Consider the following 144,179-nt stretch of genomic DNA (forward strand, 5'->3'; position numbering starts at 1 on the left):
TTCTTTCCATCTTTATTTTCGTTTTTCATTGGAGTGGGTGGACAAGCACCAAAAATATCAATTTTACTAATCATAAAAATATTTACAATTACAATTTTAAATATAAAAACAAAATTTTGGTTTGAAACAAAAAGCAACAAAAAAATAAAACAAATGAAAATGAAAGATTTTTTTAATGATCAACCAATGTAAAAAAGTTTTTAAATAAAAAATTAGAAAAAAAATCTTTCTTTCATTTGAATTCCATTTTATAAATTTGACAACAAATTAAATAGAAAATTTGTTCAGAATTCAATCTAATTAAAACAAACAAAAAAAAAAACTACAGAAATATCCTTATGATCTATGCACCTGTCATGGGACGGAAATGTCATATTCTTAAAATCATATAAACTAATCATGTAGTTATTTTTTAATGAAGAAAATAAAATTTTATGAAGAAGCAAGACATTATATTTTGATCCACCATATTTAATAAAGAGAGACAACTCAATTCGAATTACCAAACTTTTAAAATCAACCTTGTAATGTCTACAGTATATTATGAATTGCTAAAACTTGTAAAAAATAAAAACTACTTGATCTATTTATGTGATTTTTTAAATATAACATTTTTGTTGCATGATGGCTAGGTATAACAAAGATTTTTCTTTCTTTTTTTTTTTTTTTTAATTAGGTTGAACTCTGGACTTGCACTGAAAATTTTTGCAACTGCAAAAAGAAAAAAAATGAGAAAAATCTAAACTCTGTAAATTGAGTTGAAGATGTAGTGTGATGCACAAGAAAACTAAATAAGAAACTGACCTTAGAAAAAACAAATTTTAAAAAAAGGTTGAGCCCTGGTCAGTTGGTCAAACTATTTTTAGTTTAACAGCAAAACAATTGCATATAAATCTGTACAAATACAAACAGTTTGAAGAGAAAATATTTTACAATATAAAAAATCTTTTTTTTTTTTTTTCTTTAATTTTCATATCACAGAAAATGTTGAATGAAATTTGAAATTGTTGATTGGCAGTCAAGAGATCTGTTTTGTGACCCCCCCCCCTTTTTTTTTGGGAAAAAGTTTAAACATGACTTGCTTTAAAAAAGGTTGGATTTTTTTTTTTTAAAGTCATCAATGAAAAGCAAGATGGACACTTTAAAAAGAGTTGTTGAAATAAAAGACACACAAAAGATTCAATATTCAAAACCCTCGTCTAAGAATCTGACAAAGATTTTATAAATTCAGAATCGCAGTCAACAATGAGGCAGCTATTTTATCATGAAGAATTTTCTAGTCATTTCTTTAAACAATTAAAGAATTCCATATTTTACAAAGAAATTCTGATCGCCAAAGGGATCGAAAAACATACAGAAATTTTAATAAATTAATTTAAAACAAAGTTTGAAAAAAAAATTTACATGGTGTATAAAATTTTAACATTATTGTAATGTGGTGTCATTTAAACTTTTATTTCAATGAATTTCTTTCTTTTTTTTAATAAAAAATCAATTTTCTTTTGAAGTTTAGAATAAAATATTCACCATGACAACCAAAATTGAATGGAATGAACAGACAATTGTCATGGTGAACAAAAGATGTTGAACTGTGTGTTCATGGGAATGGGTTAGATTGTGTGTTAGGATTCTTGCAATTCAGGGTAAATGTGGCTGAGTATGAAGAAAGCTACATCCTGATTGGACCAATAGGCTGTGTGTGATGTCAACACGGATAGATAACTGCTTTCAAAACTGCTTTCTTTTAGCTGGAAATCCATTCTGTTACTAAGTTCTGAAAGAGAAAGAAACAATTAAGAAATGATGACAAACAGTTTAAAAACACAGACAAATATCAGGTTGGTGCAAAAGTTTTTTTCGCGGATTTGTAGGAGCATTTTAAACTAATTTATTTTATGCATATTATTATTACATAAACATATCACCATGATTAATTAATAAGTTGGGTTTTTTTCAGATTATTAAAGCATCATTTATATTTTTCTGCATTTCCTCATCCATGCCCACCCGAAAACGATTTACTTTCATTAACAGGAAGGGAGTATCTTCCATCATTAAATGCTTGTCTTCAGACATCAATACTGACTTTTAAGAGAATTTGGTTGGGAAATCTGGCCCCATGCTGCATATTCTCCTTACCTAGCTCCCTTGGATTATCACTTATTATACATAAAATCGTTTAGACGGCTGTAGGTTAACATCACGAAAGGAGATTGAACAAGCGTTAGATTCATATTTCACATCAAAATCTAAAGGATTTTACAAACGAGATATTTATAAGCTCATTGAAAGATGAAATCAAGTTATAGAGAGCAAAATTGTTATTGTTATGAATAAAGATTTTTAAGATGAAAGTTTTGAATCGAGGAAAAACTTTTGCATCAACCAAATACCTGTGCAAGAACAGTTTGAAAAACAAAAATGTTACATAACTTGTTTTATAAAAGCATGATTTTGTTAGCCCACTGTTGTCTCTTACTTAGCTATATAGTATAGTTGCAAGTATATCAGTTATGTTTCTTAATTGTCCACAAGAACCTGTGGCATAATGGATAAAGTACTTTGGTAAAGTTCAGTTGAAAATTACACTCTTTTGAAGGTTGAAGACTCAATCCTTATTGTGTGGGAGACTCACAATTGCAACAAGACTTCTACCCAATCATAGCTGACTAAGCAACAGCAATAAAGGGTCCCATTCAAAATTGTGTACAGATTCCAGAGTTCGACAAGATATACTTAAACAAGGTCAGAGGTTACATCAACTGAAACGTTGTGAAAATAATACTCAAAATAAGAACAGTAATCGAAAAAATACAAATAGAGTACCCATTGCCAGAGTGTTTGTAGGTGAGTGTGGTTGTTAATGAAAAGCTAAGAATAAGCGAAGTAAAAAAAGAAAACATAAAAACGAAGCGTACCCGGGGAGGGGGGGGGTAATCAAAACATCGAAAAAAAACCCACAAAAATAACTAACATAAGGCAAACGAACGATGTTAAATGTAAAAATCGAAAAAAAACAAAAACAAAAAAGGAAACAGAAAAACGAACGTTAAAAAAAAACATGTGAAAAATGGCTTAAATAAGCCAGTTTCGATATTAAAATTTAAAAAAATCGGTGGGTACCCGGGTGTTTTTGAGTGTGTGTGGTTGGTCGGGGGTGTTAATGAAAACCTAAGAATAAGCGAAGTAAAAAAAAAAAAAACAGAAAAACGAACGTTATGTGAAAAATGGCTTAAATAACACTGGTTCAATATTTAAATTTAAAAAATCAAAAAAAAAAAAAAACATCTCACACCATGATTTGAACCCAAAATGTTTAGATAATGAACCAACGCCCTAACCAACTGAGTTAACACGACGTACATGAAATTCAGTCAGTTCTTCAACAATTTAAACTAAATCAGGTCATGACGTCATCTAACGCATGCGTAGAACCGGTCGTCGTCATGAGATGATGGTTTTTGTTGACCGCTCCCCCCTGTAGAAAATTGTTGATTTCGGGGTGAAAAAATTAACGTTTTTGGCCAATTTTTCGATATTTTTCGAGCGAAGGATGGAGCTTTAATATGATACCAAGTTTGTGAATTTTTGTTCTGTCCGTCGAAAGTTTTTAGTGGACACACAAAGACACATACATACATACATACACACATTTTCGCTTTTATATTTATAGATTAACTAGCGAGGGGTACCCAGCATTGCCCGGGTGTTTGGAGTAAATAAAAAAGTAAGTATAAGGATCGAACCTGAACCCTTGAGGCAAAGTTGTAAATTAAAGTGTGAAAAAAAAAAAAAAAAGTGCGACGTTAATCATTGCACCACCGCGAGATGCTAACGGAAACACGTTTGAATTTATTTAATTACTTGGATTTAGCAGGTGCCCGTTTTAATGAGGTCAAGTTTGACTGCGGGATAGTATTCATTTACTGCTGAATGCTTTTTTTTCCCCCCCCAAAGATGTTATAGGAAAAAAACTAACCCACATGCGGCGAGCGACAAATCTTGAATATTTATCTTCCCGAAATCGAGCAAATTAAATAGACAGGCTAGCTTCGTTGTTAACTGTGAGATATTATGATTTATATGTGATATAAAAAGTTTTAAAAAGTTGTGAAGCGAACGACCGCTTCTCTGAAAGAAGCCTTTTGTAGACACACAGAAAAAGCGAACACACATACATACATACATTTTCGCTTTTATATTTATAGACTAGTGAGGGGTACCCGCCGTTGCCCGGGTGTTTGGAGGTGTGTGTGTGGGGGGGGGGGTTAAAAAAAAAAAGTAAGTATGAGGATAGAACCTGAACCATTGAGGCAAAGTTGTAAATTAAAGTGTGAAAAAAAAAACGTGCGACGTTAACCATTGCTCCACCGCGAGATGCTAATGGAAACACGTTTGAATTTATTTAATTACTTGGATTTGGCAGGTGCGCGTTTTAATGAGTTAATGAGGTCAAGTTTGACTGCAGGATTTCATTTACTGCTGAACGCTTTTTTTCCCCCAAGATGTTATAGGAAAAAGACTAACTAAGCAAATTAAATAGACAGGTGAGCTTCGTTGTTAACTGTGAGATATTACAATTTATATGTGATATAAAAAGTTTTAAAAGGTTGTGAAGCGAGCAACCGCTTCTCTGAAAAAAGCCTTTTGTAGACACACAGAAAAAGCGAACACACATACATACATTTTCGCTTTTATATTTATAGATTAATTAGTGGGGGTGGGCACCAGCCTTGTTAGGTCGTAGAATACACTTAAAGATATTCTAATTCATACAGAATTTGTATTTATTATTACAGAGTTCTCTATTGAATATCACCAGGTTGACAAGAAAGTTCTTGCAGTTTTTTATTTTTAAATTCAGATGAACATATCTCCACTCATACAAAAAATTATTGATCGAAATAAGCACCATCAAAATTAGCACACTTTTGCTAACACAAAACAAGTGTATTTATGCCAGTAATATAAAAATCTTACATTCTGCTGGACATAAAGTTGCTGAAGGCGATTTTGATAATATTGCTTAGGTTTTTAAAGCATTTCTCATGCAGAAAGTTGTTGAGGTGCTTGAAAAAGTGGTAATTGGTAGGTGAGAGGTCTGGAGAGTATGGAGGATGAGGCAGAGTTTTGTAACTCAATCTATTTAATTTCTGAAGGTTAGTTTAGCAACGTGTGATTGGGTATTGTCGTGGAGGAGAATTGGGCCTTTTCTGTTGACTAATATGGAGTGTTGTTGTCGAAGTTTCTGATGCATTTCATTCATTTGTTGATAGTACTTTTCTGCCGTAATGGTTTTGCCTGCATAAGAAAATCCAATGGATGAGACCAGTCGCAGATCACCAAACAGTTAGTATGACCTTCTTTTGGTGCAACTTTGGCTTCAGGAAGTGTTGTAAGGCTTCGTTGGCATCTAACCACTGAGCTAAGCATCGCCAGTCGTCATAAAAAAAACACTTTTCATTGCAAGTCCCAACCCAATTGAAAAACGGGCTGTTCTTGTTATGTAAAAGAAGGGAAGATGACATTTCATAACAGCATTTCTTTTGGTTGTCATTCAATTCATGAGGTGCACATTTATCAAGTTTTTTTGTCCTTCCAATTTCTCTCAAGTAGTTAGAAATCGTTGTATATGTTATGCCTAATTCAGAAGCAAGTTTTCAAACAGTTGTGCATAGATTGGCTTCGAGTAAGACTCTTAATTGATCATTGTCAAGATCTGATGGCCGACCACTATGCTCATAATCTTCAAAACTATCACCACCACAAAATTTTTTTAAACCACCATTGTGCTATGCATTTAGTAGTGGTTTCTGGGGCAAACGCTTTGTTGATATCAGCAGCTTTTCAGCTTAGTTTGAATTGAAATAAGAAAATTGTGCGAATTTATTTTTTTTCCATCTTGTATTCAACATTCTTAAGACAACATAATTGTTTTAAAACAATTGTAATCTAAACGATAAGGTAGAGTAAAAATGTTATATAAAGTAAAGGTATTATAATGAAAATTTATTTGAAAATACATCATTTGAAATCAAAATTAAAAATTCAGCAAGAACTTTTTTCTCAACCTAATATATTTTACCAAATATATAGTACGAATTTCAAAGGTAAAAAAATGACTTTGGTGCTATCAGCTAGAATTGAAACCAAAATATTTAGCGCTCCAGCAGCATTTCCTACCATTTGAGCTATCGACAAATAGATAAGAAAGATTTTAAATTAAACCACTTCAAGCTATGAATAAATTTGCACATGCGCAAAAATAATAGATATATGATGGCAAGTTGAAATGAACATTTTGCATTTCAACTTGCCGACATATTTTTGTACGTGTTATTCATCGATCCAAATAAAGGTTTTACTCGTTATAAACCATCCTTGGTGTATGATTACTATTTCTTGTTAATTTCAGAGTTATGTGTCCAGTAGTTTAAGAGTTTATCGGTTAAATATTTTCACATAGACACACACATACATACATTTACTGTTTTATTTATATAGCTATATTTTATCTCAAGTTTGATAAAAACCGATTGTGCTAAAATTAACAATTTACAATTTTTTTCTGATAAATTTGTCAAATGTAAAAAAATAACGCAAGATATGACTAAGCCCCCCCCCACTCCCCATCAAGATATAAACTCGGACTTACTGGGTGCATTTGCCAAAGATGAACTCGGGATTGGTTCAGGTGTCATTTCTTCTAATTTCTTTGCTTCTGTTTCCATTTTTTTCAGTTCTTTTAATTCTGGACTTAAAGTTTCGGATGGAGATTTCTTTATAAAGGTCAGGAACATGTTACCTGAAAGTCAAAATTTAAGAAAATACACATATTTGATTTGTGAAAGAAAAAATGAAAGGAATTTTATACTAAAATATTGGTTCCCATCTTCCATTTTTAGGTGCATCCACTCATATCTAAAAATAAAAGTCGTTTTCACATTGAAGATGAAAACCAATAACAAAGGAATGCATGGTATCATGTAAAAAAGAGTTACAGAAAAAAATATTGGTTCCCATTTTTAGGTGCATCCACTCATATCTAAAAATAAAAGTCGTTTTCACATTGAAGATGAAAACCAATAACAAAGGAATGCATGATATCATGTAAAAAAGAGTTACAGAAAAAAATATTGGTTCTTATTTAGAATTTGACTTAAATAAAAAACAAAAATATAGACAAATCTTTATGATGTATGTATTGTTATAGAATGAAAATGTCATATTCCAAAAATCAAATAAATTAATCAAGTAGTTTTTTGGTAACTAAGAAAATTAAAGTTTATGACTTTTAATAATTATGTTTTAATTATTTTGAATAACCATACATCCTATTAATTATCTGTTGAAAGATAGTTGGTGCGACGTTGATTCCAAAGGCTAACCTACTGAATTTGAATAATCCCTTGTGAGTGGAAATACACAAAAATTTTGAGCTTTCTTCAACAAGAATTTGTAAGTACGTTTCACTCAGACTTATTTTTGAGAATATTTTCCCTCCATTTAGTTTAGTGAAAGCTTCCCCGGAGCTGGGTAGTGGGTGATGATGATCCCTTAGTGCTGCATTCAACCCAGTTGAGAAGTCTGCACAGACTGATATCCTTAGATTTTTTTTCTTTGCATACACAGTGGCGTCGTCCCACTCACTGTAGTCGATTGTGGTCAAAATTTCTGTTTTGGTGAGTCTGTCCAGTTCTTCGTCGACCTTTTGCATCGAGGCAAATGGTACTGCTCTGTTTCTTTTTGAAGACTGGAGTGACATTATCTTGTAATTTGAACTTCACCGCCATTTTTGTACAGCAGCCTAGTTTATCAAAAAAAAAAAAAACATTGGGGAATGACTCTTTCAGGTCTTTCTTTAGTTTTTCAGCTTCGACTGTAAGGTTTGACAAAAATCACTAATGGTCAAGTCCCAGAGGTCAAATTTTTGGATCCAGTTCATACCAAAAATTTATTAGTGTTTCTTAACACAAACATCTTCAGTTTCAGTGTCTTTCCTTTTAATGTTATGTTAGTAGTAACCTCACTTTCGAATCTTATTCTTTCTCCAGTTACTGAACGAACAACTTTCTTGGTTCTCATCATCCTCAGTTTTCCAATTTCGCATCAAGTATGGTTTATAAAAGACAAATCCGACCGACTGTCAAGTTGAAATCTAACATGCTTGTCCCCGATTTTACCATAACATACTTTTGTACATTTTCGCCCTCCACTTGAGTTCTTGTTGTTACAGATTATTGACAGAGAATTTTTAAGGTCACAGTAATTAAATTTTGTTTCTACTTGCAGTGAAAAAGAAACTTTTCTGAGGTCGTTTTTCGTTTTGTTGAAAAACCATTGTAGAACCAATCTCTGTATTTTTAAAGAAGGTAGAAAAAAACACGAGTTTCTTGAATAAAAGTTGGTCCTTTATCCAAAAGAGATCCTTGTGGGTTGTTTTTTGAAATCCTTTCATCACCAATTTTGTGGTCTGGTTTAAAGGGTCACAATTATAAGGTGAAAGAGTCCTCAGGTTCACTGTGAGCGATTAAACTACAAGTGTACTCTATGCTTGAAGGTAGAAATGTCTAGCATTATATAAACCAGACAAATCCATATTGTCCATAGATATAGGGGTGTTAACTACCTCAGAACAAAAAGTATCCTTATGCCAGGTTGTCCTGACAAACCCCTGTACAGAGAGACCTTAGACACTCGAGGATAGTGTCTTGTAGGCATTATGCATGTAGATATGTCTATGAAAAGATATTTGTGACAATGTACAAGTACACACATCCTCAAAACAGTTGCTCAAGGTCGTTTTAAATACTCATGCTGTGGACTGCTTGACTACACCTTGAGAAAGTCTGAGAGTGGAGTAATGTAAACAGATAAAGTAGTTTTTTGTTTATTGAGCCTTCATAGTTGACAGTATAGCTTGTGTGTATGGCATCCGGTGAAAAATCATTATGAAGAAGTAGATTGACTTTCCACGTCCATGCCATCGTATGCAATAATATGTTGGCCCTTAGAGATTATTTGGTCACCTGTCAGTCTGTCATACATGTTTGAAATCATGTTTTCATCACTAAGTATTGAATCTTTGTTTTTAATGAAAATCGCTCCAGACAGGGCATGATGCCGTTTCATGTAAGGGGCTAACAAGAACAAAAGATGATTATCACAAAGGCAGAAGATGCCTATTAGCCTTAGTCTTGAAAAGACCAAGGTTATAAATGTCAGTGTCCACCTAACGAGAAAAAGAAAGAGTTATTGCCCTTGTACTGGCAAGAGAGTTATCTCCCTTCGATAGACTGGAGAGTCGGCCATGACACTTGGAAGATAGACAACATGTTTTTTGATCATTATGCGTCCAGCTGCTAAACTACTTAGATCTCTCTTCATAAATTGTTAAATAGAATTGTTAAACGTTCCCCCATTATTTTTGCGTCATTTTTACGTGGCTATTTCACAGACAACTTACATTCCAAACACATAACAATAAAATAGGAGAAAAAGGTTAACAGAAAATTCCACACATGCAGATTTTGAAAACAAGCTATTGGAACCGAAAGCATTATTACAATGAGGTATCAAAATAGTGAAGCGATGGAGACCACTAGACCAATGAGTCAAACGAGCTGGAACAAAGGAAGCAGGGAATGGATGAGAAAAATTAATGAATACATGCTATAATAGTATTTATAGAAAAGACTGAGACTAGTTACATCACGGCTGTGAGAGAGAAGTTGCAGAGAAAAAAGAAATGGGGACAATCAAATAGAGACAGAGAATAACTTCAGGAATGACAAACTGTTAGAGGGATAGAGAGAACTGACTTTACAAAAAACAGAAAGAGCAATGGATCTAATATATCAACTCCAAGAAAGATTTGATGAGAAAAGAAAGACAAAGAACTTTTAGAGGAAATTTCTCCTCAAAAGCAGAACGAGTCATCATAAGAATCTCAGGTAAAAAAAAAAAAAAAAAAGGTCGAAAGATAACAGTTGAGTTTTAACAGGATTAAACAAAACAAACCATTTTGTATCTCAATCCACAACTGAACGCAGATCAACTTCTAAATTAGCTGCATATTTCAACTAATCTGCAGGGAGACGGGTGAGAAGCAACACCAGAATAGAGAGTGATATCATCAATATAGATGCTAACTTTCTGAATAATTGATGTGTCGCGGTTGCCACCAAAAGAAAGAAGGATCTCAATTCAAAACGTAGAAACCACAGCCAACACCCTTCAACAAGTACTTCGATGTGAATAATTATCCTATAGAACTCTGAACAGTACAATTCCTGCTAGAATAATATTCACAACTTTCCCAGCTTCAATTTGATATGACACATGAATATAAATCTCGAACAGATGACTCCTTAGAGTATGTTAAAAACGCAAAAAACAAACACAAATCAAGAATGAAAATGACGACCAGCGCCGCAAGCAGTTTTTGTCTACAATTATGTCCGCTGGACGAGTATAAATACAGCATTTTTTTTCAAAAAGCAGTCAGTTGCAACCAGATTGCCGCATGGCGAAGTTGAGCCCGTCAGTGGACCACTCAACTCAGCAGCAACAGCAGTAATGTCCACAAAGAACGGGTTAGACTACCTCCCCGATAACGGCCGAACCCAGTAGCAGCAGCAGCAGCGACCACTCGTCGTCAGCTCACTGAATTTCCAGCAGCCCAGCATCCTAAGTCAGCATGTATGTCCTGTAGCCGCTGGAGACGACCTCATAACTATACCAGTTCAAACACCAGCTGAACTTCAACCTTCAGCCTAAGACCTCCTACCACTATTCAGTTTCTTTTTGAAAAATAAACCTGAACAGATTTATATCCGTTCACGACGCTACCTACTGCGTTTGTCATATCTTCTTTGCCATTGTCGTTTTTCGTCTTTTTCTTGCCTGTGTCATCTTTTAATTGTAAGATCGATTACCACCGACATTTAGCCCCACAAGAGATGTATCTTAAGAATATTTTGATGTGTCATCATCCATAGAACAAGTGTTGTATTTCTGCTATGCTTAAATGATTAACAACAACACTGATGTATAAAAATATATAGATATCTCTTTATTTCATATGGTGGTGAACAAGTGCGAGTTGGTAAGAAAAGCGGGGTATACATAAATGTCATGAGAAAGCATATTCCTTACATTAAAGTATTTATTTTATATCAATAAATCAATAATAATATAATAATTAATAAATAATTGATTATTGATTTTATAATAATATAATAATTGATTAATTTTATAATAAATAATATAAAATGTGTAACATAATTAATAAATGATTATTAACATTCAATAAAATTAAATAAAGAAAATACATAAATGTTTTTTAGCTAAAGAACAATCCAGAACATCTTCAAGAGAACAAAAAGGTATTCTTTTTTCAACTCAAAAAGAACATTCTAGAACAATCCAAAAATTTAGTATAAAAAGACACCATGTTTACAAAATTGACAGTTATACTAACGGCTGTTGACCTATACAGTGACCTTCACGTTTCTGACTCAGGCCTGTTTCACGGACCTTGCTCCAGCTGAAAGAAACCCCCCAAAAGACATTTCTAGCTAAAGATTTGAGTTTTGGGTAAATAAAACTTTCTCTTCTTAATTTCTTATTGATCAAGGGTTGTATGTGATTTCAAATTCATCTGATATACTGTTTGAATAGTTGACTTAAAGTTAAGAAGACTTACTCTCCTTACACCATCATGTTTCTTGTAATATTAGTACCAATAGAATGTTTATTTGTAAATATTACTTAATCGTTTTTTTTTTTGTTTTTTTTGTAAAATAAAAATTTCTTTTTATAATTCGGAGTTGATTGGTGTTATTTTCTTTAAATTTGTTGCATATAATATCCCTAGACTAAGCATGTAACAAAAGTGATTTTCTCAAAAGATGTGTCAGGTTACCTGTCAATCTCAATTTTGGTTGATATTATATAACAGTTTGTAATACCCATTCATTCACCTACAAATGCCCATCCTGGAATTTTGCTGTCCTTGACAATGTATCCAAGTTCATATAGCATTTATTCAGTAACTGGATATCCCAGCTACAGGTAACCTCTTTGGATAAGGGTAACCTTTGCAGGTGCTTTTGAATCAATCAACAATTATTTTATTTTCGACAATCAATTGTGCCTTACTACTTCCAACTAAGTGCACACTTGTGTCAAATATACTTCACTTCTGCTAGGTGACAATCTTGGCACACCTGGCCCTGATTTGCAATACGAGGAAATAAAGATAAAAACAATTTTGTTAATCTGTAAAAGTTTTTTGGAACCAATTTTTTTTTATTGTTAGTTTTGATAAATTTATTTTCTTTAACTTTGTAGAAGAGTCAATAAAATTATTTTACTTTCAAGATCAAATCTAAAAAAAAAAAAAATTAACTATTTATTGAATATCGGACCATTATAAATAATCGTGTTTGAAATTCCTTATGAGGAAATTATTTTAGACAAATATCTACAAATTTTAAATCCTATCAAATCCATTCTGTCAATTACATACTAATATTGTTGGGAGGAGGTATTAACCAATAGTTAGCTAATAATTTGTTTTCTGCTTATCGTATACAATGAATCAAATAAATTATATTGGCATTGAAGACAGACGTTTTGAGTAGATAAGTTGTGAATGTGCGATATTTTCTTTTTTATTAGATTCAACATTTATTTCAGTTTTTAATTCACATTTTTTTTATTTGATTGTTTTATTAAATGTATAATAGGCTTTCTCGCCCAAGAATGTACTGATTTTATCTGGCAAGTTTATTTTGCCAGATAAAATCCAAAAGTAACCCAATTTACCACTACTAACAATTACTACGATATTATCCTATTGACTACTGTACACTCATTAGCACTTATCCTCGAGTGGCCTTAAGGCTTCGATATGTGGTAACGCCTATGTAAAAAAAAAGAAAAAAAAAGAAGAAAAAGAAAAAAAAAAAGATTATATACATTTTATTTATCAATGAAAAGGATTCAAAGATGTGTACAATGGTGATGTGGGTCCAGAAATATTTTAGTTGAATATTTCCAGCAGATGCATAAATGTGAACACTAAGCATTTTCTCACACATTATTTTAGGTAGTGCTTATTTGTTGTGGCAAGTGTTCAAACTGCTGCGCATTGCATTTGGTTGCATTAGGAATTTATTGATATAAGCTTGGACTGGACTGCTGATATGGTGTGTACTTTTGTTATATTGTTGGGGCATCATATTACCGTCAAATATTTAATGATTTCTTTTTAGAGAATTTAGATATTTTTAATACTTTGCATTATTAGAAAAATATACTTTTCTACTGGTATGTGGGTATTTATAAAGGCTGATGATAATGCAGAAAAACTGGCATTATGAAAAGAAGTATGAACAATAACGAATAATCAAAGACAGTATTTGGGTTATGCATCTTGAGAAAATCTATTTTTCAAAAGATCTTTTACATTTATAAAATCAATAAATGTGGGACTTACTGCTAAATATTAAGAAAAATATCTAAGATGGTGTAAAATCTTTAATAATTTCAGGAGTGAACCTCTTCTTTAAAAAAAAAATGCAAAAATGAAGCCATCAAATGGATTAGACTATTCTAAATTCTGATCAGATTTTTTTTTTTTTGCACTGCTATCATCCTAAATACTCACATACCTGTTTACCAGCAATGCTTCAAGCAAACTACATTTATCTTTAGTTTATTTACTTTTTAAAATTTGAGCCGATTTTCTACCAAAATATGCAATTCCTTTTCTATTAATATTTTTCCTGTGTTCACACAAAAGTTTATAACATAATATCTTGACCCTTTATCTTGCCTTGATAATTCTATTACCTAGCAGATGGATCAAGGTGGGTGTGAAGTAAATCCAGTTATAAGGAGTTGGATAATATTCAACTGTCACAGATTCAAAGTGAGATCGTTGTGTTTCTATCAAATGAACTTGTAATGTTTGAGCTTCTTTGATAGCCACAGTAACTCTTTTTGATCTACCTAGAAAATCTTAGTGATACGGAATAACCTGAACGGACATGGTTTCCTCTGTGAACAATAGGTAACAACTGTAAATAATACTAAAATGAGCTTTATTATATAATAATATAGTGCTCAACTGAACTCCAATCCATAGTTCCCCTTTGCAAAACTTTCACACAAAAAAACACTCAACTAGCTACAACCACTATATATGATTTCCTCCACTCTCTAACTGTGCCTAAATATAAATGCATATTCCATGAACAAAGCTTCTTTCCCAGAACTGCTCGCTGGCCTGCTTCCTGGTTGAATACAACATAATAACCTTCAAGTCCAATGTAAACAAGTTCTTGTTGAGCCGTCCCCATAAATAATCAAATTCTACCCAATTTACACCATTAACGATTACTACACTACCACCTTACATTCATTAACCCTTATCCTCGAGTAGCCTTCAAGCCTTGATAAGTGGTGACTCCCAAGTAAAAAAATAAAAAATAAATAAATAAAATAATGCAGTATTATTAAGGATTGGGCGTGAGGGGGAGTAGAATGGCATACAGTATTACCAGTTAATGAATTACGAGGTGGTTGGGCTTCACTTTTTGGCATGCGAAAAATCAACAGAGTCTTTAGCAGTAAATTTTCATATCTGTCCTCTTTGACTTTCACAGCTCGAGTCTATATCAGAGGTCAGCAATGTGGGGGACCAAAAAGCTATGCTGATTATAGGAGATGGGCCAAACAGCTTTGACTACATTGTCATGGAGGACAACAATGTTATTAAATATGTAAGTAAATTTTCTGTGCATTTTAAGAAAATAAGTATTAAATATAATATGATTATATTTAAACAACATAACTTATTTTACTAGAGGAATATTTTCCCAAAAATTAAAATGGCAGGCCACACAAAATTCAGTCAAGGGCCAGATTTGGCATACAAGCTGAAAGTTGCCAACCCCTGCTCTATATTAACTTTAAATCATAATTGTAATAAAAATGTTGCAATCCATATGGGACATTTCTATACTATGCCATTCCAATCTCGGTGGTAATACAGCCAGCTAAAATGTACTCGGCACTATCTGGTAATTCTAGAAGGTTACTCGATGCTTGTCGGTAAATATACACAGGTGAAATATAGCAGTTCAAAATAAATTAACAGGAAAACCTTTTGATATACTTACTTATCAGGCAAAAGTAAATATCTATATCTAATATTATGGAAAATTATTGAGTAAAACTTTAAAAATATAAATCAGTTTTATCATAAATTTCTGATTTACCATTGGTACAAACATATTTTATATCTTTAATGAGAATTGGCAGACTGACTAATCTCCCTTTTTTTTCCTTTTATGTAACTCTTCTATATAAAAACATAAAGAATGCCAGATTTTGTGCAAAGGTAAACGAGAAAATGTTAGAAAGTAATAAGAAACTATTTTTACACAAAAGTGTTTCTTTTTTTTTAAAGAGGCAAGACACCTAGACCTCAAGCTTTTTAGGATCCTTCAACCACCTCCTCGACCTCCCTCCTTGCAAATTAAATGCTTTTGTACAAGTTATAAGGTTAAACAAATGGGAATTAGATATAAATACGAGAAAAACTAGCGGGACCTCTGGAAATTCCACAGCGGACTCTTTCATATGTAATATATTGATGTTGGCATTCTGTGGATGGTCAGTGTAAATGGAGATGCCTTGATATTATTGTAGCTCTTTTGTTAAAACTGCAAAAGTATTTATCTAAGTTAGAAGGGATGCCCGACGTAGCCTGGTCGTAAAATATGCTTAAATATGATATTTTCATTTATGCAGATTTCATATATAGTATTATAGAGTCAATTTTTTATCGATTCTTATATAACTTGCATGTATAAGCTTGAATCAAAAACGAAACCAAAACTTACAAAGAAAATATATGGCTCATACCATGTCAAATCAACAACTTTTGGGGAGCACAAACCATGTCCGACATAGATTTTTTTCAAATTTGTTAAACATCTCAAGGTCAAGGGGTTCCTGAGATACATGAATTTTCAATAAAACAGATTTTTTTTTCATTTTGAAATGTATCCTAATGAACACATGTTGATTTCTTGTGTATATAGTGTATACTTAAGACTTCTAAAAATGTCAAAGAAACTGTTTACCATCGCCATCAAATGTTTATTCTTTTGATACTATAACCTAATTAAATCTAAACGCACTTTTTAGAAATTTTTATTACACCACTTTCTGTATCAAAATCTGTGTTGTATAAAAAAAATATGAAAGTCATAAAACAGTTTGACTTCAGAACCAGAATTTGCATAAAATTCAACATGTCAAGAATTTTTAAGAACATGCATTTTAAAAATTTTTCATTGAAAAAAATTACCAATAAACAACATAAATTGCCTTTTAGTAGACCATTGAGATCACATATGTTTTATCGTATAATGTAATAAACCCTTAACACCTTTCAAAATTCTTTTTTTATTATATATCACTTTTTCCATAACAAAATCTGTGGTGCATTAAAAAAACTGTGCTTATGCACTTTTTGAACCACGCTATTTTCCAAATTGTATTTTCAGCTTAATTTAAAGTTTTACGATATGTTCTTTTTTATTATTAAATTGTTAGGTGAAAGTACACATTAGTTACAAAACATCCTCCTCTCCACATGTTAAGAATGGCTTCCGAAATAACGTTATTATTTCAGCATGGTTCAAAAAGTGCACAAGTACCAAAAAACAAATGAAGAAAATTCAGTTTCATCAACAAAATTTTTTTTTTACTTTTTGATTATGGTAAATATTAATCAGCATCAAAATAGCTTTACAAAGATATCAAACTTGACCATATTGGGAAATATCAAAATGTTTTATATGAAGTCGCAGGTACTAGGTTCCGCCATTTTGAATTTGCCCACTTCTTTAAAACGCTTGTAACGATAGTTCTAGTGAAAAGCCCATCATGACATTTGGAATATATACTGTCATAAGATAGACAAATCTTTTGTCAAAATTTAAAAGAAATTGAAAGAATGGTTTTTGAGATAATTCCGGTTAAAAGTTAAGGTCACGGTCAACTTTTTTAATTTGATCTTGAAAAAAATTATTCTGAGATAAAATTATGGATCTATCCAAGTACTTTAAAATAATATATGAATGAACTTTGTAGGCCCATAAACCACAGAGATATCGTCTTATAAAGTTGGTCACTTCTTCATAAAAATTCACCTTTTTAGTAAAAGGTCAAGGTCATATCTCAGGAACCCCTTGACCTTGAGATGTTTAACAAGTGCCATTTGATTCCTTTCATGGAGATCTATAAGTGTAGCAAATTTGAAAAAGAAAATCCGTGTCGGACATGGTTTTACCCTCTGTCGATTTGACATGGAATGAGCCATATACATATTATATATTAATCAAAACCGAAATTAAAACTTATGAAAAATTTTTAGTAAAATTATAAGAAGAAATAGAAGGTCATAGCAATTAAACGACAGTCACTCGAAAGAAAAATATGTAAGGGTGACACACAAAATAACACACATGCTATCTTAATATATAGATAAATGAATAAAATAAAATATTACATTATTAGATTTAAAATAAATTAAGTTCCATTTTCTGTGGAATTTGCCCATTTTATAATAGCCATGATATGCACGTTTGAAAGTCGAACATATGTCTGATGAAGGTTTATTTTCCGAAATATTACAACACGAATCCGCCATTTGACCATACTAATACAAATAAGAACACAATATGTGTAAAATATAAAACATACATATATTGTATTAATAAAGGTGAATTTGCATAGGCCATTTAACCATTGTATCTTAATGTGCTTCAGTTTGTGTCTATCTTTTGCACCTTCTGCATTATATTGCTATCTATAATTTTAAATTTCCTTTATATACACACACTAAACAATGCTTCAAACAAAGTACATAAACCCTTTTTTAATATTTAACTTCTGTGTTTCTTGTATCAAAAGGGGATTCCTATAATTTGAATGCAAAGTATGTTTTGTCACACAAACACTGTATTCACATTTAACACTAAAAGAAAAAAAAAGAAAAGTTGCATCAGTTTTTGGTGAGCCCCCCTAGGAATCATCCTCGTCTGCCCTATGAATTTATGAAAGTAATTCTATCATGTTAGGGTTTAAATAATGGGCGTGCATTTAAAACAAGAAATGATTTAACAACAAGTGAACTGACAAAATTTAAGTGTAAAGTGAATTGAAAATTTTGTTAAATTTTCAGTATTTGCTTGTAAAGAAAAAAAAATCATGTGTAGTTTAAAAGAGAATTATCTCCCTTATTTTTTGTTGGCTTTTAAAGTCAGAGCTCAATGTTTAGATTCAAAATTTATTAACGCTGTGGCGAAAGCTGTGAAAATGAGGGCTTACCATTCAAACGACCTAGGTGTGCGTGTGTGCTTTGTCATCACTGCGAAGCTAGGATAAGAAAAGAATTCCAAGATGGCGCCGACGGCATTTTGTAATGGTATGATCTCGGAAACTCTCGCAAAATCTTGTGCATATATGCAAATCAGTTGGTCTTCGACAACTATAAATTCAGGTCGTTTTGGAAGGCAAGGAATGAGGAAAGAACGGCCGGTTGGTAATTGTGTATGCTGGTTTGTGTTGGTGGCGTGTCACCGTGTCTGTGTGTGTACTGATCGAACCGCTTTCCTGTCCCTTGGACTTTGAATTTGTTTAGATTGGACTTCAACTTTAAACGCTAACATGTTTTTGTTAGTAACAGTGTATAATTATTTCAAATGAATAGGATTTTAATATATTAAAGCATGAAAAGCAGATAAATAAACATACAATCTCAATCTTTATATATATATATATATATATATTATATATATATAGCAGTGTGCCCAATGCAGCCATGTGTAATGATGATATAATTTCCTAAAGTTCTAAGTGTTCTATTGTTGCCATTCAAACAGTGAATATTCATTACCAATTTCATCAAATCCTGACGGACGTTTCTTCAGATTTCCTTCAGAAAATACAAAACAATCCAAACATTACTCAATCACATCATATTCAAACCTTAGAAAATAAATAAAAAATATTACCTTTAATTTTTAGTAGTTTTTCTTAAAATTTAAAATCATGTTTTTTACTGGAAAAAAGTCTTTAATTCTTTAACTCTTAACATTATATACCATATTATTAATTGGAAGTGGCATGAGTATTCCTAATCAGATAACAATGCATGAAAGGATAATCCTCAGTTGGTATGAGTATAGTTTTTGAACCAGACTAAAATGACTTTTACCAAGACTACAACACATAAATAAGCAGAAAATGGCGAACCAAAACAGGGCTGATTTTCAAAATGAAAAAAATAATGAAAGAAAAATATTCACCATATATTTGTTTTTATGACAATTTATTTTTTAACCGAAGAAAACAATTTTTAAAAAAAAATATTTTATGAAAAAGTTAAGTCAATGTTTTTTTTTTTCTTTCACCTTTCTTTTTACATAGTGTAACAATGATTTCTACAGGTATTTTTTGCATTTTAGTTTTTGGGTACTCATGCAGCTTTTGAAATGGACAAAATTCAGCTGGATTAAAAAAATAGAAAAGAAACAGTTTGCTTTTTGTTCGGTTCATTTAACAAATTGCTGTCTGCTAGTAATATTAAGCATTACTTAATTTACAGGTAAATTTATTGTCTGTTTTTTTAATGTTCTAATTGCCTGAGTGTTTTAGCATCTTCTGACTGCTTACATATTGGCCAGAAGATGCCAAACAAAAAGTCGGGTTTGTCTGGTTCAAAAGCTGTACCCCTACCTCTTAATTGAAAAATATTTATAAACATGTTTAAAAGTTCCAAATAGCATATAAGAGGGTAAATAACTCTTACAAGTCTTTGTTCAGTAACATTATCCAAATGTCTTTATAAGAGACACTCTAAAACGTAATGCCTCTTATTGTTTTATTCTGCCTGAATGGATCAGAAGAAATTATAAATTGCATTATTATGATGACTGAACTCGTGCATTCATAACATGAAAGTTTCATATCTTGCAGATATTGACGTTATGAGAATCTAAGAAAGCAACACTTGTCATAGACGTGTGTCAGAAATAGAGATGCTTCATTGAATTCCTGGCAAAAGTGCATCGGAAATGGTGGTCTAAGAACACAAAAAGTCACTTGTTTTAATGGTATCCTGTGGTCTTTATAGTTCTTAAACTTTTGGAGTTAAAAAAATAAATAGGAGGCTTTACTTTTGAAATGACTCTCATATGACAAAGCATGCTCCGGACATCCATGCACAGCCATCCTTCATCGCTGGCAACAGTTCATTGGGAATGGTGGTGAGATGACTTTGTAGAAAAATAAATTCTGGAATACAAAAGGTCACTCATTTTAATGGTACCACTCCCATCTTCATAGCTCTCCAACTTGAATGGCCAACACACAAATATAAAAGGGTTAAATATACCAAGTGAACAATACAACACGTAGTTATACATTGGATAACTGGCTTGTACTGTATATGGGTAACTGCCCAGCTGTACTCCTACTACTGCCATTCTTTAAGGCTAGCATCATCACTGTTGACATGCTACCTGGGATAGTCCAATGTATAAGGAAGGGAGTGTCAAACCAACATTTGGATATTGTTTCAGTAAAAAACTTTTTTTTTAAATGTTTGTCTTTGATGATAACTTTTTTTGATGACAATATTATTTTTGTTTCTGAATTTTTGAGATGAGGATTGACTATTCATATTTTTTGAATTCTTCAGACTATTGTTCTCATCCTTACTGCTATTTTCACAATGTTTTGGTCAATGTAACCTCCGACCTTCTTCAAGTGTATCTTGCTGAACTTGAGAATCTTTCTATTGAACTCAAGAATCTGCACAGAATTTCGAACAAAACCCTTTATTCAATCCACAGAGGTAGCATGCTCTCATTCTGTCAGCCTAAGTAATTTGAAAGTGTATTTTGAGTGTCGTCTGCACTGAGGATTGAACCTTCAACCTCCAGAAGAGTATAACTTTATAACTGAATTTTACCAAGGGTGGACGACACTCAAAATACAATTGTGAATTACTTAGGACTTCTACCCAGTCATGGCTGACTGAATGAAAGCATATTACCCCCATGTATTAAATAAAGGATTTCGTTCAAAATTTTGGGTAGATTCATGAGTTCGATAACATAAGATCAGACATTATATTGAGCAAAACGTGAAAATAACATTCAAGATGAGAACAGTAGTCCAAAAAAATCCAAATAATATGAATAATCAATCCTCATCTCAAAAATTCAAAACTGTAATTAAGAGCTATGTTATAATTGATCAAAATTTCTATATTATGACTTTCAATCTCTTTGCTATTATCTGTTTGTTAAGCTTTCATCAAACACATCATCTGAAATGTACAATTGGCCTAATTGATACAATTAAAGACTATGGAATTGAATATGTTAGTGATTAATGCAATAATACTATTAGGGAAAATGCATGAACACTATTTCCTAAGGTACTATAAAAAAATAATAGGGATTAAACATAATTAAGTGCAACTTCACTACATAGAGACGTAGAGATGGGCACCATTCCTTTCTCTTAATTTCTCCACTTATCCTTGATCCTCATTTTATAATGCTGCATTTTTAGCAAGTATCAAGTACCAGTTTTTTTAATCCTGGTTATAACTTGACTGAGAATGGAACCCGAGTCTCCTAACCCATTAGCAAACTTTTTAACCATTATTCCAAATGGGTTGGTTAAATAGTAACTTGTGTTCAATTAACTGTATATAATGAATATTATTTTCATAGCAGGTGACAACTTTATATTAAAGGACAATGTCTTTTCAGTCATACAGTCAAGTTTCATAACAATACGTCCAGAAGTAAAGGCATTTAAGGGAAAAAGGAAAGAAAACAAAAATGTTTTAGTCAATTTTTGATATGTAATTCCTTACAGAACTGAGACTATGGATTTAGAAAATATGTAATAAGCTGTTAAGAGTTAACTTTTGAAAAAAAAACCCAAAAAGCCTAAAATTAAAAAATAGGTCATTTTATTTACCTCCTTTCTAGATTAGACACAAGGCCAAGTATTAGTTTGATGAAAATGTTTCTGTAGAACGAACTGGATTTGAACTTAGCACAGTTATTTTAGTCAGTGTTGTCAACTACTTAGCCACTGTCAGCCGCTGAATAAAAGAGAACATGTTATGAGTGAATTTAAATTTAAAAAAAGAAAAACTTACCAAATGAAAAACCCGCTTGTTTTGGGAGAGATGCCGAGTCTGTCTCTGCCTCAGCAGCTGACGGCTCCAACTCTGATTCAGAACTAGCAATGTTTTGTTCACTGACGGATCCTGGGAACGATTCGGGTGCACTGACTCTTCTCACACATTCAGAGTAGGGTCTTTTTAGAGCAGCATCACAACGGTTAATCTCAACTGGTAAGATGGACGCATAATGTTTATAAACCAAAGGCTCCAGACGATACGCCTGCAACAACCACATTGAAAAAAAAAAAAAAAAAAAAATGCATTAATTGATGAATAAAATCCAGAAAAAAGCTTTAATTATTTAACAGTTTCAATTATGAATACAGGAATAAAAATTAAGATTATTCATTAGATTACATAGTAAGTCATGCAATTTTAAAAGTCAAACCTAAATAGGACATGCTGACATATTAAACTGTGTTCCTGACAAGCCAATTTTAATTTGTTATTATTGCATTGTGTTATTGGTACGATAATAACATACTTCAAAACAGTTTATTTTAAAAATTATGTCGTTTTGCATGGACAACTGGTAATATAGAAAGCGTTTTTCAATTATGAGTGTAAATAAAAATAACTCAGCAAAGGGAATGACTCCTATTTTAAATTGGAGAATATAAAAGGAGTCGTCTCCCTTGCAACTAAAAAATGGATTATAATTACTTACAAATGTAAATTTTCTGTTCTTCATGTCATAATTGATAGGATCAAAGTTATTTTGGGTTGACAGAAATCTAACATATAAAGTTATCTTGTGCAGTTTTAAAAGTTGGATCTAAATAGCATTTAAGCTGACAAACTTTGATTCTCTCGAGTGTCCAAGGTTCCGCTATACAGGGGTTTGTCAGGATAATTTGGCATGAGAATACTTTTCCCTGCAAGTTAAACCTAATTAAGTATTCAAAATAATATAGTATTTGCAGCACAAATAAGATCTTATCTCTATGGCTTTCTCCAAGTGATGTTACCAAGTGAGGAATTCTGGTCCTAGTAAGACGAAGAAAGCACAAGAAAAATATACTATAAAATATTTAAATGGTCAATTGGAAAGAGGAAAATTATGTTCCCTATTTCTTTACTAACTCACGGTTTGAGAGGTAAATGAGAATTTTAATGGAATATTTGAATATCTATAGATCTCATGTAGAGATTAAGTGTTAGCTCCAGAAAAAGAGCCCCTTGATTTTTGCGAACTTCAACTGAAGTCAAATGAAAGATGAGCCAATTTCCAGTTGTTATTGTTGTGCCATGTTATTGTCATTATAGAAATGTACAGAAGCTGTTGAAGGGTCTGCATCAAAACAAAGTTGGGAAGTAAATACCAATGTCTTGTAGAGAGATGTGTATCATTGACAAAGCTGATCTGATGACTGTGCTACCCTGTTTAAAATCAAAGTATATTAATCACAACAATTCTACAGGGAAAATGATACTTTCTGCTACTTCAGTGTTCACAATGATAATAAATGGTGCTATAAGATCAGGCTGTCTGAAAGTTCTAGTTTCCTGACCTAAAATGCACCAAGCATTGATGTCATTGTTTTTTTCCTTTCCCTTCGCCAAACTCAATCATATTCTGCAAAGCTAAAAACAAATAACAACAATTTTGCTCTACAAAAAAAAAAAAAAAAAAACATGAATAAACATTTGAAGTATAATATGTTTCTCTGATGAAAAAGAATGTCCGTAGATAAATAGACTAGGAAATTTGATTTCTTTGAAGTTGAGGAATTTCCGTTCCTGGAGAGAATTGATGAAAAGAAAAGACACACTTTTGAAATTTCCAAGATTCATCAACTGCGATGTCACAGACGATGAACGTATTACTCATGCATTATCGTGCGAATCCTGTGTCTTTGACCAACTGTGATGATCACGAGAGCAAATATTTTTATCAACTCAGTGATGAGACTGAAGATGAGAATGTTGATGAAACTGTCCAAGATGATAGCAACTTAGGAAGTAGTGATATTAATAAAGACAGTGATAATAATTATGATGATGATGATGATGATGATATCATATAATGATGATAATAAAAAGATACGGAGATATTGTTTGTGCAAAGTATGAATGAAGATATTTTCCACTCAAAATAGTAAAAACCAAAGAATTATCTGACAAATTATGAAACCATCTTAAAAGATTCATATTAATATAGAAAAACTCCTGGTTCCTAATACTATTCATCTATTATCAAAATTGAATTTAAATCCATTGGAATTATTCATACAAAATACAAGAATACTGTCAATGTCCATCTGTTTAGATATGTTTTTAAATTTAGGGAATGTATCTTAAATTGAATTGTCTGTACAAAATTGAAATCCACTTGAACTGAAAATAGATTCATTGTATTCCTTATAAAATTTTGATGAAAATTCATATATAAGATGTATTGTTTGAGAAATTTTTATAAATGCTACTTTTTGCCCGGAGCTAGAAAAAAATAACTGATCCTTCAGGAAAGTTTTACAAAGAGAAAACTACACAAGTATTAAGATTTGACAGTTAGAAAGACCAAATGAGTGTGAAATTGTTTTTAATAAATATTGCTATTTATTAAAAATAAAATTGAACATTTTTTTCTTTCAAATTTTTGAATAAAATATTTATCTTCAGGAAATTGGACAGTTTGTTCTTTTGTTTGTTTTCTTCTTCTTTTCCTTCCTCTTATATGCGATGGTGGTAGTCTTTTTCTATGTCCTGAATTTGTAAATAAAATATCTGTATATTTTTAGATAAACTTTTAGTTTAGTCACAAAAAATTTATGTCACTTAAAAGTGAAAGAAATGCTTTCTTTTATTTTTATTATTAGTTATTGAGATTAAACTTCCTATTTTTTGCTCATAAAAATTAAATTTGCATATGTGATTATTATTGAAATGAGCTTCACTATAGTTAATTATAAAGAATCAATCAAATCAAAACATACCCTGTTTTAAATAGATTTGATACTCCAGACTGGAAGACAAATTTAATAAAATCACATAGACGCGTTTTTCCTTTAAAACATACATGAGGCGATCACTTTAGTTACATTAGGGACAGAGGCACAAGGTAGCTCTGTACAGGAATTTACAACTAACAAAAGGAACTAAGATCAGATAATTCTAAATATTTACTCCATAGCATATATCTGATGTCTTAGAAAATATGATGCAAGGGCGATAATTCTTAGCAGATTGACAGTCATTCAACACCTGAACTAGATACACTTTTATTATAGAGACTAGCATGACCTTTTAACTGTCGTTGCCAGTGGAAAAATGCCCTTCCCACCCCCTCATAAAAAATTAAAGTATTACTGTTGTTGTTGCCCAACCCCAACCGCTTCATGTTAAGAATGGCTTTCGGAATAGACACCCCCAACCTCCTCATGTTAAGAATGGCTTTCAGATTTGACACCGCCAACCTCCTCATGTTAAGAACAGCTTTCAGAATGGTTACCCGCAACGTCCCCATGCTAAGAATCAGTTTCAGAATAGACACTCCATCTTGTGAGCAGGGAAGAGGGGTTGTCAAAATATTTGCCCCAAATTTAACTTTGATAATCGGTATCAGGATCCGTGCAAATACTATGCAAAAAAAATTGGGGGTGGCAGTGTCGATCGGATAGAATTAGATTTGTTGTTCACTCGTGCATACTTATCTAGCAGCCAGTGATTTAAAATGTATAATACAGGGCTTTATATCTGAAAAACTACTTGTATCTGCCAAATATAAATGAGATTTTCTTAATCAGCATAGTGGAAAACCTATAAAATTTATCATTTTAAAGAAAAGTATATAAGCTGGAGCTAATGTAAAAATTTCTCTTAAAAAAAAAAAATACAGTTAGTCTATAATCAAACATAAAAAATAAGTGGTCTCAAAGGCAAATTAACTGCATAAAATATTGGGGCGTTAAGTTAATTCTAAGCAATTAAAGCCAAAAACAGAAAAATAAACAATAGTAACCGTAAATGTTATGGTTTGTTTTAGGGGTTTTTTTTTTGTTTATTTGATGGTGGGGACAGATGCGTGATGTTAATGTGTGAAGAGGTATAGCAAAAAGTAAAATAAAAAAAAAACAACAAAAAGGACGGGCGGTAGGAGGACATTAGATTTAGAGGGAAAAATCGGAATTACTTTCTCTAAAAATGCTGCGATTCTGATGGTGTGGCTCCTAGGATGTAATATAGGATTTTATTATAATGACTAAATGTGTCTGAAATGTTGTTCTAAAGTTACAGACGATAGTGGCTAATAGTCCATGCATAATAAATTTGTATGTGGCATCTGTTGTTGCAAACCTACAGTATTTTGGTCCAGAGGGGAATTTCTGCAATCTTCTTATTATATATGGAAATTAATAAGTAGAAATTGATAAAAGTGCTTACAATTGGATCAGCAGGATGATAGATGTTAAGTAATCTTTTACAACGTTCCGGTGGAATGAGGTTTGGCTGGCCAGAACTATCGCGACCATGAAATGGGACACCACGTAAGGCAAGAAAGACGGCCAAAGGCGAACCTAAACAAAAGAGATTTTCAACCTGAAAAGAAAAAAAAAAGATAGTTCATTTTTTGTTTAGCAATTCTTATGCTTTATGGCAAATCAATATTATCTTGATACATCCAATAAACTCTGCCCATCAAATGGTCAGTCCGTCTCATTTAAATCCAACATTTCAAATGCAAACATTAAAAAATATGCCTTCAAAATAAATCTTGCTGAACTTTTAATTCAGGATTATTTAGCATTAATTTCACAACATTTCAGCCAATGTAACCTTCGACCATCTTCGGATATATCCTGTCGAATTCAAAAATCTTTTTGCCATTTTCAGGAATTTGCACATCATTTTGACAGAACCCTTTATTTAATAAAAAATACCAAGTAAAATTCATTTGTAAGTGACACTCTTCTGTGGGTTGAAGGTTCAATCCTCAGTGCGAGTGATACTAAGAATACAATTGTGAATTACTTAAGACTTATACCTGGTCATGGATGAAATAATGAGAGCTTACTACCCCCATGAGCAGAAAATTATTGATAAAGAACTGATCAGAATGAATATTACTTTTGTGACCTCACAATAATGCCAAGACCATTTCTGGATCTTGTCATAATGATGCCTCAAATCAAACTTCCATACAGGGGTATGCCTTGAATCATGATAGTTTCACAAAAAGATATACAGCACATTTTATAGGATGCAACAGAAATGTAACATCACTGGTTGTGCAAAGACTCTTACAGTGACCCAATGTAAAATAAAGACGGAATGATGCTCGGCATCACTTTCAGCAACCATGTCTCACTTCCATCAATCATCATCTCACAAAATAAGAAAGAAGAAAAATGGTACCTTGAATTTAAGAAACTGGGATCCTTTTTTTTGTTGTTCTTGAAGTGCAGTTAATTCAGATTCAATCTCAGATACCCTGAATTAAAGAAAGAAAGAAAAAAGAGAAAGAGGAGAGTTAGTTGCATGTTGTAAAATTTGAATGATCATCACAAATTGAGTCGACATGTTGATTTTGATCACATTTGTTGGTAAAGGAGTTACTTAACATAAGAGCTTTTAACATTCATGCGAGAGAGAGAGAAAAAGAGACAGACAGACAAAGAAAGAAAGAGAGAAAAAAGAAAGAGAAAGAATGAAATGGACAGAAAAAGAGAAAGAAAGGAAAATTAAAAAATAGGATTAAAGAAAGATAAGAGAGAGAGAGAGAAAGCATGAGACAGAAAAAGAAAAAGAGAAAGTGAGAGAATTATTTCCAATAAAAAAAACTGAAAAACAAATGAAATTCTAAGTTGATCTATTCTTTATAATTTTACAATAATTTTGATTTCTTTTTTACTTCAGACTTTTTAGAAAAATTAGATTTCATTATTAATAAACAATTTTACACAAAATAAAAAAAAAACATTTAAATTACAATAAAGATTTAAAAGAATATTTTCAGTTAAATAGTTTCTACTCCAAATTGTTATTCTGAATGACAGATGAAAACCTTAAATTCAGTGAGAACATTTTTTTTTAAGGAGCGGGGGATAATTAGAATAAAAATACACAGGCTGAAACAATGGTTTTTATCAGACACCAAAATTGAACTTAGTATTTAGGTAGGTGACTATTTCAGAGAATACTATGTGCCGTAATTTTGGAAGTAAAGGTGGTCATAAAGTCATTTTCTCTAATAACTTGCAAAAAGTATAAATCCATTTCTTCTTTTCCCTTTAAATTATGGGCAAAATAGTAGGGTAGACTAGATTTTCAAGTCTTGATAGGGTACTAATCTAGGAGAAGGAAAAATAACATCACTCCTTTCTCTGTTTATCCCAGCATTGTTTCTGGTTGTCTTGGATTTTTCCTTGCCACTAAACTTGGCAATATGCCAGTTCAGATGTCCAGCTGAAAATTGTGCAACTTTTGCTTCACTGTAAACTCATCATTGCTCAATCATGTTTTCAGAATAAAGGAGGAAGCTAGAAAAAAAAAAAAAAGTGAAGCATGCATGGTCCCCCGTGAGTGCATAGTGAACGATGCAAAAAAAAAAAAAAAAAAAAAAAAAAAAAAACTAAGTTCAGCATTGTCAAATCCTGGTGATAAATGAACAAACAGTTTAGTTTTAGGCCTTAACATATGTAAATTTGAGTTCTACACCATGCAAGAAAAGAAATGACTAAGAGTTTTCCCAGAAAAGCCGTTCTGTTACTTTTTTACTCATATCATGTTTAACGTTTGTGCAAAATTTCAAAACATTTCCAAGGCATAGTTATTGAGAAAAATGCAGACAGACGAACGGACAAGAGTGAATTTACAGGTCCTCCCTCCTTTTGTCGGGGGACCAACAAAAAAACAAAAACAAAAATAAAATAATAAATTGATGAAACAAAATGTTTAATTATATGAATCGGTCCTCTTTTCACGATTTACAAAATGTGTACGAGTTATAAGCAACATATTTACCGAACACGTGCATTGTCAAGATCAGAGAGAAGATGAGAACTGCCTTTGATCTGTTCACGCCTTTCCTCCTAAAGATGTGAAAAAAATAAAAAAAAATAAAGTACAATAACTTTTCAAAAGGAAATTAGATTCAATTGTACAATAGGGACTGTTGGATTTTTGGTAATTTACAAGATTATTGGTATAAATAATTTACAACAAAATAAATTTTGACATCATTCCCAACAACTTATTTTTACTTAAAATTCTTCTTCTTCTTCATCATCCTCCTCCTTCTCCCCCCCTCCATCTATCTTGTGGTTGAGATAACTGTTGAAGTGCCAAAGATGACCTGGCAACCAGCTTTTTCCAGGCCTTCTGATTTTCTGCTTTTCTGTGCATGCTACTCAGTGGCAGTTATGTCCACTCTTATCTCTTTTTTGTTTGCTCCCTCATCCTTTCTGTCTATACAGTTGCTTGTAGGACTGTCTTTGCAAAACCTGATGAACATGTGACATGGCTGTATCGCTTCATTTTTCTCCTTTTAACAGTGGACAGTAGATCCTCATATGGCTGAACATTTTGTAGGAGTCTTCTTCACTTAATCATCAGTAATGTCGTCTTTGTCTGAGATGTTGAGGATCTTTCAGAAGCATGTCATTGTAACAGAGCCACTAATGCTGGTAGCAGTGGTAGCTGCATAACAAATATGCAAATGACCAAGCCAGTGCGTAATGTGAGGACAGCGGAGAAAGAGAAGAAAAAGAAAAACAGAGAAAAAAAAATGTACCATGAAATGTACCGGAGAAGAAATTGTATGCCGGGGAAGATGAACATTTCGTCCATGGTGGCAAGAGACTTTTAACTACATGACAGACGACATAAACTAAGAGACTTTTAAAACAGAAAGCAATGCATTATTTTGGAAGAGCCATGAATAAATGCATTTCATTTAAAAAAAACAAAAAAAACTAGTCATTTTCTTTTGTTTTTGTTTTCCTTTCTGACTGTCTCAGATAAGTGTGGGCCCAAGTGTTAAAATATAACAAAACTGTTGAAGAAGAATAACAACTATGTTAACATCATTTCTGTGGCCTGTATTCTTCTTTCTATGTCCACAGTTAGAGTCCAAGACTCATATACAAAAAGAAACATGATGATTATCAGGGAGCACATTAGCTAGATTTTATTAGTGGACTGATGTTTCTATCAGCCCATATAAGCCTTAATTTGACCAATAAAAAAAGATAAGTTAGTTTTAGCAAGTTTAATAATACATATGAACCAGTGAATTTTGAAAAAAAATATATGGGAGACATTAATATTAAACAAGACACCAAGGGAGTTAACTCTAAATTTATAGATAACTACCTCCATCCACACCCTTCATTCATTTTTTTTTTTTTTCAAGAATGAATTAATTATGAATTTAAAGTTATCTCCTTTAGTGTATTAGTAAATATTATTGTTGGACATCTTTTTTTTTTTTTCAAAATTGCTACATTTTAATTATCAGTTTGCATGCATGTACAATTCATGCATAATTTATTTAATTATTTATTTTTTATTTATTAAAACAAGATTAAGTAAAAATTGTTTGGGAGAAATGGAAAAGACCACTTTACTGTAAATAATTTATACTCTTAAACAGGTAAACTATAGGATTTTATCACCTATTTTGAAAGCTATTCGTCAAATATTGGATAAAACAGATTCATGATCTTTAATTGTATTTTATGTCTTGAAACAAAATTCTGATTTAGTTTTTGAAGAGTTACAAATCTAATTTAATCGTAGTTTTTTAACCAACAATACTTTTACTGTTTTAAAATTTTATTATATGAAAAAATTTTTTTAACAGTTTTTAAGGCAAAAACTAAATTTCAATGAAATTTAACACATTTAAAAAGCAAAAGCAAAGATTATAAAAATACTAGTCGATAATTTAAGAATTTTTGTAAAAATAAAGACAGTGGTGGGATTTATCTCTCTTAGTGGCCTTATATAAATATATAGTTATCTTTCTTGGTGTCTTAAAATATTATTGTCAGCCATATATTTTTTCTAAAATCTTTGCATGTCTTTGAAGCATGACAGTTTCTCTACCTTTTTAAGCAGCTCTTTGCATTACTATTGTATTTTGCAAAGTCTTTCAAGCTACACTGGGTAGACAAGGCAGTGCTGCACCTTCCTTTTCACATTTGAAGATGGTTGGGTCAGGTTTGTAGTCCCATCTGTACATAGCAACTTTTGACCACTCCATTTCTATTCTGAAGCAGTTGCGCCAACAGTATTCACTCTGGGCAGGTTCAATCAGTTCCTTCAGAGGAGAAAGTTTCATGGGAATATTAAGTTCACAAGCAATCCCCCAGCAATTGAGCACATTCCAATAGTCCAAGGGAGCTTCTGATCCAGGAGAGTGTTAAGAGGAGAGTAGGCCCATGTGAGTGGCTGAAGGAATTATTCTTAAGCCCTCTAAATCACAGCTTTAATCTGATCTCTTCCAGAAAGATTGTTAAAAGCTTGACATGGCTGAGGAAATTTCTCTTTGATTCCACTTTTTGGTTCACATCCATGAAGGGATGGTGTTCATCATTGATAACCTTTGTGATATCTACACGGCTGACATTCTAAAATGACTATTTTATTCACTGGTTCACTTGTATGATCAAACTTGATGTAACTTATTTGATTTTTAAAAAAATAAAACATGATTTAAAATAGAAATAAATTGTTTAAGAATATTTCTGAATCTCATTTTAGTAAAAACAATTTATGCCAAGAAACCAGTAAAAGTTTAATTAGAATTTCATTACAAGACAAAGATATAATGGATTGTATCCAATGTGTGAAATAAGTGGGGAAAAAAGCAAAAAAAAAAAAAGAAAAGGGTTGATATAATTGAATAAAAAATTTTTTTTTAGTCAAAGATAATATTGTGAGATGACATAATTCATTGTTAACCTTAAAAGTGTACAACAGAGAATGTATTATGACAATGTTGAATCAATTAAGAACTAAGAATGATGGTAAAAAAAAAAATTATCACTTTATATCACAACTTTTGTAGTTCAAACTTTCAGAGTTAGAATTAATAGAAAAAAAAGGACAGTTTTTAAATGACTAAAAAAACAAAAAGAGAAAGAAAATAGGACAGATTAAAAATTAAAGACAGAAAAGTTCTCATAAAAATTGGACAGAATTGAGATCTTTTAATAAATATGATGAAATCAATGAAATTTTTTGAAATGGCAAAATAACTTCACAAAAAAAAGTTGCCATTTTATTTTTGTTTTTTTAAGCTAAAATTTAGAAATGAAAGAAGGAAGATAAATCAAAAGAGATAAGAATTTTATGGTTATAATCAAGTCTTTTTGACTTCTGGATTTTGATAAACAGATGGGACCACAATTACAAACAAGATATAGTCCTTTCTGATCAATGATTATCTTCTTCTGAGATAAAGAGAAAGCCCCACTCTCATCCTTTCCTCATATTAAGAATAACTTTCTTAATAATCTAGCCAAATGGACAGCAGAAACCGGAAATCAAAAAGAGCTAACAATCTTTGGTAACCAATTTTATCCTAGAAAAAATAAAAATTTGATTATTTCGATTAATACACAAATAAAATATGACAGTTCAAAATATAAATAACAGGAAAACTATTTGATATACTTATGTACCAGGCAAAACCATTTGTGTACACCATAATCATAATCATAAATTACAGAAAATTATGAAGTAAAATTTTACTAACAAATAAAATTCATTTCTAACTCATATTTTAACCATGCTTCAAGTCAACGTCTTATAGATCATCTCCGTTTTTATAACATGAAAATGTCCCACAGTCTTGTCCTTGAGTTTACTGACTACATATAGTGCAATAATTTTATCTTATTAAAATTCTATGTGACAATTTTCCATAATTTTTTATGTACACACATAATTTAGCTTGATACATAAGTATATCAAATAGTTTTCCTGTTATTTTATTTTGAATTGCCATATTTCGCTATTCATCATTAACCTAAACAATCAGCGAATATTTATCAGAAATCACTTTCTTTCAACCGAATCACCACTTACAAAGGTTAAAAGCCACTTGAGGATAAGGGTTAATCAGATTGATAAGTTGATAGTTGAATGACGATTATGAAAGGATTGTAAATAATGACTGGAATTAATAAAAACTGATAACTTATGTAGATTGTATTTGACAAGGGTTTAGTGGCATGTGATTTGAAGATGACCATGTTGTAACCCCCAAAGAAGCAATCTTGTGCCAAAGTGTTTTATTTATTGGAAATTCTTGGAAAGAAACTCTGTTCATGAAATTCCGTTTGATGCTAGGCATACAGAGGAAGAAAGGAAACTTCTTTATAATTGTGGCAATAAGATAAGTTTTTGCTGTGAAAGTTTTACTGGAAGGAAACTTAAAGCTCAGTTGAGAACTTTCCATGAAAAAAAAAATCGATACAATAAAGGAAGATTAACAACATTATTAAGAGTAGAATGAAACAGATCTTCACTCACTAGATTGTGTAGTTGATTGTGAAGTCTGTCATGGCAAGAAAGGGTGCTCTGAGTGGCACCTTCCTAAATGTGACAGCAGTATTTCATCTTAGGACGTATCTAATTCTTATATAGGAAGAGAATTACTCCTTGAGTCAAATACAGTCTGGAGCAGTAGAATGATCCAACCATTTTTTTCAGCAACCTAATCAACATGTTGGATATAATTCTCCAATTTTAGATTTACAGTGAAAGTTGGTTCTCAGAACTTACCAAAACAAGGCGATTCCTCAAGGAAGGACATTCACTTTTCAAAAATTATGAAGTAAAATCAACTCAATAGTAAAAAATATGCAAAATTAACCTAAATTTTACAAATAAACGTGTAACTAAAAATAAATCTGTAAAAGATGCAGATGCAAATAGTATGATATTTTTGTTTCTCTAAAATAGTAAATTTAAATAAATTTATGCAAAACTAAAATTGTGAAAGAAAATAATTCAGTATTTATTTATTTATTTTTTTAAGTTTTAATCTTTTTTTGGAGGAGATGGGTAGGGCTTAAATAAAACAAATAAAAACAAAAAGCAATAATCTGTATCTTTTTTTTCTTAATCTAAAACTTTCTTCTTCTTTCCACAATTTGCATGAAAATAAACAAAAGCAAAAACAGAAAGAAAAACAAGAAAAATCATTAAAAGAGCAACAAAAAAAAACAAAAAAACAAAAAAAACAAAACAAATTCAATCAAAATCAAAATAGACATTTTTCATGCAGAGTTTGTCTCCCAATAAAAAGTGAATGGAGTTCAAAAAATATTATTAAAGAAAGAAAATGGAATTAGTGTAAAGGTTTGGAGTTTATTTTAAAACAACAAAATTAATTTGAAGAAAGAGAAAGAAAACAAATCATGCTCAAACATGGGGGGGGGGGTTAAATAATAATAAAAGAAATAAAAGTTAGTACTAAAAGAATTTGTGTAAATGGTAATTCTATAATTTTCTCCCAATTTTTCTTTACTTTCGTCATTAAATCATGTATAGAAAATCCTCTTTATCGTAATCTGGTTTGGTTGTTTTGTTTTACGGCATATCAACCCTTTTCAGGTTATTTAATGCCGAATCCAGTGATTTTGGAAATAGTATTCATGTTGTATTCAGTTATTTTGTAAAATGTTTTTATTCTTCAAGCTTTTTGTATGTTCAATTGTTAGTTTGTAGAGTTTGGTTTGGTTGCTTTCTAGTAGATTTTATCGTTTTTGTTCCCTGCCCTGCAGAACAGGAATGGCAGAAGGAAAAGGGTTACATTATTAATGTTTGATACATTCTATTTTAGGAAACCAGTGAGGAAGTGGGAAAGATAGAAAGAGAATGGGGAAATGGGAAGAAGAAAAAAGGGAAAAGATGGGTTGTTTTTGTTTTTGGTTTTGCAGAACATAATTAAGTTTTGCAAAAGGAAGTAGAAAAACAAAAAGCATCAATGTAAGGTGTGTTTTGTCTCAAGAAGTCAATATCTTCAGACAGCCTGATCTGGTAGCACCAGCATAATCTGGTTTAACATCTTTGACACAAACATTTGATATTTTGATAATCTCATTCAAAGATTCTCTTAAGAATCCCTTCTCCAGGAATAGATTTTGTTTCAGGTTTTCAGATCATCCTCAGTGCATTTCAGATGGAAACATTATTATGTATTTACACACCATGTCCAAATTAGTATGAATTCCAAAAATTACGAAAAATGATCCAGTAGATGTGCTAGATGTATTTTTAACAAAAAAATCATCCACAATTACGTTCGGAGATTTTTTTTGTTTAAAAATAGCAGACCCTTAATTCAAGTCACGGGAGATAAGTTAGTTTGTCATACTAAACTTGTCGTACAACTCTCCCACTTTAAAACATACAATAAAACTCAATAATTCGATAAACGATTTTACTTGCACTCATTTTTTAAAATTTATACTAATTTCTACATGACATGTAAGTACGTAATAATGTTCTCACCTGAAATGCATTGGTTTAAAAGATTACCAATCTACACAAGCACCCTATATTTTTCTTGTATTATTTTTCTATTAGATCATTTTCTGTAATTTTTGGAATTTATACTAATTTCTACATAACATGTAAAGTACGTAGCGACGGTTTCACCTGAAATGCATTGGTTTGAAAGATCACTGCTGGTCGACTGATTTATTCATCTACCACTATGGTTCATATGTTCAAGCCAATACAGTCTGCATAATCTGAAAACATTGTTGAATGGTAGTATTGTTATATACCACATATGGTTGCGAGAAGATAAGGAATGGCAATAAAGGTTACCTGTAGAGTGAAGCAACAGACACAATTTAGTTTCAAGAGGACTGGATTATATTAAAAGATACAAAACAGAGAACCCTTCATTAACTGGCAAGATGCTGGTCAGTGTGCCCAAAGATGAATGAATGATTATGGATAAGAAAGCCTAAGTAATAAGTTAATGGCATATGCATTAATCATAAATTATTTATCACTGTACCATCTACCATCAATTTATTGACAAAAATGAGTTAAAAACATTGAAGACATTGCGAAGGCTGCTGCTGCAAAGAGAGACACTCACACGTAACAGTACCTCTTGTCTCTACAAGGCCACCAGTCGCCCATGTATGTAGTATTGCTACCACATATAGACTGGTGCATCAATACAAATTCTCTCTCTGTTAGACAGGGCCCAGGAACGGATTTCCAATCTGATAGGTGTCTTACTGTCAATCAGGCTCCAACACCTGTCCCATCACTGCATTGTTGCATCCCTGTGCTTGTTTTGCAAGTGCTTTGGTAGAATGTGCTCCACTAAACACATAGCAATGGTGTTCTCTCAATGTAGATACTAACTAATCCGATAAGTAGCAAAAACCCAATACTTTCACCGTGGACCCCCCCCCCCACAATACTTTCATCGTGGACCCCCCTCCCCCCAATACTTTCACCGTGGACCCCCCCCCCCCTCAAATACTTTCACCGTGGACCCCCCCCCCCATACTTTCACTGTGGACCCCCCCCAATACTTTCACTGTGGACCCCCCCCAATACTTTCACTGTGGACCCCACCCCCACCCTCAATACTTTCACTGTGGAGCTCCCCCCTCCCATACTAGAGAGCCTTCTATTCTGAAAGTTTCTTCCCTCGAATTGTTAGACTTTATCCTGCTTCTCTGACTGTACTAACATGCAGAAATGTAAGTGTGATGTGAACAGACATCTCACTGCTTAATGTCTTTAATTCATAGTAACTTTGATATCGCAGTGGAAATTTGGCTTGTTTAAGATAAGTAAAAAAAATAAATAAATAAAATAAAATAAATTTTAAAAAATAAATCTATTACACAATTAGATTTTTTTTCTAATAGAGTAATGTATAAATATGTAAGAGTATAAGAGCTATAGCAATACAAGAAACCGGATGTTATAATGGTGTGACTTCAACATCTGGTTTCCTGCATTGCTATAGCCTTCTTATACTCTTACATATTTATTTATCAGCAATGCTTCAAGCAAACTACCTTTTCCTTTTAGTATGTATATATTAATCCCAAAATGTATTACTATAAGTAATATATAGTAATATATTTTTAAATCAAATTATCTCTTAAATGAAAAAAAAAAATCGATTTCGGAATCTTAAGTAGGATGATCCTTGGAGTGAATGTGGTATTATGGTGATGAAAAATTCTAGTTGGGAAAATGATAGACAAATCTTAGGTACAGTGACAAGAATGACCATAGACACCCCTCCTCCTCCTCACACTTTTGAATGGCCTTGTGCCTAATTTGTTTTTTTTGTGAAATTATAATTTTCCTAAATACATTTTTCAAGTTATCTCTTCAGGTTAAAATAGCTGTAATATAAATCATTAAAATGAATGAACTGGGTGGATTTAGAAATAGTAGTAATATAATAAACATTTATCTAATGAAATATTTAGAATTTAACCTGCATATTTATATTATGTGAGTTTTTTTCTTTTTTCTTTTCATATTGACATAATGCTCTTGATTAAGATAAGAGATGTTGAAAGAGACATGAATCTATAATAAGTATAAATAATATTCAATAACAATTTAAAAAATAAATGCTCGGCATGCATAAAGTGAAGATAAATACATGAGTTTCATGTGGAAATGAAGTCTTGAGATGCACCATTTCCAGGATTCATTTTCATTTCTTATTTTAAAATTGTAAATGAAAAAAAAAAAAAAAAAAAAGGAACATGTTTTGGAAATTTGCTGAAGAATTAGAAAAGATGTATTGTTAGTTTACAAATGTAGAGATTTTGGAAAGAAAGAGTTAGTAATGATTAATGTGTGAGAGAGAGAGAGATGAAAGAGATTTTTTATTTTTTTCTCACTTACGAGTTTTGTTAATTTCTCAATCTGAAGAAAAATAAATAAAAAGAAGCTAACATTTAGGAAAGAAAAAAAAGACAAAAAAAAAAAAACGCAGGTGAAACTGTTAAAATTTATGTGAGATATTTTTTTATCTATCATTAGTTTCACAGCTTGATTTTGTTTCATGCACTTGGTATTTTAAACAGTTTATTTTCAATCCTAACTTGGTCACTTAGGTATCTTTAGCAGATTTTATGCTGTGACATAATGATAAAAAATTATGTTTTAAAACAAAAACAAATATATTAGGCTTGAAAATAAAACAACTAAAAAACAGAACTTTGACTATTGAATATTCTTATAACTTATAAATAAACTGCTGCTGATGGCGAAATTAAAAGTAATTATTCCATTCAGCATATCATATCTACCCTGTGATGCTTCTGTATGTAAATATAGGTGTGAAATATGAAGTTATAAATAAAATAATAGGAAAATTTTAGGAAATAGTTAATTATTATTGAAAAATATTAGCATATACTGAATTTTATGAAAGATAATTGAGTATTTTTTATTCTTGAAATTCAACTATGATTCAGAGTTTCAATAATTTTTTATTTGTATCCAAGGGAGACGACAATTCCAGAGTAACAGATGATAATGGTCTGTACTAACATAGCAACAGAATGATTAGAAAGCCAAAAAATAATTCTTCAAGAAATAGATAAGAAAAAGTGTATATTATAGGATTGGTGGAAAAGCCAGGCATAGATTGAAGTTGTGCCAAATATGCTCAGATTGTACCTATTTACTATGCCTCCCCACGGGACAGAGTTAGACACCAGGGTCGTTTTTTAACGTGGAGAAAAGGTACAAAAATAAAAATTGTCTCAGTCGTGAAGGATTTCTCCTCCACTGAAAGAGAATGAGAAATGGAAGTGCCGCATCTGAAGAACAGATGGTATTTATTTGCTCCCCCACCGAGCAAATTAGGCACAAGGCCGATTTTTAATGTGAGGAGTGAAGGGAGGGGGAAGGGAAAAGGTGACCAGCTCCCGAGAGGTGGGAAATGGGAGCTGGTTAATGGTCAGGCATGTGGGGTTGCCCCCACATCTGGTCTTTGCTAGTCATAGCTAGTCATAGCTTGCAGCATCTGAAGAACAGATGGTATTTATTTGCTCCCCCACTGAGCAAATTAGGCACAAGGCCGTTTTTAATGTGAGGTAAAAACCAGCTCCCCTAAAAGTAGGCAAAAAGGGGGCACTCTGGTTACCAAAAATAATAATTGTCCCAGTATAGAGGGTTTCCCCTCCATTGACTGGTACAAATTATCTTAAGTGCAGCATCTGAAGAACAGATGGTATTTATTTGCTCCCCCACTGAGCAAATTAGGCACAAGGCCGTTTTTAATGTGAGGTAAAAACCAGCTCCCCTAAAAGTAGGCAAAAAGGGGGCACTCTGGTTACCAAAAATAATAATTGTCCCAGTATAGAGGGTTTCCCCTCCATTGACTGGTACAAATTATCTTAAGTGCAGAATCTGAAGAACGGATAGTATTTATTTGCTCCCCCACTGAGCAAATTAGGCACAAGGCCGTTTTTAATGTGAGGTAAAAACCAGCTCCCCTAAAAGTAGGCAAAAAGGGGGCACTCTGGTTACCAAAAATAATAATTGTCCCAGTATAGAGGGTTTCCCCTCCATTGACTGGTACAAATTATCTTAAGTGCAGCATCTGAAGAACAGATGGTATTTATTTGCTCCCCCACTGAGCAAATTAGGCACAAGGCCGTTTTTAATGTGAGGTAAAAACCAGCTCCCCTAAAAGTAGGCAAAAAGGGGGCACTCTGGTTACCAAAAATAATAATTGTCCCAGTATAGAGGGTTTCCCCTCCATTGACTGGTACAAATTATCTTAAGTGCAGCATCTGAAGAACAGATGGTGTTTATTTGCTCCCCCACTGAGCAAATTAGGCACAAGGCCGTTTTTAATGTGAGATAAAAACCAGCTCCCCTAAAAGTAGGCAAAAAGGGGGCACTCTGGTTACCAAAAATAATAATTGTCCCAGTATAGAGGGTTTCCCCTCCATTGACTGGTACAAATTATCTTAAGTGCAGCATCTGCCGGAACAGATGGTATTTATTTGCTCCCCCACCGAGCAAATTAGGCACAAGGCCAATTTTTAATGTGAGGAGTGAAGGGAGGGGGAAGGGAAAGGGGGGACCAGCTCCTGAGAGGTGGGAAATGGGAGCTGGTTAAAGGTCAGGCATGTGGGGTTGCCCCCACATCTGGTCTTTGCTAGTCATAGCTTGCAGTATCTGCCGGAACAGATGGTATTTATTTGCTCCCCCACTGAGCAAATTAGGCACAAGACCGTTTTTAATGTGAGGTAAAAACCAGCTCCCCTAAAAGGGGTCACTCTGGTTACCAAAAATAATAATTGTCCCAGTATAGAGGGTTTCCCCTCCATTGACTGGTACAAATTATCTTAAGTGCAGTATCTGCCGGAACAGATGGTATTTATTTGCTCCCCCACTGAGCAAATTAGGCACAAGGCCGTTTTTAATGTGAGGTAAAAACCAGCTCCCCTAAAAGTAGGCAAAAAGGGGGCACTCTGGTTACCAAAAATAATAATTGTCCCAGTATAGAGGGTTTCCCCTCCATTGACTGGTACAAATTATCTTAAGTGCAGCATCTGAAGAACAGATGGTATTTATTTGCTCCCCCACTGAGCAAATTAGGCACAAGGCCGTTTTTAATGTGAGGTAAAAACCAGCTCCCCTTAAAGTAGGCAAAAAGGGGGCACTCTGGTTACCAAAAATAATAATTGTCCCAGTATAGAGGGTTTCCCCTCCATTGACTGGTACAAATTATCTTAAGTGCAGCATCTGAAGAACAGATGGTGTTTATTTGCTCCCCCACTGAGCAAATTAGGCACAAGGCCGTTTTTAATGTGAGGTAAAAACCAGCTCCCCTAAAAGTAGGCAAAAAGGGGGCACTCTGGTTACCAAAAATAATAATTGTCCCAGTATAGAGGGTTTCCCCTCCATTGACAGGTACAAATTATCTTAAGTGCAGCATCTGAAGAACAGATGGTATTTATTTGCTCCCCCACTGAGCAAATTAGGCACAAGGCCGTTTTTAATGTGAGGTAAAAACCAGCTCCCCTAAAAGTAGGCAAAAAAGGGGCACTCTGGTTACCAAAAATAATAATTGTCCCAGTATAGAGGGTTTCCCCTCCATTGACTGGTACAAATTATCTTAAGTGCAGCATCTGAAGAACAGATGGTGTTTATTTGCTCCCCCACTGAGCAAATTAGGCACAAGGCCGTTTTTAATGTGAGGTTAAAACCAGCTCCCCTAAAAGGGGTCACTCTGGTTACCAAAAATAATAATTGTCCCAGTATAGAGGGTTTCCCCTCCATTTACTGGTACAAATTATCTTAAGTGCAGTATCTGCCGGAACAGATGGTATTTATTTGCTCCCCCACTGAGCAAATTAGGCACAAGGCCGTTTTTAATGTGAGGTAAAAACAATCTCCCCTAAAATTAGGCAAAAAAGGGGCACTCTGGTTACCAAAAATAATAATTGTCCCAGTATAGAGGGTTTCCCCTCCATTGACTGGTACAAATTATCTTAAGTGCAGCATCTGAAGAACAGATGGTATTTATTTGCTCCCCCACTGAGCAAATTAGGCACAAGGCCGTTTTTAATGTGAGGTAAAAACCAGCTCCCCTAAAAGTAGGCAAAAAGGGGGCACTCTGGTTACCAAAAATAATAATTGTCCCAGTATAGAGGGTTTCCCCTCCATTGACTGGTACAAATTATCTTAAGTGCAGCATCTGCCGGAACAGATGGTATTTATTTGCTCCCCCACCGAGCAAATTAGGCACAAGGCCAATTTTTAATGTGAGGAGTGAAGGGAGGGGGAAGGGAAAGGGGGGACCAGCTCCTGAGAGGTGGGAAATGGGAGCTGGTTAAAGGTCAGGCATGTGGGGTTGCCCCCACATCTGGTCTTTGCTAGTCATAACTTGCAGTATCTGCCGGAACAGATGGTATTTATTTGCTCCCCCCTGAGCAAATTAGGCACAAGACCGTTTTTAATGTGAGGTAAAAACCAGCTCCCCTAAAAGGGGTCACTCTGGTTACCAAAAATAATAATTGTCCCAGTATAGAGGGTTTCCCCTCCATTGACTGGTACAAATTATCTTAAGTGCAGAATCTGAAGAACGGATAGTATTTATTTGCTCCCCCACTGAGCAAATTAGGCACAAGGCCGTTTTTAATGTGAGGTAAAAACCAGCTCCCCTAAAAGTAGGCCAAAAGGGGGCACTCTGGTTACCAAAAATAATAATTGTCCCAGTATAGAGGGTTTCCCCTCCATTGACTGGTACAAATTATCTTAAGTGCAGCATCTGAAGAACAGATGGTATTTATTTGCTCCCCCACTGAGCAAATTAGGCACAAGGCCGTTTTTAATGTGAGGTAAAAACCAGCTCCCCTAAAAGTAGGCAAAAAGGGGGCACTCTGGTTACCAAAAATAATAATTGTCCCAGCATAGAGGGTTTCCCCTCCATTGACTGGTACAAATTATCTTAAGTGCAGTATCTGCCGGAACAGATGGTATTTATTTGCTCCCCCACTGAGCAAATTAGGCACAAGGCCGTTTTTAATGTGAGGTAAAAACCAGCTCCCCTAAAAGTAGGCAAAAAGGGGGCACTCTGGTTACCAAAAATAATAATTGTCCCAGTATAGAGGGTTTCCCCTCCATTGACTGGTACAAATTATCTTAAGTGCAGAATCTGAAGAACGGATAGTATTTATTTGCTCCCCCACTGAGCAAATTAGGCACAAGGCCGTTTTTAATGTGAGGTAAAAACCAGCTCCCCTAAAAGTAGGCAAAAAGGGGGCACTCTGGTTACCAAAAATAATAATTGTCCCAGTATAGAGGGTTTCCCCTCCATTGACTGGTACAAATTATCTTAAGTGCAGCATCTGAAGAACAGATGGTGTTTATTTGCTCCCCCACTGAGCAAATTAGGCACAAGGCCGTTTTTAATGTGAGGTTAAAACCAGCTCCCCTAAAAGGGGTCACTCTGGTTACCAAAAATAATAATTGTCCCAGTATAGAGGGTTTCCCCTCCATTTACTGGTACAAATTATCTTAAGTGCAGTATCTGCCGGAACAGATGGTATTTATTTGCTCCCCCACTGAGCAAATTAGGCACAAGGCCGTTTTTAATGTGAGGTAAAAACAATCTCCCCTAAAATTAGGCAAAAAAGGGGCACTCTGGTTACCAAAAATAATAATTGTCCCAGTATAGAGGGTTTCCCCTCCATTGACTGGTACAAATTATCTTAAGTGCAGCATCTGAAGAACAGATGGTATTTATTTGCTCCCCCACTGAGCAAATTAGGCACAAGGCCGTTTTTAATGTGAGGTAAAAACCAGCTCCCCTAAAAGTAGGCAAAAAGGGGGCACTCTGGTTACCAAAAATAATAATTGTCCCAGTATAGAGGGTTTCCCCTCCATTGACTGGTACAAATTATCTTAAGTGCAGCATCTGCCGGAACAGATGGTATTTATTTGCTCCCCCACCGAGCAAATTAGGCACAAGGCCAATTTTTAATGTGAGGAGTGAAGGGAGGGGGAAGGGAAAGGGGGGACCAGCTCCTGAGAGGTGGGAAATGGGAGCTGGTTAAAGGTCAGGCATGTGGGGTTGCCCCCACATCTGGTCTTTGCTAGTCATAACTTGCAGTATCTGCCGGAACAGATGGTATTTATTTGCTCCCCCCTGAGCAAATTAGGCACAAGACCGTTTTTAATGTGAGGTAAAAACCAGCTCCCCTAAAAGGGGTCACTCTGGTTACCAAAAATAATAATTGTCCCAGTATAGAGGGTTTCCCCTCCATTGACTGGTACAAATTATCTTAAGTGCAGAATCTGAAGAACGGATAGTATTTATTTGCTCCCCCACTGAGCAAATTAGGCACAAGGCCGTTTTTAATGTGAGGTAAAAACCAGCTCCCCTAAAAGTAGGCCAAAAGGGGGCACTCTGGTTACCAAAAATAATAATTGTCCCAGTATAGAGGGTTTCCCCTCCATTGACTGGTACAAATTATCTTAAGTGCAGCATCTGAAGAACAGATGGTATTTATTTGCTCCCCCACTGAGCAAATTAGGCACAAGGCCGTTTTTAATGTGAGGTAAAAACCAGCTCCCCTAAAAGTAGGCAAAAAGGGGGCACTCTGGTTACCAAAAATAATAATTGTCCCAGCATAGAGGGTTTCCCCTCCATTGACTGGTACAAATTATCTTAAGTGCAGTATCTGCCGGAACAGATGGTATTTATTTGCTCCCCCACTGAGCAAATTAGGCACAAGGCCGTTTTTAATGTGAGGTAAAAACCAGCTCCCCTAAAAGTAGGCAAAAAGGGGGCACTCTGGTTACCAAAAATAATAATTGTCCCAGTATAGAGGGTTTCCCCTCCATTGACTGGTACAAATTATCTTAAGTGCAGAATCTGAAGAACGGATAGTATTTATTTGCTCCCCCACTGAGCAAATTAGGCACAAGGCCGTTTTTAATGTGAGGTAAAAACCAGCTCCCCTAAAAGTAGGCAAAAAGGGGGCACTCTGGTTACCAAAAATAATAATTGTCCCAGTATAGAGGGTTTCCCCTCCATTGACTGGTACAAATTATCTTAAGTGCAGCATCTGAAGAACAGATGGTATTTATTTGCTCCCCCACTGAGCAAATTAGGCACAAGGCCGTTTTTAATGTGAGGTAAAAACCAGCTCCCCTAAAAGTAGGCAAAAAGGGGGCACTCTGGTTACCAAAAATAATAATTGTCCCAGTATAGAGGGTTTCCCCTCCATTGACTGGTACAAATTATCTTAAGTGCAGCATCTGCCGGAACAGATGGTATTTATTTGCTCCCCCACCGAGCAAATTAGGCACAAGGCCAATTTTTAATGTGAGGAGTGAAGGGAGGGGGAAGGGAAAGGGGGGACCAGCTCCCGAGAGGTGGGAAATGGGAGCTGGTTAAAGGTCAGGCATGTGGTGTTGCCCCCACATCTGGTCTTTGCTAGTCATAGCTTGCAGTATCTGCCGGAACAGATGGTATTTATTTGCTCCCCCACTGAGCAAATTAGGCACAAGACCGTTTTTAATGTGAGGTAAAAACCAGCTCCCCTAAAAGGGGTCACTCTGGTTACCAAAAATAATAATTGTCCCAGTATAGAGGGTTTCCCCTCCATTGACTGGTACAAATTATCTTAAGTGCAGTATCTGCCGGAACAGATGCTATTTATTTGCTCCCCCACTGAGCAAATTAGGCACAAGGCCGTTTTTAATGTGAGGTAAAAACCAGCTCCCCTAAAAGTAGGCAAAAAGGGGGCACTCTGGTTACCAAAAATAATAATTGTCCCAGTATAGAGGGTTTCCCCTCCATTGACTGGTACAAATTATCTTAAGTGCAGCATCTGAAGAACAGATGGTGTTTATTTGCTCCCCCACTGAGCAAATTAGGCACAAGGCCGTTTTTAATGTGAGGTTAAAACCAGCTCCCCTAAAAGTAGGCAAAAAGGGGGCACTCTGGTTACCAAAAATAATAATTGTCCCAGTATAGAGGGTTTCCCCTCCATTGACTGGTACAAATTATCTTAAGTGCAGCATCTGCCGGAACAGATGGTATTTATTTGCTCCCCCACCGAGCAAATTAGGCACAAGGCCAATTTTTAATGTGAGGAGTGAAGGGAGGGGGAAGGGAAAGGGGGGACCAGCTCCTGAGAGGTGGGAAATGGGAGCTGGTTAAAGGTCAGGCATGTGGGGTTGCCCCCACATCTGGTCTTTGCTAGTCATAGCTTGCAGTATCTGCCGGAACAGATGGTATTTATTTGCTCCCCCACTGAGCAAATTAGGCACAAGACCGTTTTTAATGTGAGGTAAAAACCAGCTCCCCTAAAAGGGGTCACTCTGGTTACCAAAAATAATAATTGTCCCAGTATAGAGGGTTTCCCCTCCATTGACTGGTACAAATTATCTTAAGTGCAGAATCTGAAGAACAGATAGTATTTATTTGCTCCCCCACTGAGCAAATTAGGCACAAGGCCGTTTTTAATGTGAGGTAAAAACCAGCTCCCCTAAAAGTAGGCCAAAAGGGGGCACTCTGGTTACCAAAAATAATAATTGTCCCAGTATAGAGGGTTTCCCCTCCATTGACTGGTACAAATTATCTTAAGTGCAGCATCTGAAGAACAGATGGTATTTATTTGCTCCCCCACTGAGCAAATTAGGCACAAGGCCGTTTTTAATGTGAGGTAAAAACCAGCTCCCCTAAAAGTAGGCAAAAAGGGGGCACTCTGGTTACCAAAAATAATAATTGTCCCAGTATAGAGGGTTTCCCCTCCATTGACTGGTACAAATTATCTTAAGTGCAGTATCTGAAGAACAGATGGTGTTTATTTGCTCCCCCACTGAGCAAATTAGGCACAAGGCCGTTTTTAATGTGAGATAAAAACCAGCTCCCCTAAAAGTAGGCAAAAAGGGGGCACTCTGGTTACCAAAAATAATAATTGTCCCAGTATAGAGGGTTTCCCCTCCATTGACTGGTACAAATTATCTTAAGTGCAGCATCTGCCGGAACAGATGGTATTTATTTGCTCCCCCACCGAGCAAATTAGGCACAAGGCCAATTTTTAATGTGAGGAGTGAAGGGAGGGGGAAGGGAAAGGGGGGACCAGCTCCTGAGAGGTGGGAAATGGGAGCTGGTTAAAGGTCAGGCATGTGGGGTTGCCCCCACATCTGGTCTTTGCTAGTCATAGCTTGCAGTATCTGCCGGAACAGATGGTATTTATTTGCTCCCCCACTGAGCAAATTAGGCACAAGACCGTTTTTAATGTGAGGTAAAAACCAGCTCCCCTAAAAGGGGTCACTCTGGTTACCAAAAATAATAATTGTCCCAGTATAGAGGGTTTCCCCTCCATTGACTGGTACAAATTATCTTAAGTGCAGTATCTGCCGGAACAGATGGTATTTATTTGCTCCCCCACTGAGCAAATTAGGCACAAGGCCGTTTTTAATGTGAGGTAAAAACCAGCTCCCCTAAAAGTAGGCAAAAAGGGGGCACTCTGGTTACCAAAAATAATAATTGTCCCAGTATAGAGGGTTTCCCCTCCATTGACTGGTACAAATTATCTTAAGTGCAGCATCTGAAGAACAGATGGTATTTATTTGCTCCCCCACTGAGCAAATTAGGCACAAGGCCGTTTTTAATGTGAGGTAAAAACCAGCTCCCCTAAAAGTAGGCAAAAAGGGGGCACTCTGGTTACCAAAAATAATAATTGTCCCAGTATAGAGGGTTTCCCCTCCATTGACTGGTACAAATTATCTTAAGTGCAGCATCTGAAGAACAGATGGTGTTTATTTGCTCCCCCACTGTGCAAATTAGGCACAAGGCCGTTTTTAATGTGAGGTAAAAACCAGCTCCCCTAAAAGTAGGCAAAAAGGGGGCACTCTGGTTACCAAAAATAATAATTGTCCCAGTATAGAGGGTTTCCCCTCCATTGACTGGTACAAATTATCTTAAGTGCAGCATCTGCCGGAACAGATGGTATTTATTTGCTCCCCCACCGAGCAAATTAGGCACAAGGCCAATTTTTAATGTGAGGAGTGAAGGGAGGGGGAAGGGAAAGGGGGGACCAGCTCCCGAGAGGTGGGAAATGGGAGCTGGTTAAAGGTCAGGCATGTGGGGTTGCCCCCACATCTGGTCTTTGCTAGTCATAGCTTGCAGTATCTGCCGGAACAGATGGTATTTATTTGCTCCCCCACTGAGCAAATTAGGCACAAGACCGTTTTTAATGTGAGGTAAAAACCAGCTCCCCTAAAAGGGGTCACTCTGGTTACCAAAAATAATAATTGTCCCAGTATAGAGGGTTTCCCCTCCATTGACTGGTACAAATTATCTTAAGTGCAGTATCTGCCGGAACAGATGGTATTTATTTGCTCCCCCACTGAGCAAATTAGGCACAAGGCCGTTTTTAATGTGAGGTAAAAACCAGCTCCCCTAAAAGTAGGCAAAAAGGGGGCACTCTGGTTACCAAAAATAATAATTGTCCCAGTATAGAGGGTTTCCCCTCCATTGACTGGTACAAATTATCTTAAGTGCAGCATCTGAAGAACAGATGGTATTTATTTGCTCCCCCACTGAGCAAATTAGGCACAAGGCCGTTTTTAATGTGAGGTAAAAACCAGCTCCCCTAAAAGTAGGCAAAAAGGGGGCACTCTGGTTACCAAAAATAATAATTGTCCCAGTATAGAGGGTTTCCCCTCCATTGACTGGTACAAATTATCTTAAGTGCAGCATCTGAAGAACAGATGGTGTTTATTTGCTCCCCCACTGAGCAAATTAGGCACAAGGCCGTTTTTAATGTGAGGTAAAAACCAGCTCCCCTAAAAGTAGGCAAAAAGGGGGCACTCTGGTTACCAAAAATAATAATTGTCCCAGTATAGAGGGTTTCCCCTCCATTGACTGGTACAAATTATCTTAAGTGCAGTATCTGCCGGAACAGATGGTATTTATTTGCTCCCCCACTGAGCAAATTAGGCACAAGGCCGTTTTTAATGTGAGGTAAAAACCAGCTCCCCTAAAAGTAGGCAAAAAGGGGGCACTCTGGTTACCAAAAATAATAATTGTCCCAGTATAGAGGGTTTCCCCTCCATTGACTGGTACAAATTATCTTAAGTGCAGCATCTGAAGAACAGATGGTATTTATTTGCTCCCCCACTGAGCAAATTAGGCACAAGGCCGTTTTTAATGTGAGGTAAAAACCAGCTCCCCTAAAAGTAGGCAAAAAGGGGGCACTCTGGTTACCAAAAATAATAATTGTCCCAGTATAGAGGGTTTCCCCTCCATTGACTGGTACAAATTATCTTAAGTGCAGCATCTGAAGAACAGATGGTGTTTATTTGCTCCCCCACTGAGCAAATTAGGCACAAGGCCGTTTTTAATGTGAGGTAAAAACCAGCTCCCCTAAAAGTAGGCAAAAAGGGGGCACTCTGGTTACCAAAAATAATAATTGTCCCAGTATAGAGGGTTTCCCCTCCATTGACAGGTACAAATTATCTTAAGTGCAGCATCTGAAGAACAGATGGTATTTATTTGCTCCCCCACTGAGCAAATTAGGCACAAGGCCGTTTTTAATGTGAGGTAAAAACCAGCTCCCCTAAAAGTAGGCAAAAAAGGGGCACTCTGGTTACCAAAAATAATAATTGTCCCAGTATAGAGGGTTTCCCCTCCATTGACTGGTACAAATTATCTTAAGTGCAGCATCTGAAGAACAGATGGTGTTTATTTGCTCCCCCACTGAGCAAATTAGGCACAAGGCCGTTTTTAATGTGAGGTTAAAACCAGCTCCCCTAAAAGTAGGCAAAAAGGGGGCACTCTGGTTACCAAAAATAATAATTGTCCCAGTATAGAGGGTTTCCCCTCCATTGACTGGTACAAATTATCTTAAGTGCAGCATCTGCCGGAACAGATGGTATTTATTTGCTCCCCCACCGAGCAAATTAGGCACAAGGCCAATTTTTAATGTGAGGAGTGAAGGGAGGGGGAAGGGAAAGGGGGGACCAGCTCCTGAGAGGTGGGAAATGGGAGCTGGTCAAAGGTCAGGCATGTGGGGTTGCCCCCACATCTGGTCTTTGCTAGTCATAGCTTGCAGTATCTGCCGGAACAGATGGTATTTATTTGCTCCCCCACTGAGCAAATTAGGCACAAGACCGTTTTTAATGTGAGGTAAAAACCAGCTCCCCTAAAAGGGGTCACTCTGGTTACCAAAAATAATAATTGTCCCAGTATAGAGGGTTTCCCCTCCATTGACTGGTACAAATTATCTTAAGTGCTGTATCTGCCGGAACAGATGGTATTTATTTGCTCCCCCACTGAGCAAATTAGGCACAAGGCCGTTTTTAATGTGAGATAAAAACCAGCTCCCCTAAAAGTAGGCAAAAAGGGGGCACTCTGGTTACCAAAAATAATAATTGTCCCAGTATAGAGGGTTTCCCCTCCATTGACTGGTACAAATTATCTTAAGTGCAACATCTGCCGGAACAGATGGTATTTATTTGCTCCCCCACCGAGCAAATTAGGCACAAGGCCAATTTTTAATGTGAGGAGTTAGGGAGGGGGAAGGGAAAAAGGGGACCAGTTCCCGAGAGGTGGGAAATGGGAGCTGGTTAAAGGTCAGGCATGTGGGGTTGCCCCCACATCTGGTCTTTGCTAGTCATAGCTAGTCATAGCTTGCAGTATCTGCCGGAACAGATGGTGTTTATTTGCTCCCCCACTGAGCAAATTAGGCACAAGGCCGTTTTTAATGTGAGGTAAAAACCAGCTCCCCTAAAAGGGTCACTCTGGTTACCAAAAATAATAATTGTCCCAGTATAGAGGGTTTCCCCTCCATTGACTGGTACAAATCATCTTAAGTGCAGCATCTGCCGGAACAGATGGTATTTATTTGCTCCCCCACTGAGCAAATTAGGCACAAGGCCGTTTTTAATGTGAGGTAAAAACCAGCTCCCCTAAAAGGGGTCACTCTGGTTACCAAAAATAATAATTGTCCCAGTATAGAGGGTTTCCCCTCCATTGACTGGTACAAATTATCTTAAGTGCAGCATCTGCCAGAACAGATACTACACTTTGATCTTGCCAATATGCTCAGATTGTAGAAAAGATTATAAATTCTATTAACAATTCCATAGATATCATTTTGGGAGAGGGATCACCCTATACAAATCAACCAAGATTAACAATAAGGCATTGACAAAAAAAAAAAAAAAAATTAATGCATTATATCTCTGTACACAAGGAAAAAGGTTGTGTTAAGATCAATTTAGAGGATCTGTTCTTTTTGCAAAGTGTGCAAAAACTGTTCAGATATAAATCAAGAGGAAGTACATGTAATCAAATATTGGTTTCCATCTTGAATAATAATAAAAAAAAAAAACACTAGAAAATATTTCAAGTATGCATGTGTATGATTTTTTTTCTTTTTCAAATTTCTTAAAAAAAAAAAAATCTGCAGACTATATGTAAGAAGCATCATAATATTCTAAGTGCTAATGGTCACTACATTACTTTATTTGATCCTATATGCTACCTGGACACCTATTTTGAAACTCAGTGTATATTACCCACAATTCTGAAATTAAAAAAAAAACATTATAAACAATTAAAAAAAGAATAATTTTTAATTCCGTTTACAAACCCAGGCCACATATCACAGGTGCTTTCATTTCATTCGGAGAAAGACACCATTCTCTGTGTTTCTGTTTCTTGAAACAGCTTACCAGTAATAACAACAATATCATATCCAGGATTCAAGTCATTTTGACAAAACATCCAGGCAGTATATAGATAATCACATCTTCTGATATTTTATATGGCTTGTTGCAATTTGCTATTTTTTGTCAATAAATTTGATTTGATTTATTGTGATAGAGATGATAGAAGTCTGGTGTAGAGATAATTCAAATCTAATCTATTATTACAAATCTATCAGACCATGTATAAAGTACCGTTGTCGAGTTGGAGTTGGTGAATCTTTGTCTTATTTGAGGGTTCTGAATAAGGTGAAGAAACGTATGCGTAATTTGATTGGCTCTACCCTTTCTTTTTTCTCTGCAACTTTTTTCTTTGCAAATGTGATGTTGCTAGTCTCAGTCTTTCCTATGAATACTATTACGCTATGTGTTCTTCAGAATTATCTCATCTATTCCCTGCTTCCTTTATTTTAGCTCATTTGACTCGTTGATCGAGTGGTGTCTATCAAGTTGCTGTTCTGTAAACTCTTTGTAACACAAATTGCTATTCCAGTAATATTTTTCAAAAAACTAGACTTGTGGCTGCATAAAGGTGTTAAATTTGGACAAAATTGGACTGTTTCTTCTTTAATTAGATTTTTTTCGATTATCGATTTTCAATACTTATATACTTATAGGAGGCATTCTCTTCTTGTTGACCGTTTTCCTTCTTATCTATAGCCTCGGCTTGAAAAAAAAAAAAAAAAAAAAAACAAGGCCAATAATCATCTCTTTTCTTTGTGATAATCATTTTTTATTCTTGTTATTTTCTTACATAAAGTGGCTTCAGACATTGTCTGGAGCAATTATTACCATAAAATATATGTAATTTAGATTTTGTTATTGGCCAAAATATCTATGTATCACTTACAATGAGAGAAGCCACAAATTGGTCATAAAGCTTGATGGGGTTCCAACTAATGATGATGTCATATGTAATCACAGCACCTGGACAAAAACAAAAAACAAACTTATTCATATAAATAATTTATAAAAAGAGATCAAATGTATTTAAAATAAACGGGACTATATGGGATTGAAAGCAAGACAAATACAAAAGTGAAATAAGTTTTTCTCTTTTCCTTTTTTTTTTTATTATTATTATTGTTATTATTATTTTTATTGTTATTATTATTAATATTATTATTGTCGTTATTATTATTATTATTGTTATTATTCTTTATTATTATTGTTATTATTTTTATTATTTTTTATTATTATTATTTTTTATTATTATTATTATTTTTTATTATTATTATTATTATTTTTATTTTTACTATTATTATTTTTATTATTATTATTTTTTATTATCATTATTATTTTTTTAAAAATTATCATTATTTTTTATTATTATTATTTTTTATTATTATTATTATTATTATTATTTTTATTATTATTATTTTTATTATCATTATTATTTTTTTTAATTATTATTATTATTATTTTTTATTATTATTATTTTTTTATTATTATCTTTTATTATTATTATTATTATTATTATTACTACTACTATTATTATTAATATTATTATTATTATGTTTCTGAAGTTTTTAGATGAGGATTGATAATGAATATTATTTAGATTATTTAGACTACTGTTCTCATCTAAGTTATTATTATCACAATCTTTTGACTGAAGTAACCTCTGACTTTTTCAGGTGTCTTCTCAAACTTGAAGAATTTGAATGTTAAATGTGTCCACAAGGACCTTTGGCATAACGAATAAAGTACTAGGTAAAATTCATATATATAAATGATACTCTTCTGGAGGTTAAAGGTTCAATCCTCAGTTTAAGCAAGACTCAAAATACAATTGTGAATTGCTTAAGATTTCTACCTGGCCATGGCCGACAGAACGAGAGCATGCTATAAAGGGTTCCGTTCAAAATTCCGTGCATATTCTCGAGTCCAAAAAGATACACCAGAAGAAGGTCAGAGGTTACATCGGCCGAAACGTTGTGGATATAGCACTCAAGATTAGACCAGTAGTTTGAAGAATCCAAATAGTACAGAATTTTTTTTTTAAATTACAAACCTTACTTGCTTTCAGTGCCACTTGATGGTGACAAAAATGATTTGTATATTAGTGGGACCCATGGAAATTCCACAGATGTATACTTTATCTGTTGTATATTGCTGCCATGCTGATGGATGCTGGCAACCTTCCTATGGTGCCTCTTAATAGAATTCTTTGTTGAAAGACACCGAGTACTAACTCGAACGATATCGTAGAAACAAATATCAACAAAAATCATTTGATTCATTTGAAATTAATGAATGATGCTCAACAACAACCTCAGATTAAATTTAGAAAATAACTTTATTTTGCATTGCATCTCTGGCAGTTGGGAAATCTCATCTGTTAAAATGTGGGGAGTTTGATAATGTACATATAAACTTGTGTATATATATATATATATATATATATATATATATATATATATGTATATATAGTTTCTTTGTTTAAATTTCATTCAGAAAAAACATCAATTTTCAGAGTAGAAATTTATTGTTTGAATAAAGAATACATTTTATCTATATATATAAAAGCGAAAATGTGTGTATGTATGTATGTGTGTTTGTGTGTCCCCTAAAAACTTTCGACAGACAGAACAAAAATTCACAAATTTGGTCTCATATAAAAGCCCCATCCTTCGCCCGAAAAATATCAAAGAATTGGCCAAAAAAACGTTAATTTCAGGTTCAATCCCAGTTATCAGTTATACTTTTTTTTCTCGATTTTATTTGTTTTGTTTTCTCTGATTTTTTAAAAAAGTTTAAACAGGGTTATTAATTCGCTTATTCTTTGCCCCCCCCCTCCCCCTCCTTACATACACACCTCCAAACACCCGGGTAACGCCGTCCTTTTCTTCGGGGAAGGGGGTTTGTTTTTCCGATTTAAAAAAAAAAAAGTTTTACGTTCGTCGGCTGTTTTTTTTGTTTGTGTTTTTCCGATTTTTTAAGAAGTTCTTTAACCCCCACCCCCTACACACACCTCCAAACACCCGAGCAACGCCCGGTACCCCCGCTAGTATAAATATAAAAAATGAAAAATATGAAATGTATTCTTTATTCAAACAATAAATTTCTATGCGGAAAATTGATGTTTTTTTCTGAATGAAATTTAAACAAAGAAACTATAAATTCCACTTGCTCTATCAAGTATATTGAGCTATTCTCTTTTTTTGCTTGGATTGTCTTATACAAAAAAAAATATTCTGTAAGACTCGATACCTCATGATTAATTAATCTGTGTTCCTATTCACCTCAGGATTCTGAGATATATATAGATATATATATATATATATATATATATATATATATATATATATATGTATAGTTATCCAACAGAGTTATCTTCTTTTGTGTTGATTATTTTTAAATTAAACTTCACACTTAACAAGGATGGTTATCATCTTCAATTAATTTTTAAATTTCTATTTGTAAAACATTAAAATTTAGTGAACATTTTTAAAGAATTTCTGTGTTAACTGACTAAAAAGAAATAGTAAAAGGAAAGAAATGGTTCTTACCCAATGAATGAGCAGCAATCGAGACTTTACCTGAGCTTGAATGAAAATAGGGATTGCGGACACAGAACATGGAATAGATACGGTTCAATTCTGATTGCAGGCCATGTGTTATCTGTACACAAAACAGACACACACAAAAAAAAAAACAATTTTAAAATATTATCAGGCGATAAAAATTAAAAAAAAAAAAAAAAAAAAATAGTTAAATTCATATGTTAGATTCATTACTTTAAAGTTTTTTTGCATGATTCTATTAAATCGCGGCAATATTTTTGCAATAATTCTTATGCATTTCATTTATTTGCTGGGTTAGAAAATTCGTAGAAAACACTCACGTATATAACAAATTGAAAGTTTTGGAAGCTTGTTACATACAAAGTGAAGATTAAAACAATATTAGCTTAACAAAATTATGCAGATGCAACCTTTTGATAAGTATAATAAGTATATGTTTATTTTTGTTACACTCTTATTACTTTATATTATATTCTCACTTGCGCTAGTTTGGTCTGATGGAAATTGCGTATTGATATATTTCGGGAACATTTTCCTTCATCAGATGTGTGTTCAACTTTAATTCAAACATGCATATAGAGGCCATTATAAATGAAAGCAATTCAGCAGTAGAAATTGAAACTACATTTTCTTTTGTTTAATTTTGTTTCAAACACATGGTTATTCTTTTAAGCTTAGCAATGTAAAATTAGTATTAATATTTTGAATTTTTTATTATGTGTATTTATAATTTTAATAGCAGGAACACCCAACGTTTCCCGGGATTGAATTAGGATCTTTTATTATCATCAAAATCAATGAAATTACCTATTTGTTAATGAAATTGATTGATTGCGCTAGTTGGGGACCTATCATCGAGGGGGAAGGGAGGAGTAGCATAACTTAGTCCACAATACATTGTAGTCTACATTGCACTATAGAGAATATACTGTTAATTTTATAAAATTATTTTTATATATAATAGCTTGAATTAAAGTTTAAAATACAAAAGCGAAGTATCATGGTTCGATTGTGTTCTGAACAGAAACATTCATTTCAAACACCTCCCCATCTTATCAAAGAACCTACTGTTGATTTTATACACCGGACACTTGTTTATGTGAGGATAAAACTTCTCAAGTATACTTGGGATGTTAGGCTGTATAAAGGTGTTAAATTTGGTTAAAATTGGATTGTTTCTTCTTTAATTAGATTTTTTTTTATTATCGATTTTCAATACTTATTGGAGGCATTTAGATGCAAAACCTATCTAAGAACCCTCCAAGTATATTTGTGTGAAATTTCCAAAAAATTGGCCCAGACATTTTGGACTCCATAGGGAACAAACTTACTCACACACACACACACACACACACACAAATGTGCCTTCTATAATCTAAATCTTACATGCATGTATGTATGTAGGTCTTGCACAAACTTTCTACAAAGCGATGGATCCTGAAAAGATCGGTATTATTTTGAAGCTCAATGTCTCTGACAATAAATATTGAAAAATTTGCCAAAAAACATTAATTCCTTCACTCTAAACTCGGCCGTTTTGTACAAGAAGGGGTCGATTTTTTTCACTGACATTTTAGCAAGTCATCATCACCGTTGAATTGACTTTGGTTAATTTCAATGCTTTTGACTTCTGGTCGCGTCATAGAGACATCAACTAAGACGTCAGATTTTCTTTCACTTTCTTTTCCGCCTTCGTGGCACGGGTTCGAGCCTGCCTGCCTACTACAAGTTTTTTTTTTTTTTTTTTGCTCAACACACACATCTGTACACCTGGGCAATGCCGGGCACCCAGGCTAGTTTATATATAAGTAGAGATTTTTATTTTAAATTTTATTAATCCTATATTCTAGTTAAATCAATTGATGAAAGGGAGACAACTTTGCTGTACGAGTTATTGTACAAATATTTGTTTGCTGTATACTTTAACTATTTTAATAGAGTGGATATTTTTGGCCTAAGTTTATTGGGTTTTAAAAATTGTTTTTAAATTATTTATTTAATTAATTACCGCATCAAACTCAATAATTGTTCCCAAAAAGTCATATTATATGGAACTTCCACCAAACAACAGTGGCACAAGTGGAAATATAACAAGATTATAAAAACAAAAATATTTATACACATTGTATTAAGAAAAGCTGATTCCGCTCTTATGTTTTACTTTGATTCAGTTTGTATATATCTGTCACACTTCTGCATGGTATTGCCTTTTATAATTTTTCCTTCATTTACACAAAACAATGTTTCCAGCAAACTGTGTTAAAAGATCTTAAAATTATTTATAAGTTTAAGTTCAGTTCAATTAAATATTTAATGACAAAACCAAAAAAATTAACTTTCAGAATTTTACTTTAAAAAAATAAATAAGATACTTGTGCATTATAATTGGATAAAAAAAATGTATTTTATGTAAAAACACTATTGCGTACTGACATGTTACGTCGAAATTCATAAAAAATCTAAAAGTTGCTTTTATATATTCTTACTTTGCCATTTTCTAATTTGAAATAGCAGCATCTGATTGAAAGCAGGGATTTAAGCCAGTTTGTCATACAGCAATTGGCCACAATAAAAGAGAAACCAATAAAACAGCTTTATTTAATAATTTTTTTTTTGTAATTATTTTTCTACTCTATCATTTTTCATAATTTTTGGAACTTTTACAAATTTCAACATAACGCGTTATTATGTAACCGCTTTTATTTTTACTTAAAATGAATTTTTTAAAATTAAATTATAATGCACAATCATCAAAAGTAATAATTTAATGAAAACACCAGTATAGTTTAAAATAAAAGATTTAAGTAAAAAAAAAAAAAACTTTCCGGCAAAAGATGGTAAGTATAGCTAATCAATATACTACTAAAACTGTGGTTTATGTCTGTCCCTGTGCATGTAATGATTTTAAATATAAGAGATTATTATTTTAAAACATGATAGTTTCAGATTGAAAAGACAGCCATGTTAAAATATTTTAAATCTATATCTATATAATACTAAAGCTATGTGGATCTTGTTTCCTGTCATTTTATTTTTTATGGCAAATAACATCTGCATTCCACTACGATAGATGTATTATTGTTCGTCACAAACTGGAGCAATGAACTTGTTGGCTAGGTTGGTTGGTCTTTGTTTTACGGCATATCAACCTTTTTCAGTTTATTTAATGCTGAATCTAGTTATTTTGAGGAACGATTTTTAATGGAGTATATTTTTTTTTAAAGTCAGATTCTATTTAACCCATAGTTGGGACCCTAACAGGTACTACCACTCCAGGTCAGAGTGGACCTGGGAGCAATGGTAATTAAAGGGTGGCTCCACACTCCCCAAAGCCCGCAAGGTGGGGCCTCACTATCAGATATAGTTTTAGGTCATATCCAGGACCTTGTTGGCTCGGAGCAAGGCATAGTTTCTGTTCTGATGATACTACACTTCAACTTTGTCCTCGGTCAATGAAGGAGAACTCATTTTTTATTTTTTTGTTCTAATTCAGAATGCCCCTTTTGGGAGAGCTGATTCCCCCCCCCCCATCCCTCCACAAGCAAACATTTAGCTATTAAGACAGCCAACATAATACATGTTGTTACATCTGATAATAGCTGTCGTTGTTGGTTTAATAAAAAAACAAAAATGATCACAGGACAAAGTAGAACCATTAAAAGATTAAAAAAAAAATAAATAAATAAAAAAAACTTATAGATTAAATGGTAATGTAGGAGCCACTGAATGTATTATGATTAAAATCTGTGATGGATAAGGCACTTTCGTTTACCTCCCAAACTGTCATGACCAACGTTTTTGTTTTTTACTACAAAGGCAAATAACTCTCCCTGCTTTGGTACAAGAGAAATAAATCAGTATTATTTTTATTTTTAGGCCATGTCTGACACATATTTACCGTTTTTTTTTTTTAATTAAAGGACCCATAAAATCAACTTAAAATGTGTTTACCTATAATTTGTACTTACTAATGGTTCAAAGGTATTTCATTATTATCAACACATCCTGAGATGGGCAATTCTGCTTGTATTCTTTGTTGAAGAGAGAAGGGGGATGAGACTGAATCCTTTTTCTTTTCCACATTTAGATATAGGTTTTAAGTTGGACATGACAGTACAAACTGAGTTTTTTAAAAAGAAATTCTATTATTTACATCAGTTTTGATGCACCATTGCTAAAAGTCGATTTTTTTTTTTTTTTTGCCTGCTTTCCTTTTCCTCAATTATCTTCAACTGGAATGTGTATACATCTATTTCTTTAAGCAGAGCTTTGTCCATGTTCATATCAGGCACCTTCATCTTCAATAGTAGCAAGTCAGGATTAACTACTTTCAAAACACACACCACAAATCCACCTAATCATATCCTGAAAGACTAAGAGTTCATCATTCAAAATCCTCCATCTAACATGCACAGCTAACATGAATTGGAAAAAATACATAGAAGACATGGCCAAGGCTGCTGCAAAGAATGTGGGATCCCCTTTACTGCACAAGAAAAAAAAAATACTAACACTTGACAGTATCCTCAGGGCTCTATGTACAAATTTATCTTTAGTTAACCTTTGGCAACTAACGATTTTTGTTTACTAGCTAAACCCACATGATTTTTGGAATAGGGCATTTTCGTTCCATGACAAGAATGTACATCATAAAGATTTTTCTGTTTATTTTTTTTAAATAACTGTAATTCTAAATATGCACAACATTTTATGTTAAGACTTGAAAGTAATAACATTCTTTAGATGTTTTTTTAAACAACCTTCGTTAAATAAAAAAAAAATAAAAAAAGTATATTGTTCTATTAAACTTTTTATTGTTTGAATAATTTTTTAAAATTTGTTTTTAATAAAACAAGCAAAGGTTGAAAAGACATTTTTTTCTCAGTTATAAGCTTTGGAAGATTGTCAGTGAAAAAACACAATCGGCAAAAAGATAAGCACTTTATTATTTCTAGTCACCACTTTGAAAAATCACTCGCAAATGCGACTGTTCTACTCGCAACATAAAGCTCTGATCCTATAACTCTATAAAGACACCATTCACCCATGCATGAAATATTGCATTGATGCGTCAACCACTAGTCTCTCTCTATTAAACAGAACCCAAAAAAGAGTCTCCAATCTAACAGGTACCCCACAGTCAACCAAGTTCCAACCCCTGTCCCATCGCCCCAATGTTGCACCCTTTTACTTGTTTTATAATATAAAATGTTGTCAGATAAACTCATCACACTGATGCCCCCTCGATGTAAATATCCCTCCCTGACTAACGCAACAAGCAGCAAAATCTCACACTTTCACTATAGGGCCCCCTTGATGCTGGAAAGCCTTCTATTCTGAAAATTTCTTCTCTTGGAATGCTAGACTTTGGAAGTCTCTCCCTGCATCCAACTTCCCTGATTGTTCTAACATGGAGATGAGAATTGTAACCCAAATAACTGAAATTATCAATCCTCATCTTAAAATATTCGGAACATGCTAGTATATTTTGATAACTTACCTCTGAGCGATAAAGAGGACTAGTATAGTATAAAATATCCATAGCACTACTATTTAAGATGGTTCGAAGGCCTTTCACTTTCTGTGGTGTAATATGTTCAACAGTATCTGAGAATGAAAAAGAAAAGAGCAAGTTAGATTAGAATCACACTTAAATGCAATAAGGTAAACAATTAAATTAATAAACTAACACAATATTTCAGTTCTGAATTTTTGAGATGAGGATTGATTATTCATATTATTTGGATTCTTCAGACTACTGTTCTCATCTTGAGTGTTATTTGCACAATGTTTCGGTTGATATAACCTTCAATCTTCTTCAGATGCATCTTGTCAAACTTGTGAATCAGCATAGAATTTTGAACGGACCCCTTTATGTAATTCATGGCGGTAGCATGCTCTCGTTCCGTCAGCCATGACTGGATAGAAGTCATAAATAATTTGCAATTGTATTTTTAGGTTGCTCGTACTGACGATTGAATTTTACAAAATACTCTATGCATTGTGCCATTCCTGGAGATTGAAAGTTCAATCCTCAGTGCAGGAAACCCAAAAATACAATTGCGAATTACTTAGGACTTCTACCCAGTCATGGCTGACGGAATGAAAGCATGTTACCCTGGAGGAATAAATAAAGGATTCCATTTCAAAATTTTATGCAGATTCGAGGATTTGACAGAAAGATTCTCGAATTCAACAGAAAGATTCCTGAATTCGAAAGATAAATTCCTAAATTTGACAAGATAGACCTGAAGATGGTTGGAGGTTACATCGACTGAAACATTGTGCAAATTAAGATGAGGACAATATTCCGAAGAATTCAAATAATATGAATAGCACAATAATTTATTCAACTCAGAATTAAAACTATTAACCAAATGCGATTAAGCATTCGAGACTGGATGGATAATAACTTGTTTCATAAAGACATTTTGAATCAAATCTATAGCATGAAAATCAATTCCATTTTTTTTTTCCAACTGGCACAAAATATTACTTTGAAAATCATTGCATTACAATCTTCTGTAATTAACTTAATTTTTAGAGATTCTGTTTCAAATAGTAAAAGCACTAAGACACAAATACAATACTAAAAATAACAAAGAAAAAATTCTTTTCCTTCAACAATTACAGCGTCTTATGTCTCAGTGGCAATTTATCTTGTTTGAAGTGAATAAAAGCAAATGTTTATTAGCAGACTTGTACGTTTATCTTTTTTTAAGTCAAAAACATTAGTCTGTTAACAAAAAGATTTTGTTAAGTCCAACAGCCTAAGTTTTGCAGGGTCCAGAACTAACCCGCTTGGACACCATCAACAGAGAGATCAGATTGCACTCCCTCAGTTGCTGGCCTCTCTGTTGTGCGACAAGTGAGAAGTCAGGTAGACATGACACCAGAAATGTAAAAATGTCTGGATGAACTAAAAGGATTCATTGTGTACTTCGTGATCTATCAATCTTCATCCTTACTTGAAAATGACATCAATAAATTATTATACTGCATTCATTATCATCTTATCCATAACTGATTCATTAGAAATAGATTTCTTACTTTTTATTTTATTTTTTTTTATATTTAGTCTTTGCAGGTGGCTAAACAAAGGTCAGGCATGGTTCTGAAAAGGCAGCATACTCTGGCCTACAAAAATTGCCTTAGTAGCCCCATCAGCATTTCTGGGTAAGGTTGCCTCAGACAGCACTAAACTAACCCTTTCTCAGAAAGAAGGTGGAGTCTGGGAAGGTGGATCTCCTAGGACTGAACAGTACCATACCTCGGCTGGACAGCAACAAAGATACTGTTGAATTGATTGCTGAAGATGTATACTAGACTAATATGAACAAAAGAATTGATTCGTTATGATTAGTTTATTAAGATTTTTAGATGGTTTTGATCAAACAGTCACTTTCACAGAATACATTTCAATGATCTTGAAATTTGTTAATTATTTAAAAAAAAAAAAAAAAAAAAATTTCACAAGAGTCAAGTGGTTTCATTGACTTCTGCTTTTAGATCACCTCTGACCTTTAGAGTATAACTGATCTCCCTAAACACATACTTAAATCATTCGTTGACATCTATGCTGATGACAACCATCTACGGCAACACATCAAAGGCTGTAAATGACAAAGTTCTCTCTGATTCTCTCTCCTCGGATCTCGAGCGCGTGGTTCAGTGGGGGAAGACGTGGCTGGTTACCTTTCATGCATCTAAAACCAAACTCCTATCTCTACATCATCAACGCTCTGATCCCCATCTGGCATCAATTGAAATGGATGGCTCTCGTCTAGGAGAAGCCCCGTGTTTTGACAAGCTTCTGGGTTTGTCCTTTACTCCTGATCTGAAATGGAACATGTACATTAAGTCTGTTGCCAAGGTCGCTGGAAAGATGGTGGAATCCTTCTACCGCTCCAGAAGATATCTCACTACTGATGCAATTCTCTATCTATATAAAAGCCAAGTACGTCCAAGGATGGAATACTGCTGCCATATCTGGGCAGGAGCTGCTAAAAACAGCCTATCCTGCCTTGACAGAATACAAAACAGACTTTGTGGCTTAGTGGGGGATGCCCTTTTCTCTTCCCGGCAACCTCTCTCCCACAGAAGAGACGTTGCGAGCCTATTTTTGTTTTATCGTTATTTCCATGGAAGGTGCTCGTCTGAACTCCAATCTCTGGTCCCCCCTCGCCAATCTTTCACAAAAAACACCCGTCTAGCTGACTCCACTGTCAAAAATATTCCCCACTCTTTATGTGCCTAAATCAAAACGTAGATTCCATGAACAAAGCTTCTTTCTTAGAACTGCACGCCTGTGGAACTCTGTTCCGTCTGCCTGCTTCCCACCTGACTACAACCTGGATGTCTTCAAGTCCAACGTAAACAAATTCCTAATGAACCGCCCCCCCCATTAAGTAAACACTTCATTAAATCTCCACACTAACGTACTGTTCTTGCAATAACCCTTATCCCTGAGTGGCTTCCGGGCCTTGATAAGTGGTGACCACCGTGTAAAAAAAAAAAAAAACAATGCTAAAACCAGCCAATTTTTAACTTTGCTATATGTATAAATATACTAATATATTTCTCTGAAAAGAAAAATTCTGCATTCTTTGAAACTCCGTGGAATAAGGATTTATTAAGTATCATTATTTGAGGTATTCTGTCAAAAAATAAATTTTACATGTAAATTTTAATTTACAGTTTTCATTTATGCTTCTTGTGTCAAGCTCTATTTACTATTGTCGTCGTATTGAACCTTTTTATTTTGTTGGGATTAATAAGAAATAAATATTAATATTTATGTTAGATTGAAGTTTACATTTGCTTTTGTCTAGTAAACTTTTCTTATTTATTGCAGGATTGGTATATATATATATATATATATATATATGATGATTGCAACGTCTTGTCAGACGAGTGCCACTCCCTCAGACATTTAAAATCCATGAGCCCAAATGCCTGAGGGAGTATCTATACAAATATGATGTTACAGAGTCTTAGCTTTGTACGACAGCTAAGTCTCTCTCTCGGTTCAAAATGTTGAGATCCAGCAACAAGCAAGAGCAAGATAGCCAGCAACAAATTAAACTGCAGACCAGCTTAATGTGGGTAATGGTCTACCGCTTTATGGTTTTTTAAATCAGAGATTTGCTTCTCCTAAACAGGTTGCCTTCACCACGGTTTACGGGAGCCCTCTCCACCCCAAATATATATATATACATACATACATACATATATATATATACATACACACATATATATACATATGTATATACATACATACATACATACATATACATACACACACACATACTGTTAAGTTACATTCCAATGACCAAAGGACATATTCAGTCCACAATCATACTTTTTCTTTCTCATTTTTTTATATTTTACTTATAATATAAGTGAATGCCTATATTTTTTTGATTATTCTTACATGCTTCGTTGTCATGATAGAAAATATAGTCCTTATACCATCATACAACTCAGAGATGAATACAAATATCATTAAAAATCATCGCAAAATATGAAATAAAAAGAAGGATACTTAAGATGAAGAGAATGGTAATTCATGGAAAAGCTATTCTTAACAGGAGAAAAGAGGGCGGTGAGAAGGTTTTATATTATCTGAGAGGAAGATAATCATTAATGAAAATGGGAAAACGCGTGTCAGCGTCATCCTGTTTGTGGAGCAGAAACTGGAAGTCCAAAAAAGCAGACAATCTTAACAATAACAGTTATGTCACTATTGTTTTTATATAGCATTACACATTTTATTGCCAATAAGTTCTGATTCAGTTTGAATGCATCTTAAGTTTACTCATAGAAAAGAAAGAAAAAAAATAGAACTCACCACCATCAAGTTGAAGATTCGATCTCCATTCAACTGGAAGGAATTCAACTCTTTGGTTTGTATTATCGAGTTTAGGAAAATACTTATTTTTTAAACGATCAACTGTATCACGTAATCTGCAAAGAAATAAAGAAAATCTAATCAAAACATTTTCAACTAAATCCACTTGTTTTGTGATTGAAATCATATTTTATAATCTCAATTTGATTCCTAGTTAAACTAAACTTCTATTTGAAATTTCTTTCTTGAGTTTTTAAGTAAATTTTCTCCCCATTAATGCATTGAGCTCTCCAATAATGTAAAAAAACGGTTGCCAATTATCATCCTTATAATTACATTTGATTAAGTGTGCATTGTACATGCTGGTATGTGCTAAGCAGCTTTTAGAAATTGACTTCCAAACAAACCCATATCTAGCCAGGTCATTATTTAAACTACATCATCTGAAATGTGACAGATTTTCTTCAGAAGTCATTTCTGTAGTGGGTAAGTAAATATTCATTATGATATCGTTCCTGCAAGCATTACCTTCACCTTTTTTGGGGAGGTGAGGTAATCATATACTATGACCCCTGGGTGTATATATTAACTAGTATATATAATTCCCAAGTGGCCTATCAACCTGGCAGGGACAGAATTGAACAGACTTTTGCTCTTAGCCACTTGGTTGAAAAATCAATCGAGTTTAATAAACCATTATAGATCATTTTTATCGATTTTATAAAAGCTTTCAATTGTATCAAATTAGACAAAACCACTTCAACAAAAACTACATTAATCTTCTAAAATCACTTTACGACGGATAACAGGCTTTTTATAAAAACTGACTTTGTGTTTAGCCACTCTGTAAGCATCAATAAAGGCATTAAGCAAGAAGGTATGCTTTCACAAAGTTGAAAAGATATTTTTCACTTAGTAGTGAGCTTTGGAAGTTTGTCAATGAAAGAAATGCAATCGCTAAAAGATAAGCGTTTCATTATTTCTAGTCACCACTTTGAAAAATCACTTGCAAATCCGACCGTTTCACTCGCAATGTAGAGCCCTGTTAAGACAAAAGAGACTTGCCAAAACGGTTTTTCTATAGGTGGACAAATCCTCCCCAACCTCTCCTATGCTTATGACATTGTTCTTGTTAATGAATTCACACATAAACTTCAAGTTTTTGTCAATGTATTAGCAAAGAATGCAAAGGAGATCGGATTAGAAATAAACCTAGAGAAAACAGAATGTACGTCTACAGCTAAATCACAGTTTAACCTAAACATGACTATTCACAGTAAACCCATCAAACACGTCACCCAGTTCATTTATTTAGGGCATAAACTTTCTCCAGTGATCACAAGACAACATTGAAACACAAAATCGGGCTGGGTTGGGCGGCTTTCTAAAAACACAGCATCATCCTAAAATCAAAAAGGCTGCTGAAAACTGTTAAAGTAAAAGTTTATTTATATCCTCCCATAGTTTTATATGGCCTTCATTGTATCACATGGACGAAACAACTAGCCAATCACACTGAGGTGTTTCAAAATCAGGTAATGCATTTCATTACGGGACATTGTCTGATTGAAAAAAAAAAAAAAAACCAACAAATATTCACCCTCCGTCAAACTACTTCCCTACCCCTTCTATTTGATAAAATCAAAAGTAAAACCCTGAAACTTTTTGACCATGTCAAACAATCAACCACTGGTCTGTCAAAGTTATGCGTTGAGGGTTTATTGAAAGGCAAAAGAGGCAAAGAAAAGACAAGGAGAAGGTGGAAAGAAAATGTTTTTGATTGGCCATCTCTCCACAGTTAATCATCTATCAACTAACTTTTCCTGGGTCAGAAGGAATGGCGAAAAATAAGTCACCAAGCGAAAGCTGTGACTCATGATGATGATAATAGACTCTCACAGAATATAAATACATGTTGAAATAGACAGATCAAATTCTCTTAAAAATGTCACCAGACAAGACCCCAAAATGGGCTTTAAATTCATTCTTTTATTATTTCTGAATATGTACAATTAATTTTTTTAAATATTTTCTACATTAATACTATTTTTAAGTTGATTTCAAAAATATATTATAAAATACAAGATGTTGGTGATTTTTAGAGCCATGCAGGCCAACAAAAAAAAAATTGAACTGAACGTGTTTTATATGGTTTAGCTTATTAGCTTTTCTTTTTAGTGAAATTTGTTCTCCAAAACCTCATTCTTTTAATCATTTTCTGAACAAAAAGAAAAACCACCATACAATTTTCATATTTTCATTTAAAAAATTTTTTTTCTGAATATTTTTTGTTTTCCATGAGAGCTCCACAAGCCAGATTAAGGACTTTGGTGGGCCAGATCTGGCCCACAAGTTGTAGTTGTAGTTTGGACCCCCTGATCTAAAATGTAGATTATTTAAGAGTTTAAAAAAAAACAAACAAACAAAAAAGAACATTTGGTATTCAGGTGTGACAGATGATAAGAAAGTGTTTAATATTCAGATACCTATTGTCTAACCATCCTTCCCGAATAATTCTCAAGTCACACCCTAAATGGCAAATACACAAAAGCAAAGAATGCTGCAAAGATAAATTATTTACAATAAAAACAACAGCTAAAGAAGCAATAGCCATTCTTACTCATTTGAACGTCTTATAATGTTACCCGTATCCATTTTCTGACCAATGCCGTGAACCACAAAAACCAAATGTGTAATGTCCGGTGGTTTATCATCCATTTTCGCTTCATCACAATAGCCACGACTCAGTTTAGTGCCAGCTGCAAAAGACATATATAGAAGAAAATAAGACGACAACCTACTTCAGGTGAATGATATCACAGATCAGATTAGATATATCATTATCCATACGCAGTTAACAAGGTTATATAGTTGGCGAGCAGAAAAGTAAATTATCTAATTATCAGTGTACCTATCTATATATCTACTGATCTATGTATATCTATCTAATTGGAAGTAAACAAGAGATATGGAACTATGTTTCGATAAAGTTGTCAAAACATGTAAAAACTGTAAACTGGACAAGTTGCACCAGAAGCTCTAGAACAGCTGATCGGAAGTTGAGGTGTCTGTCTGTCATGTGTTCTAGTTAGCTAGACATAGAGTTGGAGTTGAAATTCGGACGTCAAGCAGAGTGGACAGGTTTATGGTTGTCTCTCCCCTACCCTCCACCCTCAAGGGAAGGAGCTGACGTGTCTCAAAATACAGACTAAGAGAAACCCACAAGCAGATATTCACTTTCCATTTCTTCTGCGAACAACACCTGGGAAGTGAAATAAAAACTATATAAAATCAATCATCGTCTTAGAGTTTGAAATATCTTCGTCCAACAGGTTTCAGTTTCCATCCAAGAACAGATGACGTTCTCAGGGGAACCAAAAGACAGAAGACCAATGACGCAGTTGAAAAGGTATGTTCACACACATCTGCATAAGATTGATCACAGGCCGTAAATAGACTGTAAGACATAACATATGGTTCAGAAAGTGAAGAACCACTACAATAGACATTTAGTGACACGTACACACACTCAAACACATGATTTTTGGTTGGTTGCTTTTGTTTTACGGCATATCAACCCTTTTCGGGTTATTTAATGCCGAATCCAAAGATTTAAGAAAAATGTTTTTAATAGAATATATTTGTTGTTTTCACATCGGTTTCTATTTAACCCATAGTTGGGACCCTAACAGGTACTACCACTCCGGGTCAGAGTGGACCTGGGAGCAAGGGTAATTAAAGGGTGGCTCCACACTCCCCAAAGCCCACAAGCTGGCGCCTCACCACTGGATATAGTTTAAGGTCATATCCAGGACCCCCATTGAGGGACTTTTACCCTCTGCAGGGGGGCAGTCGGCGTATTCTAATGCCCCACCGACAGGGCCTCAAACACATGATGATGCAACACAACATAAATACGTATATAAAAGCCCAAATAGTAAAATATATACATCAGTCATATAAACATCATTCTCCAATATATGCTACGTTTAATCTGGTTCCGTAGAACAAAGCAATGTAATATACGTTAATCTGGGTGCCCGTTCAAAGAAAGCAATGTGACAAGTCTGGATTGGTGCTGATGACCATTTAATATGTAACCGTTTGGGTTTAACATACAACGTTTTAGTATGACTATGTAATAGAAAGATGATGTGCAGAGATTGTATCACATGATTTGAATGATGTCATGTTCTTATTTCTTAGGGGGGGTTGTTATGGTGTTCAACCGTAATAAAAACGAAAGGAACACGGGACTCTTAGAAACAAACATGTATTCACATATATTACAGGCAAGGTGGGTTGAGCAATACCATTTCTTGACTGTTGGGCGTTTTTGCACATGACCTGCTTATCTGTGTACCAATCTCTGACTGCCGGCACCGATACTCATTACCGGAAGTGACGTCATGAGTTAGTCCATTAATCCCATGGAGGGGCGTCTCCAACAGGGATTTTATTTATTTCAATAAAAATTAAGCAAATAAAATTCTTGAGTGGAGATTCATTCATGTAATAGAAAAATGATCCAAAAAGGAATGACAAAATAAATAATTCTATTATAGAGCAAAGAAAATTACCCAATCACAAATATGAACTATAGTTGTCTCAAGCAAAAATTAGCAGTATAAATCCAGTCAGAGAAGCTTTGAATTGCAAATAAACAAAAGTTTATCCTGTTTTTTTTGACATGGTAGCGAGCTTTAAGCTAGGTGAACATAATCCGTCCCTCTCTACATTTTTCCGTATATTTGACATCGCTCATGCAGTTTTGTCTTCTGGTTACAGTATACTCTGAATCCCCAGAGAGCTAGCCATCTCAACATATTACTTTTTTTACTGGCCATAAAATTCATTCACAGAATAGTTCCAAAATAATATCAAAATAAATCCTATTCATCCATACATCTCTCTATAAATTGTTTGCGCTAGCAATTTATATTTATTTCAATTGTGTTTGGGAGATTTATATAAAACTAGACTAACCATGACTCGTTGGGTCAGTATGTTATATTAGCTATGGAATTCATGTATGAGCGTGATACTTGTGACATAAAGAAAATAGTTTTTTTTTTTTTTTTTGACATAACAGAAACATTTCTATGAAAATATATTAAAATGAAAAATCACGGATGGATCACTCAAACATGAAAAAAAAATCCTCCTTATTTGTGTAAAGTTATTTATTTTTCTGAATAATCGCTCAAAAATCTAAAATTAAACATGATTTTCCTACGAATCGAACACCGGCGAAAGTCATTTAGCAGCAAAAATGCACCTGAACCTACTGATGAGAAATATAAGAAGGAAAAACCCATATTGGAATCCTTCAACCAAGTTATAGAAACTTAAAATCTAAAAAAAATTTAATAAAACCTGAAGCAAAAAAATAAAACCTAAATAAATAAAATAAAATAAAACTAATATTGAAACAGATTAGTAAATGTGTCAACACATTCACACAACTATTTTGTATCTAGAAATGTAAACAAAAAATAAGGAAGGAAGGAAGGAAAAGGGACGTTAGAGAGTATTAGTAGTCTTGGTTTACTACAATTGTTCTTATGTTTGTCAACGGGTTAAAGTTGTTTAGTTGTAAGAAAATAGCGACAGTATAGTTGTAATAAAGAATAGTTGCAAAACACCCCCACTTTTCCCATGTTAAATAATAATTTGAAAATAATAACGTTAATATTTCAGTGCACAGGTCAAAATTTGCAAAAGAAGCGATTTATGTTTATTTGTTTACGTTGTTATGGGTTAATGTTTATGCGCGCATGTGCAACCAGATGACGTAAACCGGAAAGTGGGTTACATCACTCGTTACAAGGTCATTTGAGTTTTATAATTATATAGATTACATTGGCTAATCATGTCTGCTATCTCCACCCTCTTTTTTGAATCAAGTTTTTTGAATACAATTTCTCTTCATGCAACACATGTCCTCATGCTTCTAAAATAAGCAGAATCTTTTTAATTACTATTCTAGTATGTTGAACGCTTTGTTCACAGACTTAAGGAGTTATTTAGGTAAAAAATATAAATGGTAGTATTAATCCAGTCAGAATCATAGAAACATAATTCTTTAACCCAATGAAAAGTTATGACTAAAGAATTAAAAAAGATTTGGTATATTTTATAAAGCGATTCTGGTACCTGATTGGTTTGTTCTTATCACCCTTGGCTGTTAATATAATCGTCCAAATCTTTGTAATCATACACTTATAGTAGGCCAAAAATATTGCAACAACAAAAAAAAAAAAACGTTTTCTCATTCTTAAATTAAACCTTAATAGAGGAATCTTCTTGTTTTTTTTTTTACTAAAATATAAAAATGAAAGGTTTATACATAGAACATATGAATAAATATATGTCTAATATTTTTTTTTTTAAGTATATCATTTTGACCATGTCATTTTAAAAGCAGCTTGCACCAAGGAATTAGCACCGTTGTGCTATTGCTGTTCTTAGTTAAATGATCCAACGGAGAAAAACATTTGTATTTTTTTGTGATTTTATTTTAATATTATTTTTCCATGTTTTAGAAAATTCTGCTTAAAAAAAAAAACCCAAAAAACAATCATCTGATAAAGCCAAACCAAGCTGGACACAGAGAATCAATTTTAAAATAAAATGTCAAAAACATTATGATTATGATTGACATTTGATTTTATGGAAAGCCCGTGGGTGATGAAACAAGCAAGCACACATTCTGAGATAAAATCTGGAAAAAAAAAAAAAAAATCATTAATGAAAAGATAAATACAAACAATAAAGACTTACTTTTTTGAAATCCTAGTGACTGACTGACAGAGCGGACAATTTTGGATGGTGTTGAATCGCTTAACATGTAAACCTCTGTGGGTAATTTCCATTCGACATGAAAATCAGTGAAGGCGACTCGATGAACTATTAAAAGAGAATAAAATGGAAAGAATTTAATTTCTTTTCTATTTCAGTATATTCAAGAGTTATTTCCCTTGAAACATACTATAAACAGAGAATGAACTCTTCTATCTCGAAGTACAAAAATCTCACACCATGCATAAACAAAAGTTTATCCTCTTTCTGGTAGTTAGCTTTAAGCTAGGTGAACATGTTCCATCCCTTTTTTCATATATTTGACATCACTGATGTAGTTTTATCTTCTGGTTGCAGTATACACTGAACCCATAGAGCTAGCCATCTCTTTTTCTACTAGCCATAAAATTCATTTACAGAAAAGTTCCAAAATAATATCAAAATAAATTGTATTCATCCATACATCTCTCTATAAATTGTTTGCCCTGGCAATTCATATTTATTTCGCTTGTGTTTGGGATATTTATAGAAGATTACATTGACTAATCATGTCTGTTATCTCCCCCCCCCTCTTTTTTTAACCAAGTTTTTTATGCACTTTTGTTTAATGCAACACATTTCATCATGCTTCTAAAATAAACAGAATCTTCTTAATTACTATTCTAGTGTGATGGATGCTTTGTTCATAAATTTAAGGAGTTATTCACCAGAAATTGCACAAGCTATCATAGCCTGCAATGATATCATAAAAAATAGAGTGCAGAAAAAATGTATCTCTGAAGACAAAATTTTACTTCTACAAATTTAGATTAAAATTTTTTTAAATGCATTGTAATGAATTCAATATTTCCATATTTTTCAATTTAAACAATGCCTCCAACATGATTGGGTTTTTTTTTTATTAATTGCATAATTTTTTGTGGGATGGGATTGACAGAACAAAATATTTTTTTGTTTATTTTTATTAATAAATTCAAAAGATAAACAATATTTAAAGGTAATTATAGTAAAATAAGAAATTATATTTTTTTAAGCAAAAACTGAAAAAAAGGTTTTTTTTTGACATGTTACAATATGTTTTTTTGACATGTTACAATATGTTTTGTAACATTTTTTTTGACATGTTACAATATGTTTTGTAACATTTTTTTGACATGTTACAATATGTTTTGTAACATTTTTTGACATGTTACAATATGTTTTGTAACATTTTTTGACATGTTACAATATGTTTTGTAACATATTTTTGACAGGTTACAATATGTTTTGTAACATTTTTTTGACATGTTACAATATGTTTTGTAACAGTTACGTAATTGAGTTATTTTCTTTTACACTTACATGTCATTTCTTGCAGAGTGATTAGTAGGTGGTTCAGTAGAATAACACAAACATGTTCTGACTAGTGTAGTGACACATTCATGCACCAATTCTTGTTAGATTACTAAAGTTAAGCAACACTGAGCCTGGTCAGTAGCAGCTGGGTGACCCTTTGGGAATACCAAGTGTTGTATATAGGAGGACGTTCACACCTCCTTGCAAGATCTACAACAAAAACCAAATGATGTCATCTTCCCAAATGAGGATATACAAGCGACTGAAACCGCTTATGAATTTGATATTCCTATGAAACTTCTTCTTTTGGAGGAATTCGGTTCAACCTACCTAGTTTCTGGGGTTAAACTCGACACATTGTTGTCAAAATTGCTACATCAAAACTCGTAATTCCTTAGTTTGTTTCTAGCAACAACTTTCAAAACTATATTTCCTGTTGACGATATTGTTGAATAAAAGTTTGTTTAAATTGTAGAGAAGACGTTTGTCTTTTCAACTGAAACTTGATGACATCTTATCAAGCAAGGCCAATAGAATATGTTAAGATGAAATAAATAATGTGATAAAAGTAGGATGTTTATTTAAAGTATAAACACTAGTGACTTGTCTTGAAGAGAGGTACAGATAAAAGTATAACACCTCCGTCCCCTGGTGGCCCAATACCAGGTGAGATCATCAGTCCGTCCTTGGGCAGGATAAATAGGATGGGACGTTAACAGAATGGATACAGATGTAAAAATCCAACTACATAAACAGGATACAAGCTTCTCCCCTAAAAAGGGAACAAAAAGAGAGGACAATTGAGGAAAAAGAGGACTATATAAGAAAGATGAGACAGTAAAATAAAGAGTGGAAAATAAAAGAAAGAGATGACAATGAAATAATAAAAGAAAAAGAAAATAAAAGAAATGAGGTACAATGAAATAATGATGAGACAATGAAATAATGATAAGACAATGAAATAATGATAAGACAATGAAATAATGATAAGACAATGAAATAATGATAAGACAATGAAATAAAGATGAGACAATGAAATAAAGATGAGACAATGAAATAAAGATAAGACAATGAAATAAGGATGAGACAATGAAATAAAGATGAGACAATGAAATAAAGATGAGAAAATGAAATAAGGATAAGACAATGAAATAAAGATAAGACAATGAAATAAAGATGAGACAATGAAATAAAGATGAGACAATGAAATAAAGGTAAATAAAAAAACAAGGGGGTTAATCAAAGAAAGGACAATAAAAGAAATAGGAAACAGTAAAACAAATAGGAGACGGTAATACAAACAGGGGACAGTAAAACAAATAGGGGACAGTAAAAAAGAGGACAATAAAAGATTAAAGAAATAAAAGAAAGAGTGGATAATAAAAGAAGGAGGGTGAATAAAAGTAGGCGGGACAATAAAAGAAAGAGGTTGATAAAGAAAGAGATTAATAAAAAAAGGGAATAATAAAAGAAAGAGAGGACAATAAATAGAGACAATAAAATAAACAGCAGCAATAAAAGAAAAAAGATACAAAGGTCAAATTAAGAGAAAAAATGAAAGGGAGAAAAGAAATAGACTTTTTTTTATTTGTTTTTAATTAATGTAAAGGAAAACAAACGAAACTCTTTTCTTCCCATCAACACAGACCTGGTTTGGTGAGTTTCACATTCAGAGGGTCTGTTGAATCGATCTGAAAATTTTGACCAAAAAATTTGGCTAAATGTTCTGATTCAATGTGGACAGCAGTCTCTTCATCCAATGGCTGCCACGTATCTTCATAAAACCACACACCGCGGATAACATCTGCAGTATCACCTAAATAGATGCAATAAAAAGAAATGAAGAATATGATTATACAGAGAACAAAAAGAAAATTTGCATAGATTAATCTATAACATTAAAAAAGATTCATTAAAAACTGACACTTCTTGGACTATTCTTACGATGCATTGAATAAGCAAGGATTCTTCTGGATTTACACTTTACCTGCTCAAAAGATGTTTTTAGAAAACTATTTCCTTTTTTAACAGCAATTATTTTGACTTGAAAGAACACGCACTTGGGTTTCAGTGATGATCAAGATGTGTACTCTTCACATAATATACTTTTCAAATAAGAATAAAATTTTATTTCAGAGAATAAAAATTCATTTATTTAATTAGTCACACAGCAAGAGTGGATATAGGTATGCAAAAATAATATTAAAAACGGAATTTTTTCGCATCATGTTAAACTAGCCAAAGAAGCCAAAAATTCCATTAGAAGTAGGTATTACAAACCAGTCAATTTAGTGAGTAGAAAATGGGTAAATATAGTACAATTGTCTTCAATTATAGCTTGTGATAAGTCATTTATTTTATGTGTGTGTGGGGGGGGGACTATTTTAATAAGATATTGATGTAAAAGAAAATGTATTCTTTTTTTTTCTTTATAAATGTACTAGCCGGGTTACCTGGCATTGTCCAGAGCAAAAGTGTAGCATAAACATCTAAGGAAATGGCAAAAACACTAGATGAAAACCTCCAATCTGTAGTGGAATGGGGACAAAAATGGATGGTCTCATTCAATGATGCCAAAACTAAGCCTGTTTCCATCAATAATTACAAGAAACCTTCTCTACTACCAACAGCAATAGCCAAAAACACATTACCTGAAAGTACTTCCTTCAAACTCCTTGGCCTAATGTTCACAGGGAACATGAACTGGAATAGATATATAGAGAGCATTGCCAAAGCTGCTGCGAAGAAGGTGGGCTCTCTCTACCATGCTAGAAAGCTACTCACATCCTGTACTTCTATAAGGTCACCATTCGCTCATGTATGGAGTACTGTTGTCACATTTGGGCTGGTGCATCTGCTACTTGCCTCCAACTCCTGGACAGGGTTCAAAAGAGGGTCGCCAACCTGATAGGTCCTGAACTGTCAACTAGGCTTCAGCCTCTGTCCCATCGATGAAATGTTGAATCCCTCTGCCTGTTCTACAAGTACTTTAATTGTGGATGCTCTGACGAACTACAAGCACTTGTACCCTCTCAACATAAATACCCCCAACAAACTCGACAAACAGATAAATCCCACCCCTTCTAAGTAGAGATCCCTAGGTGTAAGAAAGCCTTCTACTCCAATAGTTTCTTCCCCAGAACTGCTAGACTTTGAAACTTCCTTCTATGATTCTGCTTTCCCAACTGTACTGACATGCAAAAGTTCCAGTGTAATATGAACAGACATCTTGCTGCTCATCTCCTTTCATATCCCTACAACTTATGTCTCCCGATAGTAGCCCCCTACTTCAAAGTGGCACTGTGCCTTGTTTGGGGTGAAAACTGAATAAAAACTAAAATTAAAATAAAAAAGAAAATTCTATTCTTCTCTCTTTCCTCTTCCCCACCCCCATTTTTTTTCTCCACACAGTAGTTTCCTCTCTCTAGAACATACACACGTATAACTCAAGTAGAACTAAGGGAAATAACTTTGAAAAAATCAGAATTACTTCCCTTTACATGATAATATTAAAAGATATGAGCACATCTTGATAACATTAAATGATATAAATAAGCATTTGACCTCCAAATAATGAATTTTGAAAAAAATTATATATATATATATATACACACACATTATATATATATATATATATATATATATATATATATATATATATATAGAGAGAGAGAGAGAGAGAGAGAGAAAGAGAGAGAGAGGGAGAAAGAAAGAGAGAAAGAGAGAGAGGATTATGCCAATTTAAAAAAATGCCCACTTTGTGGGTGTTTGTTGCGTATTCTTCAAGTTTTAGCTAGACATACAGACATTAGTCCATTATATAATAGATAATTCTTTTTCTTGTGTCATTAACAGGTTTCTTTTCAGCTTACTTAAAGGTAGGTCACTATTTATACTAACTGTTGATTTAATTATTGATGTTTATGTTTTCAAGTTAATGAACATGATAGTCTATCTCTCTATGCATATAAAACAGTTCCATCTAAAAAAAAAAAAAAAAAAATGGGTTATCTGTCAATATGGTTGGCTTAATATACAGTTTTAAGTTGTCTTTCACTAAAAAAAAAATCAAAATTGAAAATTTATATGAGAATATAATTTTTGTCCTATTATCAAATTGTGTTTCAGTCCGTTTTAAAATTGGAGCAGTAATTAAAAGAAAAATAGCTAATGTGTTATAAATCACATTAAGAAGATTCAATGTGTTAGCTATTGAAATGAACCTTATATGAATAAGCACAGCTTCTGTGTCATTTTCAGACTCTTTTTTTAAGAGATAATAAGATTTCGCTCAAGGACTAGCTGGCGTGATCTAATAATTATTCCATTAGTTTTCATTTATCACAAAACGACATTATGCTACATATTAGGGACCCTATGTCAGTAACAATTAACTTAGTTTATGTAAACTTTGACAAGGGTCACATTTAGTGCATGATGATAACCCAGATCTGTAAAACAGAATCGTTTCCAGAGTTGATGAAAGATGGATGACAAGGTAAGAGCAACAAGTTAAATGCTGTAGACAAAATAGGGTTGAACAATAACAAATGACAGTCTCTCTCAGAAAGCCATGCGAACAAGACACAGCCAACAGTGTAGAATAATCTAAGTCAAATGTTGCTTTGATGTCTGTCTGCCAATGTCCCTCATTTCAATAAGTTAGAAAGTAAAGTTAAATAAAACAATTAGCTAAGATAACATTACTCTCTCTAAATCTGTATAAGAGTCAGATACATTCTAAGATGGAGTACTGTTGCCATATATGGGCAGGGGCTACTCAGTGCACCCTATCCTACCTTGACAAAGTTCAAAATTAGCTTCTAAACCTAGGAAATGATGCCCTTTTCTCTTCCCTGCAACCTTTTTCTCACAGGAAAGATGTTGCAAGCCTGTCTCTATCATTATTTTCATGGCAAGTGCTCATCTGAGTTTCAATCTATAGTTTCCCCCCTTGCCAAACTTTCACAATAAGCACTTCTCTACCTACAACCATAAACAGTTTCTCCATCTGTGCCTAAATCTACACACAAATTCCATGAACAGAGCTTCTTTCTTAGAACTGTCTGTCTGTGGAGCTGTTCTGCTGGCCTGCTTTCCACCTGACTACAGTATGGTTGTCTTCAAGTTCAATGTAAACAAGTTACTTGTTGAGCAATCCCCTAAATAATCCATTTCCACCACTAACTATTAATACGCTGTTGTCTCCAGCGACTACCTGACATTCATTAACCCTTATCCTCAAGTGGCTTTTGGGCCTTGATAAGTGGTCATTCCTATATAAAAAAAAAATTTTTTTGTAAATAAAACCATGAAGAGAACTCGGTGAACATTTCCCTGTATCAGTCTTTCCAGCATGAATCGTGGCGAAGAGAAACAGCAATGTCAGACTATATTATAAAAGAATATGTATAAATACCCTGCACATGTATGTATAAAGAGTTTTATTGTTACTAGCGAGGGGTACCCGGCGTTGCCCGGGTGTTTTTCAGGGTATGTGAAAAAAACCCGAAAATGTGAAAAAAAAAAACAGGTGCCCGTGAAAAAAAAACGAAGCCTTCATGACGCGCAGTTGGAAAATAGTAAAGTGTTAAAAAAAACAGGTGCGCATTTTTGATTGACGTGACGGCGATAGGTATTCAGCAGTAAGCATTTTGTGCGGGACAGTTTTGAATGAGGTGAATAAATCGGTTTGTTTGTTTGTTTTTAAAAACCCGCTCCCTGTTTATTAGCAGGAGCGAAATGAAAGCTACAGTCTGATATGACAAAGTCGACATTGAAAAAAACGTTACTTAGCTCTCTTGAGACAACTGGCTTTCGGCTTGTGATTAGAGTCGAGTTTCGCTTTTTTTTATACCGAAAACTGAATGTAACGCGTGCCGATGCGGGAAATGTGGAATAATTAACGTTTGAAAGTCAATAAAATTAAATAGACAGGCGAGCTCCAGATATTACAATTTATAGATGATATAAAAAGTTTTAAGAAGTTGTGAACCGAGCAAGCGCTTCTCTGAAAGAAGCCTTTTGTGGACATCGAGGAAACGCGTACATACATACATACATTTTCGCTTATATATATATAGATTGAAAATGTTGCGATTATATTTGTAAGAAGTTTTAGATTGTTCAGACTCTGCATTTGTACAAAGGTAAAAATGGCAACTACTTAGCCCCTGTCCCACCACCACAAATGATGTTTGAAATAAGGTTAGTCATTGCAAGGCGTACAATGACTTTGCAAAATGTCAACGAAAAAAGTGACACATCCTTGTGAAAAACGGCCCAGTTGACGGTCAAAAAAGTGAATGATTTTAGTCAATTTTTGGATATTTGTTGTCCGGGAGACTGAGCTTTCAAATGATACCAATTTTGTCAGTGTTGGTTGTATATGTCGAAAGTTTTAGCGAGACATACATACATACATACATACACAAACACTAACAGACAGGTGAAATTTATATTATAGATGAAGGACATGCCAAAAGTAATGCCTCCTATTTTTTATAGTCAAAATAGATTAGAGAGGATTGCAAATTGCATTATGATGACTGAACTTATGCATTCATGACCTGAAATTTCATATCTCTGTTTCAGATATTGTGAGAATCTAAGAAATCAACCCTTGTCATGGATATGCGTCAAAAGCAGAGATGCGTCATTGAATTCCTCCATGTAGAAAAAACTGAACCGCTCAACATTTACGGGCGTCTGTTGAGCATTTACGAAGCCGATGCAGTTGATGTGAACACAGGAGATGGGTTAGTTGATTTCAGAGTGGTGACAGAGATGAGAGTGACAAAGTGCGCTCCAGACTGAAGCATCAAAAGAGGCTGGCAAAATTGCATTGAGAATAGTGGCAACTATGTAGAAAAATAAAATGCTAAACTTTTTTTTTTCTGACTCGTTCACTGTGCACTCATGGGGGACCATGCATGTTTCACTTATTTTATTAAAAATATTTTTAAAAAAATATATATATATAAAATTAGGTCTTTTTTGGAAAAAAAGGAAAAAGAAATCCAGCAGAGTGCTCACTTATAAGGAAAATCCGAAAATAAGAGAGTATTTATATATTGTGTACAGAAAGCTGTTAAATGAGATAAGTCTTTGGTACCGTCAGTTTCAAACCCGATAATTAGGACTGTTTTAGGTACCCATATCAACCTCACTTCAGCCAATACTCATCTGAGTATTGGCTGAAGGGAGCTTGATATGGGTATCTAAAAGGGTCCTAATTATTGGGTTTGAAACCGCCGGTACCAATGACTTGTCTCATCTAACAACTTTCTGTACACAATATATATATATATGGCAATTAGGCTACACAAAATTTTCCTGTCATGAGGATCCATCTGGCTATTGCAATAGCCTGATGGGAGAACTTGCAAAAAGGTAGTATAGAGAGAAACAAAAGGTCAAAAGGGGTTGAGGGACATAGAGATTGGGTACTTGAAATCTTGGAGGTCCCCATTTCTTGGTACTAAATAAGATTCTTCACCCTCTTTCATCTTTTAATACCAAGATTCTTATATGTCCTTGGTCAAAGATTTGGTGCAATCATCACCCTTTATATATGTATATATATATCACACAATGCCAAGTGACTCTGCTGATTTCATATTACTATAAATACGATTAAAAATGTATATTTTGTAACAACGTACATGGTGGAACAATAAAATTGTCACCCTAGTAAAGGCGACATGATTCCATTTCCATTTGATGTAAACCGGTCATGACAACAGGACCATTGCCAACACCCTCAAAATGCAAATCCGGACAGTTCAACACTTGAGGGATGTGTTCAGGGATGATAAAAACAAAGTTTCCAGGTACGGTTATGGTCTTTCGCATGGTTTCAAGTGAGAGCCACATCATGCCACCTCACATCTTCGAAGTCGGCTTAAAAGGCAACACCAAAGTGTACCTGGATGTGCTGAAGAGTGTGGTGATCCCCTGGTACAATCAGGTTGCTGCCGGCAGATCCTGGGTGTAGCAGCAGGACTCGGTGCCGGCCTACAAATCCAAAGAGACCCAGGCATGGCTCCAGGAGTGCTACGATTGGTGTGTCAGAAATTTTGTGAAAATAGTGAATAATTTCACCCCATCTTTCCAAGCTTATAACTCCTCGAAAAATGTAATTCAAGCCCTAATTTTTTTTTCAATTAAAAGGAGCAAGGACCAAGGTTTCATTAAAAAAAAAAAAAAAAAAAAAAACGTGTTTTTTTTTTAAAAAAGGTTTTAAACTTCGGACTTTACAGGTAAATTTCTAAAAAACAGTTCTTTTTTTTTGTTTTAAATTTGAATATATTATTTATTGACCTTTTCTCTTCAATTTGTGATATATAAGACTTTGGTACATAAATGAATTATTTACTTTTTAATAGACATTTCAAAATGGGAGGCGTGAATTATTCGACCCCTTGTCTTTCCAAGCTTATAACTTCTCGAAAAATGTAATTCAAGCCCTAATTTTTTTTTTCAATTAAAGGAGTGAGGACCAAGGTTCCATTAAAATAAAAAAAAAAGAAAAAACAAATAACGTGGTTTAAAAAAAAGGTATTAAACTTCAAACTTTACAGGTAAAATTCTAAAAAACACTACTTGTTTTTTGCTTTAAATTTGAATATATTATTTATTGACCTTTTCTCTTCAATTTGTGAGTAAATTAATTATTTACTTTTCGGTGAGTAAATTAATTATTTACTTTTTAATATAAACTTGAAAATGGGGGGGCGTGAATTTAAAAAAAAAACGTTTGTCTAAAATATTATATTCGGTTTATTGGAAAGAACATAAAATTTCACATTGACCCTGAAAATATCGTAAAAATAGAATCAATAGAAAAATTTTGATAGATTTTTAAAGTTTAAAAATTGAAAAATATTGAGTTCGGAAAATTCATTACTGTTTAAAAAAAAAATATTTCTATTACTTTTAAAACAACTTTAATAGTTTATTTTAGAAGTATAATCCATAAAGAAAATAAATAACCTACTTTTAACAGAGAAATTACGAGATTTTTATATTTTATTCGCAGTTTCGTGTTAGGGGTGTCAAAAATTCCTACAAAAATTCTGATACACCTAGTGCTACGACTTTGTACCCTTCTCTCACTGGCCCCTTCCCCTGACCTGAACCTGCTGGACTACTTTGTTTGGTCATACATCGAGAACATCACCAACATGACCTCTCACAACACCAAAGCTAGCCTAATCGCCACCATCTGCAGAGTATTTGTCAAACTCCTGCCTATGCTTGTAGAAAAGGCATGCTCCCAGTTCTGGACCAGTATCGAAGCAGTGATTGAGGCTGAAGGCGGCTACATTGAATAAATGTCAGCTCTACTACTTAGTCAAGTTAACCGAATTGATATTTTTCAATAAAAGTTTTAAAATAAAGCTTTAGTGTTGTTTCCTTTAGGGCGACACTTTTATCGTTCCACCTTGTATTAATGGATAAAATAAACATTGCAATTTTGATTGAGTCAAGACATTTTTTAAACTCTTGAAACTGCAAACAAGTTTCAAGAAACCGAAAGAAAAAAAACTGAATCAAGATAATTGATTGAAGAGCCGAAAACTGAGAAAAAAAAAAAAAAAAAAAAAGGTTGGTTTGCCCTCAAAGTACTTTTATAACAAATCTCTAAATGAGAGGGCCGGGAAGGTGGGAGACAGAAACAGCGAGTTGTTAATCTTTGTTTAATGAGACAATTAACCTTGATTTAAGCTGATCACATGATCTTAATCCCAGGATGGATTTAATGTTTAAATATCAAGGGCCTTTCAATTTGTTTTGCTTTGAAGTGAAGTTTTTTTTTTTTTTTTCCTTTTTTTTGTTATGAAATAGAGAAAAGTCAATATTTTAAAATAAAAGAGGACTGGAATATTCATGATTTTATATTCCACAATTAACTATCTTTATAAATCCTTCATACAGTTTATTAAGTTATCACAATACAACAGCTGTGGTTGTGTGATAGACATGAAGGAGGTGGGGATGGATAATTGATATTGGTACAGCTATTGAAGCAGACAAAACTGACTTTATGTTCAGCATCTTTTGTCCGTTTAAGTAAACAGTCGAAAGATGTCGAAGTGCTAATCAATCAGAAGACTGAGAAGCAGAAAACAACTATGGATTTTTTTAAAGATATTACCCCCCCCCCTCAGCAGCGAGAGAAGGTTTCCTGGTGATAGTCCCTAACAAGAATACCAACCTCCTCTTCTCCACGGACTCCAAAAGGAAAGCTACAAAATTATTGAAAAAAAAATTCTCAAAGAAAAATTTTTAAGTTAAAAATAAAAAAAAAGGGTTGTAGAGTTTTTGAACCGAATAAAAACCAAACTCTTTGAAACCTAATCCATACCTGTTTGTGATGTTGTCAAATTCATCAAGAACTTTGATACCAGCAAAGCGACTAGTCTTGACAATATTTTAGTCATAGTACTCAGAAAGCTGCAATCAGAACTAGCACCCATACTTATAAAGCTGTTCGATCAGTGCCTAAAGGATAAATCCTTCCCAACACACTGAAAAACCTCACTTATCTGACCAGTATTTAAAAATACTAGAGATCGGTTTTTTGCATCTCAGTACAGACCAATTAGTCCTCGGTGTATCATGAGTAAGCTTCTTGAATTCGTGTTAAACAGAGAAATTGCCAACCACTTTGGCAAAAACAACCTACTTAGTGATAATATGGTTTCTGATTTGCAAGATCCACAGCTGATGTACTTATTGTAATTTCATATAGGATCAGTGAATCTATTGATGGGGATTTCTTCTCTAGAGCAATAGCTCTTAACATATCAAAGGCATTTGATAGGGTTTGGCATAAAGATTTCTAGCTATGGAATATTTGGAAATGTCTTCTCAACTATAGAATCTTTTCTTTCAGATAGGTTTATAAAGTTGCCGTCAATGGGCAGAAGTTTGAAGCTCATAGTATCAATGTTGGCATGCCTCAAGGATCCATCCTTAGCCTAACTCTTATCTTCATCAATGATCGTCCTGATCACATTCGAAGTTCATTTGTCATCATATACACAGACGATATTACCATCTATGGCAACCCTTCAAAGGCCAACAATGACCATGAGCTCTTTGAGTCTTTCTTCTCTGACATTGAATGTCTGGTGCACTGGAGTAAAAGGTGACTGGTTAATGTTAATGCATCCAAAAACCAAGCTTCAAGCTTTTAACCATAAACGTTCTGATCACTACTTGGCCCCAATTGATATGAATGGCTCTCCTCTCGAAGAAGCTTCTCACTTTGATAAGCTTCAGGGTCTGACCTTCACTCCTGACCAAAAATGGAAGACTTACATCAACTCTGTTACCGAGGTTGCTGGAAAAATGATTGCATCATTCTACCACTCCAGAAGGTATCTCGCTTGTGATACAATCTTCTACTTGTGTAAGAGCCAAATATGTTCTAAAATAGAGCACTGTTGCCATATCTAGGGAGGCACTGCTTAGGGCACCCTATCCTGCCTTAACAATTCAAAACCGGCTTTGAAACCAAGTAGGTGATGCCCTTTTCTCCTCTCTGAAACCTCTTCCTGCAGAAGAGACATTACAAGCCTGTCTCTGCTCTTTCGTTATTTTCATGACAAATGCTCATCTGAGCTTGGATCTATGATTCCCCCTTGCCAAACTTTTACAAAAAGCACTTGTCTAGCTACAAACCACTATCAACAATTTCCTTAACTCTCTATCTGAGCTCAAATCTAAACGCAAATTCCATGAACACTGCTTCTTTCTTAGAACTGCTACCTGTGGAACTTTGTTTGAGTGGCCTACTTTCAAGCTAACTACAATATGGCCATCTACAAGTCCAATGTAAACAAGTTCTTAATTAAATTCTACCCAATCCCCACCACAATCATTATGCTGTTGCCTTAGTGACCACTGTACACTCATAAATCCTTATCCTTGAGTAGCGTTTAGTCCTTGATAAGTAGTGATTCCCTTGTAAAAAGAAATAATCAGTTTCTTTAAATAATCAGTTTTTGTAGGCTAAAAAGCTGTACTAGTTAAAAAGAAAAGATAAGAAATCTGTAAAAATTGTCGTTATCTTGATTGCTTAGTTTATTCATAAAAAGACACAATCTATCCCCCACCCCACCAAAAAATTGTACTTTTAAAAAATTCCATTGCTTTTCTTTGTCAAAAATAAATAAATCATTATATAAAAAAAAAAAACATGGTGAATATTTTTCTGTCATTTTTTTTCTGTTGAAAAGCAACCCTCATTGTGAGTTTGTTGCTAGTTCGTTTTGATTAAACCTTTTCTGATTGTTTATGTATGTATGTCTACGTTGGTAAACATCAGTTTTGTCCGGTTCAAAAGCTACACCAGTGTCAAAACAATTTTTTTTTTTTTATATAAAAAAACATGCTTTTTAGATGGATAATACATATCTGTAAGAGGCTTCATCAAATTATTTGTTTATCACTCTTTAATGTTTCAGTCCATCGGCCTATCTGTCTGTCACAGTATAACAGATCAGTTTGTTAATGGCATTTATTTATCACTAAATAACAGTAGACAGAAGGTGCATCTCTCCCAGTTATTTAAAAGCACCCCGAAAAGAACCTGGAAATTTCTATGCCCTGGCGCAATATATACATATGTGTGTGTGTGTGTGTGTGTGTGTGTGTGTGTGTGTGTGTGTGTGTGTGTGTGTGTGTGTATTAGAAGGGGATTAAAGAAGTATATAAAGCTTCTTTAAGATTAGACCTATCAAGATGTGTAAGGCTCAACAGGTATGGTGGAACTTAGATATAATAATAGAAATTATAGACAAAGTCATATATTGATATATATTGAAATGTTTGCAACCTAGCTCCCAAGCCCCTCTTCTGTTGAGAAGTATTAGACTTTGAAATACCTAAGTATAAACAGCACATTACACCTCCCCCAATTACTGTCTCTCCTTATTACATTGACAAATAAATCTATGTATACCAACATGATCTTGTTTTGCCTGTAATTGCTATTAGGTTGTGAAGAAAGATTTGGGGAATTTTTAATTTTGATTTCAAATGATGCATTTGCTAAGAAGTTTTCATTATTATTTACTTTATATATATCATTCTAAAGAGAGCATTTTACGCTTTATCTAATCAGTTAAATTACAATCGTTTTAAAACAATTATGACTTCTTTTCAGAACATTGAGTACAAGATGGAAAAAAAGAAAATTCAGATTATTTTCTTATTTCAATTCAAGCTAGGCCGAAAAGTTGCTGAAACAGCTCATGATATCAACAAAGGATTTGGCTCAGGAACCACTACTGATCACACAGCACAATGGTGGTTTAACAAATTTCGTGGCGGCGACGAGAGTCTTGAAAATGATGAGCATAGTGGTCTACCATCGGATGTTGCCAACGATCAATTAAGAGCTTTATTCAAAGCCAATCCACTCACAACTGTTCGAGAATTTGCTTCTGAATTAGGCGTAACGTATATGATGATTTCCAACCACTTGAAAGAGATCGGAAAGACAAAAAACTTATTAAGTGGGTACCTCACGAATTGAACAACAACCAAAAGGAACGATGTTATGAAGTGTCATCTTCCCTTCTTTTACACAACAAGAACAACCCGTTTCTTGACTGGGTAGTGACTTACGATGAAAAGAGAGTTCTTTATAACAACCAAAGATGCTCAGTTCAGTGGTTAGACGCCGACGAAGCTCCACAACACTTCCCGATTTCAAAATTGCATCAAAAGAAAGTCATGCAACCAGTCTCATCTATTACAGTTTTTTTTATGTAGGCAAAACCATTACGGCGGAAAAGTACTGTCAACAAATGAATGAAATGCATCAGAAACTTCATTTGCAATATCCAGCATTAGTCAACAGAAAAGGTTCAATTCTCCTCCACAACAATGCCTGACTGCACGGCCGACCTGTAACAACATGGGGATGGAATTCCTTTTCCCCAAACGAACGCACCAGGTTTATCATGTGCAAAATTATCTTTTTGTTGGTAACATCGAATGGAAATTACATCTGACGAGTTGGTGAGAAAGGAGATTTTTATGAAAAATAACATCATAAAATTGCCATCCCATTAACAAAACGGCTGTAATGAAGAGATCCAAAATGAAATAAACATGAGTTATAAAAAAGAAAAAATGTAAGTCTTTGAATTTCAACAAAGTTTTGTACTATACATGCTCTGCACCTATAAAATAGATACGTTGAGCTTTACTCGAAATTAACGGTGATTCAGTTTTTATCATAACAGTCTCAACCCATTAAATGAAAATAGTATACATTGAAATTAACCATATTTCAAAAATAAACATTTAAATATATATATATATATATATTTAATTAATTATTATAGTAAAAAAATAATTATGACAGCCCCTTTAAGAAATTCGTTTCTTATCGTTGAGCACTTTCCGTTGAATTAAAAAGTCGGTCAATTTAGCTCTTATGCATAGATCATCGTATAACGATTTGATCACTGTCTGTCTGACGTAATGAACATTTAAATTAAAATGTTTAAAATTCAACGCTATTTCACACGGTTAATAGTAGCCGAATGGGTGGCCTCCGCTAATCGAGCCAGAGATGTCTCGTGTCGCGGGGTTCGAATCGTTCGACTGGTAGTAATCGTGACACCCTGCACTGAAGAATCCCGAAAGGATGAAACACTAGTGTCTGTAGGTATTTAATTATTATAGTAAAAAAATAATTATGACAGCCCCTTTAAGAAATTCGTTTCTTATCGTTGAGCACTTTCCGTTGAATTAAAAAGTTGGTCAATTTAGCTCTTATGCGTAGATCATCGTATAACGATTTGATCACTGTCTGTCTGACGTAATGAACATTTAAATTAAAATGTTTAAAATTCAATGCTATTTCACACGGTTAATAGTAGCCGAATGGATACGGCCTCCGCTAATCGAGCCAGAGATGTCTCGTGTCGCGGGGTTCGAATTGTTCGACTGGTAGTAATCGTGACACCCTGCACTGAAGAATCCCGAAAGGATGAAACACTAGTGTCTGTAGGTATTTAATTATTATAGTAAAAAAATAATTATATATATATATATATATATATAAATTTATAGTTTTTTATAATTAAATTTCATTAAGAAAAATATAATTTTTCAAAACAAAAAATTATTTGAACAAAGAATATAATACTCAAAGCAATTTCCTTAACCCATGGTTTTTACTTCTGTATTCTTTGTTTAAAGAATAATGTATTGTTTTGAAAAAATTATATTTTTCTGAATGGAATTTAAATACAAATAAAATATAAATTCATATATATATATATATATATATATATATATATATATATATATATATTATACACACACACTCCCTGAGCATTAAGACAATCTGTAACCTGGAGGGCTACGTCTTGACTATGTTTAGTTTTAATGAATTACATCATCCTTTTGTTATTTCAGCATTTATGACGTCATAAACGTTCCCTGGTGTCTTCAACCAATTTTGATGGATGAAGATGACATCATCAATTTGTGATGTTATCCAGTGTAACAGTATAAAGGATTTTCCGGATGAATTCACCCAAAACTATATAGATAACAAAGGCTTTATAGACTCGCTAAAAAGAGGATCACTCAACCATGATCAGGAGAGAGTTATAATTGCTGCCCAAGATAAAGATTTGATAACTAAAGCTTTTAAGAAGATAAGTGGTCTCAGCAATGACAATGCATGCAGATTCTACCACACAAAAGAAGAGAGTGCAAGCCACCTGATATCCAGCTGTAAAGTTCTGCTAGGGGTAGACTATTATATAACCCAAGACGATGGAGTGTGTAAATATCTGCACTGGTTCATCTGTAGAAAGTTGACTATTGAATGTAGCAGTAATTCCTGAGAGCATCTACCAGAAAAAAACAGTTGGAGATAAGTCATACACCATCTACTATGATAATGGGATTCCTACAGCTACGTATCTAGAAAATGGTGCTATTAAACCTGACATAGTAAAATGGGACAAGGAGAAATAAGCAAGCGTAGTAGAAGTGTCCCCAATGATGCAGAGTTAAACATAGCTTAGAGAAAAAAAGATAACAAAATACGAAGGTCTTATGTACAACACAACAAGAAACAGGAATCTTAATAAGATTTCCATCATTCCAGTAATCATAGGAACAACCGGAATCATGAACAAGAATTTCAAGATTGACCTGACAAATATATCTGGTGATTAAGTGCAACAGAGATAAAGAATTGCACTTAAAGAGATGGTTAGAATCTTAAAAAGATCTTTTGGTTGGAATGTATGAGATAGCAGATGAATGTCTGGCATTTAAAAAAAATTTTTTTTTTTTTATTACATTTTCACCCCAAACAAGGCACAGTGCCACTTTGGTGTAGGGGGCTACTATCAGGGGCAGCAACTACTGGGGTACTATGTTGGGATTTGGTCTGCAAGATGTCGGTTCACATTACACTTGAACTTCTGCATGTCAGTACAGTTGGGGAAGCAGGGACCTGGAATGGAATTCCAGAGTCTAGCGATTCTGGGGAAGAAACTACTGGAGTAGAAAGATCTTTTACATCTAGGGATCTCTACTGCGTGGGGGTGGGATTTAGCTGCCTGTCGGGTTTGTCGAGGGTGTCTACGTCGTGGAGGCATAAGTGTCTGCAGTTCGTCAGAGCATTCACCATTAAAATATTTGTAGAACAGGTAGAGGGAAGCAACATTTCGTCGATGGGACAGAGGCTGAAGCTTAGATGCCAGTTCAGGGCCTATCAGATTGGCGACTCTCTTTTGAACCTTATCTAGGAGCGAGAGACTAGTAGCAGATGCACCAGCCCAAATGTGACAGCAATACTCCATACATGGGTGAATGGGTGCCTTATAGAGATACAGGATACTTTCAGGTGTCAGTAGTTTTCTAGCACGGTAGAGAGAGCCTACCTTCTTCGTAGCGGCCCTGGCAATGTCTTCAATGTAATTGTTCCAACTCATGTTTCCTGTGAACGTTAGGCCTGGCAGTTTGAAAGATGTACTCTCAGATAGGGAGTCACTGGCTATTGCTATTGGTGGCAGAGAAGGTTTCTTGTAATTATTGAAGGAAACCAGTTTAGTCTTGGCAACATTGAATGTGACCATCCATTTTTGTCCCCATTCCACTACAGATTGAAGGTCATTCTCTAGTGTTTTTGCCATTTCTTTAGTTATGTGTTCATTTGTTTTCCTGTCATGCCTGTTATAGAGTGTGGTGTCATCAGCATATATACCCATCTCAGAGGCAGTTTTGTCGGGGAGGTCATTAATAAATATTAGGGACAATAGAGGTCCAAGAATAGACCCCTGAGGCACTCCTGCATTTATATCATATTGTTTAGATGTACAACCGCTGAGGACAACCTCCCAGCCTGAACAAAATAATTAAAAAAAAAAAAAAGAACAAAAAATTGATTTGCTGGAGTCTTTTCCAAATGTGTTTAATGATATAATTTCTTTGTGACACAGAGACAAACATAAAATTTACATAGTTTTATGGATCTGTGCGGATAAATATTTTTTAGTCTATCATGGATAGAGGAAAGCCGATGTTCAATTAGTAGACTATAGTTTCTTACTTAAAAAACAGCTTGATATGAAAAAGAAGAGCAGCCAGAGATGGAGAGAAAGTGTTTCCTTCCAAAGCTGATAAACAGGAAAAACCAGTTAGGAAGCCGGAAAAATCCATAAATTGAGTGGACGGAATAACCTACATCAGCCAAGGTCAAAATTACTTGCATAAAAGATAAGAAAGAATTGTCACACTGAAAGCACCACAAAGGGAAATTTTGCTCATGTCAATAAAATAACTGAAACAAAAGAATGTAAAGAGTCGAAATTCATTTTTTTTTTTTTAAATAAATTTTATTCGTTTTATAAAACAAAAGTAAGATTAAACAAAAAACATCTGTGAGAATGTTAATAGATTCTCACAGATATTTCAAGGGGGACAACTCTTTTTATATTTGTATTCAATCACTTAAAAAAGTTTAAAACATTTGAATAATTATTTTTATTGTTATTCTTAAAATTTTAAATAATTAAAAAGAAAATTTTTTTTTTAAATCCAAAAAGTCTGTTTCAATAGCAATTTTCCATTTTATGGGTGCCGAGTCTGACCAGCACTAAAATGGGTCACCATTTGGGAATACCAGGTTCTATATGTACTCTTTGCTTATGTCAGCATTGTTTCCAGTCGCCTTGGACGTCTCCTTGCTACTGGACTCACGCAGTGCCAATTCAGGAGTGATGTGGTTTGGGATTGCGCAACTCTTGCCTAACAATTACACGGCCGCTACCCTTACAAGGAGTATCCATTGTCTTTCGATGTGGGTTAAGCATAAAAGCATATAAGAATCTGCATTGAATCCAAGTAGCTGTGCTAGTCATGAGTAAATGTTTTGTTGTTGGAAACAGATGAGTAGAAGTTCTGCTGATGTGTTACCAACAAAAACGATTTGCCTATTTTTAGACTTCACCTGAAATAAACAACTTTAATCTCTCATTCGTATTTCATGTTTATAAGTGTCTCCCCTTGAATAAGTAGCTGGCAAAAATGCACTCCAACATCCACTCCCCCTGGATCTTGGGTGCATCCTAGGTGTGTGTGTGTGTGTGATTGGACAAAAGCTTACAACAATCAGAATAATGATTTAATTATTACCTACATGATAACACATACAAGCATTTCATGTTTGTATGTGCGTTACCACATTTCACACACATTTAAAATAAATCAATTCCTTTGATCAGCAAAGATAAAAATCGAGATAAAAATTTAAAACATTGAAAAATAAGAAATTTAAGAGACTGTAAATTTATGTGCTCACAAAGCAAAAACGCTTGTTTGTTCCATCCATCAATAGTTTTGAGTCCCTGGAGGGGCATAGGCCATCTACAACTTTGAAGATGCTTTTGTAGCGAGGAGCTCATTTTTGGGGGTGAGGGTGCTGGTCCCATGCCCAACCTTCTTGGAAGGTACATACAGCATCTAGCCTTCCCAAATGGTCACTCATCTGGTACTGGCCAGGCTCAACATTAACTTCAGTGATCTGGCAAGAATCGGTGTATCAATGTGATTGTGCCGTACACCTATTAGCTAGATAGACATAATTAGTAGAAAACATTTTGTGTCTTCACTCGAAACGCTAAGACAATTTAAATTCTAATTTTTGACTCATATAAATTTTCATCAGGAAAATATGAACAATATTTTTTATTTTTATTTTTTTTTTTTTGGATGGGCTTGATTCCAGTGGTTTTTTGCCCTAGTATGCACATGTGAGTTATGAGGACAACAAAACCACTGGGATTAGGCCCAATAAGACCACAATCTTTTTATTTATTTTTTATTTTTTTTTATTTTTTACACAGTGATCACCACTTATCAAGGCCCGGAAGCCACTCAGGGATAAGGGTTATTGCAAGTACATTACGTTAGTGAGGAGATCAGAGGAGAGAGAATCAGAGAGAACTTCGTCATTTACAGCCTTTGATGTGTTGCCGTAGATGGTCGTGTCATCAGCATAGATGTCAACGAATGATTTAAGTATGTGTTTAGGGAGGTCATTGATGTAGATCAGGAAGAGAGTTGGGCCCAGGATTGACCCCTGAGGGACTCCAGCATTTATATTGCAGGCCTCCGATTTTTGTCCATCTACCACTACTCTTATGAGCCTATCGGAGAGAAATGATTTAATGATTGAGAAAACATTCTACAAGAAGAGAAAACTAAGGCTAAGTGACAGAATGCTGCATAAAAAAGGAGTATTGTGTATAGTGATGAAGACTTTTCATAACTTGAAAACTAGAATTTATAAATGAATAAATGTTTATCAAAAAATAAATCTGCATTTGACTGATCTCTAAACCATCTATATATATTATTATCCGTATTCGCTTCAGACGTTATCATGCTGTGCACCCCTAAAAAAAAGAAAGTGGAATATTCCAAATAAACCTTGTCATTTATTATTGCTATAGAGCTCTATCTAATGACCCCCAAAATCAACAGAGATTAGACCATTCCTGTAATGATCTTTTTTTCTTTTCTTTACAAAGGAGTCCTCACTTATCAAGGCCCAGAGGCCACTCGAGGATAAGGGTTAATGAGTGTACAGTGGTCAAGGGGAATATGTCAGTCATTGTTAGAAGTGGAAATTTGGTAAATTGGATTACTTAAGGGGACGGCTCATCAAGAATTTGTTCATGTTGGACTTGAAGACAACCATATTGTAGTCAGCTGGAAAGCAGGAAAACAGAACAGAGTTCTTCAGTTCTAAGAAAGAAGCTTTGTTCATGCAATCTATGTTTCGGATAAGGCACAGATAAAGAGTGTGGAAAATTATTGATAGTGGTTCAGCTAAACGAGTGGTTTTTTTTTGTGAAAGTCAGGCCAGGGGGGACCATAGATTGGAGCTCAGATGAGCACTTGCCATGAAAATAACGATAAAGCAGAGACAGACTCATGCCGTCTCTTCTGTGGGAAAGAGGTTGCAGGGAAGGTTCCCTGCTTATTGCAGTGTAATGCTGGTTCTATGCAGTTCCTAGGTCTACTTTCCCAGGCTTTGCCTTCTTTGAGAAAGGGTTAGTTTATAGCTAATCGCCTGTCGCCTGAAGCGCCTGTGCCAGGGAATGCCAACAGAGCTGCATAGGCATCTTTTGTAAGATCAGAGTGCTCCTCCTCTGGAGCGCTAACCTTTTAATTTCACATTCTGACCCTAATGCCACATTTCTCGTGGTGAGAGAGAAATAAATATGTCGCTCTATCTAATAGGATATCGATTGCTTTGTTTATTTGAGATCTACTGTTTTAAGTTAATGTTCCAATTGAGACATTTGTTTAAATAGAAATTATTTTAATCATTTTCTTCTGTATATAAAACATTTCAACAACGATGTAGATAATGACAGTGTGTCTATATTCGTTAATCAGCAATAATCATCGCACCTGATAACACCTGTGTTAATAAGTGTTATAAACATAAACTGCTCAGGCTTAAGTGAATAATCTGGGCAAAAATATTTATTTATCTTTTTAAATCACTGAATAATAACATTAATATTAATAATAAGAAGATGAAGATGACAAAGAAGAAGACGAAAAAGAAAGCAGCAGCACTAGAAACAGTCTCCAAAAACCTGGATGAAAAACTACGAGAAATTGGAATCAAAGCAAAGACTAAGGCAGCAATCATAAAAGCAGCTGAAATCTTAAGGAAAATCCTTGAATGCAGTAACCGATTGACATAAACTAGGAACACTAGCCAGACACATGGAAACCGCAACAGAAGTAAAACAAAAAGATAGAAGGAATACCACATGAATCCAAGGAAACTGAAACTGCAAGAAATCTTATAAACTATGCCCCACACACACATACACAAAAAAAAAAGACATCAGCCTCATCTGATACCACACAAAATAGCTGTGGAGTGTCAAGAAGAATGGAAAATCTGAGGTAGAAGAGCACTAACTGGACCTTCACTGGAAGAGTAGGAAGAGGATTGGGATTTTAAGAAGGCTTATTGCCATCGAAATCCTGGTGAAAAATCAATGGTTATTGCCAGCAACAAATTGATGGGAAGCGGCTGTTGCGATAATAAAGCGTTTTTTACAGAGGTTATCAAAAGAGGTAGAGATTTACAGGGATGCAACATTGTGGTGATGGGACAGGGGTTGGAGTTTGGTTGATAGTGTGAAACCTATTAGGTTGGACTCTAAGAGGAAGAAACTGATGGTAGATACAACCACGCTGATATGGTAACTGTACAGGTATTCAATTTCTTTTCAACATTTTGCTGCATTTGAGCCAAATTACTTTCTTGTGTTCAGACAAATAGGAGTAAAACAGACAAAACAGAAAAAATAAAACTAATGAAATACAGAATTTTTTTTTAATTCATGGCTTTGTTCATATTCTGTTTTCTGAACTTTGATTGGGAAACAAATTAAGAATATACTAACAGAACCTGCGGAAATACCACAGTTAGGTCTTACACTTGTTGCATAATGCTGCGCTACTTAAAAATATTTCCATTCTATAGACGTCCATCATGAACGCAGATCCCACGCTATTATTGTACAACTTTGGTTCAAACTGAAACATACTTATCTAGATACTATGGTTAATATAGTTTTGGAAGAAACCTGGTTATGAGGTTTGTTTTCAGAACCCTTGTAGGAGTTTGTGACTTTTTCATTCTATTGGCATTCTATGCAAACGCACACCCAACAATAATATTTTACCATCTTTGGAGAGAACAGATACTACACTTTGAAATATTTATTCACACAAATATAAAAAAATTACAAATTGAACAAATGAGATACAAGGCCAATCAAAAGTGGGGATAATGAAATCATTGTTCATTCTTTGTCACAAATACTTAAAATTGTCTATTTTACTATTGACTTGAAATATTTTAGTCACCACAATACCACATTCACTCCAGAGACTGTCCTATTTAAGTTGAAATTTCTATTTACAATACAAGTTTATTGAATCATAAGTATATACAGAGATTTCATTTCATTGGCAATAGACTGAGGAAAAAACAAAAACGACAAAAATTGGTTAGTAAGGCCTTCCCAGCCCTTTCTAAATAATAGATCGCCCACTGTTTTCTGATTTGTCAAAAACAAGCCAGTCAATCTCTAAATGGCAATGGGATCTAAGTGTGGGAGAAAAGGAAATCGGGAGGGGGGCTAGAGAGTGAGTGGAGTCTTTCCAAGATGAGTACAAATGGAGGAGAAAAGCCAGGGACGAAAAGAAATAAAAATGGGGAGTGGGCATTTTGGAGGTTTTCTATTGTCAGGGAGAGGGGAAACTCATTTACTCGACTAGCTAAGAAGCTAAACTTAAAAACTAACCCAAAGAACTGGTGTCCGACAAAACTTAGAAGCATGTGTACCATACTTAAGCAGGGAACATGTACTCGTACTTGACTCCTCTTCTCACACACTAGCTTGTCGCTGTTAATACATCTTTCAAGTTCCGAGGAACGTAATCTTTTTCTATCACATCTGATTTTGACCTTCAGCTAGTGCTTGAACAATGCAATAAAATCCTGATTAACAAAAGATTCAATCCTTTTGTTCATTCTCAGGCGTGACGTCCATACTACCATCCATACTACAGCCAAGATTGCAAGAAACACCATCCATCACTTCTTGTCCCATGGCGGGGCCAACATTGTTGATAACAAATACTACACTTTGATCTTAGGCCAAGACAGTGTATTTTACTCTGAATCTGACATTTGACATCAGATGAAATTTTTAAAAATATTTTGCTTTGCATTGTCTCTTTGGCTACTCTATCTAAAAAAAAGATTTTGTTTAAATGGTGTGTAAGGTGATAACATATGTACAAACATAAATTTGCCTTAGTGTATCATTATATAGATGAAAACATTTTTTCTTTTTTTAATTATGTGAAAATAAAAATGATATACTTTGTTAATAACAAGTAATATTTACCAGGCATTGCCTGCGTGGAGAAATATTGTTGGAGTGAAGGTTTCTCAGAAAAAAATAATTTCAAATATAGTCATGTTTACAATTTTTAACTTGAAAGTAAAAAGTAACATTTGCAATATGAGGTAAAGAAAAAAAAAATTAGCGCAGTGGAATTACTGGTAGTTTGAGAGAAGCTGACAGGTTTGTGCAGAAGAAGTGTAAGACAATGGAGATGGATGAGAACTCGCATCTGAATGGTAAAGCAATTGAAGTTAGAAGTTTTGTTACCTTGGTGATATCATTACAGTACCAGGTGAAGCAGGTGCTAGTGTAATTGCAAAAGTTAATAGCGGATGGAATAAGTCTAAGGAAACTACGATTTACAAACCAACAGGGTATTAGTATTGTCATCAAAGGGAAGAGTCTATCAAACATGTGTAGATAGTATGACGATGTATAGAAGTGAAAACTGGCCAGTGAGAGTAGAGGACATGTGTTGCATGGAGAGAAATGATATGCACCACCCATTGCAAACAGTGACAATGACCAATTAACCATCGTCTGCCATTTTTCTTCAATCAGAATTTTTAAGGAATTAAAATAGATTCAAACAAAACTCTTCATTTGTTCATTTTAGAACCCGGATTTAAAAATAACTTTCATTTGTTAAATACTACGGATTTAATACAGTTTCTGGACACAATAACAGCGAACATCCGCGGCAAACTTAAGTACATGCAAACAAACACCCGTTACGTCACAAATTGAACAACTTGATTATATGTTACTCAGCTATGTGCGTTGTTACATAGTACTTAATACAACCTGGCCGGTTTTAATGGATCCTATGTAATATAGAATGGAAAGTTTCTTTTACCTGCATTCGTTAATTTTAATCATTGCTTGTAGATTTAAATTTTACTTTGCTCTTCTTATTTAATAACATATTATTTAATAAATTATACGGTATATATGGCAGGATATTAAGTTCAATCTAACTATACAAGCAATGGTGAAAACACATCAGCTTTTACCAAAAAAAAAGAAGGGTTGAATTTAAAATGAGTACTTGATTGTAAAACAAAACTATTTGACTAGAAAAATAATGTAAAAAATTGTCAGTCTCTCTCTCTCTCTCTCTCTTTTCATTCATCTCTTTCTCCCTTTCTCTATATATTTCACTTCCCTTCCGCTTCTCTTTTTCTCTCCCTTTTATCTCACTCTCTTTCTTCCTGCCTTCTCTCTCTCTCTCTCACTCACTCTCTTCCATTTCTCCTCCTCTCTATCTTACTCTCTTGCATTGCACCTCTTTATCTCACTCTCTCCATTTTCCATCTTCTGTCTTTCACTTCTCTTCCCCCTTCTCTATCTCTCTTTCCCTTTCCCATACTCTATCTCTTCCCCTCTTTTCACTTGTACTCCATCTCTTTCTCAATACATGAAACAATGCTGCAGAGAAAAGGGGTGGTTAGGGAATACATTTTAATTGGTAAAGAAAACATTTATTTGGTTTCAAAAGCAAAGTTCCTCTTTTTTCGTTGTTATTTTTTTTTTTTTTAAGACAAAACTGCATCCTAACAACCCATGGGGAAAAAATGACGCATATCCCTGGTACAACCAGATGAATTTACTGCATTCTTTTAGATTTTTTATGCATTAGAGGTGCACAACATCCACCTTGCAGCAGTCCTGAACTGGTATGATTCTTTTCTATTTTTTTTTTAACTGATATGATTCTTTTTTTTTTTTTGTTACAAGAATCACTGAAATTTTTATAAAGCTTAAAAGCTTAACCTCATTAAGTGAAAACCTCTTTTCATACGCATACAACGCTCGATGATTCAATAACATTCAATTTAAGAGTAAATTAAAATCGAACAAATCAATTTTTTTTGCCTGCCATTATTAAAAGAGATTTAAAAAAATAATTTTTTGAGCATCATCTTTTCTACTGGTTAGTGTGTGTGTAGGTGGAGGGGGTAGGGATACTCATTTTTAAAATGCAAAGAAACAACTGATGGAAAATGAGTAAGAAGGTCGTTTGATTAGTTTTACAGCATATAAACCCTTAAATTTACGGTTTTGGCATAAAATAGCCAAAAACATACTTGTATATTTTGTACATGAATGGTTGGTAATTGTCCAGAATAATATGATTTCAAATAAGTGCATTTTAGATAAAAACACTATTACGTACTTATGTTGTATTTCTGCCATGTTTAAAAGAATGGCAACACACTAATATATGAAAATAATATACCTTTATTCTCAGTCACGGTTATGGATGATTGATTGTTAGGAGAGAAATGTACACACAGAAATTTGACGGATCGATTCTTTTCAGGCTGAACTCGTCAACCAACTCTGATATCCTTTTTAGTTGTTATATAAGCATTTGTGACCACCTAAAACATTCCTTTTGAGATGGTATTGTCACTGTAACCACACCACGGCCATTTATTTATTCAGCCATTGTCGTTTCACTGGATGGGGCTGACTTTGATTACATCTGTATAACGTTTTGCCAAAAATGACCTTTCAAACACCATACTTTGAATTTTATCTCCTTTTTAACAATTGATCACGTTTGTTATTTCTTCATGCAGGTTTATAATTTTTTTTTCAAATGACCTTTTGATAATTATTTTATTGTTTAAGCTGGTGTACGTTTATGTCAAAATGATTTCTCCATACACACGGCCTAAGTATTAAACAAAATATCAGGTTTATAATTTTTATTCAAATGATCTTTTGGTACATTTGATAATTATTTTGCTGTTTCTTACATTTGTTACCAAGTGTACGCTTTTGTCAAAATGATTTCTTAGTACACACAACCCAGATATCCAACACTTATGTCAAGTCGAAATTAGTAAAGATTCCAAAATTTATGAAAAACGACTGAGTAGAAAAATAAGTAAATTACAAGTAAAAATAAAAGTCATCAAATCATAAAGATTCATTGTATTTGTTATTGTCAAAGGGTTTTTAAAATCTAGGGAAGGTCTAAACTGACTTATGTCCCTTGCTTTCAATTAAAATCTGCTATTTCTAAATAGAAAATGGCAGACAGTTAATATCTATTTGTTTTTTTTTGTAAAAAATAGTTCTAGCAGATCTTCTACTCTATTAATTTGTGTAATTTTGGAAATTATTTACTAATCTTGACATGACATGTAAGTATGTAATAGTGTTTTTACATAAAATGTATTTATTTAAAATCCAAACATTTTGTACAAACACTAAATTAGTTTTAATTAATTTGTATAAACACATGTTTCATAAATACGTTAATGATATATTGCATTAAATCCATAGATTAGACCCTGTTAGGTACTCTCACTTCTGTTCAGTATGAATTACTAACAACAAAAGAGTAACGCCATAGTTCCCAAAGCTTCAAAATTGATACCTCACCACCGGATGTAGTTAAATGTCATGCTCAGAAGTGTGAAAAAGTAATGTTTAAAAGCAAAAACTGTTTTTTTTTGTATTTATTAGCATGGCTACCCGGCATTGCCTGGGGACATAGATAACATATGCACCCAGAGTACAATGAACAATATACAAAAAGTTTTAGAGTCAGTGCTATCTTGTGTTTTTCTTTGGAGTTGTTTTATTTATTTATTTTTTTTTATATATATACAAGATATTTTCTTTTAGAAGCAGCAAACTTTAAATTGACAACCCTATTTTCTTTGATTGCAGATTTGGCAACTATCGGTTGTAAATGCCAAAAAACTAATCTTTGGAATAAACCACATATTTATATGATAAAAATATTTTTTCTGTGATTTATTTTCATTTAAAAGTTTGCCATCTCTAAAAACAACACCCTATGCTTGTGAGTCTGAGCACACCCCTCAACAGCTGCAAATGCATAAAAGACAACAACACAGCCAGAATCAGAATGAAAGAAAAATCCATGGCACACAACCTTGGGGTCAACAAAGTTGTCGAGCAGGGTACATGTGGTATCGCAATAACAAAAAATATTAAACTGGAACAGGGAATGCTAAAGTGTGAGAATATTTGTTTTTTTTAATGTTATTTTTATGCCCCTTGAATTTTCAACAATGGGTTTTTTAAATGGGCAAAGAACTTCTGGCATCAATACGGTCGATTAGTCTAGCTCTTAGATTAATTGTTAAACTGATACTGCAGCATACAGAAAACTTTGCTTTATATATATATATATATATATATATATATATATATATATATATATATATATATTTGGTGTGTCTTTTATTCTTATATTTGATAAATCTTTGCTGTCTAGAAAAAAAAAATATACATCCTGATAGCAAGTCTAAACAAGTAATTGAGTTTCCTAAAGCAGACAGAATTATTCGAGAATAAAGCGTTTTATTTCCTCACGAAAATTATGTTGGTTCATCATGTTGTTAATGGAAACAGCCTTATGTTTCTCTCACTTTCAGTTATTCTGCTCTGATTATCTCAAAACTAGATCATTATTTCTTCAAATTTTGCATTAACTTAGCATAACTATGACTGTAGAAAATTTACTGAGCCTCATTTTGATACCCCCCTCCAGGTTCAAATGGTCTAAAATAAAATTTGAGAGGAATATACATCAAATTTCCTTCATTATTTTTTTGCTAAAAATTCACCAAATGCTATAAAAAATAGTTATTTACATTTAATAAGTACCAATAAGCGTAGGAAAACATGTTTCCTTTTCATTAAGGGGAGATTGGGAAATACTCCCAAAATTGACAAAAAAAAAATTGTATTTTTCCTTACATACCTAAAAGTATTGTTACAATCCCCCACAATAATATTACAATTTCTAAATGAAAGTGGTTCCAGTTATGGGGAAGCAGAAACGCAAAGAGATGGGATGAGGAAACAAGTGGAAGAGATTCAAAATTAATTGAATTTAAACCGTCATTCAAATTCAGTTTTTATTTTATTTTTTTTTTTAATCGAAATCACTCTGGACAAAACATGAATCCACTTGATGTAAGGAGCTAAAAAAGATGACTTCAAGGTCAAAAACTAGTCAACAGTAAGTGTTAGATGAGTAGATTTTGACGCATAAAACTGCAGTTCTTATCCCTTTGTTAGAAGCATTACTCATGGAATGTGAGGACTAAAGGACAAAATAAGGGAAGCAAGAGTTATGAAGCTTCTGAGAGTAAACTCAGGGTGAATTTTCTGCTTTTCTTATTTAAGAGAAAATAATAAAACATCAAAATGAAAAGCATTGACGATGCAATATTATTTGTGGAACGATGGTTTACGAAACTAGTAGATGAGCACAAGGTTTCAGAAAAACAACTTGTTCTGAAAAGTTCTTGAAACATCAGTCATATTTGTCGAGTAGTTTTTGAAATTCTTTGTCATGGGTCAAGTTGCTCCTATAAAAAAAAAAAAAAAAAAAAAAAAAAAAAAAGAACGAAGATCTTCTTAATATTCCAATTTCTTTATAATGTCGTACATAAAACATTGATTATCATTCTCATCTCAGTTCTGCTTAACCCAGCATCATTGGGGACACTAATTTCTACTAAGGTTGCTTCTTTTTCACTTATGAGGCCAAAAATGTCTCTCAAATTGATAAAAATTTCAAATTTTCACAAATCAAATATTATTTTTATTAGTTTTTATACAAAATGCATTAAAATTTAGTGATTTTTTGATCATGTTATTACAGTAGAAGTGATCGCAAAGGAAGACAACTCATTCTTTGCTGGTGCTTTTATCTGCCCGGTTTCCTGCATTTCCATTGGTCTGTTAAGCACAAGTTTGAATTAGCATTTACATTAAGTCAGCCTTTTCTCCACGTTAAAAAACGACCCTGGTGTCTAACTCTGTCCCGTGGGGAGGCATAGTAAATAGGTACATTAAGTCAGTCAAGTGTAACTTTGAAATAGTATTTTAATCGCTAAACGTGAAGATTAAATGCACATATTTTAATGTGTCCAAACATTTCCACATGAGATTCTGTCTGTATGTCACTCTTAAATTTGAAATAGCACTATAAAAGGGTAATTCATAGAAGGCAATACAATGAAAGGTGTAACGAATCGACACAAACTGAAGAAAATTAAGACATAATGGTGGAATAATCTATGTAGATTCACCTTTTATTAATACAATATATATAATTTTTTAAATGTACTTTTAAAACATTGCATTGTGTTTTTACTTGCTCCAGTATATTCTGATGGAAATTCCGTATTGTATATTTTGTGAAAATTTTCTACCTTAAATATGTGTCTGAAAATTTCCTTCCTTGAATATGTGTAGGAGTTCTATATAGAAAGGTTGATTTAATTTGAATAAAATAGAATGTGCACTTGATGCGTATTTTATTTTATTCAAATTAAATCAACGTTTCTATATGGAACTCACACCCTTGGCGTTATTCTCGTGTTGCCTTTGCACTGTTCCAACATTTCAAAATACAACCGCTGAGATACAATGCGCAGCTCTTTACAAACAGACTTTTCTTTCTCCAACTTTACAACATGGTAAGAAAAAAAAAAAAAAAAAAAAAAAGAAATAAAACAAGATACTGAGGATGGAGTTTAGCTCTGAAATATATTTATGTGATAAATTTCAAACAAGTAAAATATTTGTTTATTTTCCTAATATTACGTTGTGATTTGGCTTTCAAGCGCACTTGATGCATAGTTTATTTTATTCAAATTAAATCAAAGTTTTTACATGGAACTCACACCCTTGATGATGTATATTGTATTCATAAAAGGTGAATCTGCATAACTTATCCCACATTAGTCTTAATCTGCTTCGGTTTATGTCGATCCATTACACCTTTTCATTGTCTTCTATTAATTAACTTGATATACGAGTATACTAGCATTACAAATGTATGCTCTATTTTTATGGACATCGGCAATATTACATACCTAATGTGTTTCAACAAGTCATATCTTTTTATTTGTGGGTCAATTTTTAAAAGAATTACATTGCTGGAAAGATAACAGAATAAGTATTCCAAGGATGTTAATCTATTTTTTTTTTATGCATTCAATGTTTTTATGCTCCAAGTTAAAAATGAAAAACAACGTAAAAAAAGGGAAACTGGTTTTTCAATGTTTACATTTCATACATTACGTTTGGATACATATGTTATGCAGGGTTAAATTCGATTGGATATGGCTGAAATTTTACAGGCTATATATGCATAGAAGTCTATCTCTACTGGACTTTGATTTATATTTCGATGACCACAGGAAGCAAAGTTACGACCGAGCAAAGTTGACAAAGAATATTTCAAAATTGCTAAAATAAATCAGCATATATCATCCATTTTCATAAAGATAATAGTTTCAGAATTATTTTCATGTATAATATGTAAATATTTCATAGTTATTAATTGTACGGAAATTTCTTTAAAATGTTATCTTTTATAGAAATTCAAATCCGCTTGAAATGAAAATGGCTCACTATGTGCTGACCAGCGCTGAGCTGCGTACAGTCAGCTTTCAAAACGAAAGACGAAAAAAATTTCATTTTTTATTCTGAGTTTGTCAATTTAAAAAATTATTTTCAAGTTTTTCAAATTTGATTTCCAAACAATACTATTTTGTTGTTTTTAATGCTTTTAGTACACATGCACTAAAAGCGTTAAAAAACAACAAATTGTACTAAGTACATGTGTTTGTTTTTTTTATTTATATTTCTTACTTGTACTTAAGGTAGAATTGTGTTTTTTTAGTGGTAAAAGGTACTTGTGCACATATGCTACCATGCTGAAATAATAACATTATTTAGAAACCCATTCTTAACATGGGGAAGGAAGGGTGTTTTGTTAACTATTCTGTACTTTCACCTAACAATTAAATAAGATATTGTGAAACTTGAATTTATTTTTAACTCATTGTCAAAACCATTTTTTCAAATCTGTAAAAAAAAACAAACGTTTTTTTTAACTGAGGATATCTAAATAATAATAATTAGGCGGTTCGATCAAGAATTTCATTGTGATGCATTTTGTAAATTTTTACCTTGTTTCCACCATAACATTTTTCTTTAAAATGACTACCTTTTAGGTTTTCGAGTATGCTGAAAACGAATATTACATTTAAATTTTCTGCAAATAAGTAGCTTTACGGATATTAAGCAATGTCATTTCTTATGTTATTACTGATGGCCATCTTGGTACGTGCGTTTACACATAATTTCTCGGGATTACGTTTGCGCGCTCACGCGTACCAAGATGGCCACCAGCAATAACATAAATGACATTGCTTGATATCCAGAAAACTACTTATTTGCAGAAAATTTAAATGTGATATTCGTTTTCAGCATACCCTAAAACATAAAAGTAATTATTTTAAATGTTAAGGTGGAAACAAAGTAAAAAATTACCGTTTTATTTCTTTGTTTACATAATTGAATTTTCAGTAAAACAACAGAATAGAAATGACAACTACCATCAACTGGTGAATATATAGCTGTTGCTTATCAGGATTCCTGGTATCCTGGTACTGTGAAAGCTACATCAAGGATTCCTGTTGCGTCTCAGAAAATAGGGGTATATTTTGGGCCAGATAGAGAGGATTTACAAAATTGAAAATTGAACTGGTCCCAAAATGCATAAGTTCTGGTCGACTATGGGAATTTCCATCTTTTACAGAAATCCAAAATCTATGAAAAATTTTCTTCGATTTATTTCTGAGATTAATTCATATCTACTTAATTTTTTTTTTTCTTTGAGGGGAGTAGTAAATACCGGCCATGAATGCTCTTTAGGCATTCAATGGCTACACCACAGATTAAGCTCTCCTTTGGTGAGGAGGCAGGAAAATGACTGCTCTCAATAAAGCTATATTTAAATACCACTATAATACTAAGTTTTGTTCATGAATAGACACCCACTGTATGATACCATGCGCCAGTTTTAAAAAAAATTGAAATTTGTACATCTGAATTTATAATTCATGGCTTATGGTAAAGAGATACGTCAGATTTTACTGCTTAATAAGAAAGAGCACACAATTTTACAAAAGAGTGCCAAGTTTCATGAGAATAGCTTGAAAAATAAATAAATGATGGCGAAATTACCGAATTTCTTGAAATGTTGAGGTCCGTAATTTAGCCCACTTTTTCTAAAGAAAAATGTCCACGGAAAAGCCTAAATTTTAGCACTTAAAATTCTCATAACTTTTGAACTACTGATGGTATTTGCATTATCCAAACGGTTTTAAGCATCTTCTACATAGCTCTTTTCATGCAAGTTGATTAAATAACAATTATCTAAAAAGAAAAAAAATCAACTTGTAATGCTATATATACACTAGACAATGATTCAAGCAAGCTATATTAACCTCTTAAAATAGCATTTTTATTTAATCGCAAAAGGTTCACATAACTTATAATCATGTTGGTGTTTCCAGCTCTCCTGAACACTGACCTAGTCTAATCTAAGCCAGCAGTTGGAATAGCAATATACATACGTACATATACTATCAATGTCGTATTGTAGTCTTTTTCACTTGTTCCTTTTTGCACCATTCATTCCTTCTGCTGTTGGCGTCTTCTCGACTCTCACTGATTTTTCTTTTACTTTTTGTATCAAGCACATTTATAAATGCCTCTCTTAGCATCACCTATTCAAATGTACATTCAATATTCTATACCTATCATCCCATTGTCACCATCGATTTATTATTATTATTATTATTAGACTGGGTTAGTATTAAGGAGAGATGAAAAAGACTCATCTATTATTTGGCCAATTCATATTTATACCTTATCTGTGCCTAAATCTAAATGCAAACTCCATAAACAAATTTTCTTTCCTAGAACTACCCACCTGTGAAACTCTGCACTGCTGGCCTACTTTCCAGCTAATTACAACATGGTCATCTTCAAGTCCAATGTAAACAAGTTCTTGTTGCGCTTCCCTCTTAAATAATCATATTCTACCCAATTTCCATCACTAACGAACACTATGCTATTGTCTCAGTGACCACCTTACACTCATTAACCATTATCCTTGAGTGGCCTTCAAACTTTGATAAGTGATGATTTCCTTGTAAAAAGAAAAGGATGATTGTTAAGTTTGTGTGAGGTGATTTGACTAAAGAAGAGGGTAATTTGACAGTAGAGGTAGGACAGCGCCAAACAGATAATTTTTTTTTTTTTTTTTTACATAGACATCACCACTTATCAAGGCCAAGAGACCACTCGAGGATGAGGTTTAAAAGGTGAACAGTAGAAATTGGACAATATAGTAATCGTTAGTAATGGAAATTCAGTAAATTTGTTAACAAGTGGAAAGGCTCATCAAGAACTTGTTTACGTTAGACTTGAAGACAACCATATTATAGTCAGCCGGAAAGCAGGAAAACGGAAGACAATTCCACAGGCGTATAGTTCTAAGAAAGAAGCTTTGTTCATGGAATCTACGTTTAGGTTTAGGCACAGATAACGAGTGGGGGGAATTATTGATAGTGTTTTCAGCTAGACGAGTGTTTCTTGTGAAAGTTTGACTGAAGCTCAGTCAAACACTTTCCATGAAAATAACGATACAGCAGAGACAAACTCGCAACATCTCTTCTGTGAGATAGAGGTTGCAGGGAAGAGAAAGGGATATCTCCTATGAGGCTACGAAGTCTATTTTGAACTCTATCAAGGCAGGACAAGTCCTTTCTAGCAGCTCCTTCCCAGATGTGGCAACAGTATTCCATCCTTGGATGTACCTGGCTCTTATATAGATAGAGAATTGCATCAGCAGTGAGATATCTACTGGATCGATAGAAGGATCCCACCATTTTTCCAGCTGCCTTGGCAATAGATTTGATGTACCTGTTCCATTTAAGATCAGGAGTAAAGGTCAAAACTTGAGGTCTCCTCAAGACGAGAGCCATTCATTTCAACTGATGCCAGATGGGAATCAGAACGTTAATGTAAAGAGAGAAGCTTAGTTGCTCGAGTGATCCTAACCCTACAACAGCTATCCCCCATTCAAAGGGATTAGGATTTAAAATTTTATAAGATTAAATGTAAATCCTTTCTGTCTTTTTTACTTAGCAACTTTATACGTTTTTATTTTCATTTTTAAAGATATAAGTAATTTTTCAGCTATTTGCTGTTAGTATTCTAATACCTCAGGATTGTATTTTCTAGTTTTCTAAACAATAAAAAATATATAAATTTACTATTTCTTTTTTTTTTTTGTTTTTCCTTAATTTAAATAAATTCTAAACACCAGTCGACATACACAGAAAATTTTTTTAAAAATGCAACATTTCTAATAACCCCCCCCCCCCAAAAAAAACAATTGTAAAACTATAAACTTTTAAAAATAAAATATATATTTTAAATAAAGCTATGTTTATTTTTCTGTTTTCCCCGCTACACGGCGATCAAACAACTAAAAAAAAACACAAAAAAAACTAACGTAAGGCAAACGAACGATGAAAACAAGAAAACGAACACATGAAAAATGGCTTAAATAAGCCTGTTTCGATATTAAAATTTGAATAATCGGTGGGTACCCGGGTGTTTTTGGGTGTCGCTAAGAATAAGCGGAAAAAACAAAAAAAGAAAAAAAAAAAGCAGAAAAACGAACGTTACATGAAAAATGGCTTAAATAACATTGGTTCAATATTTGAATTTAAAAAATCGAATAAAAACAAAAAAAAAACATCTCACACCACAATTCGAACCCAAAATGTTTAGATAATGAACCAAAGCCTTAACCAACTGAGCTAACGCGACGTACATGAAATTTGTTCAGTTTTTCAACTATTTAAAGTAAATCAGGTCACGACGTCATCTGACGCATGCGTAGAATCGGTCATTGTCACGAGAGGACTGTTTTTGTCTTTATCCCGCTTTCTTTCAAGTCCATTTTTATCATTTCTTCCCAAATATATTTGGCTTCCTCTGAACCTATTGCCTCAACTGTTTTATATTTCCACTAACTCAAGAACTCTGGTCCATTCTTTCAACATAACCATACCATCTTTAGTTTTCTGCACACATCACTCATTTGATTTTCTACTGTGCTCATGAAAATTAGTCTTTAATACTCACATTACACATCCATTGTATCATTCTCATATCATTTCTCTCCATGCAACGCATGTCCACAACCCTCACTGGTCAAATTTCACTTCCATATGTTATCACACTCATACACATGCTTGCTACACTATTCTTTGTTTGATTGTGGTAACGCTCTGCTGGTTAGTAATGGGCGTTAAGTTCCCCAAACTTACTCCATCCACTCTTAACTTTTGCAATCATACTAGCATGTGCTCCATCCTAGAATAAACTAGTTATTTTTCTATTTAGTTAAATTACTGTTTGTAATCCTTTTTTCCCATCGCCATATTGCCTCTGTGCCTAAAAACACGTAAGACCAATCACCATAGATCAGACCTCACAAAGCATTTAACAGTTGCAAGAAATTATCACTTGGGCAAAAATGTCGAAAATGTAGATAAACAAAAGAAAATCAATAAGCCATGGCTTGTTGAAATTCAAGTACAGTTACCCTGACTACCGCAGTGAATGTTCTCTATTTTTCTCTACACCCTTTCTTTCACAGGTGTGGTGTTGCTAGTTTTAGTCATAGATAGAATATCCATTAAGAAAAAACACAAATTAATTTAATTATGTAAATTAATAATAATAGGCTCCCTCCCAGCACATATTTTGATTAGTATGATGACAAATTAACATATACTACACTTCTCTTCAAAAGGAAGAGGTAATGCCTGGGAGGATAGTTTCATAACAGAACAAATATTACACTATTCCACCCCTGTGAATTGAGCATTGAAAGATAGTAATGGTATAGTTTGGTTTTAGACAGACAGATATCAAATCTCCTTTAGTAAAATATTTTACACAATTATACAGCATCCACACCTTTTCATCCAGGTAGTTAGTTTAAAATAATGGTTTAAACTTTTAACAGAATTGCAACTTCATGGAGGCCACAAAAGTCTAAAATCAGAAATGTATATTCTGAATTCGAGCTGTCATTTCCAGCTAATATCTGATTGATATAGACCACAACAACCAGTCTAGTATTGTCTGTTATATTCAGTGCATTCGTAGATTCATACTGGTCCTCAGCTTGCAAGATTATGCAGACCACGTTTTAGGTGCAGAACACCTGATATTCAATAATGGTAAACCCTAACAGTATGGATGCAGGCAAAAGAAAATTGAAAAGGATAGTTAACAGTATACTTTCTTATATTCCCTAATTGAAAACAAATATAGGACAACTTCTTCAGAGACCTATAGGTACATTTATTAAATGTTTCGGTTGTGCTGTAGTTATGACAATAACACAAAAACAGTCCAGGAAGCGGTATACTGTCTTATAATATCTTATAAAACCCATTTGGGAGCAAATCAGGACAACTTTTCCATAGACTTCTACATATGTTTATTACTCTTTTGGTTTTGCTGTACGCAGTATACAGGATCGGTCGAAAGTAGGGTAAGGGTTAGGGGTCACAGGTACTTCATCATCTGTTTCACCTTCACAGTCGCATCTTAAATATAATAAATTATTCAAAACAAACGAATTTATATTATTTGGACTATTCAGACTACTACTCTCATCTGAAGTGTTATGCACATGTTTCAGCCGATGTAACCCCCAGCCTTCTTTGTGTGTATCTTTATTGAACTCAGGAATCTGCGTGGAATTTCGAACAGAACTTTTTATTTAATCTACGGAGGATATCAGGCTCTTGTTACGTCAGCCATGACAGGGTAGAAATCATAACTTGCAATTGTATTCTTTGTATCACCTGCACACTGAGGATTGAATCTTCAACCTCCAGAATAGTGTCACTTTTTTTTTTTTAAAAACGAATAAGTCACCACTTATCACGGCCCGAAGGCCACTCAAGGGTTAAGGGTTAATGAGTGTAGAGTAGTCAATGGGACAATATCGTAGTAATCGTTAGTAGTGGAAATTTGGTAAATTGGATGGCTCATCAAGAACTTGTTTACGTTGGACTTGAAGACGACCATATTGTAGTCAGCTGGAAAGCAGGCAAATGGAAGAGAGTTCCACAGGCGTGTAGTTCTAAGAAATAAGCTTTCTTCATGGAATCTACTTACAAATTAATTTTACCTAGTGCTTTATCCGTTATGCCACAGGCCCTCGCGAAGATTACATTGGTTGAAATGTTGAAAAATGTCACTCAAAATGAGAACAGTAGTCCAAATAATCCAAGTAATACAAATTATCAATCATCATCTCAAAAATTCAGAAACATAAAACAAATGAAGGTGGACACTTTGAGCACTTGAGAGATTAAATGAAGTTATGTGTGTATATTAGTGTCTCTGTTTTATTAGTGAAAAAGTGTATGTACGAACTGTGTGTATACGTGTAGTAAGTGGTGTTGTGCATGCTTTGCTAGGAATATATATGTCTCTCATTGCATTTTGTCAAGAGCCTTTTGCCCGAAAGTGGCTAGGCATGATTATGTTGCGCAGATGTGATCGTGTTAGCTCTTGAAGAAAATAGGAAAGAGAAAGAAAAACACTATGTTCGGATTTTTATAATACGCACAAGATTTAGAAGTGAGTATCTTTCCTTCTTTGATTGCCTGAAACTGCTTATTAGAGATTTGGTCCAATCACAAGTCGATAACATAAAAACAACATTCACTGTAGCTGCTGCTTCTGTTTTGTACACTTTATGATTACCAAGAAAGCTTTTAGCAACTTTCATCCATTATGATTTCATAACAGCTTTTTGTCAACTATTATTAATCCTTCATGACATCATAGAGAATAAATGGTAGTTGCCAAAAGTAGTGGGATATACTCACAAAACAGGTAATTCCTATTCCAGTTACCTAAATTATTCAGTGTGAAATGGGGTTCAACTTTACCCTGACAATTTTTTTATTATTTAAATCATGATTTAAGAAAAAGAATAAAAAAAAAATAAACAAAAATAGCTTAAAAAAACTAAGTTATGTAGCGATTATCATTGTGTATGTGAAATGGTGAAATGAAGACTTGGTCGGAAAATATATAGGTCGCCATCTTTATAAACAAATCGAGAGAGGAGCTAGTGAAGGAAGAATAATGATGCAAATTCACAACCTTGTCCTTTTAAGTACAAAATTATGAACTTGATTTATCATTCTTCCTTGGCCCTGGTGCTACCAGATCAGGCTGTCTGAAGATATTGGCTTCCTGATTCAAATACATCATACATTAATTTTTTTTTTTTTTTAATCTTTTTGCAAAACTTAATCATATTCTTCGAAAACTGTTTTCATTAATAATTAATTTTCTATCTTATCGTTTTTCGTAAGTTTTGGATATGTTCATTGCTGTGACATGACAATTCAATCTTTCAATTTTTGAATTTCACTCCAATAATGAAGAAGAACCTTACATTTTAACAAAGACGCCATTTTTACAAGTAAATAATAATTTGGGGTGCTTGTGTAGATTGATCTTCTAAACCAATACATATCAGGTGAAACCATTATCATTGTGGAAATTAGTATAAATTTTTGTAGCAGGCGAACTTGCAACAAGAACAGTAGCAGCAGTTAATTCTCACGGCTGGAGATTTGAAATCCATTTTTTACCTGGCTTGTCCAATCACAAGCCAGCTCTCAATCATGTGACTGAGTACATAAAAGACGAAATTGACAACTCTTCCTTCTCTTTCTCCCTGGCTTTCGCTGGCAGCAGACATTATGTGAATGCCATAAGCCAATATGGTTATCGTCAAAACTTGCTCCCATGTGTGCTTCTCACATGTACTCTTTCCTACCACGAGACACTAACCCTTTGCCCCGTCTCTATTATCACACACGCTCCTACAACACGTAAACACATTGAACACTTTTCTCTTTCTTTCAATAGGCCTGTTGGATATCTAATCTACGTCCCCACATCAGAAACTCTTTTCGCGACTACTATAAATACAAGTTTGCACGAACACTGAACTCTCCTACTAACTCATTTTAAAAATAATAAATTATTCATGTACATGCTACTAATGAAGATAACAAATAGAGTTGCTTTCAAAAGTTACAATGAGACTTCTTTTCGTTGTCTTCATTTTTAACTAAATTCCAAAAAAATTACGAAAATGTGCTAGATGTATTTTTAATAAAAATTCATCTACAACTGACTGTATAAAAATGGAGATAAGTCAGTTTGCCATACTGAATTGGTCGGATAACCTTTCCACATTAAAACATATGATAAACTTCGATAATTCGACAAATTTACCTGTAATAATTATTTTTCTATTGGGTTAATTATCGTAATTTAGAGAATTTATACTAATTTTGACATTACATGCAAGTATGTAATAATGTTTTCACCCGAAATATGTTGGTTTAAAAGATCACCAATGATTTTTTTGTTTTGTTTTTTTTTACATGGGAGTCACCACTTATCAAGACCCAGAGGCCACTCAGGGATAAGGGTTATTGCGTGTACAATAATCAATGAGATAGTATTGTAGTAATCATTAGTATTGGAGATTTGATAGAGTGTCTTACTTAAGGGGCCAGTTTGTCAGGAATTTGTTTATGTTGGATTTGAAGACATCCAAGTTGTAGTCAGGTGGGAAACAGGCGAACGGAAGAGAGTTCCACAATCGTGCACTTCTGAGAAAGAAGCTCTGCTCATGGAATCTACGTTTGGATTTAGGCACAGATAAAGAGTGGGGAAAATCATTGACAGTAGTTTCAGCCAGACGGGTGTTTCTCGTGAAAGACTGGCGGGGGGGGGGGGCAGAGATTGGAGCTCAGACGAGCACTTGCCATGGAAATAATGATAAAACAAAGACAGGCTCGCAACGTCTCTTCTGTGGGAGAGAGGTTGCAGGGTAGAGAAAAGGGCATCCCCCACCAAACCATGAAGTCTATTTTGTACCTTGTCAAGGCAGGATAGGCTGTTTCTAGCAGCTCCTGCCCAGATGTGGCAGCAGTACTCCATCCTTGGACGTACTTGGCTTTTATACAGATAGAGAATTGCATCAGTAGTGAGATATCTTCTGGAGCAGTAGAAGGATCCCACCATTTTCCCAGCGTCCCTGGCAACAGATTTGATGTACGTGTTCCATTTCAGATCAGGAGTAAAGGTCAAACCCAGAAGCTTGTCAAAACATGGAGACTCCCCAAGATGAGAGCCATCCATTTCAATTGATGCCAGATGGGGATCAGAGCGTTGCTGATGTAAAGATAGAAGCTTGGTTTTGGATGCATTAAAAGTTACCAGCCACCTCTTCCCCCATTATACCATGCGCTCAAGATCAGAGGAGAGAGAATTAGAGAGAACTTTGTCATTTACGGACTTTGATGTGTTGCCATAGATGGTCGTGTCATCAGCATAGATGTCAACGAATGATTTAAGTATGTGTTTTGGAAGATCATTGATGTAGATCAGGAAGAGAGTTGGGCCCAGGATGGACCTCTGGGGGACTCCAGCATTAATGTACACAAACACCTAATGTTCTATAAACGAGTCAGCTAGCTATGAATTAATGATTTTATTCTGGAATTTTGGAGGGGGTCTACTAAGTAATACTAAGTTCTTTGAGAATAGTGAGCGAGTGAGAGACACGCTAAATTATCGTTTACTTGTAGAAAAATGGCTTCCACGTCAATGTTGCAGTTTTAGAAAAAATGCAATGTCTTTTAGTTATCTCCCTCTTCGATTCCTCTATCTGTACTTTTCTGTAAATTATTTTTTTGTGGAAAATCAAAATTTTTTAATCATTGATATTTTTCTCTTTCTTTTTTTTTTTTTTTTTTTTTTGCGCTAACACTAGGTTAGGTGCTTATTCAAATTGGCACTCGTGGTGGCAATTAAAAGTAAAGAAAATATAGATAAGTTTATGGCGGACCTGAACGAGACCCCGCGCCCCCATTTTAACTGGTATTCAGCAGTTGATATTTTTTACGACCTAACCCAGCATAGTAAAAACACCCCCAACCTCCTCATGTTAAGTGTCACTTTCGGAATAAACACCCCTAACCTCGAAAACTATACTACATATTAAAACATACGGTACTACTACAGTTTATCGCCGAAAATGGAAATACCATTTTTTCGGGCACCTGTCAAAGGGAGAAATCAGTATTTTAAACTATGACCGAAGCATGAAATAAATAATAAAAAAAATTGACGCTTCTACAATATTAGGACGAAAGTTTGTAGTCGATAAATGGGGGTTTCAGAAAGAAAACAATGGTTGCTACTGATTTTTTTTTTTTTTTGTCAATTCTAATAAATTCCAATGGTAGCTTCCAAACTATGCAGTCAAAATTACTTGAATATTACTGAATTTATTAAAAAAAATTTAATCGTGTTAGCAGGTGAAAAATTGCGGCCATCTTATTTAAATCGAAACGGAAAATTACCTCCCTTTTGAACTCTCCTGTGTCTTACGATCGTTTTCATCAAATTCTATTTTTTATTTCCTTTAATAAATAATTTTCATGCTTTCATGTGAAATTCAGTTTTACGATTTCCGAAATTTCGCCCTAACAGTATAGAACTTCTAGTTGTAGAACTAAATAGTGTAGAACTTCTACACTATTGGGACGAAATTTCGGAAATCGTAAAACTGAATTTCACATGAAAACATAAAAATGATTTATTTTTAGCGCTTCTACACTGTAGAAGAAGCGCTAAAAAATTAAACTAGATAATGATACTTCCGGAAAGAACTAATTACTACGTGCCTCAGCAAACACCCCAAACCTCCCCATGTTAAGAACGGCTTTCTAGGTTGGGTGTGTGTGATTATTCCGAAAGCCGTTCTTACCATGGGAAGTTTGGAGGTGTTTATACTACGCTGGGACACGTAGTGTCGTAGTAATTAGTTCTTTCCGGAAGTAATCATCATTATCTAGTTTAATTTTTTTGTTGTTTATTTCATTTCGGTCATAGTTTAAACTACTGATTTCTCCCTCTGATTTTGATGACAGGTGCCCCAAAAAATAGTATCTCCATTTTCGGCGATAAACTGTAGTAGTACCAATTATAGGGGGTGATTCTCGTTCAGGTCCGCCGAGTTTGCGTGACATAAAGATGTCATATTCCAAAAATTACGTAAATCGATCATTGGAATTCATTATTAAGATGAGTATTATTTATTAATTTTTATTTATTGCGGATTATTATCCTCATTTTTTTCTTAGTTGCTTCAGGACGTTTCGGTCAACTATTCCCCTGTCCTTCATCAGGTGGTAATCGCGACGGGATAGTGGATGCAGTCAAGAGATTCGGAGTTCCCCGTCGCGGTTACCATCTGACGAAGACCAGAGGAATAGTTGACCGAAACGTCGTGAAACAACGAAGAAAAAGATGAGGGTAATAGTCCGCAATAAATAAAAATCGATCAAGCATTTTTTTTTTTTAATCTAAGACAATCAAAATTTACAATTGTTAGCGATTTTACGGTGTTTATTCAGGCTGGTATTTGTGGCGACATTTAAAATGAAAGAAAATACAAAAAATGTCTGTATTGCCAGTCACTGAACGAACGAAGATGAAAAATTCCAAAAGCCACGTAATTTGATCAAGTATTACTTTGTTTCAATGAAGATGAAAGCAAATAATGAAATCAACGGTGGACAAAGGCAGACAACCCTAATCCACGCGGAAACTGAAAATAATCACTGATTACCTCCCCTCAGAGAACTATGGCCTCGTCTGTCACTTATCGGTAAACAACGGCAAATTTGTTTTTCCTAATAATAAAAAAACTACTTGATCAATTTTTGTGATTCTTTTATGATAAAATTTTCATTTTGTGACAAGTAGGTACACGATAAAAGTTTTTTTCTTTTTTCATTAGAAGTGCCAATCTAAATAAGCATCGTATTTTACAACTAAACTGTATTTCAATATTTTAAGGCTGACTTCGATTTAAGTTCGATTTAAGTTGTCTCCCACTTATTTATTTCATAGGATTTAATCATGGCCAACTACGACTCACTAGGTCGTAAATTTTAATTTTCTTTAATAAAATTAAAAAAAAAAAACTACTTTATCAAATTACGTATTTTTGGAATAATGAGTACAGACTTTTCTATATTTTCTTTACTTTAATTGCCGTCATAAGTGCCAATGTGAATAAGCATCCTTGGTTGTTCGAGAATAGTGCAGACGCCCATTTCGGCACTCTAAATAATTTACGTGACTAAAATAAATATTTACCAGGTTTGACAAATAAAATGGGTGCTAGTGCACTTACTGATTTGCGCTATTTTTTAAATCGTATTTCCAAGTTTAATTAAAATTTTATGATATGTTTTTTTATTCAATTGTATTTATTGCGGACTATTATTCTCATCTTTTTCTTAGGTAAAAAAAAAAATAGGTAAAAAACACCCTCCCTTCCCCATGTTAAGAATGGCTTTTTAAATAACAACGTTATTATAATAATAACGTAAAAAGCCATTCTTATGGTACTAGCGCACTCGCACTTATTGATCTGTGCTGACTGCTGAAATAATATTATCAATAGATCAATAAGTGCATTGCCCCAGTGCCCCTGCCCCACTACTGCACTAGTACCATAAAATGAAAATAATACATATTTGAAGGCGCTGAAGGAAATAGTCTAACCCCCCACCCCTCCCGGAATGAAGTAAGAATGAAAAAAAAAAAGATTTTTACCTGACCAAAAGAGAGAATAACATTGTCGTGATATGACATCCACCTCGTAAAGACCTCCACGGACGACAATCATTTCCACTTGCTTTTCCGGGTGGGACGCAGTCACGGACAATTCACGGTATTTAAATTCCACCCGCAACGAATCGTATCCGATGAAAGGTATCCATTTCTTCTTCGAGGCATCCCTATACATCCACCTTACGTCTTCCGGGTGCATTTCTTCCACGATTTCGGATTTCGGATAGAGGTATTTCTTCAGATGGGCTGGCGGAGGCTGCGGTTGTCTTTGGGGTCGCCATCGTGAGGTCGAGGGCGTTGGGGAGGATGCTCTTCTTTTTGATGCGGATCCACACGACGACAACGACGACTGGTCCCCATTATTGTCCGAACCACCGGCATGATGACCCTCTTCATCCTCATCGGTCTCTTCTTTCGGAACGCGGGATTCCTTAACAACGGGTACGCGTAAGGATGATGATGATGATGAGGAAAGCCGCTCGACTCCATTTTCAACATCATCATCATCAACAATAACGATAATGTCACTTCCCTCGGGCGCCCTTGAACCTCGGCCCCTCGTTATACCCTCCTCATCGTTATCATCTTTTTTCTTTTTCTCTTCTTCTGTCTCTTCTCCTTCTTCTTCTTCTTCCTCCTCCTCTTCTCCTTCATCGTTAATAAGAATCTGTTGTCTGTGATCGCCGTTGTTGTGTCCGGCCGTGAAATAAGACATAAACGATGACAAAGGATTCATCCAGTTTTACCTGACGAAGACACAACGAGTCGGAACACTCCAAACAAACCACACACACAAATGAAAACGAAAAAGTAGGCAAAAAAAAAAGAAGGGTATTATTTTTGAAGTCTTTCAATGCATAAAAAATAAAAACGGCTATAATCTTGCTCCAGTAATTTGTCCATCAGATAAGATGAAGAATGAATGAGGGGTGGAGGGGGGACTGAAAATAAAATAAAGCAACAAACCGGCCGACTCAACCATTCATAAAAACAACAACAAAAGCAGTCGTCCAAAAAGATTTAAACCCGGGTCACGTGACTGTTATAATGGCGGTTGATATCTTGCCTCTGCGGCTGCTAGGATTCACTGCCTCAAATGCGCTAGAAAATTGCTCACATGTTACGTTTGATAGAGATGATAGAGTTACTGTTTAACTCTATCATCTCTATGAAACTGTGACCATTTCTGTTTCTCTATATTTCTCGTGTTAATGTATCATTGACAATTACACATTTAATTGTTATTTTTTATTTACTTTTGATTTTTAAATTTAAAAAAAAGCTGTGGTAAACCAAAAGAGGACTCGACTCAAAGTCAGCAGCAAACGGTGTTCGATCCGATTCTGTTCCTGATATAAAAGACTTCATGTTTTCGCTTACTTTCCGGTTCGTTATTTTTTTTTATTTTTATTTATTAATTAATTAATTAAATTGTTAAGTGAAAATACTGAATAGATAATAAAGCCACTTCTCCAAGTTAAGAATGGCTTTCTAAATAATCTTCTGCAGTTTACGGACTGTATTGATACAATATATATATTTTTTTAATCCTTAACATGGGGAGGGGAACATTGTTATCTATTCTGTACTTTCACCTACCAATTTAATAAATAAATTAATAAATTTCATAAACTGAAACTATCGCCGAAAGTTATATTACAGATGAAGTTTGATATCAGGAATTGAATTTGATGGAACACCGTTTGCTGTTGACTTTTAGTGAGGAGCTCTTCTGCAATAGTGTCAAGTACGAAAATAACTTTTTCTTTCTATTAAAAAGAAATAATTTTATTACGCAATTAAACTCAGATTCTTTTTTTTTCTTCTTCCACTTTCATCCCAAACAAGGCACAGTGCCACTTTGGTGTAGAGAGCTACTATCGGGGACATAAGTTGCAGGATACTATGTAGGGAGTTGAGCAGCAAGATGTCTGTTCACATTACACTTGCACTTCTGCATGTCAGTACAGTTAGGAAAACAAAAACCCGGCAGGGAGTTCCAAAGTCTAGAAGTTCTGAGGAAGAAATTATTAGAGTAGAAAGCTTTCTTACATCTAGGGATCTCTACTGTGTAGGGGTGGGATTTTGTTGCACGTTGGGTTTGTCCGGGGGTATTTACATCGAGGGGGTACAAGGGCTTGTAGTTCGTCAGAACATCCACCATTAAAATACTTGTAGAACTGGCAGAGGGATGCAACATTTCGTTGTTGAGACAGAGGTTGAAGCTTGGATGACAGTTCAGGACCTATCAGGTTGGTGGCTGTCTTTTGAACCCTGTCCAGGAGGGAGAGACTAGTAGCAGATGCACCAGCCCAAATGTAACAACAATACTCCATACATGGGCGAATGGTGTCCTTGTAGAGGTACAGGATACTTTCCGGTATAAGTAACTTTCTAGCACGGTAGAGAGAGAGCCCACCTTCTTTGCAGCAGCCCTGGCAATGTTCTCAATGTATCTGTTCCAACTCATGTTCCCTGTGAACGTTAAGCCAAGGAGTTTGAATGAAGTACTTTCGGGTCATGTATCTTTAGCCATAGCTATTGGTGGTTGAGAAGGTTTCTTGTAATCATTAAAGGAAACAACATTGAATGTGACCATCCATTTTTGTCCCCATTCCAGTACATATTGGAGGTCTTCCTCAAGTGTTTTGCCTTTTCCTTAGATATGTATTTATTTGTTTTCCCCCTTGTGCCTATTATAGAACATGGTGTCATCAACAAATATGTTAAGTATTTGTCTAGTGATACAGTATGATCTGATTTTCCTGAGTAGATTATCATGCCATACCCTGTCAAAAGCCCTAGATATAGCTAGGGTTACTTCTCTACCCTCCCCAGCTTTGTCAAATGTATGGTATATATGCTAAGAGATTACAGTTAGGATATCTGCTGTAGAACAGGCTTGCCTAAATCCATACTGTTGATTAGTCAGAAGATTAGCAGCTGTAAATTGATGGACTAGAGCTTAATTAATTATGGCCTCAAATATTTAGGCGAAAAGTGGGAGGAGGCTAATAGGGTGATAATTTAATGGGTCAGTTCTTTTGCCAGAATTCTTGTAAACTAGTACCACAGAAGCAGTTTTCCAGCAGTTAGTAAAGCAAGATTCATTAAGGCATTTGTTGTAAAGTTCGGAGAGGACTGGAGCAACCTCAGCAGAGCATTTCTTTAATAGCACAGCCGGGATGAGATCGGGTCCACATGCATTTGAGATGTTTAGGTTTTTTATGATATCATGCACCTGAGAAGGGGTAATTTTCAGATCATCTAGTGTGACGTCTGTCCACAAAGTAAAGTCAGGGAAGGAGTGGTTTGCTTGGTCTAATGTGGAATTTGAGGCAAATCGACTGGCAAACATGATAGCCTTCTCAGTTGCCGTACAAACAACCTCATGATTGTTGGATAGTGAAGGAATTGTTGATTGCAGACAAGCTTCGTAAGTCAGCAATTTTAGTCTTTTATAAATAGTTCCTATTTACTTGCCTCCCCATGAGGGCAGAGTTAGACACAAGGTCGATTTTTAATACAGGGAAAATCCAGCTTCCCAAAAAGCTGAGGAGCCACTGGAGTAAGCTGGAGTCACTGGAAGTAAGCCAGAGATGAAGCATGTTTAGGAACTGGTGTGTCAGGCTGTAAGAGGGAATCCCAGAAGGCAAGCAGCAATAGGGAATCGGAGTGTGCATTGCATTCTGTCACCTCTGATCCTCAGAGCGATTGGTAATGCTGACCTGACAAGAGTCTAATCAGTTTCAGAGTACTCCTAACTCCAGATCTGAACTGAAGGATTTACTGTAAAAGCCATTGACTTTATGTAGAGCTGTTCGTGCTACAGACTCCACGGCCAGTGATGGTGTCGCTAAACAACAAATGACTATCATTGATTTTAGGTTGCATTTCTTACTGACAAAAATATGTTGTTAATGTAGACATTGGTTACCTCCCTTGCTTCAGTTACATGGTTACCTCCCTTGCTTGTGGTGATATAAATAGGAGTCGGCCATCTTGATTTAGTCAGTTCGTTCGTACAGTTTAGACAGACTACAAGTGTCTCAACAAATGGTAGCAGAGATATCCCTCTGTGTGCGACAAAACGAAAAAAAAAAAAAAAAAAAAAAATTTTTTTTTTTTGTACAGCTTGTCTGTAGCACTAGACAGATCGGATATCGGATATGGCAACTTCGAACAAACAACCTCCATTGTTGGAGGGGGAGGATGTTTACGAGAACTGGAAACAAGACGTTGAAATGTGGTCGTTGTTCACGGATCTTTCTGAGGAAAAAAAAGGGCCAGCAGTGTTTTTGACGCTACCACCGAATATTAGGGAATGTGTCCGTGAATTGCCAACAAGTGACATCGGCAGACGAGATGGCTTGAAGATCTTAATAAAGAAACTGGATGACATATATTTAAATGAACACACGCGCGCTTACATGACTTTTAAGGAATTTTACACTTATAAAAGATCGTCAGGTACCAGTATAAATGACTTTCTTGTTCGTTATGAGTTTTTGTACCAAAGATTAAAAAAATTCTACAATATTCTACCGGAAGGAGTGCAAGCTTTTCTTGTTTTGAACGCGGTTAACATATCGGAAGAGAACGAAAAATTAGCGCGGACAACGTGTTCTGTTTTGACGTATCAAAACATGAAGGAATCGATAAAGAAAGTATTTGGTGACATTTATCGTGATGAAAATGTACCGGCAGTGAAATCAGAGCCCGAAATCGTCAACTATAATTATTCTAAACCGGGTAACAACAAAAGGCGTTTTCGTCGAGGACAATCTAATCCATGTGACCGAAGTGGAAACGTGTTGTTGTGTTACAAATGTCAGTCTCCGAACCATCTAATTAGAGAGTGTCCTAGAAATACGCCCAGGTTTACGGAAGCGACAGAACAAATACACATTACGTTGTTCATTCAAGAAAATATTTATTTGAACAGTACAAATGAAAAAATCTCAAATCTTGTAAAGGAAACATTTGGAATGGCAGTCTTGGATTCTGCTTGTACTCGCACACTGGCTGGCGAAGTGTGGCTTGATGTTTATTTAGATACTTTAAATGAAAGTGACCTGCAACTAGTGAAGTATACGAACTCAGACCGGAGTTTTTGTTTTGGTGATGGAGTGGCTGTCACAGCAATTAAAGTTGCTAAATTTCCGGTTACACTCGGAGGTATAAGAGTTTATATCGAAGCAGATATTGTGAAAAACGACTTGCCTCTTCTATTAAGTCACAAATCAATGAAGACAGCAGGAATAGTGCTAGATTTCGGAAAGATATGTGCTGGATTTTTGATAAATGTATTGAACTAAAGACCACAACTTCAGGGCACTATTGTCTCCCCTTAACAAATAAGTTGTTGGATCATAGTGGTACTAAGAACATTGTATTACATGTTCAGAATTTTGGTCAGTGTTCTTTCACAGAAAAAAAAAAAAAAGCAGAAAAACTTCATCGACAGTTTGCTCATGCCTCGAAGGAAAAACTTGTTTCCTTGGTTAAAAAAAGTGGCAAATTCAATGACAAGGAATTTATAAAGGCGATTGAGGAGGTTTGTGAAAACTGTCAAATTTGCCTTAGATTTAAAAAAACTCCACTGCGACCGGTTGTGGGATTGCCTCTTGGCAATAGATTTAATCACACAGTTTGCATGGATTTGAAAGAGTTCATCCACAATGAGGTGTGGATACTACATCTCATTGATGCCGCTACCAGGTATTCAGCGGCAACATTGATCAAAACAAAGAAGAAGGAGGAGATCATCAAAAACATCTTTATGATGTGGATTACCTGTTTCGGATCTCCTGTTCGTTTTCTGAGTGATAATGGGGGTGAATTCAACAACGAACACTATAGACAGATGAATGAAAAACTCAACATAGAGACCTGTACTACTGCCGCAGAAAGTCCATTCAGCAACGGTACTGTAGAACGTCATAATTTGATAGTTGCTGAGGCAATGAAAAAAACAATTGACGATGAGAAGTGTGAACCTGAAATTGCCTTGGCATGGGCTATTTGTGCAAAAAATGCCCTCCTCAATTACTCTGGACACAGTCCAAATGAACTTGTATTCGGTTTCAATGTAAATACACCCTCAATTCTGACAGACCAGTTACCTGCTATAGAGTCCTCTACTACAAGTGACATGGTGAGAAAAAATTTAAATGCTCTCCATAGTGCAAGGAGAAACTTTTTGGAAGCTGAGTCCAGTGAGAGAATTAGGAGAGCTCTCAGGTCTAATGTCAGAACTTATGCTGATGAAGATTATGCTACCGGAGACCAAATCTATTATCGGAGGCAGGGTTTTAAAGGATGGCGTGGTCCAGCAAAAGTGTTAGGCAGAGAAGGCCAGTTTGTCTTAATCAGACATGGCGGAGCATTTTATAGGATGCATCCGTGCCAATTGATGAAAGTGAATAAAAACAACGAAAAAAGAACAAAAAAAGCTGAAATGCTGGGAAACACTACAGAAGGGAAGAATGAATACCTTTCAGTTGAGGAGGAGGAGTTGCAGAATCAAGTGGTAGAAAGTGAAAATATAGACAGAGAAGAAGTTGTTGATAGTTCTACCAGTTTAAGAGATAAGACTGAAAAACCTGGCCGAAATAAGACCATTACTTATAAAATAAATGGAAGTGGGGAGTGGAAGAAAGGAAAGGTTATGTCAGTACAGCCTAAATCAACTGGCAAATATAGTCATTGGATCAATATAGAACCTGAGGATGAAAACGAGGATCAAGTTTGTATCAACTGGAATCATATTGATCATTGGAGAGAAGTGCCCCAATATACTGAACAGGAAAATGTAGTCCTGCTCACCGCTGAACAAGAGCAGTCGAAAGCTGTAATGGATGCCAAGCATAAAGAAATAAAAAACATGAACACCTATGAAGTATTTGAATGTGTGCCATACACAGGTCAAAAAACAATATCCACAAGATGGGTGATTACTGAAAAATTCAAGGATAATCAGAAAACAATGAAAGCTCGCCTTGTAGCACGAGGCTATGAAGAAAATAGTAATCTGAAAACGGACTCCCCAACATGTAGCCGTGAAGCTATGCGAATGGTCATGCTAACCGCATCAATAAAGAATTGGATGCTGCAGACCATAGATTTTACCTCAGCCTTTTTGCAAGGTGGTATTTTAGAGAGAGATGTGTACCTGAGGCCACCATCTGATGTTTGTCGTAAATCTCAAGTGTGGAAATTAAAAAGATGCATCTATGGATTGAATGATGCTCCACGGGCATGGTACAAGAGAGTTACTCAGGCTTTGATTGAATTAAAAGGAGTAGCAAGTGCTTATGATAATGCATTGTTTTTGTGGCATGATATTAAAGGAAATTTGACTGGAATTCTTGCTATGCACGTGGATGATTTTGTTTTCTGTGGAAACACAGAGTTTGAAAGGGATGTGATTGCAACATTGAAAGAAAAATTTAAGGTGGGATCTCATGAAAGTGGAACATTCAAATATGTTGGACTGAATGTTAATCAACAGGAAAATGGGATCACTGTAGAACAAGATCTATATGTATCTTCCATATCTCCAATAGAAATAAGCAAAGGGAGGATACTGAGGAAAAATGATGAACTGAATGAAGAAGAAAAGCATGAGTTGAAGAGACTTGCAGGTCAGATGATGTGGGTTTCAACTCAAACACGCCCTGATATAGCTTTTGATGTGTGTAAAATGAGCAACACTGGAAAGCATCCCAAAGTAAAAGCCTTATTTGAGGTGAATAAAGCCTTATCAAAATTGAAATCCAAGAAGGGTTCTATAACATTTCCAAAATTGGGAAAGCCCTCAGATTTACACATTTTGTGTTATACTGATGCCTCTTATGCCAGTCTGGAAGATGGATCTTCACAGGGTGGTTTTGTTGTCTTTATTGGAGGAAGTACTGACAAAATGGCCCCCATGTGTTGGGCGTCAAAGAAATTGGACAGAGTGACAAAAAGCCCATTGGCCTCAGAGACTCTTGCTCTGAATGAGGGAGCTGATGCTGGTGTTTTGACTGCGGTTATGATACAAGAGGTATTTCAGTTATCTAAATTGCCAGACGTTCTCTGCAAGACAGATAATGCATCACTTGTGGAGACATTGAATTCCAACAATCTGGTAAGCGATCGACGATTGAGAATAGATGTAGCAAGGCTGAAGGAAATGAAGAGTAGAGGAGAGATACAGATAGAATGGATCAGGGGTTGTGATCAGGTGTCTGATTGTTTGACCAAGGCAGGAGCTTCGTCTGAGCTTCTAAGGGACTTGTTAAATCAGAAATAAATTATTCACTTGAGGACAGCAGCAATGTTAATGTAGACATTGGTTACCTCCCTTGCTTCAGTTACATGGTTACCTCCCTTGCTTGTGGTGATATAAATAGGAGTCGGCCATCTTGATTTAGTCAGTTCGTTCGTACAGTTTAGACAGACTACAAGTGTCTCAACATATGTGGCGTTTATTGCCAGCATTTATTTAAATCTGTCTAAAAATAAAAAGGTAGTTATTTTGTTTCATTGCGAAAAATTGAGTTTTGTGTTTTTTCTTTTTTTCTTGAAAAAAACTCATCACTATTTTTAGCACATATGGTCATGGCGTATTTCCGAGAGTGTCATGTTTCAGCTGATAGCGTGTTTTTTTTTTGTTTTTTTTTTACACAGAGATCACCACTTATCAAGGCCCGGAAGCCACTCAGGGATAAGGGTTATTTACAAACATGGGAGTGATTAGCTGGCAAACCACAACAAGGTCATGTCATCTGCATGGAAGGATACTGCATACCAAGGTGCTTGTTGTACAGAGAACTTCAGATCATGTAAAATCATCTCTTTTTAAACAATTTCAACATCTACGCACGTGTGAACAGCTTCACCTCTCAGATACGTTAACTACATAAATTTGCAAGATCATGATATGACTATCACTGTAGCCAAATGGGTTAGAGGGTTGTCTCAGAACTATTAGCTATTTGTGTTCGGGTTCACACCCACCTTATGGTGGACGTTTCGTTTTTTTTATTTTTAACATATTTTTAAAAACGTTTATTTTGGTAAGCATTTGCATTTAAACAGGGTTATAAGAATTTTTATTTTCTGATATTATCGTTCTTGAAAAGTGAATTTGAAATGCTGAAACTGTACATACTTTTTTTGTTTGTTCTTATGCACTTTACAAAGTGCTGAGCATAACATTTTTTTTTTTTACTATGTGTAAAACTTGACTTTAATTTAAAAATACTATTTAAAAATTAGCACGGTACAATAAGTTAATATGCAACAAAGAAATAATTGATGTTAAACTTTTTTAATAATTTTATGAATATTTATTGATAAGTGAATTTAAGTCGCCAAAAACATACACATTTTTTTTTAGATGTGTTCAAAAGCAACTATGTTTCTTCCCATTGTCTAATATGGCCTGCGCAACACTGCATACCCCTGCTAGTCACCCAGTAAGTCTCGAACCTAAGTAATGAAGCAACAACTTTTAGAAAAAATTTGAATTTATTCAACAATTTATTCAACTTTTCCAGGGTGAAACACTGATTCAAATTTTCCTCTAACAATTTGATGTCTTCTTAATTTGGTTTAGGCCTCAAAATATATTTCAGTTTCCGATATCACTTTCACATTGGAGTCAAATCTCTTTCGCTGGAGCATTCATTTGAGGTCTGCAAGCAAACAGTAGTTGCTGGGGTTCAGATTTGAAGAATAAGGTTAGTGCAGAAGCAATTCAACGATTTCATCTGCCCCTTGAGAATCATAGTTGGTCAGCAGAGAGATCCCTGGAAGCAACAAGAAAAGACGTCCTCTCTCTCTCTCTCTCGCTCTCTCTCTCTCTCTCTCGCTCTCTCTCTCTCTCGCTCGCTCTCTCTCTCTCTCTCGCTCTCTCTCTCTCTCTCTCGCTCTCTCTCTCTCTCGCTCGCTCTCTCTCTCTCTCTCGCTCTCTCTCTCTCTCTCTCTCTTGACAATCAACTATTTTCTCTTGAATATAACTTGAATGTCTACAGAAAGAATTTAAATGCCTATTGGAGAGAACTTGAATGCCTATTAGAGAGAATTTGAATGCCTATTGGAGAAAACTTGAATGCCTACTGGAGAAAACTTGAATGCCTATTGGAGAAAACTTGAATGCCTACTGGAGAAAACTTGAATTCCTACTGGAGATAATTTGAATGCCTATTGGAGATAATTTGAATGCCTATTGGAGATAATTTGAATGCCTATTAGAGAGAATTTGAATGCCTACTGGAGAAAACTTGAATGTCTACTGGAGAAAACTTGAATGCCTACTGGAGAAAACTTGAATGCATACTGGAGATAATTTGAATGCCTACTGGAGATAATTTGAATGCCTACTGGAGATAATTTGAATGCCTATTGGAGAAAACTTGAATGCCTATTGGAGAAAACTTGAATGCCTACTGGAGAAAACTTGAATGCCTACTGGGTAAAACTTGAATGCCTACTGGAGAGAATTTGAATGTCTACTGGATACTGTTCTCAAGTGTCTAAGGTGTGTCTGTACAGTTATCTGTCAGGACAACCTGGCATGTGGATACTTTTCCTTACAAGTAAACCCTGACTAAATATTTAAAATCACATAGTATTTGAGGCCCAAATAAGAATTCTTCTGTATGGCTAGCAAACACTGGTTTTTACAAGGAAAGATACACCTTCTCCAAGTGATTTTACTTCAAGTAACATCACGAAGCTGGATATTCCACCAGACTAGATGAATTCTTGTCCTGGAATCAAGTAAGACCAAGAAACTACAGGAATAACAATACTATAACATATTAAAATGGTCAATTGAGTAGAGGAAAATTATGTTCTCAACTTCTTCGCTAACTCGGTATTTAAGAGATAAAGAACTTTAATGGAATATTCGAATATGGATGTATCTCATATAGAGATTAAGTAGAAGGAAGGGGGCCCTTGATTTCTGAGAACTTTGAAATAAAATGGAACAAAAAGTGGAAATCCATATTATAGTGGAGCTGTAGACAGTGTTAGTAATAAAATGTTTGTTTAATAATTTGCATTGTGTTTTCGATGCTCGTGTTGCTCTTTCCAATAAATTTCCATCTGTTGGACACATTACAATGGGCCTGTTTCTCTGCAGACTACAACATGATCGTCTTCAAGGACAATGTCAATAAATACTTAATGCTTGTCATAAACTGTCCTCATAAGTAACTCAGTTTTATTCATTTCATTCGTCATTTTTAATACTCCCATTCCTGTATCATTCAACTGACAATTTGTCCTCCTCGTCAACCTTTATACTCGAACTGCTTTTGGTCTTGATGAGTGGTGAGTCAATAGAAAAAAATTGAACCAAAAATAATCTAAAGTATATCCAAGCATGTTTAATTCACATCACTTCGTCAGTTTTAAATAATAATAAAAAAAAAAAATTAAAGGTGCACATCCAGAATTCAATGTAATTAAAAAAGTGCAGAAAAAAATCTTTACGATGTACGTGTGCGGAGAGAGAGAGAGAGAGAGAGAGAGAGAGAGAGAGAGAGAGAGAGAGAGAGAGAGAGAGAATCGTTTTTAACGATTTTTTAGCGAATTTTATTAGTTAATTGTAGACATTTACAATATTGAGTTTGATATCGATTGTGCGAATCGAGTTGTCTTTTTTATTAAACATGGCGTATCAAAACATAACGTCTCGCTTCCTCATAAAATTTGATTTTTTTTGTTTAGTTTAAAAAGTAAAAAAAAATTTTTTTAATTAGGTAGAACTCTGGTCTGAATTAAGTTATAAAAATGAAAAAGAATGTATAAAAGTCGATATGTAAAAAAAAAAAAAAAAATGTCAAAAATAAAAACGACAGCGTTCGTGAATCACGCCAGTTGGTCAAAGGGACACAACTGCAACCGAATTAATAAACGTCAAACAGAATACAGGGCGAAGCTAAATGTTGAGATTCTTTTTTTTTTTTATTATTATTATTATTAATGTATATACACCGGACAGTTTCGCCACATACTTAAGAATGAAATACCGTCACTGGTAATGATTACTATTATCAACATAGATTATTTTAAAGCAAATACCGTAAGGTAAATTAGTCAAAAGCAATTTATTTGTCTTTACCTATTCATTTGTGACATATTTGTGTAAAAAACAAGTGAAGCATGCATGGTCCCCCGTGAGTGCACAGTGAACGAGACATAAAAAAAGGTTACGCATTTGCCCCCCCCCTCTCCATTTAGCCCCAAAAGTCCTCAGGGGACATCAAATCCTGGTGAAAATGAACAAAACGGTGCAGTTTTAGGCCTTAACATATGTAAATTTGAGTTCATCACCATACAAAACTGCTAAATAAACACACATTTGGACAAATATGGTAAAATAGTCCCAAAAATGGAGTGTTTTTATTAGCCCTAAAAGAGCCCCTGGGGCACACGCAAAAGTTATCGCAAAGTACAGACAAACAAAATTATATAGAAATCAGTTAGTTACAACTTTTCAGAAAGTTTTAACAAAATCCAAGGCATAAATGTTTTTTAATAAGCACAAAAGTGTCAATTTTAGCCTTTTTAACCCAAAAGGTACCCCTGGAAGGGGGGGAGCAACAGGAGTTTTCCCGGAAAATCCATACTGTTACTTTTTTTCATCTTATCATGTTTAATGTTTGTGCAAAATTTCTAAAAATTCCAAGACGTTGAGAAAAGTGCGGACTGACAAACAAACGAACGAACAAGGGTGAATTTACAGGTTCACCCTTCTTTTGTCGGGGGACCAAAAAAAAATCTCTCATATTTAAAAGAAATTTTGAGCAACGTTATTTGCCGTAAATAGGGACAGAGTAAAATAATTTGTGTTTGATCATGTTGATGATGGACAAGAAGTAAAAACATAATCGGACTGGAAGAGAGCAAGGGACAAATGTTCAATTTGCAGGGCATTGTTTTAGGGCAGTAAATGAAGTTATTCCTTCGCTACTTCTGTGCAACCGTACTACCTAATCCAAAAGTAACATGTTTACATACCCAGATGTGATTACAAAGGATTCCAATGTTAAGAGGCAGGACCTGGAAGCAGTCATACAGGACCGGCATATCTTGCGTGAGCGTGTGAACTCCATCCTCTCGACTACAGTTGAAACATGATGATGATGACAGTTCAAATACTTGGCTTCTGCCTTTTAAAGTGCAATTCAGGTCATTAAATTAGACGTGGGATCTGTGGCGTGGTTCCTGCCTTTGGTAGAGGCCATTTTGAATGATGATAGCGTCTTTGGGTTTAGCCAAGAACTACATCAACAATCAATATGAATTGGAATATAAAAGTTATGTGCTAGCTAAGGAAGGCAACCAAATTTTCATTACTAATGATTACTATATTGACCAATTTCTACTGTACACTCTTTAACCCTTATCCTTGAGTGGCCTCTGGGCCTTGATAATGTGGTGACGCCTTTGTAAAAAAAAAAAAAAAAATATATGTGTGTGTGTGTGTGTGTGTGTGTGTGTGTGTGTGTATGTACTGCAGGAATCCTTATATAAACACACACTTATCAAAATAAGCCAATATACATAGAGCATGAACAGAAACTGCGCAGCTCAACCAGTAACTTGAGGCAAAAACATTGATAGCAGAGTATAACGGTGGATTTATGGCCCTCATGCGTCGAACATGAGAGAGTCCGTCATCTCTCTCTCTCTCTCTCTCTCTCTCTCTCTCTCTATATATATATATATATATATATATATATATATATATATATATATATATATATATATATAAAAAGAAATAAAATATAAAAATAAATATTGATAGAATAGAAAGGTCACCAGGTAGAAAGTGCTACCTAAAATATAAGCAGAGGTTTGTCAATAAAAAATTGGAGAAAAAGGAAATTTATAACAAAACATTTTTATGGAAGAGATAGGGATATAAAAATTTTTTTGTTTTTTTTGGTAAATGTTCATTTTGCAAACACCATTTTGGTAAAGAAAGTTCAGCAATTAGTCGCAAGTTGATATGTTCATAGTGTGAATAACTAGTTTGAGCCATTTGCATTTTAGCGATTCGGCTACAGAATCTGAGTAACTCTAAAAATAGCCTCGGCAGCACTGTCGCCATTCCCTAGTAGGGGCGCCTCACGCAATTGGTAATCTTTCTGCTTCTCATAAAAGTGCTCTCTATCGCTCTAAACACTTTCTCACACCCGAGGCTATTCTCTATCTCTACAAATCTACTATCAGACCGCATATGGAGTACTGTGGTCATATTTGGGCTGGTAAATCTTTGCCCAATTTGAAGGTTTTTGATAAATTGGAGAAACGCATCTGCAGTTTGATTGGCTCATACATTCTTCTTCACTGCAACCTCTCTCTCACAGACCTGATGATGCTAGTCTCAGTCTTTCCTATAAATACTATTATGACATGTGTTCCTCAGAATTGTCTGATCTATTCCCTACTTCCTTTGTTCCAGCTCGTTTTATTCATTGATGTAGAGTTCTCCATCAATTTGCTGCTTTAATAACTTATTGTAATACAGCTTCCTATTCCGGTAGTTTCTTTCCAAGGACTGCAAGATTGTAGCACTCTCTTCCGGTTCACTGTTTTCCTTCTATCTACAGCCATGATCTTTTCAAGGCTAAGGTCAATAAGCATCCTCTGTTTTTGCAACAATCATCATTCTTGTTAGCTCCTTACATTAAGTGGCTTTGTGCCTTGTCTCGAGCGATTTCCATAAAAAGAGGGACTGCAAGATTTCATTCCTGATTTTCCTTCTGTGAAAGCGTCTTGATATATTAAGTGCTCACTAACAGAGGAATAAAACTATTATAGCTATTTACCTACTTTTTTTTAAAACAAATTAATTTAGTTTCTTTGAATGTAGAAAGAAAACGTGTAGAAAGTAAACCAAGAAAAAGAATTCATTTTAAAATCGTAATATCTTACAAAGGATACTAAATTCAATTGTCATTAACACCTAATAGTTTAAAGACATCTTTACTTAAGGTTACTAATTTAAAAGAAGGCCTAAATAATAATTAAAAAAAAATAACATTAACAAAAATAATTCTTAAAATATTTTTTTTAAGTAAACCAAAAAATATGTACTTTTTATTTTCAAAGATATAATCAACCAAGCTTTCACCCTAACAGGCCTTTGTCAAGCAACTTTTTAAAAAGTATTTGTTAATCATTTTCGCTTTGGTAATCATGAAGAAAGATCTGTTCATCTAAGGGACATAATTCTACTTTTACTAAAAACATTCCAATAAGTGTAAATATATATATATACTAGCATTTCAGCCCGGCGTTGCCCGGGTGTTTGGAGGTGTATGTTAACCTTTTTTGTACCAATGTTCCTTAAATGGAACATAGTTTTTAACATACTATAGAAATTGTAATTTTGCTTTAAATTCAATTTTTATAAGTTATTTCTATTAAAGTAGCTTCATTTTACTCCAGATTTATGAAAACTTTTATAAATTATTCTTATAGTTAAAATAAATGGAATTTAAAATAGAGCTATAATCACTGTTTTTCTGGATGAGAATTGGAAGGCCTGAAATAACCATAAAGCAACCTGAGAGAAGTTTTTGATCAAGAGGATATCCTTCAGCAGCAATCAAGGTTTGTATGTTTGCTGTTAAAAATATAATACACCTAACAAAAAATTTGATATGAGATTAATAAAAAAAATGTTCCATTTATAAAACATTGGGATGTTACTACTCCAAAGGTAGCAACATATATCTTGTATTGTATTACCTAATACTGTACGTTTTATAACGTATGCACTAAATATTTTAAAAATTATGGATATAAATTTTATATTTCTGACAATATTCATCCTTTTTTTCATAGATGGATCCTCATAAATCACACTGTGTTTACTAAAGGCAGGACCACAACGTGGAAGAATATCTATGTCGGCTGGAACATTGCCCGCCAATGTAAGATTTGATGGAATGGATCATACATTAGGGTCCACAACACAAGGGAGATGCAAATTGTGCAGCAAAAATACTAAAAATATGTGCAGAAAGTGTAATATTCGGTTACATGCGGAGAGGGGAAAATTGTGTTTTGAAAAATATCATAAGAAACAATGAAAACATATAAAATAAACACTTCTTTTCTTATATTTTAGATCTAGTATATTATACATGGAATTTTATTTTATAGCTTTATAAGAGATCACTTATTTTACAAAGGAATAAATTGTCAGAATTTCAATGTCGTTCACCTGTAACCTCCCAATGTTCCTTAAATGGAACACACAATAAAATAAAAAATTGATATCGTATAAAGTTCAAATTTTATATATAAAGTCATTAAGCTATGGTGAACTCATATTTTAAAAATGAACGAAATCGTAAAGCAAATGCTATGGTCGGTCCAAAAAAGGTTAAGCAAAACAAAAAAAAACTGATCAATTTTTTAAATTTTGACCCCTATTAGGACCCCTGAACATTTATTGCTTTGGGCTCAAATCAAGTTATTAAGTTATCCATGTCCAAGGAACCTATACCTAAAATTTCAAGTGTTTAGGCCCAAAATTGTTGGAGGAGTTTGGTAATCGTTAAACTTTGACCCCTTAACAGCCAAAGTTCTGGTCGAAAACCGATCACAAAGATTTTCTCAAATCTCAATACCCTGTATATCAAATTTCGAGTCTGTAGACTTAAAATTGACAGAGTTATTGCATAGAGAAATGTACATAGACACACACACACAGACATGTTCACTTATATATATATATATATTACACAGGCGTCACCACTCATCAAGACCCCGAGGCCACCAGAGGATAAGAGTTAATGAGTATACATTAGTCATTGTGATTGTAGCATAGTATCAAGAACTTGTTTATGTTAGACTTGAAGACAGTCAGATTGTAGTCAAGTGGGAAACAGGCAAACGGAAGAGAATTCCACAAGCGTGCAGTTCTAAGAAAGAAACTTTGTTCATGGAATCTACATTTAGGTTTAAGCACAGATATAGAGTGTGGGAAATTCTTGATAGTGGTTTTGGCTAGACGAGTATTTTTCGTGAAAGTTTGGCGAGGGGAGGGGGCGTAGATTAAAGTTCAGATGAGCACTTGCCATGAAAATAGCTATAAATATAAAAAAAAAACAATAAAATTATCTCTTCTATTTAATTTTAAAAAATTTTTACCATTATTATTCATTATTTTTATTATTTTTTTTACAAAGGAGACAACACTAATCAAGTCTCAAAAGCCACTCGAGGATGAGGTTTAATGAGTGTATATGCTCAGGATGAAAGGTGAGAGAATAAGCGAGATCTTGGTCATTTCCGACTTTTGAGATCTTACCAAAGATGATAGTGTCATCTGCATAAATGTCTACGTATGATCTAAGAATGTGATTTGGAAGATCACAGATAAAGATTAGGAAGAGAGTTGGGCCCAGGATGGCCCCCTGAGTGACACCTAGCATTAATACTGTGAGCTTGTGATTTCTACCCATCAACCACTACTCTTATAAACCTACCAGAGAGAAATGATTTAATAATTGAGAAGGCATTACCAGCTATACCATAGCTGGAGATCTTGCAAAGTAGACCTTTATGCCATACCCTATCAAAGGCCTTTGATATGTCAAGGGCAATTGCCCTAGAAAGGAAGGCCTCATTGAGAACATTTTTTGTTTGAAACGTCCAGCTGGAATAAATTACAGGCTGGAACATTTCACAGAGATTACCACTTTGAAACGCCTATGCGTTATTAAAAACACATAGGAACATGACGTTGTGATGTGACCACACACATACATAAAAGGAAAGGAAGTATGTTTACGCTACCTCATACTTGAATACAGTGATCAGTCCCAAAGTAGCGGGCGAACACTGTAAAGGTATTTACCCACCAAAATCAGAGCAGTTTCTCTCCAAATTTTCAACAACAGCACATGTTCAAGGAAGCTCCATTTGTGTGAGATCACCAGAAGCAAATATAAAAGCAAGAGCGATAAGCAGCATCTTCCCTTTTCGGACCAGCTCTCGAGCTGAAAGGTTCGGAGAACCAGCCGCCTCCCTTTCAGAAGGTGCACGCCCGTGCTTCACGCTACTTGCTACCATGTGGGGCAAAAAGCTAACAAACAATATGTACACTTTATACGCTTTCTCTCTCCATGAACTCGATTGACATTCTCACTCTTCCTCTATACTATAATAGACTTTCCTCCTCACCAGTAAACAGTGAGAGATGCACGCCAAACTAGACACGTGTAGTACCTTTTTCTTTCAGTTGTTTCTTCACGAAATAAATTCCTGTTTGTTTAATTCAATTTAACATGTAGTTCGTGTCTTTCTCAATTCAATTCATTATTCCTAATTTGCACCGCCACTACAATTTGGTGACCGCAACGTGATGATGAACACGCATTTCCTTCTATACACTAGACAACTACAAATTGGTGACTGACGTGAAACGAACACGCATGGTGACCCTACTTTTTTGAAAGAAATTGTTTTGAGGGAGACGCGTATATATTTGATAAAGAAAAAAAAAACGAACATTTTAACAAAGAAAAACAAGTTAACTACAATGACGAAACCCCTCGTCAGACTCAGCAGAAAAATAAACACGGAGCTGTCGACTTCATACCGAATTTTTTTAAAAATTTGAGCTCGACAAACATTTTTCACGGTTTCCTGACATTACCCTGCAACAAACGTGAGGAGCTAAATCACATAGGCCTATGCAATTCTCTCTCGCACAGCAGATGCAACAACAAAGAAACAATTACAGGACATCCCTATCAACACATAGGAAGAAACTTAATTAACAATGAGTTGAGATGCACCACGCACACAGATAAACTCACAACTTGAAGTTTCGTTGACACCGGCAACTGGAAACTCGTTCAAGATGAACGAATGCACAACAAACGTCTGTAAAGACAATGTACACCCACTACCGCAGACTCACATGCAAAGACACTGTCAACTTGACAGACGACGTCAACACAAAACAAAAAAGTTTCCTTCCAAATGAACAATTCACTTCACTATCCAAGCAACTCGTTGCACATGTCAGCACACAACAAAAACCAAACAAACAAATGTCAGCCTAAAAAAAAGACCAAACGCTTTTCCACGCGTAAGTAAATACTTTTTTTTACAAACACACTCTGTTTTTGATGTTTTTTTAAACAACTACACCAACAGCAAAAAAACATGACGAAAAGTCAATTGCCGAAAGCATTACTTAAAAAAAAATAAAAGTATGTACTGCATATTTTTTTTTCTTTCCTAGGAAGGAGAGTATTGTGGGAGCCTTTCCTAGTCTCACACAAAAACATGCGTTCACATTTCAAGCCACTTTTCTTGTCATATACATACGTGCACACAAACATACGTGCACATGTACACACACACGTAGATATATTCACGTTCACGTACATACACACACATTCACGTGTATACACACACACGCTAACGTACGCACATGTATGCACACATGGACAACGTCACTTCCCTTTCAAAGGAAATTCACACATGCGCAAAAGACCACCGGAAACAAATATAAAAGCAAGAGCAATAAGCTGCTTCCTCCTTTTTCGACTTAGCTCCCGAGCTGAGCAGTCGTCGGACCATTCGCCCCCCTTTTGGGGTGCCCACACACGTCACGTCCCCTGCTACTATGTATGGGGCACGAGCTAACAGACAGTATGTACACTTTATACGTTTTCTATCTCCATGGCCTGGATTGACTTTTTCTCATTCTCTCTCTATACTAAAATAGACTTTCCTCCTCACCAGCTAACAGCGAGAGACGCACACCAAACTGGATGGACTTTCTCTCTTTCTCTCTCTACAACAATAGACTTTCCTTCTCACCAGTAAACAGTGAGAGACGAACGCGGACATGAACACGTGTAGTACCCTTTTCTTTCATTTGTTTCTTCACGAAATAAATTCTAGTTCGTTTAAATCAAGTAAACACATTGTTCGTTCCTTCCTCAAAGCAATTCATTTTTCCTTTCTCAATATAATTAATTTTTCATATTTTGTACGACTGGTGGATGTATAATATATCCACCGGTCCACAACACACCCATCATGGTTTTACACGGGCCGCAGATGAACTACAATACGCACCATGGAAATTCACCACATCCAGCGAGAGCTTAAACCTCCTGTTAAACATTTGTATTCCAAACCACTGTTCTTATAATGTGAACACACATACACTTATATGGATTATGGACTGTTTCCACCAGAAAATAGCTATATTGACTCCCAGTCCTCCTGTGGCACACCTATCATAAAAAGCAGTACTTTTATGGCAGTTACCATAGCTTTTAACGACGTTTGAAAAAGAGGATGGTACATTTCTTTGATAAAAGTCTTTACCCAGGGAAACTGGTCCGTCACATGTTGATGCTTCTATCATTCCCGCATGTCTGAGACAGATTTCTTCTTTGTATCTCCATCCAGGACAGTCTTCTATTCCGATTGGCTGAAACCTCTGGTGACGTTGAGAGAAGAAAGGAAGGGAAAAGTAGAAGAGTAGGGAGAAAGAGAGAAATAAGGGAAGCATACCGTAACAGCATCATAGTAGTAGTTCACTACACTTTCAAGCCTTGTGCCATACACACACAATCCGCACACCAATAATCATTTATTAAATGTTTTTTTAATAAATATTTTTTTCTAAAACAAATTTTATTACGTAACAACAATAAATTTTTTAATAAATACTTTTCTAAAGCATAATGCTGTAAGGTATTTCATCTTGGTATGTACGTTTTCACCTTTCACACACATTTAAAAAAAAATGAAATCATCTGATTAACAAAGATTATTATTATTGCTGATTAATTTGATGTCGATAAAGTAAAACATTCCAACTTTACCCATTTTAAATGAATTCTTCCAAAATCAAATTATACCATCATGTCAACTAAAACAGTACAAGTTTAAATAAATACATTTCAAAGTGTCATCCCAAAAGTAAGGCCTCCTATTTTTCAACTTTTTTTTTTCTTTTTAATGTTCACCCCAAACAAGGCACAGTGCCACTTTGAAGTAAGGGGCTACTATCGGAGGCATAAGTTGAATAGATATTATGAAGGGAGATGAGTAGCAAGATGTCTGTTCACATTACACTTGAACTTCTGCATGTCAGTACAGTTGGGAAAGCAGAATCCCGGCCAAAGTCTAGCAGTCCTGGGGAAGAAACTATTGGAGTAGAAGGCTTTCTTACACTTAGGGATCTCTACTGTGAAGGGGTGGGATTTAGCTGCTTGTCTGGTTTGTCGGGAGTATTTACTCAAAAACTAAAACGTTGAAGAGCTACAAAGACATAACTGGTACCATTAAAACGGGCGACCTTTTGTGCTCCAGAACTTATTTTTCTATGATCTTTTGCCAGCCTCTTTTGATGCCTCGGTTATAAAAGTCCAGAACATGCTTTGTAACTAACATCTTCCTCGCCACTCTTAAATCCATGAAACTCGTCTTCTGACTGTGCTGATATCAACTGCATCAGCTTCGTAAACGTTCAACAGGCGCCGGTGAATGTAGACCGGTTCAATATTTTTCTTTTGCATGGAGGAATTTAATCTCACATCTCTGCTTCTGACACACGCTCATGATATGGGTTACTTACTTAGAGTCTCACACTGTTAATATTTGCAACAGAGAAATGAAACTTTTAGGTTGTGAATACATAAGTTCAGCCATTATAACAATCTCATTTATAATCCACTGTAATCCATTCGGGTAGACTTAAAAAAATAGGAGGCATTACTTTTGGAACTTTCTTAATATTTTTGCCCGGTATGACACCTATTCAGAACTGTGCTAGAAAGTAAGTAGGTGGAATTACAGTATTTTTATTTGAAAATGGAAACTGCATGACTTTGGAATACATGTGATCTGATTCCTGTCTATTGATTGGATCTATTGCTAAACATACAGAGAATTGCAAAATAAATTATTATTATTTCAATTATTAAATAATTTCTCTCTGATAGATTCATAAGAGCAGTGGTTGATGAGCAGAAATCAGGAGCTCGCAGAATTAATGCTGGAGTCCCTTAGGGGTCCATCCTGGACCCAACTCTCTTCCTGATCTACATAAATGATCCCCCGAATCACATCCTAAGATCATTTGTAGACATTTATGCTGACGACACTACCATCTGGTACATGATACAAACGGGATGGCAAAAAAAAAAAAAATAAAAAATAAATTCTATTATAGAGAAAAGAAAATTATCCAATCGTGAATATTAAATATACTCATCCCATGTAAAACTTAGAAGTTTTGAATTTTTAAGAATTCCAGGTAAAGAATAGTAGTTTTAATCCAGTCAGGACCAGCAGTGGTTCTCTTCTCAAAGTCAAACTGAAAAACTATGACTAAAATATTTAAAGAGATTCAGTATATTTTATAGAATAATTCTAGTGTCTAACCCTCTGGCTATAAATATAATCATATAATATAATAATTCTAATATCTAATATAAATATAATCATATAATATAATAATTCTAGTGTCTAACCCTCTGGCTATAAATATAATCATATAATATAATAATTCTAATATCTAATATAAATATAATCATATAATATAATAATTCTAATATCTAATATAAATATAATCATATAATATAATAATTCTAGTGTCTAACCCTCTGGCTATAAATATAATCATATAATATAATAATTCTAATATCTAATATAAATATAATCTATCTATCTATCTATCTATATCTATCTATATCTATCTATCTATCTATATATCTATAAAAACAGAGATGTGTGTGCCACAGACGATTTCTGATATTATATCTATAAAAACAGAGATGTGTGTGCCACAGACGATTTCTGATTGGTTAATCCAATAATCACATCTCCTAAAAAACTAGGGTTCGTAGGCTCTTAACTTTACCATAAAATATTATGGCTTTATTTATTGTCCATCTTGGAAGGGTTTAATTTTTTCCTAACTTGCGATTTAAAAATTACAAAAATACGAAACTAACTTACAATCTAACAATCGAACCTCCGACATCACGGCCGCCATTATGAAACTAAACTAAAAAAAAAAAAAAACGCGCGTTCACTCGTGGTTTGGGTACGTGTGCAGTTTTCCATTGACATTAAAAAATGGAAATATTTTAAAAAAAAAATATATTGTACGTACTCGTCATGGGATAAAGTTTTCCTACAGAAAAAATCACGTAATTACATCAAGTAGTTATTTTTTTATAGCGAAAAAAGAAAAAAATCAACGCTACAAGCGAAATTAAACAGAAAGTTCAAGTAGGGGGATTTCCCCCTTTTTTTTATAGCGAGGCCAAATTTCGCGAATTTGGCCTTTTTTTAAAGCAGTTTGGCCTTAAAAATTTCTGTTTGGCCATTTTCTTCACCGATGAAATAAAAAAAGCAAATAAAAACAACGCAATAAAACTTTTAAAAATACGGCACACTTTTATTGTTCTTGTTTGTTTTTTTTTGGTAATTTTCCTTATTTTTTTATTTTTTCAAGATAATACTATTAAATGGACACTATTATGCCAAATTAGCCCCCCCCCCCAAAAAAAATGCACAAAAATTCCAGATTTAAGGTTTTGACGAGATAATTTAGCGAATTGTCCGGACTATTGCGAGATAACCATCCATTAGTTTTTCCTGAAATTTTGCCACAAATTGTATTTCATTACATAGATGTGCATAGTAACAACATTTCTTTGCCGAAAATTCCCGTTGCGTCTCCAGATTTCATCGGTGAAGAAAAAGGCCAAACAGAAATTTTGAAGGCCAAACTGCTTAAAAAAAGGCCAAATTCGCGAAATTTGGCCTTTTTTTAAAAGCAGTTTGGCCTTCAAAATTTCTGTTTGGCCATTTTCTTCACCGATGAAATAAAAAAAGCAACTAAAAACAACGCAATAAAACTTTAAAAAATACGGCACACTTTTATTGTTCTTGTTTGTTTTTTTTTGGTAATTTTCCTTATTTTTTTTAGTTTTTCAAGATAATACTATTAAATGGACACTATTATGCCAAATTAGCCCCCCCCCCAAAAAAAAAATGCACAAAAATTCGAGATTTAAGGTTTTGACGAGATAATTTAGCGAATTGTCCGGACTATTGCGAGACAACCATCCATTAGTTTTTCCTGAAATTTTGCCACAAATTGTATTTCATTACATAGATGTGCATAGTAACAACATTTCTTTGCCGAAAATTCCCGTTGCGTCTCCAGATTTCATCGGTGAAGAAAAAGGCCAAACAGAAATTTTGAAGGCCAAACTGCTTTTAAAAAAGGCCAAATTCGCGAAATTTGGCCTCGCTATAAAAAAAAGGGAACTCCCCCTACTTGAACTTTCTGTTTGGTTAAGAATCAAGATGGCTGAATTATTAATTACTCGCTTATAAGACTATCATTACACACAAAAAAAATATAGATTTATTTTTGGGTAAAGTTCCCCCGGGGTTTCCTTTCACTTGAGTAAATAATGGTCTTTTGTTATATATATGACGTACTATTATCCTTATATATATGATGTTTATGTTTATAACAACATCTTAATACGGCGCTGCCGCTGCTGATCCATAGTCGTTTCGACTGACGGATGCCACACACATGTTTATATATATATATATATATATATATATATATATATATATATATATATATATATATATATATAAGTGTCTGTGTGTGTCTGTGTGCATTTCCCTACGCTAAAACTCTGTCAATTTTAAGCCTAGAGATTCGAAATTTGATATACAGGGTACTGAGATTTGGGAAAATCGATGTGATAGGTTTTCGACAGAAATTTGGCGCTTAAGTGGTCAATATTCAACGATTTGACCTTTGAGAACTCTACCAAACTCCTCCTACAATTTTGGGTCTAAACAGTAAACACGTGATATTTTAGATATAGATTCCTTGGACATGGATCTAACTTATTAACTTTACTTGATCCCTAAACAATAAATGTTAAGAGGTCATAATAGGGGTCAAAGTTTTAAAAAATTGACCGTTTTTTTTTCTCAGCATTAACCCCAAAACACCTGGGCAACGCCGGGCACTGATTGCTAGTATATCTATAAAAACAGAGATGTGTGTGCCACAGACGATTTCTGATTGGTTAATCCAATAATCACATCTCCTAAAAAACAATGGTTTCTACGCTCTTACCTTTACCATAAAATATTATGGCTTTATTTATTGTCCATCTTGGAAGGGTTTAATTTTTTAATAACTTGTTATTCACAAATTAAAAAAATACGAAACTAAACTACACGAAATCAAACGCCCCGACAAACTTAATAGTAGTACTAGCAAGCACACGCGCACACACGCACACACACACGTTCACTACCGTCACGTTGTTATGGCAACCAAACAATGTTTACAAAATGTCTACGCACGTTCGTAGACATTTTGTAAACATTGTTTTTAAAAAATAAAAAATAATACTTCTATTATGTTTTAAACGACTGTAATAGTTTATTTTGGAAGTATATTTCATAAAGAAAATTGACAACCCACTTTAAAAACAGAAATTACGAGTTTTATATATTTTATTCGCAGTTTTTTGTTGACTCTTCTGGCGGCCATGTTGTAAGCCCTAACGGTATTTTTGGAGATTACCCAAATAAATGTTATCAAAGGCAAGATAAGTTACTTTTCCACCAAACTGGATATATTTTTCGTGTTTTTATTCAATGTAGCATATTTATTCAGCTCGAAAAACGGGTTTGTATTACTGTACACATAAATTCGAAAAAGTTGTCAAAAACCAAATATATAACAAATACATGTTATCAAAGGCAAGATAAGTTACTTTTCTACCAAACTGGATATATTTTTCGTGTTTTTATTCAATGTAACATGTTTATTCAGCTCGAAAACCATACGGTGTTTACCGATGTATTGGAAAATTCAAGATGGCGCCTCACTCCCTCTTTAACACGGTAAGTTTGGGAAAAGGTGTTATAAATAAAAAACTAGAAAAAATACTATTAAAAACCCGCCGAATATATGTCAACCTATGTCACGGTAACATATTGAGCGAGTTTTTAACAGTATTTTATTCAGTTTTTTATTTATAACACCTTTTCCCAAACTTACCGTGTTCAAGAGGGACTAAGACGCCATCTTGAATTTTCCAATACATCGGTAAACACTGTATGGTTTTCGAGCTGAATAAACATGTTACATTGAATAAAAATACGAAAAATATATCCAGTTTGGTAGAAAAGTAACTTATCTTGAGGCCAAAAAAATAAATTTTCAGGGGTCATAATAGGGGTCAAAGTTTAAAAAATTACCCCTTTTTTTTGCTCAGCATACACCTCCAAACACCCGGGCAACGCCGGGCACCCATGCTAGTCATATAATATAATAATTCTAGTGTCTAACCCTCTGGCTATAAATATAATCATATAATATAATAATTCTAATATCTAATATAAATATAATCATATAATATAATAATTCTAGTGTCTAACCCTCTGGCTATAAATATAATCATATAATATAATAATTCTAGTGTCTAACCCTCTGGCTATAAATATAATCATATAATATAATAATTCTAGTGTCTAACCCTCTGGCTATAAATATAATCATATAATATAATAATTCTAGTGTCTAACCCTCTGGCTATAAATATAATCATATAATATAATAATTCTAGTGTCTAACCCTCTGGCTATAAATATAATCATATTATATAATAATTCTATGTCTAACCCTCTGGCTATAAATATAATCATATAATATAATAATTCTAGTGTCTAACCCTCTGGCTATAAATATAATCATATAATATAATAATTCTAGTGTCTAACCCTCTGGCTATAAATATAATCATATAATATAATAATTCTAGTGTCTAACCCTCTGGCTATAAATATAATCATATAATATAATAATTCTAGTGTCTAACCCTCTGGCTATAAATATAATCATATAATATAATAATTCTAATATCTAATATAAATATAATCATATA

At 34.3% G+C, this 144,179-nt stretch overlaps 1 protein-coding gene across 2 annotated transcripts; it reads right to left on the reverse strand.

Moving 5' to 3' along the window:
- Window positions 1-946: 946 nt before the first annotated feature.
- On the reverse strand, window positions 947-118,246 carry LOC145267479 (phospholipase DDHD1-like). 2 transcript variants are annotated; one of them, XM_080123306.1, is made up of 15 exons: window positions 117,157-118,238; window positions 74,673-74,840; window positions 71,672-71,797; window positions 67,509-67,647; window positions 64,889-65,004; window positions 60,539-60,645; window positions 55,024-55,135; window positions 52,362-52,438; window positions 38,159-38,179; window positions 29,261-29,328; window positions 27,653-27,728; window positions 26,681-26,836; window positions 22,271-22,517; window positions 6,656-6,805; window positions 947-1,774 (listed from the first exon to the last, which is right to left on the reverse strand). In XM_080123306.1, exons 1-15 carry the CDS (start codon window positions 117,908-117,910, stop codon window positions 1,623-1,625), a joined length of 2,469 nt encoding a protein of 822 aa, XP_079979432.1. In that variant the 5' UTR covers window positions 117,911-118,238; the 3' UTR covers window positions 947-1,622. The 2 variants fall into 2 exon arrangements, with proteins under 2 accessions (XP_079979432.1, XP_079979433.1); XM_080123307.1 differs by lacking the exon at window positions 38,159-38,179 and having other exon boundaries at window positions 117,157-118,246.
- Between the last annotated feature and the right edge of the window lie 25,933 nt (window positions 118,247-144,179).

Source organism: Euprymna scolopes, chromosome 4 (genome assembly GCF_053919585.1).
Source record: "Euprymna scolopes isolate OS-2025 chromosome 4, ASM5391958v1, whole genome shotgun sequence".
In the NCBI taxonomy this organism is placed as follows: domain Eukaryota; kingdom Metazoa; phylum Mollusca; class Cephalopoda; order Sepiida; family Sepiolidae; genus Euprymna; species Euprymna scolopes.

Bases quoted from the DNA above. Each gene is read 5' to 3' on its own strand.
- LOC145267479 (XM_080123306.1), bottom strand. From the start codon at position 117,910: ATGAATCCTTTGTCATCGTTTATGTCTTATTTCACGGCCGGACACAAC. The intron at 71,798-74,672 runs GTCTGTGTTGAT...CTCTTTTAATAG, and splicing joins TGTGAAACTCACCAAACCAG to TTCATCGAGTCGCCTTCACT. The intron at 60,646-64,888 runs GTGAGTTCTATT...TTTCATTCTCAG, and splicing joins GAATCTTCAACTTGATGGTG to ATACTGTTGAACATATTACA.